The sequence below is a fragment of the Leptonotus elevatus genome, chromosome 4 (assembly GCF_054856555.1).
Source record: "Leptonotus elevatus isolate MCC_2025b chromosome 4, RoL_Lele_1.0, whole genome shotgun sequence".
NCBI lineage: Eukaryota > Metazoa > Chordata > Actinopteri > Syngnathiformes > Syngnathidae > Leptonotus > Leptonotus elevatus.
Window position 1 is genome coordinate 4,165,898 of NC_141242.1, and position 135,396 is coordinate 4,301,293.

Here is a 135,396-nt window from a genome sequence, read left to right on the forward strand (position 1 = left end):
TTGTAAGATGTTGGTGACAGCTCAATGCATTTTTCTTTTCATTTTAACATGAAGGAACTTGTGAAATTATACAAAAAATTTTTTATTGTAAAATATAACTTGACCCCAATCTCCACAAAAAAATGCATTACTACATGTATTACTGCTCAAATTTGCTGTGGACGTGTCTGCTGCGCTGCAACTGGAATTCCCCCAGTACAGCCTTTCTAAGTAAGGGACGGTCATTAATCGCACGTTAAAAAAAAAATGAGTGGCGTTAAAGAAACATTAAATTAACTCAAAATTAATACACAAATTTTGACACCCAGTTTGTTTCCCCCCCAAATGAATTTAAGGCTAAGGACTCTACTCAAAACTGCAAAGAGGAGGCTGCGGGATCAGGACAGAGGTGGCGGTGGAGGAGGTGACTTTGCTTCTCCGCTGAGCAGTCTCAAGATGGACCTGGGAAGACACAGCCGGGCTGACGGAGCTATTGATGCAAGACGAGAAAAGGTTTGCGTATATCTGATGCAGCGCCATCATTTTAAACGACATCGCAAATACTGTATGCGAATTGTTTTGCTACGTCTTCCCGTCCCAGGTGCGAGACCCACCGAGAGAGCCGGAGGAGAGCGGGCCGTTCCAAGGCAGCCTGTCGGAGAGGAGGCTGTTGGAAGAGGAGGTGCTCAACCTCAAACGCAGAGTGGAGGCCTCCGAGGTGGAGCAGAGGCAGCAGGAGCAGTACCGGAGAGAGGTGGAGGAGAAGGCCCGGCAGGAAATACATCATAAACTACAGGAAGTCAACATCTTCCTGCAGGTAGAGTGTAAAATAAGGAGTGGGGCTGCGTTATTGGGCGAAATCCAACACAAGATTTGACCATTTTTGTGGTCGTAAATCGCAGTGGGCTAAGAACTGTGAGCCTTTTTTTCCCTCTCCTGTGGCTGAAATTAAAGATCAAATTATTAGAAATGGGATCTCACGCGGCTTCGTCTGTCCTTCCTTCCTTTTCTCGGTCTCTCCTTTGGTCTCTTGAGGCCTCCCTGATTTTATGTTTTTTGGATTTGTTGGGGTCTGGATGTTTCTTGGGCTGGGGAGGAGTTCTGGTGGGGGGTGTCTGGTCGGTGCTGGATTTCACCTTCCTTGGTTTTCTTCGGTCCCCTCGGGTCTCCTGGTGTTCGATTTAGGTGAACGGTATGAGATTTTTTTCTAATAGGTTTTCTGGTGAGCTAACAAATACACGCACGCACGCACGCACGCACGCACGCACGCACATACACATACTCACCCACACACACAAAAAAAAAAAGTATATATATGTATATGTATGTATGTATATATATATATATATATATATATATATATATGTGTATATATATATATATATTAAAAAAAAAAAAAAAAAAAAAAAGCAATGATGATGGCATTTCCGAATGAACAATACTGAGCTCTTAAAGAAAAAAGAAGAAAAAAAAAAAGAAATGGGTGTCAATATGATGCAGTACAGTTCTACGCATCACCTTTAAACACCAAAATTCTGTATTCAATGTTAGCTCTTTCTCCCAGTCCCAAGCAGCAACCCAGGAGGCGCAGGAGCAGATAAAAGCGGCCAATGAGGCCAGCCTGCGCTTGAAGATCCAAGAACTGGAGAGCGAACTGAACCGAGCCCGAACCTTCCATCACGACTCCTTCAGCCAAAGGGAGTCCACGCGCACGGAGCTGGAGCGCTTCAAGGAGCTGTACAGGGAGGAGCAGAAGCTCCGCAAGTCCCTTTCTGCTGATCTAAAAAGGTCCGGGAAGCAAAAGAAACGGCTTGAAAACAAAACTGTCGAGACCCCAAATTACATTTGCCGTTTTCTGTGCACAGAACTAATCATCAACTTTCGGAAGCCAGTTCCAGGTTGGTCAACGAGCGGGGTAGGTCTCTCATCACCTCCCCTGGGCCAGCACCACCGCCATCTGCGGGCGTGGCCTCTCTGGGGGGCCCATACAGGGGCCTTACCTCTAGGCTCCTCAGCCCTGTGATTGAAGGACAAAGCAGTAGTGTGGAGGACTACCTGACCATGGTAAAGGCACAATAATGTACTTTGACTTTACAGCACGAGTGTCCAAAAGTTACGCAGCCAAAAATGATGTCATCGTTACTTATTACCAAGATGCTGTCATATCTCCTCTATAAATACATATCGCATGGCAAGAAGCTAAATGACTCATTAGCACTCACCGGTCACCGTCTCTTTTTTGCAAGGAAGCTATCACATGATTTTTGTAAAATGTATGCTTTAATTGATCAACTTGATTTAATTGCTGTTCCTTCAGATGCAGCGTCAATTGGACAGCAGCATATCGCGGGAACTCAACAAAGGTGCGAGAACAAAACACAGACACACAGAGGCTATTATGTCGTATTTTGCCATGTGATCAGCATCCGTTTTTTCCTCCCCTCAGCTTCGGCGGAACTTGACGTCTCATTGGCCCGCGTGTCTCCGGTGGGCTCCGCCTCCAGGGTGGACCTGGACCCCGTTAACAGAGCAAAGCAGCAGTACTTAGAGGTCCTGAAGAAGAACCATGAGGTCTAAGAAACACTCGAGAGATGTCCCAGCACTTGACAAGTTGAGGTAGAAGTGACTGAGAACTGAAGCTTTGATAACCGCGTCTGACTGGGATGTCAGCACTGACCTCAAAAGAGGGATTTTTTAAATAGAAAGGAAATATAAGGTACATCTCACGACAGTGTATATCTGTACATAATCATTTGAAATACTGGTACGAACGGCTTCAATCAAGAACAAGCAAACCAAATGCACGTTGCACTTAAGCACTCAGGAAATGAGCTGACTTGATTAGCCACACTATTAAAAACACGATCTAATGAGCTCCAACTCATGAGCCTTATTGGTTTCTAACATTTGAGTCCTCCTATTTTAATTATTAAGGAAGCCAACGTGTTCTGAACAACAGATGAGACTGCAGCTGTTCCGAATGTGTGGTTGTACAATATCCCGTACTGTATGTTGCATCGTTAAAGGGAATCGCAGGAGGAAATGTTCAATCGTAGGCCATTTTTAATCAGTAACATACAGTATTTGAATGATAATCTTTCTTTGGTTATTTGGAATTTGTTGCTTGGTACATTGTCGAGCGTGAGTACGTGGCATCAAATGGTGACGTTTCTCATTGTTTCAATGAAAAAAAAAAAAAATTCTCAATGAGCTCTTTTTTTTTTGCTACCTACAGAAGTACTCAAGGTTAGTATATATTCATGTCACTAATTAATTTCAGTTCTCTTTTTTTTTTTTCACAACTCTTTTTCTCTTTGCAACCCAGTACAGTATTGAAAGAATGGATTCGGATGTTTGTCTTTTAATCTGACCTGTCATGAAAACTGTCAAACAGAGACCTTGCTGTATATTTCAGGAGTTTAAGTCACATGAGAATGGCAATAAAATGAATTGTGTGTAGCTGTTTGAAATGTCACAGAGTTGGGTCTTCAAAACTGTAAAAAAATTAAATTAAATAAAAGAGCCTAGGGTGTCTGCAGATCCTTGAAAAGATAACATTTTCCGAAATGAAGTCCTTAATTTTCATTTAATCGCACTTAGATCGGATATTTATAAGTCTTAGACTGACTTTTTTTTTCAAACTCAGATTTATTGTCAAAATGCTACACTGAACCATCTGACTAGTGTGTGTGTGTGTGTGTTTTTTATATTTATGTTTACAGTATTTAAATAATTGTAGCTAAAGTACATTTAGCAAGATTTCATCAGTAAATGCTGCTATTTAGAAAGGTAAAATACATGCTTCATTTAGAACATTAAAAAAAATCACAATTTCCCATAAATATTTTCATATTAATATATTGTAGAGCCCATATTGCATTATCCATGTTACATTTAGGGAAGGGAGAGAGCTTTAATTTATTCAAGTGTAATAATAGCTTTTCCCATACAAAAATGTCCTAATTATCCCTAAAAATGCACTTGATCTATTCAAATCTCTTAAAAATGTCACATTTTCAGTCCTATTATGTTGAAGCAGTTTAGTAGTATAAATATTTGATTATTGACTAAATTGTAGACATGGTGTAGTTTGCTTATTTTGTATCGAAAATATGTCACAAAATGTACTTTAAAAAAACATATTAATAAGTTAAACATGGTCTCACCTTTAACCTGCTGATAACCTGAATACAGATATACAGTATTGTAATAAATCTGCATTGGTCGAAAAAACATAAATATTTGCAGCTGACCTACAATGGCTCAATTTCATATACAGTAGCAGTCATGCAGTTTGTTTGTAACGTACAGTAATTGCAGGTGTTCTCATGATATGAAAAAAAAAAAAAAGCATCAATATTTCATGCACGCATCCCTGTCTTATCCGTCCCTCATTAGTGTTATTTTGATATGTTGATACAGCCTCGCTGTAAAGGCATGAAAGTGGAACGTATACGTCGGTTAAGAAACTATTCCCCTCACTTATTCAAATGACACAATGTGCTTATGATTGGCCCCCTATCACCACGCACACACTTTTCCTTTTCCTTGCTTTGATCCGCCCCTCAAATGTGAAATATTCAGACGATCATATTCACATTTATTTTGGTTTCCTTTACAACAGATGGGCACATCTGACAGACTGACTATTAAGTGTTATTATTTCTTTCTTTTTGTTCCCCCAATTGATGCCACTTCACACGCTACATGTAAAGCTTGCTTTGATTGAGGAGGTTACACGCATCAGATTTACATGTGGCCAAGAATACAAATAGACACATGATGAATGAAAGTGGGGAGTTGAAAGGATTGTTTTTTGAAAAGTTGTGATGGTTAAAAACAAAGCTCTCCTTGTCGGGTCGTCTTTTTTGTCATTGATGCTCAATCAAAAAAAAGAAAAGAAGAAGAAACAAGCAAAGGCTTGTCATGTGAAAATACATAAATGTATCAAACTTTTTACTGCTGCCTTAATCCAGGGGTGGGGATTTTTTTTCTATCAGGAGGCGTATGATGAATGTGTAAAAAAGAGGGTGCAATCAAACAAGGTGAATTAAAAGTAGGGTTGAACGATTAAAAAATATATATTTAACAAAAATTAAATTTGAGTAGTTTTTTTTTTTTTTTTGCTGTGAATCTTCTTGTCAATTAAAATGTCTCACTTCGACACATTTTAAATTTAAAAGGTTACTAATGTTTATTGGAATGCTTTTGGAACAATAACTCATTTGCTCCCAAAAACTATGAAACGTTCTATTTTAAACATTGCCATGGTCCCCAAAAAGTATTTATAAGTTTTTTATGCGAGAGCATAAAAAAGGCTTTGATGCAACTCTGACCTGAAGAGGTCGCTGAAAGCGATGGTAGTTATTATAAAAAAACGGCCAGTAGGTGGCAGCAGAGTATTAGAGATCAACGAGGGCCATGTTACAAAAAGGTATGTGAATAATGATGAAACTTAGCTATATTCTAATGCTAATTGCTACAAAACGGAAGCAGATACAAATGTACTTTTTTTCCCCGATGAAAAAAGAGACCCTAATCTTTCTTTTGGTAGGTTCCATGTTTTTATAGCAATAGAACACAATATTCTGTGGGCCTTGCAAAATCAGTCAAAATCCAGTAAAACCGCCAGGAGCGAAGTGAAAATGGCTGGAAGTGAATGAGTTAAATTTACCAATTTTAAAATTTAAGAACTACAAATTAGTAGTTTTCCACAACTTTTCAACAAAAATTCAAATGCGTCATTTTGACAATTGCATTGAGAACTGTTCATCATGAGCTATAATTTGTTATCGGGACACTTTTGGAACATTAAACATAGCATGGGTCAAACTGACCCATTTCAAAGTTAAAGAACTACAAATAGTAGTTTTTCATGATGAAACTTGTTAAAAATGTTTCATTTCACATATTTGCAATGAAGCATTTGCAATGCCTTTTTATTATTAAACACTTGGGTCAAATTGACCCGGGAACATTATTGCTGTTCCTGAGAAACCAACCTAACGGGGGAGGTTCACATTTACCCGTCCCATCCTCCCGTGTTGTCTGGCCGGAAGTGTGATTGCCATGGTTGCCGGGAACTTGGTGCTAATGTAGCATTCTGCTGAGTGGAAGTTAAAATAGCAATAAGCTCCAGGGTACCATAGACATCAGTTGTGGCTTGAGAAGTTGAACAAATCGAGGTGGACAAGCAGAACAAAGACAGGTGTTTGTTTGTTAACGTTCGCTCGCCGCGGTCCAAGTGAGACATCACCACTTTTTCTTGTCAGCAGCAGCAGCAGCAGAATAAAAAGTGTCTTAAACGCCATTTAAACGCACCTCCTGGCTACTTCTCCAGACAGATTGATAATGTTGTCTTTTTTTTTTTTTTTTTTCCCCTGCTGTTTTATTTTGGGCTGTTTACTCTCTGCTGTCATCCCGCTTGACGTCCTTTTTAAAGAAGCTGCCTTCCATCTTGAAGATCTAGGCAGACTTAAAGCTTTCTTTTATGTTCTAAGACAAATACGTGATGGGATTCAAGGGGGAGATGACAGGCCCGATGTCGCCCCGCTCCCCGGCTCCTCGCGCAGAAGTCAACGCCTCGATATTATAACAAGACACTTTGCTCTCGGATAACAAACAAAGAGGGCCCTTCTCAAATGGGTCAAAGTCATTAAATGGCTCTTAATGTGTTTTTTCCTTAGTAAATACAGTTTTGTAATAAAAAAAAAAATCAAGTTGATGAGTCCCATGCTGGCTGTCCAACGAGACTTCATTGACAGATAAAATGGCCTTGGCACATTTATTTTAATACTTCAAATGTTACTTGCTGTTTTCTTTCCGTCCCCCTCCCCAAAATCTCATAGGAAATAAATAATCATTTTTGCCTATACTGTCATCATCATAGCAAATGAGATGATAAAACGGCAGCTTTACATGGCGATGACACGCTTATGTCGAGCACAATTTAAATTGGGACATGAGTGGTGGGATTATTAAGCAAATGCTAAGGGCACAAAATCCACAAAATCCCCTTCACTGTAATTTAATGAAAACCGCTAACTCAAACTAGACAAAGTGCAATTTTGGCAGAAAATAACTGAATGCTATTTGCTGAATGCTAAGATTTAAATGCATGTGCTTATGAAGTAAATTGAATGATAAGATCATTTACTTACTTAAAGCAGGGTTCGAACCCAGGTACTCCGCGGTGGAAGGTAATTGCTCTAATTCATGAGCTAACTTGACTGGTTTGAAATCATGGCTAATGGTGTATTTATATTGAAGTGTCATCTGATGCTGAAAGCTAACAGTGAAATTATAATCCATTTCCTGATATGATAGTCAGTTGGTAAACATGTATATCACTTAGCATAATGGTCATGGATATAGGTGGGATTCGAATCTGCGACCTCCTGGTTACTAGACAATGCACTTTACCAACTGCGCCACCGAGCAGCATCAGACAGATGTTAATGATGATAAGTTGTATGTATGGAAGTGGGCGTGGAAAGTGGGACTTAGAAAAATTTAAATGTCTGTCCCATTGAGAATGAATGAGGAAAATTTGATATTTAACATTCAAATGTGCGAATACTGTAAGTAATGTGAAATCAGATTATATATACCCCGGGAGGTGTGAATTTTTGAAGCAAGTGTAAAATTGTGTAAATCGGAAGTATGTGGGATCCTTGTAATGTTATGACTATTCTAAATAAAGATCTTACATTTTTGTCAGAAATATCAAACTTTGTAATTGTACAACTTTAATCTCCTAAAATTACTTCTCCGAGCTGACAATGTTTTTAGAGTGTAAAACTCAAGCTCCTCAACTGCACTCTTGGTATGTTACAATAAACTAAGATGTATTAACCAAAAAAGTCCCTCTTTTCCTGTGGCGACTTGACCTAACATTTCCATTCTTATTTTCCCCAGTTATTTCTCAATCCTTGTCGTCCACTAGTTGCGGCGGCAAATCTGGCAGCACTCCATACAAAACTCGAGACACTCTGTCGACTCGCCGCAGGACTGGAAGAGGACCGAGTGGCAGTGGGCGTGGCAGTTGAGCTCCTCCACGGGCGCCTGGCGCAATGCGCCGCAGCAGCGGGCGCAGGCGCCGCAGCAGCAGCTGCAGAGGTCGAGCAGGCCGGACGTGCAGGCCTCCAGGAGGGCCAGCAGGAGCGCGGAGCATTGGCAGGAGAGGCAGGCCAGCAACAGGTGAGCGCATGAATCTGACGGACAAAAAAAACACACTTTACACTCAATTGTATTCACAAATTTATTATTTTTTTCTGAGAGCTCGGTATTATTCATTCGGTCATCATGTCATCATCAATGCTCTTCTTTTTTCTTTTTTCTTTTTGTACGTGCATGCCAGTTTTTTGCTCTTTAATCCACCTGAAACCTGTTATAAATCCAAGACCCTTCACCTTAACCGGAATACTTCAGAGTCCCGCCAGAGTCGTGAAGTTGTCAGGAGGCCAGAGGAAGGATCAAAGGAAGGAAAGATGAAGCAAAGTGAAATCCAACACCAACCAGGCACCACCCTCCACCCACAGAGTTACAAATCCAGAATATTTCACCAACCCCGGATACGTCCAACAGGATTAGGGAGACAGCAAGAGACCAGAGGAAAGACTAAAGGAAGGATGGATGAAGCAGAGTGAGATCCACAAACGTCAACCTCCACTGATTCTGCGACCAGTGGGAGAAGCTAATTCTTTTTGAGTTTCAGTCGATGCTCACAATTGTAATTCTAATTTTTGCCCCATGAATTTGCATGAATTTATTCCCCATAGTCTATTATTCTCTTTTCATTTCATAGCATTTCCTTTTGCTGCATGGCTTCCTGCATGTGGATGTTAGATTTTTTTAGTCTAATCAGATTTTAGCATCTCATCAGCCCAGAATCAGTATTTTAAAAATTATTTTTGGAATTTTAATTGATTTTATTTATTAAATTATTATTCATTTATTAATAATAATGTACTTATTTATTTAATGTATTTAATTATTATTGTATTTATTTATTTTAATTGTATTGATTTAATTGACTTTTTCTTCCCCAATGCATTTGATTGGGTGTGAATTATTCACGGATTTTCAATATTCCCAGTCCCGACTGCAAAATGCCTCCTTTAATCCATTTATGACGTCTGAGCTGTAGCCCGACTCAACAGTGCAGCTCATCTGCTTCAATGAACAACCCAGAGGTCATAACGTGTTCTAAAAGCCTGCCAGTCAGCATCAAACCCGCCGCGTAATTTGTTCCATTAACCCTAAAATTAATCTCCCATGTTTGTTTGTGGTGGCGTCAAGGAGAACTTGAAAGCCGCACTGATCATGTGCGATTGCGTTGTCCTTAATCACAGAAGCATTGTTCAGCCCTCCAGGGAGCGTCATCAAGAAAAAGGCCACAAAAAGTCTCCCCGGTGATGAGTTTCCGCCACAAAGAAGCTGTCATCGCCATAATTGCTGCCCCGCCCCAATTAGGCGGGTGCGAAATTGCCTACGTTAACCCCAGCGGTACGTTCGCGTGGCGCTTACGCGATTCGACTCGTTGTTTTAGTGCTCGTCTTCATCCTCACAAGGACCAGACGCGGCGCGAGCTCATGCAAATGGAGTCGTTTTATCCTGTTTACTCCAGGAAGTAAATGAAAGGAAGATGGCTGAATTCCCTGTGGAGTCGAGTCTTGGCCTTTTCCTACTTAAGCCGAGCAAGTAGTACTACCACTCACATAAACACACACAAATTTGCATATATGGTATGCTAATACAGTAGCTGTGTGTAGATGGGAAAACTGGCGCCATGTATTTATTCAATGTGTAACTTCCTAACTGGCACATATTTAAACTGATAAAAAAACAAAACACCATGTGCTTTGTTTTGTTTCATTATCATTTCATTATCATGTGCTTTGTTTTGTTTCATTATCATTTAGAGCTTCTCTTTGCTTTGAACAAATTTCTCAAAATTGAGGCTTTGACAACAAACAAAATACAACATAGAAGGTCAAGTAAGTGAAAACATTTTTAAATATTTTAAATGAATGTAAACATTTAATAAAATAATGTCAATATATTCAAATATTTTGTATATTTAAAAATTGTTTGAATAATGTAAAAAAAAAATGCCTGTAGGTTTTACCAAAAGCACATAAAACATTCTAAGTACAATTAGATTACAATTTAAAAATATATATATTTTAATAATAAAAGAGGTCTCAAATGTATTTATTCAGTCAACTCAACATAAATAAATTTAAAAAAAAAAAAGCCAAAAATCTGCCGAAGTCATGATCAGGTAGTGACAGTTATGCCTTGAGATATAAGTTTACTTTGTTCTGAGAGCATGCACTTAACTCAAAACACATCCCCATTGAAATCAATGCAAAGGTTCATTAATTCGGTCAAGCCACTCGATTAATTAATTGCAACTCATTTTATCATGATTAACTTGGCCGCTAGATGGCAGTATACTAGTCATAAAGTCAAACGAAGCATTTTACTCACTGTTAAATGACTCAGACGCTGCAGTAAAATTTGTTTCGCAGAGGATAAAGAATATACGCCTGCATGTGTAGTTATATTTCTGTCTACATGTTGCACAGTTTGTGTTCAAATATCAGTTGCTTATCAATGCTATTTGTCAGCACACCAGTGGCGTTTTGCATGTTCTGTGTTAGCAATAGACTTCCGTACATTAAAATTGTGTTGTTATTTATTTATTTTTAATACACAGTATATATTGATTTGGTTTATGTTTAGTTTGACAGTAAACTTAAACTGGGAGTTGCAATAATTCACCATCTGCCAAACTGCTGTCGTGAAGTGACTTGAGTTCGGTACTCAAATCTGAAATTTTTGCTCACAAGTCAAAGCAAAACAACAACAAAACAGCTGAACAACTGCTTGTGTTTTGCAAAACTCAGGTTATTTGTATCTCAAGTCACACTATTCAAATTAGATGGTATTTGTGTTTCTTTCAAAAAAATTATTTTAACTCTATCACTGCCATTGACGGCTATAAACATCCAAAATTTATTTCTATTAGTTTAACATTTTTCCCACTTGTTGAAAATCTAGATTTTTTTTATTGTACATTTCGTTTTGTACATAAAATGTGTGATTAATCGCGAGTTAACCAGTGAAATCATGCAATTAATTACGATTAAAAACTTCATTTTTTTATTCATTCACTGCCGTTGACGGCTATAAACGTAAAAAAATCATTTGAACTATTTCTATTAGTTTAACATTTGTTTTCCACTTTTGTTAACAAGAGTATGAAAACCTAGATTTTTTTTTTATTGTTAGAACATATAGAATTTGCGATTAATCGTGAGTCATGTGATTAATTAACAAAAAAATTAAAACGCCTCTTGCCCCTAATTTTTAATAATCTTTTTTTTATTTTTATGAATTTATGGCAGTGAATGAGTTAATTCTACATCGTAAAAAAAAAAAAAAAAAATTCCTCCCATTGACCCTAAAACGCAATAAAAAGTGAATCACTATGTGTCAACTGAAACCTGATTGTTCTTACCTGAAGGTGTAGCAGCAAGTGCTTTCGAGTCGGCCTCACCGCCGCTCTTCACAGACAAGCTGGAGCCGCGCACTCCACTCAGGCCGCGGGATCCGGCGTGCTCGTTCGGGACCGCCGGGCCACATGGAGGGCAGGTGTGTGCGCAGGTGACACGCGGAGAGCTCTCTTGTCGTGAGGCCGCACCTCTCTGAGGCTGCGCTGGATGACGCGGACACATTAGGAATCTTTTTTTTTAAATTCATTCTCAGTTGTCTATTAGACATCGGATTATTCCGCCCCAAAAAAAATGTACAATTCACATCCATGTTGACAAATTTCCACCTACTGTTGATGAGGTCTGTTGGCATGGTAACAGCGGGGACTTCCGCTGTCAGTTCAAATGTCACACGCCCTGGAATACGTCAAAACAATCGTCAGTTTGGAGTTTACATGTGCAACTTTATTTATAGAGCCCTTTTAAAAAAAAAATGTGCGCATTGACAATGTTTTCAAATCATGAAATATTTGTCACACTACGTAAAAGTGACCACTTGCCTTCTCTATTGTCGTCCTTTGCTTGTGGGCCGGACTCGCCGAGCTTGCGCTCCACTCGTCTTGCGCTTGCAGCCGCCATGACTCTTCCTTCCCCCCTTCCCGACACAATGCCCCAAACGAGCACATCAAACATGGCGGAACGCCTTCACACAATGGAGACACATGCCCCGCGTGTGTGTCAGCTTTTCCGATCTTAACGTCACAGGCTGGTCATCCGGCCATTTTCTCACCTTGTTCTGGGTCACGGGTGAGCTGGAGCCTCTTCGAGCTGATGTTTGGGGTGCGTGTTCATCCTGGGCTGCTCAACAGTTCATTCACATCGACTTGACAATTTAGAAAGATAACATGCATGTTAATACCGTGTTACAAAAATGAAATTCAAGCTCAAACTTTTGAAGGTAGTTGTTTAGGTAGTCGCGCACGTTTAGCAATAATCATGAGAAACATTATTAATGGAAAGTTACTAATGTAAAGTATGTCTTCTTTTTTTTTTAAATGGCAAATTTACTGTCGGACAAACTATATATGTTTGTTTTTTTTGCCCTCCAAAAATGGTAGACTTTTTTTTGTTTTGTTTTTATGTTGTAAAAAACAAAACAAAACGCAAAACCGTTACCTCAAATAAATAAATTAATACATTTTACTGTCAATACTGGCCTGTATATTACAATCATTACATGACTTTCCCTGTGAATTTTCTGAGAAAATATACACAAACTATTTTATGGACAACTTCTGCAAAATTATGCTACCCAAATTCCATTAGCAAGTATTTGTAAAAAAAAATAAAAAATAATAATCATCATGTTATGCAAAATACACTCATGGGAATTGTTCGACAAGAATGTTTGATGTAGAGTTAAACTACCGGAAACAAATAGGGTCAAGTTGCCTCATTTTACTACATTTCCACTGAAGAGACTTGATATAAAATAAAATTAGGGTGACAACTTACAATTATTCTAATAATTGATTGATCTGAATCTGAATTATTTTTTCAATTGAATGGATTTTAAAACCTGTTTTACAGTAATTTCCATCCCTTCAAAAAAAAAAAAAAGGACATTATTTCAAATTGATAAAGAAGAAAACACTCAAACGTAAATTAATAATGATTCTGTTCCTGGTTTGGTTCGTAAATTGTTAGAAGATTGACAAAAATGTTGATCATTGTTTTCAAAGTCAAAGTTTGCAATTACACAAGATAATCACACGACAGAATTTGGAGAATATTTACTGTTGAGAAGCTTAAAATTCCATTGATTTGAAATAAGATCCCGAAACAATGAATGAATGAGCAAAATATAAATTTAATTGATAATCGATGAGTTGTCGATTAATTGTTGCACCTCTTAAATTTAATCCATAAATTCCTTTTGTATTCAAAAATTCAACTGTTTGCATTTTTCCCCACCAACTCTTTGCTGATGGATGTTGCCAAACCCCTATCTAAATAGGAAAGTAGCACAATAATTGGTGTCAAGAATGATGTGTCTGTTACTTCTCAAAGTATGTGAAGGAGTGCATAATGTAGCATTACAACGAGTACATATTAAGATAATTGATTGTAATTAACGCCCACCCCAAAAAATCTGCGCAAAAAATAAAGGATGACGTCAATGTCAAGGTTTTCCTAAAGGAACATTCGAGACATCAGATTAAAATGAACGCTAAAACGCTTACTTGGATGCAATAATATATGGAAAACGTTCTGGCAAATGTATTTTTCGTGGCTGAGGTTTGCTTAGAAATCAGAGCCACAAATATAGAATCCAAAGTGTCTCATTTACTGTACATTTATAGAGAATTATTGATCTTGATGATTGGCCGATGCCTTGATGATTGGACTCGTGCGCGACGGCTTCATCATCATCATCATCATCATCATCATCATCATCATCATTTCTATGACATCTCTATGAAAAGATGATACGTGATGATGATGCTGTCCAAAGTGCGTGTGTGCGTGTGTGTGTGGGTGTGTGTGTGTGTGTCAGATCAAAGCCATACACGTGAGCGCGTAAAGTTGTCTTCTCGGTAAACACGCGGGGGTCTCGCTCGTGACAGCCAATCAAATCAAAGGCGGCCCGGGGAGGCGGGAGTAACGCTAAAGCTAACTCGTTATCAGCCCAGACAATTACTGACATTAGTCACAACATGGCGCCTTTGTTCTCGCTCGGATTGGTGAAGGCTGCACTTTCCACCGCGCCATCGCTCGGTTGAGACGACAGCACGCTGACGCCTCCGGCGCACACTTTTGACGCTTTCAGCAGTGTTTTTAAGCAAGACGCCGTGATGCGCTCGGGGGGGAAAACAAACTTTAGTAAGGCGATATTTTTTCAAAAAATGTTGATCAAGAGGGGTTGAAAGGGAAACATTTAGGTACCAAAATTTAGAGGACAATTTGGGCACCAATAACCACTGCTTTTCAAACATGAGCCACATCAAGCGAATGCATGCCAAATTATGTAAAGCTGTTTTGTAAGGGGATTGCTTGCATTTAAAAAAAATATTTGTCAAATCTGCAATGATTCACTCATTTTTCAATGACTGAACATTCCGCTTGCGCGTGTAACCAATACAGTAGCCGATTTGTGTGGAGTAGGTCTTTAACTCATTGACTGCCATTGACGGCTATAGACGTCAAAAATTCATTTGAACTATTTCTATTCGTTTAACATCTTTTTCCACTTTTGTTAACAAGAGTATGCAAACCTAGATTTTTTTTATTGTTCATTTAAAACCAATATAAAATGTTTGACTATTCGTGAGTTAACTAGTGAAGTCATTTACAATTAAAACATGTAATTATCTGATGCCCTTAATTTTTAAATAATCTTTTTTTTTGTAATTAATCGCATGACTAATATTTAACTCACAATTAATATATTTTTTATATCTGTTCTAAATTGTACAATAAAAAAATCATAGTTTTCATACTCTTAACAAAAGTAGAAAAACTAATTTTACTAATAGAGATTGCAAAAATGAATTTTTTACGTCTATAGCCGTCAATGGCAGTGAATGAGTTAATGTACTCATTGACATTCATTTACAAACAACTAACACCAAGTCACACTTCAGTTCATGTGTTTGTATCATATCAATATAAAAAAAAATTCTGAATAGGGAAAGCCTTCTGTTCTTGTATCCCCATCTCCATGCATCTTAAAGGGGGAAAAAATGGGGGGGGGGGCAAATATATTTTCTTTGCAGCCCAACTAGTCTAGTACGGTATACGGTTATTATTGCGTTAGTGAAATATGAGCTAAGCAACAAAATCTAGCAGTTTTTCTTTAATCAATATCAGAAGGCGGACATTTTGCCCCTTGCTGTCAACTGAAAATGATATCACAGTTGCTCAGCTCTCGGGTAACAATCAGTCACAGCTCAGCTTCAGAAAACAGCTCAGCTGCGATTGGTCGTTGCCTGAACCCTGAGCAACTGTAAACTGTAAGTGGCAAAATGGCCGCCCCCTGAGGTGGCGAAAAATAGCTGGATTTTCACAAATGTAATATTAACTAGAATGTCATGTTTCGATCAGTGGGGTCACATATAACATATTTTTTTGTCAGGAAATAGTTAAGGTTGACTTTTCATTCAAGGAAGTGTTCCATTAGTTCTGCTAGTTAGCTCCCATCACTCAACTATATATGCAGAGCACTATAAAACAAACACTTCAATGTTTTCTTAAGTTGGACAGGGGCAAGGGGAAACAGATCCAATGAAAACAGCAGAGGCCCCAGAATTGAACCCTGTGGAACACCGTGCGTTCCATTTAGTGCTGTCAAAGTTAAAGCGTTAACTAATTAATGAATCACAATGATCACAATAATCATGTATTAACGCAGATTAATCACTATTCATTCTGACCACAGATTGTCCTTTATCTTGACAGTGGATTGCTACGTTGAAGGCAGCACAGGTTTTGTTTGTGATCAATAAACGTAACTACATGCATTCATGTAAAAAAAATAAAAATAATTAAATAAAAAAAAAAAAGTAAATGTTTGCGTATGACATTCAGAATATTTGTTTATGTCAAACTACTGAGGTAATTTTTTTAAACTATGCAATTAATTAATTCATTAGAAAAAAGAGGGAGAGTGTGCAGTGGATCAAAAAATTATGACGACGTCCTCATAGCATTAAATGACAAAATAATGAACACATTAACAGGCGCTCTACAAATTTGGCGGGCAAAAAATGTCGATAAAAAATTTAATTAAGCGATTAATCATGATTCATCAAAATTCTAAGATGCGATTAACCTGATTCAAAGAATTTAATCGTTTGACAACTCTTGTACACTAATAATCAACAATAATAAAGAACTCACATGAAGTACCATCATAAAAGTCACAAATCTGAACCTCTGAAATCGCTGATCTGGGAACAGTGCAGGTGTGATCAATTCAATGCCCTGGGAAATTGGGAAAGGAAATGATAATGGCCGACTGAATGCTCTCGTTATGTTCGTGCGTCTATTACTAATCATGACGCTTCAAAACACATCTTTTCCTACACTTGGACTAAAATACATTAAATTGACAAACTGTATGTGAATCAAATATAATTCCGCAGTCAGTAATCAGTTAATCAATAAGTTACGTTTATTAAGTAGACAACAAACAACATATGCAATAGACATCAACAATAACACTTAAAAAGGAAAATTAAAGCTGTCCACCCCAAAGGAATAATTCTACGTATGGTTCCACAATTTAGGGCAACGCGATGGCCTAGTGGTTGCCACGCCTGCTTCACAGTGCACAGTCCTTTCGTTCGAACCTCAATGGCTTTATTGCGTGGAGTTTCATGTTCTCCCAATGATTGTGTGGATTTTCTTCAAATGCTCCCAAAACGTGCACGTTAGGATCATTGAAGCAGTTACAATGTCCATAGGTGCGAATGCTGATGGATTTTGCGGTGTAATCCCGTAGCATTACATCGAACCAGTCCCCGGGGTGCGCGCGCCACAGTCTCAGGCCAAAGTCAGCAGGGATACACTCCAGCACACCTGTGGCTCGAGTAAGGAGAAGTAGTATAGAAAAGGGATGGATTTCCACAATACACACATAATCAATAATACTTTTTTTCAGACCAGTACAAGTATTGACTTTGAGTACTCGCTGATAACGAGTACTTTTGAAATATAAAATACAAATTGTGAACAAAGACCGTTCTGACGCAGGTAATGTGTCATACTGCCACAGTATAGCGCCAACTACTGCCAAGGAGGACTTACTCCATATCAGATTAGTTTTTTGTTTTTTTGCTCGATGTATCGCTGCAGCTTCCACAAGTTCCTGATACCTTAAAATAAGAGTAGAGTATATTTTACATCCAGTCAACCCCCCATTTTTTGAGGGACAATATGTTCTAATCAGCCCCCACTAGTCGTTCTGATTAATATTCCGTTGAATATGAGTTAAGCAGCAAAATCCAGCCGTTTTTATCCATCTCAAGGGGCGGCCATTTTGCCACTTGCTGTCGACTGAAGATGACATCAATGTTGCTCGGGTCTCAGGTAACAACCAATCACAGCACGGCTTCAGAAACAGGTGAGCTTTGATGTCATCTTTCGTCGACAGCAAGTGACAAAATGGCCGCCCCTTGAGATGGATAAAAACGGCTGGAATTTGTCATTTTTATCAGAATGTCATGTTTAGACGAGTGAGGTCACATATAACATATTATTATCCCCAAAATGTTTAAGGTTGACTTCTTAAGTAATAGATTGACTTGTAACGTGCGTGAGGAGTCACAACGAGTCTTCATCGTTAATTTGAGCCCGGTTGAGTTGCAGGCCGCCATTGTTTTCCATCACGGATTCTCGTCAATGAGCTATGTTCAAATGACAGCTGCAGGAAAAACAAAATGCAGTTTTTATCCAAGATTTTACACATGACTTTCAAGTTGTTCAAATACGCCAAAAGTCCCACCGTTTGCCGTTTCCACACCTGAATGCTGGCGACGCTGTGTCTCGAAATGGCGTCTAGGAGCCAAAACGGAGCGTAAATATGTTTTGTCGACCACTTTGTGTTGTAATTGAACACTTCTCACCTGTAAGCTGCCGTTCAGAACCGACCCAATAGGGACGCTCTTCATCAGTAGTGGACTCCTGCTAGATGACAATCGCTTCATGAAAAATCCACGTAATGTCGAGTGCCGGGGGGGGGGGCATTAAAATGGAAGTCAATCTTAAACATTGCTTGACAATATGTTATATGTGAGCTCACTAATCTCAACATGACATTCTGATTAATATTACATTTGTGGAATATGAGTTAAGCAGCAAAATCCAGCTATTTTTTTTATATTTCTCAGGAGGGCGGCCATTTTGGCCCTTGCAGTCGACTGAAGATAACATCACAGTTGCTCAGGTCTCAGGTAACGACCAATCACAACTCACCTGTTTTCTGAAGCTGCGCTGTGATTGCTTGTTACCTGAGAACCTGAGCAACTGTGATGTCATCTTCAGTCGACAGCAAGTGGCAAAATGGCCGCCCCTTGAGATGGATAAAAACGGCTGGATTTTGCTGCTTAACTCATATTCCACGAACGGAATATTAACCAGAATGACATATTTAGGTTAGTAGTGGGGCTGCATAGAACATATTGTCCCAAAATATTTTTTCGGTTGACTTCCGATTCTTGCTTAAATAAACTGTTGCCAAAAGACGGACAACTCATGACTGACCCCGTCATCTTCTGGGAGCGCCGGCGCTGATATTCCGCCTCGTCCACCGTCCACACGGCACCTTTGGGATGTTCCACGCGCACGAAGCATCTGTGCAGGCTCAGGTTGTGGCGCACAGCGTTCTGTCACAAACAGGACACGTACTCCGTTATCTTGAAAGATTGATTTTTTTTCTTCTTTGATTTAAAATCCCTAATTCTCTAGCTCCGCCCCTGTCGTCATGGTAATGATATCAATACTCGCCATGCGCGCTTACCTTCCAGGTTGCAGCGTTGCGCCGGAAAAAGGCGAACGTCCTCGTGAACCAGGTGTAGATCTCGTTCAGTGTTAGCTGCGTGTCCGCTGATTGGATGATGGCCTGCAGGTGGAAATGTTACTCACGGAATAGAAACAAGGGCCAGTTGTGTTGGTAGACGGCACCTGTCTTATTAAGGTTGCGTATGTAAAGGGTGGTCTGATGTCAGCGTTCTTGTAGAGTTCCTGTTCTTTTTCTGGGATAAGAGAGGAAAAAAAGATGAAAACACATATAAATAGTGGAAATAATTTGCAGTTTGTTCACGTTTTCTGGAGAATTAATATCAGTTTTAACGTGAAAGTGCGTCCGTTTTTGTGGAAGTGTGTGTTCAATTTCATGGGAATTTTTGTTGTTTATGCCAATTTTTGTGGATTTTTTTTTGTGTCCGTTATTTAAGTTATTATATTGTTATCTTCAGGGGAATGTTTTTTTTTGTTTATGCCGATTTTTGTAGGATGTTTTTTTTGGTCCATTATTTGGGATAATGTGTTGCCATCTTCTGAGAATATTTTGTCAATTTTTACACGAATGTTCGTCCGTTTTTGTGGGGAATGTTTGTCAATTTTGGTGGAAATTTTTGTTTCATTTCTTGGGATTTTTTTGGGGTAATATTTAGCCATCTTCAGAGGAATTTTTGTAAATTTTTTGACATGAATGTTTGTACGTTTTTGTGGGGGATATTTGTCCATTTTTTTGTTTTTGTTTTTTTGTACATGCCGATTTTTGTGGGATGTTTTTTTGGTCCGTTATTTGGGATAATGTGTTGCCATCTTCTGATAATTTTTTTGTCCATTTTTACATGAATGTTCGTCTGTTTTTGTGGGGGTTATTTGTCCATTTTTGATGTTGTTTTTTGTTCATGCCGATTTATTTTGTGGGATGTTTTTTTGGTCCGTTATTTGGGATAATATGTTGCCATCTTCTGAGGAGTTTTTGTTCATTTTTACATGAATGTTCATCTATTTTTGTGGGGGATGTTTGTCAATTTTTATTTAAATTTTTGTTTCATTTCATGGGATTTTTTGTTGTTTATGCAATTTTTGGTGGGATTTTTTGTCCATTAATTGGAGTAATATTTTTCCATGTTCAGAGGAATTTTTGTTTGTTTGTTTTTCATTGTAGGTAATTTATTTCCATCTTTTTGGTAATTATTGTCCAGTTTACATTCTTTAAGGTGGATTGTGTTATGTGAGAGAATATTTTTTTAAGCACAGTTTAACTTGTAAGTCCAATGCATTAGTATTTCATATTTACCGGTAATCCTCTAGAACAGTTTTAAAACATTTACTTGGGTACGATTTGTATTTCATTTGAATGTGCAATACCTTTTAATCTAGTTTGGAATACCCTGTATTTCAATACATAGCTGGTGTCTGGCAGAATCCACATATTTCCAAAACCATCACTTTTCAGAAGTGCCACGTTTGTTGACCTTTTAACATTACATTGTCACATAAAACAAGCCATTTTCAAGATTTCCAAGTGAGCCTGACCAGCTGTATCGATTTGCACAATAACATTAAATGGACCAAATTTGGACATTGACAATATCAAAAATGTGCATGTATGACCTGTCGTGTAGGCCAAGCGCTGATGGCGGCGTGTCACGGCGCCAGCACTCGACATTGGAGCGAGTCCCCCCGGCGGTGAGGCGCCAGCGGGGGCCAGAAGACGAGGCGGACCCGGCGAGGGCGGCTCGGAGGCGACCGAGCCGGACTGCGAGCAAGCAAAAGGACGTGTGAGGAGGGCGGCGTGACGGAGCGATTGGATTGGCCTCCTTTGAGGTCATTATCACTCTAATGTAGCGCACACGAGGAAGCCCATTAGTCGCAGGGGGAAATTGTTTGGAGTGGTTCATTATGGGAGATGAACAAATGATTTGGTGACAGAAAAACAACAACGCCATTACTGATTAATAGTGAGTTCGAGTTTCCTGTCAAACTAAACATTGGCCCTTGTGTCGTCGTTACTTTTGCTCATTGTGGACCAATGGTGGCAAAGTATCACTGTTACAACAGTTATAGAAACGTATGATTCCACAAAAATGACGTTGCGTAATGTTTGTCCAAACAGACACCAGCACACGCAAGCTACCTGCGAGCAAAGCCGGCCGGCCGACATGTCGCGTGGCGTCAGCAGCGCTCCCGTGGGGGCCAAGTTGGATTCCGCAGAGGGCGTCAGCTGAAGGTGAGCCGTCATCGCTCGCAGACGTTCTTGTTCTTTGTGCAGCTGGAAGGGCGAGAAAAAATCGGACATGGGAGGTTAGACTTTTGTTTGCAAGCTCTTTGGCGACAAGGGAACGCGTTCGGCCTCGGCGGGGTCTTTATTTTTAGTTGAGTCTTTTAAATATAAAATAAATATTTATTATCATTTAAAACACAGCTATTAACTCATTCACTGCCATTGACGGCTATAAAAATTCATTTGAACTATTTCTATGAGCTGAACTTTTTTTCCACTTTTGTTAACACGATTATGAAAACCAAATTTTTTAGAATCGACATAAAATGTGTCATTAATCGTGAGTTAACTAGTGAAGTCATGCGATTAATTACGATTAAAAATTGTAATCGCCTGACGCCCTGATTTTTTAATAATCTTTTTTTTTTTTTATTCATTCACTGCCATTGACAGTTTATAAACGTCAAAAATTAATTTGAACTATTTCTATTAGTTCAACATTTTTTTTCCCACTTTTGTTAACAAGAGTATGAAAACCTAGAATTGTTTTATTGTACATTTAGAACCGACATAAAATGTGTCATTAATCGTGAGTTAACTAGTGAAGTCTTTTTTTTAATGAATTTATGGCAAGTGAATGAGTTCAAACTGCTTAATCAAATACCGTAAATTCATTGCAACTTAACAGCTTTATTTTTTTTTAAAAATACAATAATAAAACATGTTAATTTGCATATTGTCATTTGAGATCTCATGAATAGACTGCGCAGGTGTTCCTAATGTTGTGGCCGGGCCCACCTGAATCTCCAGCTGATGAACCACTTGCATCTGGACTCGACACTGTGCTGCACTTTTGTCGTCCAATTTGTGCTCGCTGCGCAAGTGCCTGAAACACACGCACACACACATTAAAAGAGAGTTTGCGGCATAAATTGATCTCCATTTTCAACCCCCCCCCCCCCCCTAAAAAAAAAGCTGCGGCTATTTCAGACAGACAATCCATAAGGTCTTCAGTTTGAAGGCTTAACATTGACGCACACAGTTCTAGTCATTATTTGAAAAGACAATGGAAGTTTGAGGTTATATCACCACCCAAAAAAAAAGCCATTTTTAAAAACCAGAAATGTCAAAAATGTTAATGTGCTAAATGTACACGTTTTGTTTTATAGCAAAAAATAAAAAATAAAATTCCTTTTGTCACATTTAGTGCAAAACAAACAACTCTAAATGAACCATTTCTGTCATGTGTAATGCACCAGCATGTAAAAGCTCTTCAGCCATATTTGAATGGTAACATATCCTTATTTATTGTTGTCTATGTATTTTTTAATGTAAAAAAAAAAAAAGAACAGTAACGCAAGTATTTTGAGTAGGATGTCAAATTATAGCTACAGAACAATAAGATTTAATGGTTGAATGGGTCATTTCTAGCTCAATTTGATTATAAAAACTAAAGTTTGAAATTCCACCGTTCTTTTCAAAATTACAAGAGCTCACTAAAACTAAGTGTCCACATTAAAGTTAAACGGAAAGAAATGTGTTAAAGACATGCAAATTACATATCAATATATATTTGTGCGTTATTTCTTTTTTCATTATTGTTTTCACATTCCAAATAAATTAATTTCAAAAGTCAGCCAGGGTCGTTTCTTTCTCACCTGAGCTCTAAAAAATAAATGGATGGATGGACATTATTATTACACTTACTTTATAAACTGGCTGTAGTCTTGGCAGATGGACTCGCACCCGGGCCAGTTGCACACGCCGTGACCGTAGAGGATATTTGTCGCCGTTCGGTCATCTTGACTCGAGCTGGACGAAAAAAACCGCATCAAGCGATGCAAAACATCCCAAATACGACCGATGTCACCGTTTTAGCACGAGAAGTGTCGTCGTACCGCTTGTGAGGAGAATGTGACAGGTCGCGCGTTTGTCTCTCACAGGCTGCCTTCTCGTTATCGGCGTCTTCGTGATCGCACTTGCTGGAATTTTCTTCTTCTTCTGCCGCCGCTGCTGCGTCTTTTGCCATCGCCTTCCAAATGTGCTTCGACTCCACAGAGCTGAAATCAGCTAACGGACTTAGTAGTTAATTAATACAGAATATCGGAGCATGATTTCCTTCTTTTTATGCTTTACCCTCCCACATGCTTCTTTTTTTTTTTAAACACACTCTTTAAAGTATTCCTTTAGTGCCTGTTCAAGAAATATGAAATTCTTATATAACATCACTTTATGTAAACATGAAAAGGACTCTCACTCGGTTCTCCAAATCAAGCTTCTTTTTTTGTATTTGTCACTCCCAGTTTACTTGTAAAACTGGCGCATAAAAAAAGAGAGCGAAACACTGTTTATATAAACAGTTGTGTTGTTGAATTTTTTTATTTGCCAATGAACCGAATGCATTTTCATTCATAAACACCCAAATCTTCAAGCAAACCATAGAATTTTTCATCTCACGAATGTTTGCTAGCTCAATGTTAGCTTGTAAAAAATGTGCATATGCTACCGTAATTATAAACTTCCTGGCAACCTTCAGATAACTGCTACACTGCTGTCAAAGAAGGGCTGTTTGATTATGAAGAAGATATTAATCACGATTATTTTTGGTAATAATTGAAATCGCCATTAGGACGGTTGTTAATGTTTTGGTACGAAACAACAAAATGATTAAATGTAAAACATATTAAGACAAATACATGTATTTGAAACACTATAATTATGCAAGTTCCTCTTGGATGAAACAAAATGTATTAAAATAGTTATTTTAAAAATTTAAAAGGTGCAAATGGATACATTTAAACAACTCAAACAACACAAAATTAGTATTAATAATCTTTTTCTTTTCTTTTTTTTTTACAATTATGCTAATTTTGCAAATGTGGAGGGTGATAATTGAAATTGTAACTGAATTCCAATTAATTGCACAGCCCTATGTCAATGAACACACAGGCAAACATCCAAATTTAGTAGAGCTCAGTGCTGCCCCGCATGTTGTGGCTCAACTTAGTACTACACCAAAGGCACTGCCTGCTCCATATGTAAAGTGCTTTGAGACAATGAGATTTGGTACATTGAAAAAACAAAAACAAAATTACAATAAACACTTAATGAAAATAAAGAGATTGCTTTGAAACATTGCAATCAATTTCAAATGAAAATCCGCAACAGATGAAAACGGACGTGGCAGGCGTTCACTGCTTACCTGCAGAGGAGCGCGCCGACCGCTGTTGATGAAGATGCAGCTGGACGTGCAGGAGCTTCTGCAGCTCCAGCTGCTGCGCAAGGAGCTGACGGACAGACAAAAAACACAGCAGCAACTTGTCAAAACCCCCCCCCCCAAAAAAAGTGATATCCTGCATCTCAATGTTTACCTCTTTGCTTTTCTTTAGCGGCTGCTGCTGAAGCAACTGCACGTTGAGCTGCTGCTGTTTCCTGTAAAACTCTTTGAGGCGATGCTGGAACGGTAAAGGCAGACATAAGATAGCATACGGTGCCTTGCGAAAGTATTAGTCCCCCTTGAGCCACTTTAACATTCTGCACAGTTTGAGAGTTTAATTCAGTGATTCTTCATGTACCACTAGAGGGCGCCATATCACACTTCAAGACACTTTGTATCAAAAACTCTGTCTGGTGGTTTGCATTTCTGTACTTTAACACTACTTTAATAACTGTCTTACATTCACAGGGCTTAATACCAACTTTCCTCCAGTTCTGTCTCATCCGAATGCATAGTATGGCTTCCGTTACCATGACGACCAGTGGTAGGGTTTCGTATATTGCACCGAAGCAAAAGCTGCTCAGTTTTGCCAAATAGCCGACCACTTGAGCAACTATAGGAATAAGAAAATGTAGCGTTTGGATACCTGATGGAGGATGAGGGCCTGCTGCTTGTGCTGCATCAGAGCACGCAGCTGACCGCCGGGCAGAGGCCGCGATACCTGACGAGGAGTCATCATGGCGAGGAAGACCTGGATGAGGAAGACCGCCGGCAGAATAAACAAAAAGGTCAGCTGGCGACACACACACACACACACACGTGAAAAACAGCACAATCTTTCCCTGTGGCTGCCGATGGTGTCGTTGAGCCTCAATGAGGTGGTCGCTGGGCTGAGAAGTTAATCAAGCAGCACAATTACATGCTTGTTGGGAGCCCTAATAGAAGTGTACGCCTGTTAATGAAGGCGAGCACGTGCTGAATGACAACTGAACTCATTAACGTGTCAGGAAATGACCACTCCACAATATTTGTCTGGTACTGTATATGGATTTAATGCATAAAAATATGGAAATTGTTGGGGGGGAAATCATTGTAAAAAAAAAAAAAAAAAACTAATATAATTATTTTAATTTATTTATTTTTAATCATTTCATGTTTTTGTTTCATCTTCTGATGTACTAACATAACAGATGTTGAGATAATTCTTTGCAACTTTTTATATAGCTGTCAAAGGTCAACGGAGTTTGCTAGCATTTGTTTTCTGCTGACTGGCACGTCCGCCCAGTTGCTTGTTGCTAGGCAGAATTCTTCAGAATGCTTTGTTGTCCCTACTCAATTGACCAGTCAGTCAGTCAGTTGATGACAAATGGAAAAAGTAGGCAAAACACTTTTTTTTTTTTTTTTTGCAATTGAGGTACCGCTATGTATTACCTATAAAATACCAAATACACTGTTCCCTCATATCCCAAATGCAAAATCAATTCTGGTCAAGGGTTTGAGCCTCAAGGATACAAAGTTGCACTTTTTCCCCCCCTCAAAGATGGTCATTTATTATTATATAAAACAATTTTGTATAATTTCTGAAGACAAGCGTGACGATGATGGAGGTGTGTCACCTGTTTAAAATGAAAACTGTCCAGAGCGCCTCCTGCCCCTCCCCCTCCTCCTGCTTCTGCCGTGTCTCCCCCGGGATCGAGGCGACCGCCTTCTTGGTTTGGGCGAGCGACACAGGAACACTCGGGCATCGCACTGCAGGTCAGCTGCAAAAAGTAAAAAATAAGAAAAATGACATTTACTACGAAGGGTTACACAGCAATCTATAAAAGTCTTTATTTTTATGATGATATAATTAAATACATTTGTATGAATATAATATGTGAGTGGTCTAATAATAGTAATATAAATGACTGCAGGCTCACAATTTGGCAAGTTTGAGCCGCACATTCTATGATTGTTCGATCAAGCTCCCACGACCCAACAACATATCAAATATAGTTATTTTCATTTACTCATGAGTTCTTGCAATTTATTAGTTTTTTAGGATTGTGTGGTATCGCTTTTTAACAAGCAGATATGCTCATTGCTATGCTGTACTTATCTAAAGAGTCTTAACTGTTTAATAAAGCTTGATAAAGTGAAAGTTTAAAAAAATTAAGTAAAAATTATTATAAAATAATAATAAATACATAATAAGTAATATATTAAGTATAAAAATATAATAATAAGTGATAAAGTAAAAATAACTATAATCTTATGGTAACGCAGTACAATTTTATTTTCCTTACATTTATATTTCACCCACAAAAATACATTTTTTTTCCTTGATACATTTCTGAAGTAATATTTTATGACATCACAAATTACCAGTGCTTTTACAAATATAATAACTTAATCATATCATGGGCCCAATAGTGTAATTGCCCAAGTCACCTTTTTTTTTTTTATTACTGTCATAACATTAGGAGAAAATAATAATAATAACAATAATAATACTAATTTGCTTGCTAAAAATGTTGTTGTTCTTTGTGTCAACCAGGTAATCTGCAAAAGTTTAATGTACACAATTGGACTCTTCTTGTTTGTTGATTTAAAAAAAAAAAAAGAATTTTGTTTTCCCCAAAAACGATTAAAAATGACGTAGGCATTTATGCTACAGTATTAGACTAATGATATGTTTATTATTGCCGTTGAAATTTGCAGTCGTGTATCTGTTGTCATACCGAGAGATGTTTTGAATATTGTGACCCTCTCATACGGCTAAATAATAACCAAAATATATATTTTTTTAATTTAAAAAAAACTTGCCCTTGCAGATGACTGAAAACTACAAAACAACAATCAGCGTAAAATGAATTTTAAAAAGCGTATTTTTCTGCATACGTTTAAATTTTAAGTAACGCGCACGAGCCATCAAGCCTGTAAATATTTCAGCAGTGAAATGCATCAAATGTACATACCGTCCTGTTGCGGAGTTGCAGTAAAAGTGAAGCCTGCACTCAGTTGTGGTCGGCTCCTCCAACCAAGTGAGGATGAAGATGCCATGAAGAAGCTACCTGAGTGGGAGGTGCCACAAATTAGACAAGGAGGGGGGGGGTGGGGAAAACGAGCAAATGAGCAGGCGCTTCAGATCTATTTATGACTTGATTTGTTACATTTCTCCAAAATCAATATCTCACAGAGTCACATGAGACACATCCAAGTATAAATACACAACAAACAAACAAGCAAGTGTCGTTTATATTTGTCTTTGGGACAGGACAAGTATAGTCTGCGAGAGCGCGTGTCCTCATTTAGAACATCTGTCACATTCTTTATCAAAGGGTGATTTAGTTGTTTGAATAGCAAACGGGAAGTAATGTTGTAATCGGAGGTTCAGGTGTAAGGAAGTTAAGCTGTGACATATTTTTTTGTTTTATTTGCTTGTACTGTTTTAAAGTGTTTACCTTTTAATAAGGACAACATGAACCTTGTGCTGGTTGAAAAAAGGCAAAGCCAGCTCGTGTTGTGTTCATGTGCGCACACGCTACATAGAGTGCACGATAGCCTATGTTAGCATTTGATCAATTCTTGTTTGAAATAGCACCTACGACATTATGGGATCTGCCTTAGGCCCTTTTCGGTTCAGTCTGCCAGCTTGCTATGTGTTAGCATATTAATTGTTAGCATGGCAACATTTGATCAATTCTTGTTTGAAATAGTACCTACGACATTATGGGATCTGCCTTAGGTCCTTTTCGGTTCAGTCTGCCAGCTTATAGCTATATGTTAGCATGGTAGCATTTGATTCATTTTTGTTTAAACTAAAAGAGACTCGACTAAAACGCACGACATAATTCCGTTGTATCTCTATCCTGCCGTCTTTTTCAGTCTAGTTTTTTTTTTTTTTTTTTTTTTGCTACATATTAGCATGTCAACTCTTAGCATGTTAGCATTCGATAAATTCTCATTTAAAATAGTACCAGAATAATGTGACATAAGGGCCCCTCCAAAAGTAATGGAAAGGCAAGGTCAATTTTTTTCGCCATTTTAAATAAGGACATAATATGTGGGCTAATATTTTTTTAAACCAATATACATAAGAGTATCTTATATTTTAATTATTAACTGCATACATCACTGAGCCACTCATCAAGTAACAAAAGCTTTGGATCAAACAAAAAATACTGTGTCAAAATTCTCCTTCAAAGATGGCACTAAACTGCTGAACAGTTTTGAATATTAACTACAAGAACTCATTTTTGTTCAAAGTATTTTATTTACACCTGATAATTTTAGTACAAAATGTGAAAAAAATATTTTCATTTTTTTTAGGCATCATTATGTCAATCAGTACTTCAAGCATTGATAAAATGATGCTAATCTGAGAACCCTGGGGCCATTAACCCTGTGTCACATGACCCTCTCGTACCTGCCAATAACAAGTCTGCCCACTGCCAACAAGTCCTGAGGTCAGAGAGCGACTGTCGCAGGCGCCACAGATATGAAAACTAGATAAGCTAGTGCGCTGTAGCAGCACGGCTAACCAACGTGCCCGCATGGCGGCCATATTGGGAGGGGCAAAGTTTCCATCAAAGGCAATGCATTGACTTGTTCATTTCTCTACTGATTTCCAATTCCTTTGTCATAATTGACGTTCTAGACAGACTTATTAGTTTCTCCATTTAATAACCAAAGTTTTAAAAAAGGGATTGGAATGTTCTGTATTTCATGTCATATTGTAGTTAATTAATTCGTTTTTGGCAATACTACATGAAGAAGTCGAGCTAGCAATGTAGCAATGGGGGCGTTTCTTTTGGCAGAGATGTGAGGGAGGGGTGAAAGTGAGGCTTCATTAAAAACTTGCGGGCAGCTTGAAGACTCCATACGTACTTTCGCTTTCATGACCAGGCACATTTGCGGAGGGTTGTAGACTAGAGGGAGATTACCGTTTTGTGCTCGGGGTAAGTCACTTCGTTAAGCCACAGCAGCCATTTTGAGACAAAGGCGCACACGTCCCCTTTTGCTTTAATAAAGTTCCCTTTCTGCCTCTGTGGTCATGATCTTTGTGCCATCAGTGCTATCCGTAGCATCACCAAAAGACAAGAAAATGCAAAACACTTGTCTTCTTCTTTTATTATTATTTTAGATTTATGGATAACTTGCCATATTGCACTGAGCAGCTCGGACAAAGACGTGCAGGCCTTCTGTTTTCTTACATTATACACGGATGCCTCGAGATACGAGTAACCCGACTTGTAACCATAAAACAGAGTTACTGTTATTGTTCCCTCACTTTTCGCTGGCAGGGCTGGACTGGCCATCTGGCATACTGGGCCGGCATCTTTTGGGGCCGATACAAGGGCTAAAAAGTTAATATTTTCCTCCATTTTACCCCAAGAGCCTGACCCACAATTTAGAGGGACTAGTCCATTAATCCATTTTAAACATAGACAGCAAACTGATCACAATATGAGTGGCAGAACAATGTATTAAGACAGGTGTGATCAGGAGTCAGGCCGGTGGGCATAAGTCACAATGCCAGTGCCCATTTTTTTTGTGCCAGTCCAGCCCTGTTCGCTGGTGATACATTCAAAACCCCAAAGTTTTTTTTTTTTTGTACCTCCAGTGGCGAAGTCATGCACGCATCTTTCCATCATTTTTACATTACATACATTTTTGTTCGTTTTTTTTGGTGAAGATTGGAACAGATTATAAGCATTTCCATACATTTCAATGATGAAAGATAATTTCAGCGTGGCCATGAACATTAAACAGGCTGTTAAAATTTTTAAGAGGAGGCTCAAAACACACTTTTTAGTAGTTTGTGATCTCTTAATAGATTTTATGGTTATCCTTCAGTGCAGTAAGAAAAGAGACATTATGTCATGTTTGCGCGTACCCTCTTTGAGACAACAATAAAGCTACATATTCCTCTTTTTTTTTTTTTTGCTCTATGAAGTCGTAAAGGCTTTCCAATCTACATAGGTTAAATCATTTCTTTATTAGCTCAAGAGCTAACCTTTGTGGCAGCGGTACGATACGGACGGGCTGCAAGGAACAACAAAACGCACGATAGAAATATCTGAACACCGATAAGAAAGTAATCGTGCTACGTGCGCTCATCAGCGTGACGGAATTGTCACAAGGCCGTGAGAGCCTCAGCCGAAAACTCTTGACTCACAGAGGCGGCTGGGTGATATTTTCTGCGCCCGAGCTTTGACTACAGTACATACTTCAACTCCCTTCCCGCCTATTTTTAGTGTTGGCCCTCGCAACAATGTCACGCGTAACTCGACGCCATCTGTTAAGTCGCAGCTTGTTGAATGTCACTCGACAAGAGGCAGAGGCGTCGCGATCGCCTTCCTGTCCACTCGCCTCAGCCCAGCGCCCCCATGGAGCTTGAGGGACAAGCCAGACCGTCCCGGAGTTGTCGCCTCCTCTTGCCGGGCCCGGACCCGGATGAGGACGAGGGCGAGGGCGAGGTGGTGATCCGCATCAGGCCCAAATCTTCTCCCCTGCCGCGGAGGAGGAGCTCGCTCTCCGACGAGGACTCTGAGCCCGAGCTGACGCCTTGCGCGTCCAGGAGGGTGTCCTTTGCGGACGCCAAAGGCCTCAGTTTGTTGCAAGTCAAGGAGTTTGATTTGTGGGATGTGCCCAATCCGCCGGGAATGGACTCCCTGGATGGCGAGGGAGTACCTGCAGAGGAGTACTCCCTGTCTCCTCTGACTTTCCAGTCCCCGTTGCCTCCAGAGGATCTGCTGGTTAGGGTCCAGGAGCAGAAAATAGAGCTGGAGTCCCTGGAGTTGATCCCGGGTACGACCACTCTGAGGGGGCTGATCTGCGTCGTCAACATGTCCTTCCATAAAGCCGTCTACGTGCGGACCACTTTGGACTGCTGGGCCAGCCACTTTGATCTCCTGACCGAGTACATGCCCGCGTCCGGCGACGCTCATACGGACCGCTTCTCCTTCAAGCTCACCTTAGTGCCGCCCTTCCGAGAGCAGGGATCCCGAGTTGAGTTTTGTCTGCGGTACGAGACGCCCGTGGGAACCTTCTGGGCCAACAATAACAACAAGAACTACGTGCTGTTGTGCCACCAAAGAACCAGGCAGCTGAGGGAGAAACCCCACAAGCAAAATGGGCTAAAGAAAAGCTGCCTAAAGACTGTGAGGTACGACGGGGCACTCTAAAAGCGCAAAATGTCTCAAATAATGGAAACATTAGCATTTAGTGGAGGAAAATTGAATTGTCGCACAGTATAGATTGTACTTCTGATTGCTTAAAGGTCAATCATCTAAAGGTCAATCATCCGGGTACCTGCTAGTGCGTGCGTCGTCTGAAATATCATACCAAGGCACATATTTTACAGCATTAACAAAATCTTACAAAAAGTATAAACGCATTGAAATAATGACAATTTACTCACAAATGTACTTGAGTGTGGTGTTTACATAAACACAAAGCTACTCGGTCGTTTGAATGGCAACAGGTGGATACACAATTTAAATGAACCTAAATTGTATTCAATTCTGCCTGTCACTATAGGAACAACACGTAAATACAATTTTTTTTTGACTACCACCAAAAATGCTTCTTAGATAGACTTTTATTGCAACGATACCAGCATTCCATACTGCATACAATTTTTTTGTTTCAGTTGCAGACCTGACAGCCACAACTTTATGGACGACACTTGGGAAATACCATCATCCCAAAGAATCCTGTCAGAAGGTACAAACGTATTTTCTTATATCCATAGATCAATGTATTTATTTATAGGGGGGAAACGAACACACGCAAAGCCTTTTTATTCTCTACAGGTGGGGCAACAAATGGAGAAAAAGTTGACAATGAGCAAGTCGTCCAACTTCCTTATCAGTCAGAAGAGGACAAGAACAGTTTGCAGGTACACTGATGACGACAACGTGCCTTTTACTGCATAGCTCATACGCTTTAACTATTCATGCACTACATTTATCTGAATTTTGTCTGTATTAAAATTTAGGCTACCACAAAGTGTCAGGCGCTATTAACTCATTTGCTCCCAAAAACGTATACAAACGTTCAATTTTAAATATTGATGTGGTCCCAAAAACGTATTTATATGTTTTATTAGTTTTTTTATGCTACAACATACAGAAGGCTTGAATGCAGCCTCTAAACTGAAGAGAACACCTAAAGCAATGGTAGTTATTACAAAAACGGCCAGCAGGTGGCAGCGGAGTATAAGAGATCAACCAGGGCCATGTTGCAAAAAGGCTCTTTTCCCAAGTGTTAAACAGATTTGTAAGTAATGATGAAACTTAGCTATGTTCTAATGCTAATTGCAGCAAAACTGAAACAGATAAAAATATACTTTTTTTTTCCTAATGAAAGAAGAGACTCTAATCTTTCTTTTGGTAGGTTCCATGTTTTTATAGCAATAGAACACAATATTCTGTGGGCTTTGCAAAATCTGTCAAAATCCAGTAAAACAGCCGGGAGCAAAGGGGGTTGCTTCAGTGAAAATGGCTGGGAGTGAATGAGTTAAGCCTCACCGTCACTTGTTTCTACTTCTTAAGATAATTAATAGTACTTGAATTGTATAGAGTTGTTTTAGTGGACTCAACTCAACATGTCTATTATAGACTTGCCGGACGGGTGTTTGTGGAAAACAAACGTTTGTAATTTGGGTGAGAAATATTTGTTGTGACGCCAATCGTGGGATTTTTTTCCCGACTCACATTAGACTGTGATGCGCTGTGTGCTCCCACTAGGTTAGTCTTATAAAATGAATCAGATTAATCTACCCATTTTCATCCATCAATGGGTGCAGCCATTTTGGTATGCTACTGCCACCTGCTGCCGACTAAAATCTACATCAAAGAGCCCTCAACTCGCATTGCGGGAAAAAAAGATGCTATGTCATAAGTTATTTTTAATTATTATTACTTCATAATAGTTAATATCCTTTTTTATCAGATTTGCAACAAAATTTGAAATGCGGATAGTTTTTTTTTTCAATCTATTATCATTGCTTCTCAAGTTGTAAATAAGCTGTGCTCCAATTGTCTTTAATTTAATATGTAAAATGGCTGTGATGTCATGCAGCGTCACAATGGAGGTGTGTACCAGCATTAATAAAAAAAAATTGTATTGCACACATTAACGGTATTAAGATGGCGTCAATATTCAGGTCACGGTCAAATTTCGGTTTTTGTGAAACATTTGGAACAACCTGTTTACACGAGCAGACAAATACGTTGCATTTATTTCAGCATCATGCGAAGTATAAATAAATTGTGATTCATATCTCTCCCTCTTGTTGACGGACAGGCTGAGTCCGAGAACAGGCAGAACTGCAGCCAAAGAAATCGGCGAAAGGCGGCCCAAATGGCTCGGTTGAGGGACTACTTTGAAACCGACACCGTACCGGATGACGAAAGTGATGCATCACATCCAGAAGACAAAGAAATCCAAGTGGAGGATCAGCCAGATGTGCAGTCTTCGTCTGAAGAGAAAGCAAAACTTTCTGAAGGCTCTTACGGTGTTATGGAAAAAACTTCCAGCGAAACGCCAACTCCGCAAGACAAGACACGGGCACATAACGAACCACAAACACCCGAGGACATGAATTTGGCTTCATTAATTCGAGGCGAGGCGAGCACAGACGCGTCAAATGATGAGACTCCTCCCACTGAACATTGCGACACTTTGGTCTCCGAGGCTGGAGAGACGAACGGGACCTGCCAAAATCCAAGCAACGGCTTCACGTTTGAACCCGTGGTACCTCCCCTGCGCCGTCAGATGCTAGGCAGGAATGAAGATGATCGGACGTGCCCGGAACAGACCGAGCGAGGAGTTCAAGAACATTTGATCAGGAGCAAAAATCACGACCCGCTTGCCGATCCAAAAGCCAGTTTGAAGCATTCGAACTGGTCTGATTCGGAAGATTTGGTGATGAACTCAACAGGCAATACACAAGACCATGTGATCAAGAACGCCACCGGTGCCAAACTGAATGTTCCTCTCCCGGGAAACGGCACGTTGAATGATGATTTGGATTTACCATCAGGATTCTCAAACCCAATTCAGGTATCGGGTATCTCGTCTTGCCAATGCATGAACTGTCAGGAAAAGCTAAAAAAAAAAAAAAAAATGACTTTTGTTCCCTTTTCAGAAACTGGTTAGCGACGACGAAGACTGGTCCAACACAGAAGGTTCTGTGGCACAAGCGACAGAAAATACACAGAGCCAGGAACACATTTTGGAAGATATGCTCAAGAACTCAACGGAACACCGCTTGGATGACAATTTGAACGTTCCCGTTCCTGAAGACGACGCTTCGAATGGTACCCAAGCAAGAAAGAGCTTAATAAAGAATAACACGGATATGGCTTTACCATCATCGGACTTTCAAACCGCTCCGGTACCAGCGATGCCATTGTTAGAACCTTCAAGCGAAACTAAAACTGATGACCCACTTCTGCCACCTCTTCAAAGTCAATTAGAGTCTGTTAGCGACCGCGTTCATCGGCAGGCCAGTTTCGAGCCAGCCGATTGGTCAGAGGCAGAAGATGCCGTGACAAAACCAACGGAAAATACACAGAATGATGACCAACTTGAGGAAAATGTGATCAAGGACTCAACCAAAGAATGTTTTGACAAGGATTTGAATGTTCCACTTCCCGAAGATGCCCGGAATAGGGACGGTTATGCTAATGAGAGTCAAAAATGGGACCATGGGCACACAGATAGTCAATCAGAGCCGGATCATGCTGACGGGTCCGATGTTGAATATTCTGCGGTAGAGTCAACAAGCGGTTCCCCTTCAGAAGCTGTAAACCATACCAAAGTCTTCAGAAACGCGGTCATTGACAGACCACAGACGCGAGAGCCCGCGAGAACACCTGCGGATTTAATTGGACGTCAAGAGGAAATACGTTGCGTCGCAGATGAAAGGTGGCACAATTTCCAAGAAGGCGGCGATGACATGACGTACAACCATCGCTCACAATGCGCCTCATTTTTTTTCAAAGATGAAGCAAACATTTCGCAAATAGCCCGCCGCTCCGCAGAGACACGCGACGCTCAAAACTCGGAGACCGAGGTGGGGGGGGAGGACGTGGATGGCGCCGAGGAGGTTCAAAAATGTCCGGGAATTGACAAACCGCATGACCTGGAGGAAGAAACCGAGACGGCATCCCCTGAGGCAGAAGAGCCCGAAGATGGTGACGAAGAACAACACGCGGAGGTGATTTTTGACGTTGCAGATGTTGGAGAAGCTGAAGAACGCTTTGCGGAGACGAAGGAAGGCAAAATAAAGGTTGAAACGTGGGACGGGGAGGTCAACCGTGAAGACGCAAAGTTGGTAGATCCAGAGAATAAAGAGCGGGAAATCTCAGGTGGCGACGCGGAAGACAAAGACGACGTGAGGTCGGAGTTCGATCAAAACAAGCTTAAGGACGCTCGCTTGAGTTCTCGGCGCAAGGCTGACGGAGCCGTAGAAGATCCCACTGGGCAGAATCCGGAAGACGCGGATGTCCGAGACGGGGTAGACAAGACTGCTGAGATGGCGGACGGGTTGCGTGTCTTCGCCGAGCAAACGGAGAGCGGCGACGACGCCTCGGCGGAGTCCGACTCTGACGACGAGGTGGAGCTCTACATGCACTGCCTCCGCGCGGTCCAGACCAAAGACCAGAACGCCGAGGCGGCTTTCAGCCTGAGCAAGAGGCCCCCTCTGAACAAAACCAGATCTCTCTCCTCGCCCATGCCGTCCATCAGCGAATCCGTGGACGAGGAACGCGCCGGCTGCCTCGAGGACGGCCGTGAAGATGCGCAGGCGGCGGACAACGCAGCTCAGCCGCGGCCGAGTGAACCGGAACGCGCCGGCAGAAACGCGGCGGGACGAGAGAGCTCGTCCTGCGGTTGCGTCTCCAAAACGTTGTTGTACGTCACCTTGCTAGCAGTGTTTGTAGTCATGGCTTACTATTACGACTTTCTCGCTTGTTTTGGCCTTTACTTGATTTCTGTGGTGTGGCTTTTGAGTCAAGGAGAGAAACAGCCCATTAAAGACAACTCAGTTGGTTAAATTGCGTTTGGAAAAAAATGTATTGCAGTTCTGATTGAAATTGCAATGTAACATTCACATATATAACAAAAACACTACTTTCCTTGCTTTATTGGATTTTTTTTTGAAATCATGTTCCCATTGTACGTTGTCAAATTTCAAAAAGTCTTTTACTCAACATTCAAGCAAGAATCATACCACTGACCACTATATGAGGAAATATGATCGTTTTAAGACTGTTTTAAGATGACAACGTGTCGACCAGAATGTTTGGAAAGTCACTGTGCAAGGCTCAAAAAGAGTTTTCTTTGCGGAGCAGTGCTGAGAATCAAATGACTTGTTTTGAGGAGCAACTAATCACCCCCCCCCCCCCCCATTCTAGGGACTTAAGCAATATTAAAAAAAAATATGGCTATATAACAAATAAATTGGAAACGTTGTTTTTTTTCTTCATTTATTCACATTGTGTATCGCAGCAAACTTGTCAAAGCTTGTCCGGAAAAATCTTCGGTGAGGCAATTTCAAACTCAAATTGCAGTTCGGTGTCAAGATCTCACATCTGTCATTTGAGCCAAAGTGGAGACGACCAAGGAAGATACCAGTTGACATGCCACGAAACTTCTGGGAGAATGTCTCATATGGACAGATGAGACAAAACAAACGTTTTGGGACAGCACATCAGCCCAATGTTCACAGAAGACACCGTTAGCTACTGTGAAACATGAAGTTACAACAAAAGTACTTTGCAGTAACTGCCTGAAAGGTTTTGGAACCAAATATAAAGTTAAGAGTCTCATTTTTGTAGACCTGTTTCGTGTTTTTTGTTTTGTTTTCCTCCTGTTGGACCACAATTTTCATTCGTCAACAGTCTAGCTCGGGTAGGGTTGCGAGATTTACGAGGTGCCCTGAATGTAACATGAGGCGCAATCGGTTTTTGGCTTGTGATTGGACATCACGCTGTCACTTCTGAGCACATGTGAGCCACGGCCAGCCAATCAACATGCTTGTTCTTGGAACGTGCGCCGCCGGCTCGCCGGTGGAAAAGCAGCTGTGTTGCGGAGGAGGGGGGAAACAAGAGGAAGCCAGTCACCAGCAGCCGAGCTCACCGGACCGGTGCGATGGACTCCAGCGACGACGTCGAGACCGGGGAGACGGAGAGACACCCGGCACTATTCTACGTGCCCATTCCCGACGCGTCCCCGGCTAAGAATGAACAGGAAAAGCTGTCGGGGGTGGTGAAAAACGTCCACCGAAAGCTCCGCAGGAAATACAGGGAAGGTGAGGCCCTCTCGTTTGCCTTTGGCTAGCAGAATGCTAGCTTCGCAAAAACGACACCTAACTTTCTCTTCCTCTAACGTGGGGGGAAAAAAAATCTTAACATGATAACTTGTGTGATAGTTGAAGCACCCACACGCTGGCTGTCGTCGACGGTCGGCTGTGTTTCACCGAGAGAGGCCACAGATAAATAACCCTGACGATCAAATGAAATCCCCCCCCCCCCCCAAAAAAAAGGCTAACGTTAACTTGAGGCTGAAATAATAACCAGCTTAGACCACAACAGGTCACTCACACATAGTACAGTAAATAGGCCTCGATTAAAGCACATCACCAGTCCCCAACTGTTGGGGGGGTGGGGGGGGGTAATGCTTGCATAACTGTGACTAATAACTGATTATTATGTTTTTATGTACCGACAGGGCATAGTTGTTGTTAAACGTGAACCAGCACCTGTCTAAATATTAGCTCATAAGTTAGCCTGGACAAACCCTTAAAGAGCCTTGAAATATAAACTGGCTACAATTAAAACTGCAGGAACCTAATGTTGCACCTTATTTTAAGGACTGGAATTTCCCCACATCATAAAATGGCCAACTGTGTCAGAGTGGGTCAAAAGTAGGAATACACTCGAAAAATGTTTTCATTTTGTTACATTTACATTTTTTCCAGGCATATTTTCCTTCCTGATCTCCATCGCTCCTTCAGAGTTACTTTGTATTCTTGCAAGCTTACTTCTGACTGACCTTCAATCGGTGAATCATACTTGCTGCCATCCAACTTTTTTTCCTCCTATATTTTCCACCCTTGTTTTCCTCCCTTCTTCCCTTTTTCATGCGTCCTTCTTTCTTCACTTAAAACTACTAGGACCTCCTTCGTATTCTCGTTTGTGCCTAGGACATCATTTCCTTTCCTGTCCGAGCGAGATGACCCGGAAGTACTTGGAGGATAGGAGCGTTCAAATTCTACAAATGCTTAGGAAAGATGCCAAGAGAGAGAGAGGCCACCTTTTAAGCTACCTTTTAGTAAAGGTTACTGCTGACCAACATTTACGAATGGATATTACCCATAATTCTTTACAGCGGCAATATTTAAAGCAATAAAACACAGACAAAGTTTATGCAAGGACGCTTGAGTTTCACCCTCAAGACTTAAAGAATTATCTTAAAACAAAACACTCTTCATTTAATAAAAATAGAATTGCATCTTCCCCTCGATAACTTAAAAGTACTTAATTTCTTCCTTACTTCCATCACACCCGTTTTTCTTCATATATCCTTACACTCCTACTTTTTGTAACTAAAACTGTTTGTAATTGGGATGGTAATTTGTGCTGCATCATACTGAGAGTGCAAGCCCGGAAAAGAGCGTGCACCAAAAGGGGAAGTCTGCGGAGAGGGTGAAGCAAACATGTACAGTGTATCACGCATCAGCTGTTTCTGTACGAGCTCGCCTCTGAAACATTTTGTGTAGGAAGTTAATGGAATAGCTATCATTTACCTAAAAAAAAAATAAAAAATAAAAAAAGTCGAGTCATGCAAGGGTGTATTAGTCACACCAGGTCGTTGTATCATTCCTTGTCAGTTATGCGCGATAAGCAAATTGCACAATGTAGATAAACACGACCACTATCAGTCGTCCGTGGAGTAAACATGAAGGGTTTGTAATCATAGGTCTGTGTGGGAAATCACCTGGGTCCAGATTTGCGCTTATTGAGGAGCCCTGCCCGACAAATGTCAAGTTGGCTGTTTAGGAGGCACTAGTGTGTGTGTGCGCGTGCGTGTGTGCGTGCGTGCGTGTGTGTTAGCTAACCACATGATTGACTAACAAGCAAAGTGTGATCTGCTTGAATCACAGTTGCTCATGACCTCAGCTTGAGTGAGTTTGGCTGCTGCTGCCGTTTACAACCTCTTGTAATGCTTCTCTGAAAATGTGCTGTTTTGTGTGGTGCTTGGACACTTTCTTCCCAAGTCCTGAGCATTATGTTGCAGTGGCTTACAATAATACTGAATATGCTTTTTAGGACCTTAATTATTATTTATTTTTAAATTATTGTTACTCTCCCTGAATTTCTGTTTATTCCCGGCGACAGTTTCCGTTTTTTTTTAAAAATTCCCCGAATTTCAAATGAGCATCTGATGTTGCTTTCTTTTTCTTTTTTTAATCCCGCCCCTGTTCCTGGACAGTGGGCGACTTTGACAAGATCTGGCGCGAGCACTGCGAGGACGAGCAAACGCTGAGCGAGTACGCTGTGGCCATGAAGAACCTCGCCGATAATCATTGGGCCGCCAACTGCGAAAAGGAGGGCCGCATCGATTGGTGTCACAGGTAAGACTTTCTGTTGAAACTGATCGGACACCCCCCAGGCACTTTTTGGCCCACAAAAAGCTTGTAAACGTTGTGACAAATTTGTAATGGACTTCATTTGATGAATGCTTACCATAATTTCCTGTGCTTAATAATGCAATTGTTTCTTGCAAAACAAAGATATGTAAAAGAGTTGATTTAATAAAAAATTATAATAATAATAAGTCGCCCCTCCCCCACTATATTACTGAAATTGGCTGAAGAGTGGAGCAGAAGTTTGTCAGTAGCAGCAACAACAACAAAAAGAATAGTACCGGTAATTATATTTAAAAAAAATCTGCAAATTTACTGGTTGCGCTGGTGTGAGTCCATGAAAACACACATTTTGGTGGCGGTCTGGAGTCCCGGGCAGCTTTTTATGCAGCACATTTCATACACAAGGTAACTCGAGGAGCTTCACATGAATAAAAGTACAACATTTGCAAGACATTTAAAAGGAAAGAAGTAGCTTGCTAAAATGACTAAAGTAGCGTACAGTGCAAAAAAACAAGATTTGGGAAAACGAGATGAGGGTTGTTTATTATTCACAGGAAATTACAGTACCTGAACATGTCGTCTATTGTTGGAGGCTTGATTCAGACAGCTCGTGTGTTGTTTGCGTGTCGGCAGCGTGTGCCAGGAGTATTTCCGGGATGGCGGCATGAAAAGAATGTTGGAGAAAGACGCAAAAAGCGCCTCTTTCTCCGCCAGTCCGACTGAAGCGTCTGCGAGTGGAAGGCCATCTTGTTCTGTGCAATGGTAAGATGAGTTCTAACTTCCTCAACATGCAGTACTGTGTTTATTTTTGTACTACAAGTGCACCTCATCTATTAGCGGTTCACTTTTCATCCATTCATTTTTTTCTTTTTTTCCTTGAGGAAGGTATTTTCTGAAAACCTCAACTATTTGTGTGTTTCTGTGCTTTTTCTGGTATGCCTTAAGATGCCACAAAATGGTGCCCCAAGCCCGGGTTACTAAAAGTAACAATTGGCAAGAAATTGCTACATTTCGGCTGGTCGGAAATGAAAATATTTGTAAGTCAGGTAAGCGCTAAAGTGGACAATACAAACGTTTGAACAAGAACTTCTGCTGTGTTGCAGTCCAGGTGCTCGCATGGGGAAAATCCGCCTCCTGGATGTGGGAAGTTGCTTTAACCCTTTCAAGAAGTTTGACGAGTTCCTAACAGTCGGTATCGACATCGTGCCTGCGGTCGAGGTAAGGGCGTGCGTTGACTTCCATGTGTCAAGAGTGACTCCGGTGAAGTTGCCAGTGTTTTTTTATGTTGCTATGGAAAAGTTTGCGCGTGTCAAAGAAAGCATCTAAATATGTAACGGAGCACTTGTGATGATTTGTCACCAAGGTTCACTGGAGTTCTCAAGGCTGGCTTTGTAACACCTTTTGGACTAATTGGCAAGGCGGCTTTATTTATATTTAAAAATAATGAAATTGTTTTTTTTACTAAAAGGCTGTACTGCAGACTTGATTTGAAAATGTTTGAAAGACCTTAATGAAGGGTAAGAGGCAAAAAAAAATATTTGGGTTCCACTAATTGATACGAGTCTGCAGACCTCGGACCCTGACTAGGTTTACATTCTATCGGCGACTTGTATGATTTGTGTGCGACGTAACAGCTAAGAGCTACTTCACCATGTTTGCTTTGAAGTTTAGGTTCCACTAATTGACCCGAGTCTGCAGACCTCAAGAGCCCCCCGACTAGGTTTACATTCCATTGGCAACCATTCCATTAGCGTGCAGCATAACAGCTAATGATACGAGTCTGCAGACCTCGGACCCTGACTAGGTTTACATTCTATCGGCAACTTGTATGATTTGTGTGCGACGTAACAGCTAAGTGCTGCTCCACCATGTTTTCTTTGAACGTTAGGTTCCACTAGTTGATCCGAGTCTAGGTTTGCTAGGTTTATATTCTATCGGCAACTTGTATGACTTGTGTGCGCGGCATAACAGCTAAGTGCTACTTCACCATGTTTGCTTTGTACTTCCGTTTCCACCAACTGGCCGAGTCTGCAGACCTCAGAATTGACTAATGCTGACGACGTGCGTTTTTCTTGTCCCTTCAGAGCGTGTACAAGTGCGACTTCCTCAACCTCCAGCTCCAGCGGCCCCTCCAGCTGACGGGGGACGCAGTGGAGGCCTTCCTCCGCCACCTGCACAACCCCATCGACGCCCTGCCGGGGCAGCTCTTCCACGTGGTGGTGTTCTCCCTGCTCCTGTCCTACTTCCCGTCGCCCTACCAGCGCTGGATCTGCTGCAAGAAGGCCCACGAGCTGCTGGACCTGCACGGCCTGCTGCTCATCATCACGCCCGACTCCTCGCACCAGAACCGCCACGCCCTGATGATGCGGAGCTGGCGCGTGGCGGTGGAGTCGCTGGGCTTCAAGCGCTACAAGTACGTCAAGTACTCCCACATGCACCTCATCGCCTTCCGCAAGGTGTCGCTGGCCACCACCAGCGACCTGGTGTCGCGCAACTACCCCGAGATGCTCTACATCCCTCAGGACTTCCACCCCAGCGAGGAGGACGAGGGCGGCGAGGCGCAGGCTCGCTCCGACTTCGAGGACGACCAGCTGGCTTGGGCCTTCTCCGAGCTGCCCGACGCCTGCGACTCGGATTCCGGGGAGAGCCAGAGCGGCTCGGTGCCCGGCTTCCAGGAGCTGGAGGACCCCATCCTGCTCCAGACCTAGACCGCACCAGCGCCCCCCCGACACGCCCCGCCCCCTTCTCTCTCTCTCTCACTTCAACTGCTGCGCTGCCAAATGTAAACCTGCTGCATTCTCCTCGCCCTCCCACTCCTCGAAACGACTTGCACAGTGCAAAAAGAGAGACGTTTACACAATATTTTCTCATAACACTCTCGCTCTACATATATTTTGATAAATAGATCGACTTTTTCTAAGAGTTGGAAAGTGAGCGCCCCTCAATATATCAACGCTTCCTGCTTCTTGACGTCCGGCATCATCTCCCGGCACGTCAGGTCAATAAAACAAAATGACAGCCTGAGCGGCGTGTCGGTTGCTGGTTGCGTTGAAGAGACTGAACAAGTGGACTCCGGTGGGCTCGCTTGAAAAAGTTGGTGGTGTCCGCTGTTGCGTTGTTTAAAAAAAAAAAAAAAAAAACTCCTTAACAACAATGTGGTATTTGTAGCATTTTAGGATCATCTAACTGGAGTATTCTACTAATGTGACTTAAGTGTGTTGCTCATTGTGTCACAAGGTACTAATGTTTCAAAGTCGTATTTTTCTTTTCTTTTTGATCTCCTATATCAGTTCCCCTTTTCGTAAGAGCAGTTATTTGTTTTCAAGCAGAGAAACGATACAAGCGTGTTGCTGCCAAAACTACGGAAGAGGATTAGGGCCAGTGAAGAGAGAAAAAAAGAGTTTGGCAGGATTCTCGCCTTAAAGTCAAAATTCTGAGAATAGTCATAATCCTGCCAAACTATTTTCCTTCTTTCTTCATTGGCCCTAATCCTCTTCCGTACAAAACAGACCTGGTGGGTAGTACCGACTTCCCCTATGCCGCATCCTTGTATGTAAAGCAGGGTGTGCAACCAACGGCCCGTGGGCCACATGCCGCCCATGAGAGCGTTTGATCCGGCCGGCCGTGTGATAGCAAAAACTGAATCGAACCACATCGAAGGCACAAATGCTCATGATGGAACAAATGTATACGCAAAAAAAGGTTGCGCACCCTCATCGTGAAACATTGGATGCATCCTGCTCCTTCAGACTGAAAATTCACCACAACTGAAAAGTTTGCACTAGTTGAACCTCGGAAAGAAGCGTGAGGCCATTTAAAAAAAAAAAAAAAAATCTTATTAAAGCAATAGCTGCTGCCGAGGTTTTTAAGCTACTACTGGACGACAGCGTTTGTTGGGTTTGTGCGTGTGAATGACGGCGTACTGGCACTTTATCTGACTGATCCCAAAGGGCGTCGCAAATTGACCTATTTTTCTTACCATGACCAGCAAGACGAGAAAGCGGCACGTCCGGTGGTGCCTTCACAGAGACCATTACCACACACCCCTTAACGATGTCACATTTCGACAGCACACACACACACACACACACACAAGTTATTCTTAACAGTTAACAGGAAGCCTTTCCTGTGCCTATAAACTGTAATTCATGTTCATATCGCTTCTGTTTCAATAGAGCATCACTCACAGTTAGTGGTTGTGTTATGGAGTGGTGCAGTAGTCTTCCAGTGTTTACCTGCGACTCATTTGCATGGTTTGTCATCATCAAACATTCTCAACAGTTCAGAACAATGTGTGTTCCTTGTATGGTTGTGTCTTTTATAAATGAATGTAAGTGGAAGGTGTCCGTGTTTTTCTTTTTATGGTGCAAATGAGTTTAGCTGGTATCCAAGCGAAACTTATTTACACAGATCCACGTTGATGTCCAATTTACAAATTCCAGAATTACTTTAAATCAACTTTCGACCATCCTATGGAGTGTGGAAGCCCTTTCCCTTTTTATTTTTTAACCGTCAGAAGCCTAAGAAAATAAAAACGATTTAATAAAGGAAAAATAATAAGGTCCCCCCTCCCCAAGGACAAAAACAGGCTTTTGACGGTAAAACAATAATAATAATACACGGGGGGGAGACAAACTGGGTTCTACGAATAAATACAGTTTTGTTTTTTATTCATTTTTACTAAGGGCTTACTTTACTTCCATATTATCCACACTTGTATTGCATAATGATGTAATTAATTTTTCCAATACAGTACTTCAAGTAAGTTACGCCATTTTTTTTGTGATAAATAAAAACTGGCGCTTCCTGTTCGAAAATATGAGACCTTTTCGGTGCTTCGCGGCTGCCGTAGTCGACGGCGCGCTCAGTCATCAATCATGGCGCTTTGAAAACTTTAGACGCGTCGAAAGTTCCGGAACTGAAATGTCCGTCGACAACTGGGAGCAGGTCCGACTCTTTTCAAATCTCTTTACAGACAACAACTCGTCGGATATCCAATTCGGGGCGGAAAATGCCGCTCTCGTAACTTAACGACAAACGACGCTAGCGTCGGCCGGCGAAAGATGCTAACTTCAGTTAGGCTAGCCACTTTCTCCAACTTAGCAACGTAGCTAACCTTTGGGTCAGTGTCCCTAAATGTAGCGAAACGCCATCGTAAAACACGGGCGCGTGTGTTTCGAGTGTGGTTATAGTCCGTTGTTGGCTGAAAAATGCGACATTTTCTGCGGTACTGCGTCAGCCACTGCCTCCAAGCAATCATGACCCGACTTGAGGGTGTCAACGGGGAGGGGAGCGTGTGGTCGTCGGTCCGCTGCCTGGGCTACATGTCCGGCCTCAACCTGCTGGTGGCGCTATGCTTGGGCCTCTTCGTCCGCTGGGAGGAGAGTTCCGATTCCACTCTGCTGGTCATCTTCATCCTGGCTTTGCTCGTCCTGGCGCTGGCCGGGGTGTTGTACTGCTACTGGGGCACGGAGCGGCTCAGCCTCAGCCTCCTGCATCTTTGGTTCGGCTTCCTTCTGGGTCTTGTGTGTTTCGTCAACAGCCCCGACCCGGGCGGTGACGTCAAGGAGCAGGTGGCCAACGGTCTGCTGCTGTCCAGCGTGACCCTGAGGACTCTGTGGGCGCTTCTGGAGAGGATGCTGGGTTACGCCAGGCACCGGCCCGCCTTCCTCACCTCGGCCGAGCGACTCCAACTGACGGGCTTCGCCGCCGCCAGCACGGTGCTGCTCATCCAGAAAGCCCTGAGCGTCGCGGTGCTGGCCGGCGCCCTCTGCGCCGTGGTGGTGGCTCTCAGGATGAAAGCGCTTTTGGCGCTGACCAACCTGGCGTGCTTCGCCGCCATCTGCGGGGACTTCTTCGTCAAAAGCCTCGGCGTCCCGACCAACCCGTTCGCCCTGGGCTGCTTCTTCGGCCTGCTGCTGTGCGACCCGCTGCTCGACGTCTACTTCAGCGGCCTCTCCGTGACCGAGCGCTGGCAGCCCTTCCTGCGGCGGCGGGGCCTGTGGCGCCGCCTCTCCCTGCTGCCCCTGCTGCTTCTGGAGGTTACCTTCCTGGTCCTGGCGGCGCAGGTGCTGGGCCACCTGGACCGCTGGTACCTGACCGCCCCGCCGTTCGCGGCCTGCGCGCTTTTCTGGGCCATCTGCCACTTGGTGTTCTTCATCAGCCTGTGGGGCTTTCACAGCAAGCTCAGCGACTGCCAGAGGGTTTGCCTGCGGCAGAGTTGCGGGACGAACGGGCTGGACAAGATCATGGCCTCCAAAGGCATGAGACACTTTTGCCTCATCTCCGAGCGCCTGTTGCGCTTCACGCTGGGGTCCACCGTCGCGCTCGCCGCGCTTTGCTGGCAGGTGAGTGACGCGGATGATGCCGTTGTCCCGTGGAGGGTTTCGTGAGACCGAGCCGTGCGTGTGTGTGTGTGTGTGTGTGTGTGTGTGTGTGTGTGTGTGTGTGTGTGTGTGTGTGTGTGTGTGTGTGTGTGTGTGTGTGTGTGTGTGTGTGTGTGTGTGTGTGTGTGTGTGTGTGTGTGTGTGTGTGTGTGTGTGTGCGTGTTGCGCGCAGGCGTCCAACAGCATCTTCTTGAGCACCTTCTTGCTGGTTCTTTCCGTGGAGTGCGTCTTCCACGGCCTCTTCCACGAGCTGGGCAGCAGCCTGGGAGGAACCTGCGTGGGCTACGCCGTGGTCGTCCCCACTAACTACTGCAGGTACCTTTTACATAACAGATTATATTAAGTATTGAATTGTTCAACTTGATCACAGAAACTAGGAATATAAAATGTGCCCCATTTTTTTAATATATAGGTCTTTTTTTTTTTTTAATTATTGGGGAGGGATTTTATGTATCAAAAGTACCCGTGCTATCAGTACTTGGTATCGGTGACTACTGACTACTCAAGAGTTGAGTACTCGTACTGACTGGTATTAGTCTCTGGGGGGGATAGGAATGTTGAACATTCCTAATTATGACCAATACCTAAGTATTCCAAAAACAAGGCAGAGGTTTTGTACCTCAAAGGTATCATTGATATTATAGTAAGAAGACTTGACACAGATCTGCTTGGGCGGATCCAATTGGCCCATATTTAGCATTTTATGCACATTTTTTTGATCGGCCATAATGTCACAATTCACTGATGGTTGATCAACAAACTTAAGACGTACAAATAATTACAATTAATCAGTTGATTTTGATTCATTGGTGAATCAGCAAAAAAAAAAAAAAAAAGATTACATTTCCATCCCCTTAAAAAAAAAAAAAACAGGACATCATGATTATTAACATAAATTACATCTGCTACATGAGGAAAATGGGCAGAAATGTTGATCATTGCTTTCCAAAGTACATTTGAATAATAATAATACATTTTACTTGTACAATTTTTAAATATAGTTGAAAACAAAGATAATCAGTCCACTTTTAATGAGGACTACAGAAATAATTTAAATTATTTAGTGTTGAAATAACTTGAGAAGCTGAAATTCTGAGAATTTGGAATATATATAAACAATTCATTTAATTATCAAAAATAATTAGAGATTAACTTGATAATCGATTAATCGATGCAAAAAAAAAAATACAAAAAAAGCTGCAAAAACTATTTTCCCACATCCACATTTACATGCCGTGTATGTATCTCGCCAAACCCCGTGACTTTGCCGTACAAAAGTCCGCTAGCTTAATGCTAACACATCGTGGGAAACTCCCTAAATAAGCTCATGAAACGAGCCATACAACATACGTGAGCACAAATTGTAGCAATCCGTCTTTGATGGCGCAACGAGCGACGCTCACGCGCCGTCCGTTCTTTCTCCCCGGCGCCGCAGTCCGGACGGCCAGCCGGTCCTGCTGCCCCCCGAGCAGGTGCAGCAGCTCAACCTGCGCTCCACCGCCATGCTGAACGACATCCAGCGCTTCCTGGCCCAGCACCTGATCGACACGTTCGGCTGCGACTACTCCACCGGCGGCGTGACGCTGGAGGCGCTGCAGGCCAAGCTCAAGGCCTTCATGGAGCTGCGCACCGCCGACGGGCCGCGCCACGACACCTACGTGCTCTTCTACAGCGGCCACACGCACCGCACCGGCGACTGGGCGCTGGCAGGTTGGTCGCCGCCGGCACGACGACGTCCGCAAGCGTTCGCGTAGTAAGCGATGATGGAATGGCCGGCCGCCATTTTCTTTTGATCGTAATGGAGGCTGAGTTGCTCAGATTTTGAGAATTTTGTTTTGTTTCGCTCATGCGCGGGACCCGTCGCCACTTGTCGGTCCTGATTTTCCTGTCGGAGGGTTTGTTTGCATCCAGTCAGTCGCTTAGATACGGTCACGTCCAAAGGTATTGCGACAGCCGGGTCGATTCCTTTTTCGTTGACTTTCGTGTACTGAAAACGTTTGGCCTTCAGATCAAAAGATGAATATCAGACAAAAGTTGACACGTCCAGCTTTTATTTTGCGGCAATTACATCTAAATGCGTTCCAAAAAAAAAAAAGGAGAAGAAAAGAAGAAAAAATAAATTTAAAAAAAAGAAGAAAAAATAAATAATAAAATAAAATAAATGCGTTCCAGCAACTTTTTGTTTGAAGGCATCCACTTTTTTCAAGTGAGCAGAAGTATTGGAACAGACCATATGAAATCAATGACACTGAATAACATTTCATATTTGGTTACTTGCAATAAGTGAATCACGCGTCCGAGCCGATGACTTCTTCACCAGACTGAATTCTGGAACGCTGAAAAAAAATTGCCAGCCGCATTTGCTTCACAGTCGTCAAAACGTTTGCAATTCACCAAGTCATGTGAACGTTGCAGATTCAAAACCCCCAAAATTGGAATTGGAAATGTTAAAAATAAATAAATAGTAATGAGCTGAAAAGTTTTAATGTTGTACTGTTAAAATATGTCTAAAAATATAGAAATTAGAAGTGAATAGACACTTTTTATTTGGAATTTGGGGAGGGGGGGTTAAAGTAGGAAAGAATGAGCTGAAAAGTGTCAAGTTGGAACAATTAGAATGCATCAAAAAAAGAAGTGGAAATTAGAGGAAAAATCCCTTTAAAAAAATTAGGGTGCTTTTATTTTGAAATAATGAAAGAAAGAAATAAGCTTAACTGTTTAAAAATGGAATGGTTTACATTTGTCCCCGCCCCCAAAAAAGGAAATTTGAAGAAAAAATCCAAAATTGTAATTTGGGGCTATTTAAAATAAATAAATACGATGAACAGTTTAAAGTTGTAAAGGTTAGAATTATTTATAATAAAATTAAAAATAAAACAAAGGAAAATTAGAGGATAAAACTCAAAATGTTAACTTTGGAATTTTATTTGGACATTTTTAACAAATAAATGAATAAATAGGAATAAGCTAAGCAGTTTAAAGTTGGGACGAAAAACTTATTTTGTTGTTGTTGAAATTTTCGGGGAGAATAAAGTAGGAAAGAAAAGTTGGAACGATTAGAATTCATTTGAAAAAAATTGGAAATTAGACGGGGAGGGGGGGGGGGGATCACATTTTAATTGTGGCCTTTTATTTTGAAATGAGGGGGGGAAATAACTAAGAATGAGCTGAACAATTTCAAGTTAGAATGTGTAGAATTTGTCCAAAAATGCGGAAATTATTGGGGGAAATATTTTTTTTACATTTGGGTGAGGCGGTGGAGGTTAAATAGAAATGAGTTGAAAATTGTAAAGTTGAATGGTTAGAATTTGTCAAAAACATTGAAAATTACAGGGAAAAATTAAAATGTTTGATTTTGTCAATTTTAAGCTTTTAATTCAACATTTAGAAAAATAATTATTGTAATAGGAATAAGCTCAATTGTTTCAAGTTGTAGCGGCGTGTAAATAAATGTTGAAAACAAGCCGTTCCTAAACGTGTTGCAGTTAAACTGAATTTGCCGCGCGTCCTTTGAAGGCGGAGACACGCTCGGTCTGGACCAGCTGCTGGACTGGTGGCGTGAGAAGAACGGCGCCTTCCGCTCCCGCCTCATCCTGGTGCTGGACTGCGACCACTCGCTGGCCACGGCGAAGGCGGCGCGCCACGTGGACGGCGCCCACGTGGCCGTGCAGGGCGCCGCCGCCTCCTCGCCGAGCGGCGACTTCCTCTCGCACTGGGTGGCGTACAACTGCGACGGGGACGGCGGCGTGCCCTGGTCGCGGCGGGGCGGGGCGCCGGCCGCCGTCTACGGCGTGTCCCGCCACTGGGCCGACTACGCGCTGCACCTGCCCACCGGCGCCGACCTCAACGACCACTGGAGGGCGTACTTCCCCCGCGTGAGCCACCCGGTGGTCCGCTTGGCGCTGTGGTGCGGCGGCCTCAGCCTGCTGTGGCCCTGCGCCGCCTGCCTCAGATGCCTCAAGAGGGTCAAACTTAACTGGTTTCCTCCGGCCGTACTGGACACCGGACAAGGCTTCAAACTGGTCCGGTCTTAGGCGGGCGGGCTGGCGGCCATTTTGTTACATCGGCAGCTCTTCTTCTTCGCAGCCGGCAGCCATTTTGTTACTGAGCACAAAATAAAAATGTTTGCGACGCCGTCACTTTTCTGTGCCGCTTATCCTCATTAGCATCGCATATGAGTTGAAAGCAAGCGCGGGTGCGAGAAGCAGAGTTACATGGTGGAACGAAAATGACATGCACGCTATTTAATACAATGATAAAAAATATATATATTAGTCGATGTCAGTGAGCTAAGTCTGGGCCACAAACATATCTTAGCACCTTATTTGAATGCTCAGGAAGTGAGGTACTTAAAAAGCTGACCTACCTTGTTCTTAAAATAATGACAAGCACCCAAAAAAAAATTATTTTTTTTAAGTGCCACGTACATTTTAGTGACGATTGATCAGTTTTCTCATGTGGTCGTTTCCACTTACATTCGTAACGTACATATGAAATTATAAATATTGTTTTGAATCCCATCAGATTAGCTTTATGTACTTCATCACATATAGTGTCGGCCATTAGACGTTCTTGCCCAAAAGTCAGCTGAGACGGGCTTCAACTTTGTGACCCTAATGAGGTTAAGCGATGTACAAAACGGATGGATGTGATTGCACAAGTCGGAGCAGTGATACGAGTTTGCACTTGTTTGTTTTTTGTTTACAGTGTTTAACAAATGTATTAGACCAGAAGACAGCATTTCGCATCATGCGCAATTTCAGTAAGCTCTCAAAAGTTCAACTATTTTGAACAGAAATGAGGGATTTCATACTGAAACTATTTTGACATTAAAACTCATTTGGGTTCAAGAGCAAACTGGATTGTCATTGTGGTCCAATAAATATGTTAAGCACAGTATTTTGTTGTTGGCATTGCAATTTTCCGATGTGCCTTTTTTTCCACTGATGATACCAAAGGTTTGGTCTTCTTCTTTTTTTTTTAAGCAATCTTACACCAAAGTGCTTTATTGACGCTGCAAATGCCTCAACCAGCCTTTTTGAATAAATATTATTTTTTCTGAAAATGTTTGATATTTTTTGTTCCCCTCTTGTCTATGCATACGCTTGATTTTCATGCAAAGAATGTTTTCGAATAGTGAAAGAGGAATTTTAAACTATGCACAGACAGACGCTTCACTTGGAAACGTGTTCATTATTTCTATTCACATGTCCGAATGCTTTTATAACTCCATTAATAAAACTTTGAAACTGGCCTGTCTTTTTAAATTATTTTTAAATTAGTAGTAATGCACCTTCAAACTTGGCGATCAAGTGTAGAGTAAAGCGATTTGAGCGAAAACTACAGGCAATGTTCAAGACGAGAGAGCATTTACGTTATCAACAGTTAGAATTTTTGGCAGAAATTTGGACAGTCCTCTCCTATCACTGGGTTACAAAAATGTATTTGATCATTTATCTCATTCAAATGGAAAGTGTATATTTAGTGGTAAACTAATAAAAATTGAACGACCTAATTTGGAAGCCCGTTTAATAAGCAGCACGCGCACTCTCGCCAAGTGTGTCTCCTTTCGGTATCCGTAGTCAGAAAGATGGCGGCAAAACATGTCAACCTCCTGTAAAGTGAAGTATGTAAGAACTAATCAGTGATTCCTGACCGAAATGTACGTTGATGTGATCGAATTTTTTTTGCATATTATTGAAGTAGTGGACTCTAAAATTAATTAACTTAAATGCAGTCATTTTCCATACATTTAACACTTTGACTTGAAATCTGACACAAAATACTCGTAAAATAAAACTATTTTACATTTAAGAGTTTTCCACAAGATGGCGCAGGCACTCCGCCAACAAGTGAGTTAGGGTAACCCTAACCCCAAATGCTTTTATTGACACAAAATCAAGAAGTACGAGGTGTTGTGTAATATATTTTTTTAATTTATTGAAAACATAACAGCAGCATCTCTCAGGTTATTTACGTTCTTTGACCAGGGTACAAATGGAGACAACGTAAACCAGAAAATGGCTTTTGATATTTCTCTCTCAAACTAGCATTCAGGCTGTTAACTTAAATCCAAAATGACAACCGTACAGAAACCAATTATTTCAAAACAAAACAAAAGCAGAGGTACGTTATTGCAAGTTCTATGATGACTGAAAAAAAGAAATACAATAGAGTAAGACTCACAGTTGGAATGTAAATACAAAACGAGTTAAATAAGGTGCAAATATTTGGTGCTTGAAAAAGTCTAAATGTCTTTTATGGCTTCAGTAATGAAAGATCTCCAAGGTTTTGGTCTTTGAACTAAGCAGACGTGAATTGTTGATTCAAGTAACAGGACACCTTTGTGATCAAGTTGAGCACTTAACGAAGCACATTCCACATTCCTGCCCAACATGCGAATCCTAATACAAATACAACTGTTAGAAAAGCCCCCGACTGCTCAGAATGTCTAATAATGAGCATTTCCACTTCTTCATTAGCTTAATGCAGCCTTTCAAAAACTGAAACAACACCTGATAGGAAAAAGCTTACCAACCCCACCTTCCTTAAAAAAGAAAGAAAAAAACAAGTCATTTTGTTTTATGTTTAAAGCAACCTTCCACAACTGCTGAGCAGAGCGTGATTGTCATGGTGGTGTTTTGATACTTAACACTGCACAATCTAGTATTCAAGATCTATATCGACGCTAACAGATGCAACAATATAAACTAGCCTGACATGTTTCAGCAGTTACCGTTTTTTTTTGTTTTTTTTTAAACTAACTTTAGATTTTTGGAGTCCAGCCTGACAAGAGCTTTGGATGAAGACCTGAAATGCGACTGAAGGACTTTTGAGTTTTAGCTGGAGCAGCGATTCCCAACATTAAAGTACTGCTGCAAAAAAAAAAGATCCAATTTCATTTAATCTGTTTGGAAATGATTTATTCTACTCATTCACTACCATTGACGGCTAGAGACGTCAAAAATCTATTTTGACTGGGCAAAGTCGTTCTCACAACTTAGCCAACTTCACTTCCAAGTGGTTCAAAAGCACTTCTCACAAAAAGCACATTTGGATTTCGGGTGAAATTTCATGCTGAGCCAAAACCGACTTTAACCTTCCGAGGTGAACTTAATTTGACCTTTTGAAAGCACATGTCCATTCAGTGTTTTACTACTTTTTTTTTTTGCACAACTTGCTGCTCTCCAACAAGAAGCTGAACGGAAAAATTGACAACAGGCTCGAGAGAAACACCGTTTGACATCCGGATACAGACGTAAAGCTTGACACGCATGTTCCAAACATGTTAAGAGTGCGGTAACGGCGTGGTGGTGCGCACCAATGGTAGCACTGTGGTTCGGAGTGATGCATTGTGGGAACTGCCAACTGTCTAGCGTTTGGTCTCTTCTTCATCCATCGTCAAGTCAACGTCCTAAAATGTTGCGTATAAATAAGAAAGTTCCACGTATGACTCCCGAATGGGGGTAAAATATAACAATCAAAATGGCCGCCGCACTTCTCCAGCGGGCGAGCGGTGGTCACTTCCGTCTTTGCGCGTTTCGTTCCGTCCTCCGTGGCTTGCTCACGACTTCCTGTGGCGCAGGACGTCAGAGCTGCCGTTGAGTTTGCTGCGGCCCGACGGGGCGCCGTTGCCCAGGGGCCGCTCTCGGTCGGCGGGGTCCTCCTGCTTGCGCCGCCGCGTCTCCTTGTAGCGGAGGGTGATGTCGCTGCACAGCAGAAGCAAAGCAGAAGGGACAGGCAAGCTTGAAATCATGAGCAAAAAACAACAACATTTCATTCATTACATTTGAATTAGTAACGGGGAAAATGAAGCTTCACGAAGCACTTGCAATATTATTTTTTTTTTACTCCTCTAGATGGTGCTCTCGGCTTAAAGATAAAAGGTTAATGCAATGATAATGGATTCATTTTCTACGGCATCTTCATGAACACCTTCGAGAGGAGTAAAAAAAAAAAAAAAACCCGAAGTGGTTCATGAAGCTTCATTTTCACATCACTAATTTTAAGAATTTTATTTTCATTTTTTTTACATTGTATTCAATGTTCTTGTTACTGTATGTTTGTATGAAGTGCAATTGTATTTTTTTGTAATTATTTTATTATTATTATTTTAAAATTGAGTCTTGGGTTATTTGTGGGGCTGGAAATGACCAATCGCATTTCCATTCCTTTCAATGGGTGAAGATCTTATATACGTGTCAAGTCAAGTCTGTGCACCACTGAATGTAGTTTTTGAAATTTTGCACTCCAAAAATGTGTTAATAATATACACATACAATTAAAAAACATTTTATTCAATGAAACTATTTTGGTGCATTATTTTAGCCTTTGTCTTAAAATTAACTATATAGCAAATTGATTCATTTTGTTATTGTTACCTCATTCAATAATTGATTTTGAACAATTATATTAAATAAGTTGTTACACTAATATAAATAGTAAAAAGTATTTTTCCACCTAAAATTAGTTAGTTCAGATTTATTGATAGTTATCTTTTTTAAATTCTTTTTTGCCCAATTATACGTATGCATTTACTACTTATTATTGGTTAGTAAACTGTATTAAAAAAAATTAAATTCATTCGCCATTTAATAAATTAACTTGCTGAGCATGTTACTTGTATTTTATTTACTTAAACAAATTTTCCCTACAAATGGTTCATTAAAATTTATTTTTGTATTGACTTCACTTTTAATAATTTGTTAACTGATTCAGAACAATTTCACATCTTTATTATTTAATTAAACTATTTGTTGCACCATTTTAGTGTTTTTTTTTTATTTGGTTAATTTTTCATTTAATAATGCTGATTATTGATTTTTAACCAAATGTATATACTGTATGTTTGTGATTTTATTACTGTTAAGATGAATACAATTAAATATCTTATTTTAATCAAAGTAAACTTTTTGATGCCTCGGTTAATTAAAATGTATTGATATTTTTTTTATTTTACATTCAATAATTGAATTGATTATTTTAAAGTTTGACATTTGTTATTTATTTAATTCAATCATTTAGAGCACGATTTTGTTTGGGGATTAAATTCAACTTTTGCAGCATCAGTTTGTTCCCCATAAAATTGGTCATTGAAGCATGCATGTATTTATCGAATTAAATAATGCGTTATTGAAGTAAAACCATTTGTCCAGCCATTTCCTTATGATCAAATTCCTAACCCGAGGAGATTCCAACCTCAAGCTGTTTTTTTTTCAGCGCATTCCTAACTTGTTACCGTATGAAGAAGCGCCACAGCGTCCAGATGAGGATGAGGAGGAGGCCCAGTAACCAGCACTGCGTGATGAAGAAGGGGATGGGCAGCATGATGGTGTTGGGGTCGTACTTGAGCACGATGAGGAACTCGGTGACGGTGATGGCCGCCACCAGCCACGCCTGCTGGCCCAGTTTCTTGTGGAACTTCCTAAACGGGAGAAGGGGGGGTCAAGAGGTGAGCCGTCTGGCGGGACCGTCGCCGCGACCGTTTACGACCGCCACTCACGGGTCGTCCATGAAGTCGTAGATCTCCCTCATGGCCACGCCCCCCACATTCACAAAAAAGACCAGTCGCAGCAGCACCAGGTAATGTTCCGGAGGCATCCACAGCACAAACTTCAGGTAGAAGGTGTTCAACTCTGCCAGCAGGAACTTCCGACAACAAGATTACGAGAGTATTCGTTGACATAAAAAAAAAAATAAAAAAAAGCATTCCATTGAACTTATACCATTCTAAGAAAACGCAAAACCATTTTTTCATTTTTGTTCGGCTCGGCCGTATCTTACCATGAATATGATGCCCAACACGGCGAGCCAGCGGCGAAGGTTGGACGCGGGCTTCCACTCAAACTTCACCCAGCTGTACGGCGTGAACTGAAAGGCGATTCGCTTGATCTTGTCCCTGAAAAACCGACAACAGCGTGCTCAAGTTGTCTTATTCAAACCAACCAAAAAAACGGATGGCTACAAAAAAAGGCAGCAGCGTTGCAAAGTCTTACTTGTAGGTGGGAATATTCCACAAGCCCTGCCACTGATAAGGCTTCATGGACAACCAGGCCAGCGTCTTCATGCCACAGTAGATGCCCAGACTGTTACACAGCAACACATCCATGATCCACTGGCAACACATTGAAAAAGACACAAATATTTCATTACAATATTACAACATTGGCTTTACATTTGATAAAAAAAAATTAATAGCACAACACCAAATAAACGGTGTATTTCACATAGATTAGGGTTTTGCAACTTCTCCTGTGCGTCTCTAAAAAAAATTGGGTAGAAATTAATATTTTTGTACATATTTATTTGTATTTTCAGATTAAATTTTTTTTTTTAAATGAATTAATGATTTAGATTAAAAAAAAATGAATATTCAAAAAAAATTGTCCAAAATGTTAAATTGTCAGAAAAAGAGAGATGAAAGGTAGATGGAAAAGTTTTAAAATGGACTAAAAAATGTAAAAAATAAAAAGTGACCAGGAAGAGAAAAAGCAAAAATTTACCATAAAATTGCCAAAAAATGTCAGAGAATTAAATTAAAAATAAAATAAAAATAATAAGACAGAAAGGAAACCATTCAAAAAGTAACCATCAAAAGAAGAAAGGCAGAAAATTACCATACAATGTGTTTGGAATTACCCAAAAAGTCTGAAAATGTATTTTAAAAAAGGCAGAGAAGAAAACATTCAAAATGTAAAAGTAGAAAGGCATCCTCAAAATTACCATCAAATGTACACAAAATTGCTTATAAAAACATCCAAAAATCAAAAGAAATCCCGAAAATTACCATAGAATTTTGAAAATTGAAGAAGAAAAAAAGATAGCAAAAAAGCAGGAAAAATGCAGAAAATTACCATGTTTGTAAAATTGCCAAAAATGTCATAAATTTGACAGAAAGGTAGAAAAGTCTAAAAATGTATGACAAATTACAAGAACAAAAAAAAATCCAAAAATGGAAGATGAAAGGTAAATGAATCACAAAACATTGGATGCTGCATATTTCTGTTATGGTGCAGCCCTTAGTACATAAGAATAACACGCCATTTCGTTCATCACAATGTTCAAACATTTTTGGGGTTATTTGGCCTAAAACGGCTCTTTTGACAGTAAAAGTTGCCGAGCCCTGACATACGTGCATTTGATACATTCTCATCAAAGACGCTTTGATCCCAAAAAAAAAAAAAAAAAAAAACAAGTGCACGTACGTGATCCCACCAGCATTCGGAGAAGTTGGGCAGCTGGTGTTCCAGGCTGTACTCCAGGAACTCAAACATGACGCTAATGATCATGCACATCCACCAGTCTCGAATCATCAGCGTCTGAGAGCGGCCAGCGGGAAAGACGTCAACGGAATTGCACCCGCGGCACAGTCCATATTGCAGGTGGGAACACGTCAGCCTCAACTTGCCGAGGTCATCCCGAGGGTTACGTTAGGTCAGGCGAGGTCGGGCGCTTACCTTGATATACCACCCCAGGAAGTGGGCCGGAACAAAGCCATCCATCTTGTCCTGCCGGGGGGGGGGGGGGGGGGGGCAAAAAGATAAACAGTGTTTAAAAATGAATTATGCTTAATTACTTACCGAGTGATCCAAATCAAATGATATAAATAAATAAAATGAAATTTAGAAATGGGGATTTTTGTGTCACACCTGTACAACAAATAATATGAGGCGAGTAGAATATGGGATTAACAATGCAACAAATTGAGCAAAGAGTTGTACCCAGACGTTGTGGAACGGGTCAGTGGTGTTGCCGGGATCGTAGAGGAGGCAGTTTCCTCCATAGTCTCGTTCAGGAAGGGGCACGCCCAGTTTGGGGTCGATGTACTTCATGAACTGTCGGCCGTCGTGCACCGTCTGGATGGAAATGAGATTAAGAATTTGACTGGTAGGTAAAGGATGGACGACGTGACAGTCGCACAAAATTATACAACAAAAACAGAAATGCAATACTTGTTTTTGTGCCCATTTTTCACGAGCGGAATAAAAAAAAAATTCAAAACATTTTCAATGTATTCAAAAGGCCAATTTCTAATTCTCTATTAGTGCAATAAAGGTATTTCACTACTTAACTCATTCACTCCCAGCCATTTTCACTGTTTTACTGGATTTCGACTGATTTAGTAAGGCCCACATAATATTGTGTTCTAAAAATAAATAAAAATAATCTGTTTCCGTTTTGCAGCAATTAGAATATAGCAAAGTTTCATCAATATTTACATTCCTGTTGAAAACAGTCAAAAAGTGCTTTTTGCAACATGGCCCTGGTTGATCTCTTATACTCTGCTGCCACCTGCTAGTCGTTTTTTGTTGTTGTAATAACTACCATTGCTTTAAGCCACCTCTTCATGTCAGAAGCTGCAACAAAGCCATCTGTATGCTCATGTATTAAAATTATTATATATTTTTTTAAACATGTAAATATGTTTTTGGGAGTGAAGGACAAAGTATTAAAAAACTTGTTTGGGTTTGAATGAGTTCTGGTAAAAAGTGGTCACATACCGATACTGACTGGTTTTCTGACAGCCCATTTAGAAAAAGTGCACATTTCTGAGAACTGTGCCATAATAGTGATATGCCACACCTGAGAGATGGCTGGATTATTTCGGCAAAGGAGACGTGCTCACTAACACAGATTTGTGAAGAATGGAAAAATGGTCCTTTTGCGTACAGATCTTTGAGGTCTCAAGAAAAATGGGAGCAACAACTATATAGCGCTGCATTTATATTTTGTTCGGTGCGTAAGTTATTAAAACGTATAATAAGATTAATTTCAAGTGCTGTTGTAAAACACTAAACGTGAATATCTTGCGGTGAAACCCTCGACGAAGGCCCGAGAAGTGAGAGTAGACTTCTTTCAATCACTTCAAGCTGCGGTCACTCACCTGAAAGAGGATGAAGATGAGGAAGAGCTCATAGACGACGGTCACGCACAGCCAGAAGCGCCAATAAGCTGCGGGGGGGGGGGGGAGACACAAAACGGAACGCTCAGCGCTCGGCCCCGGGCTCGCCAGAGGGCTTTCTCATATTTGGATGACCTTATTTAGGACCGACAACGATACGGTAACCAGGGGGCCAAAACACGTCACGCCTCAATAGGAGCTGCGACAAATGCAAACACGTGTGCTAATCACACCGATCCAGCGGGACATTCAGGTTCGCTCCTCCTGAAATCCCTCCGGGGCATTTTTCCTGGTTACCAACGTTTCAACATGGCCGTCACCATGCAAACAACAACTGAAAACTGGCTGGCCCCGTCGAACAATGTCTTTTGATCCATAAAAAGAAGCAGGCAGGAAATGTAAAGCCAAGAAGATTACGAAGATGTTTGTGAGTTGTGCGCGCACCCGCGCTTATCTTCCTTCCTTCCTTCCTTCCTTCTTTTTCTTTCTGCCTTAATTTCCTGCTGGAGCGTCACGAGGTGATACGAAAGAAAGTTGCCTTTCGAAAGGAAACGCGTTTGGCTACATTCGAGTATCCCGTGCAGGCTGACACCTGTCGAAACTGACATACACGTTGTGAGAGGCGCGTTAAAGAAATTGTGTCAACTATACTGAGCAGAATTACAGAATTAAAGATTGTATATTTAACTCATTTACTGCCATTGACATCAAAAATTCAATATTAATACTATTTCTATTTGTTTCACATTTTCCCACCCACTTTTGTTAACAAGAGTATGAAAACCTAGAATTTTTTTTATTGTTCATTTAGAACAGACGTAAAATTTGTGATTAATCGTGAGTTAACTCTATTGAAGTCATGCGATTAATTATAATTCAAAATTGTTATCGTCTGACGCCCTTAACTCATTCACTGGCCATTGACGGCTATAGACGTCAAAAAATCATTTGAACTATTTCTAGTAGTTTAACATTTTTTCCACTTTTGTTAACAAGAGTATGAAAACCTAGAGAGAAAAAAAATTATTGTACATTTTAAACAGATTACAGAAACAAAATGTGTGATTAATCGTGAGGTAACTATTGAAGTCATGCGATTAATTGCAATAAAAAATGTTAACGATTAAAAAAAAAAAAAATTTATTTAAATTTGTAGTCGTAATTATTTGCATGACTTCACTAGTTAACCCACGATTAATCACAAATGTCATATCTGTTCTAAATGTACAATTAAAAAAATTCTAGGTTCTCATACTCTTGTTAACAAAAGTGGGAAAAAATGTTAAACTAATAGAAATAGATCAAATGAATTTTTAACGTCTATAGCCGTCAATGGCAGTGAATGAGTTAATTTTAAATCATCTTTTGTTTTTTGAATTAGGGGCATCAAGCGATTAGAATTTTTAATTGCAATTACAATGACTTCGCTAGTTAACTGACGATTAATCACGAATTTTATATCTGTTCAAAACATTTTTTTTTTCATACTGTTGTTAACAAAAGTGGAAAAAGAAAGTGAAACTAATAGAATACACGATAGAGATTTTAGTTTTTTTGGGAGGGACTATGACCTTTAGTGACATCCAGTGTGCCGAGCCTCGCCGGTGTGATTCCATGCTAGCTAACCAGTTGAACCAGCATTTCTCAATAAGACAGGCTTAACGGCTCAGGGAAGACGAGCGGCCCAATCCGCATCCTTTATCAAACACAACTGTAAGATTGCAATTGCTGGCGCCGGGCCAAAAATTGGTACGGTTGAGTGCCGGAATCGATTCCCAGGTACCGAGTATTGAAACAGTACCGGTTCAAATGTGAAAGGTAGCCATCTCTATTCGTACCTGGGTGTGGTCGAGTGAAGGGTCCATCTTTCGCTTGTGTGACCCCAAAACAGAGGAAGACCAGGATGCTGGCCACAATCCCTCTAGAGAGGACGACAAAGACAGAACAACATTATAATTATGAGGCAAATTAGTGTGAAACTGACAGACGACTTGTATTTTTAATGATATCGGAAAATCTCAGTTAATGTTCTGAACGTCTGTTTTCTATGCCTGTGTTTTTTTATTCAATTGAATTTTATTGCCTGTCAAAACAAAAGTCTGTGTGGATTTAGCGCAACTTTCTATAACGGATGTTATTCTATTCTTTCAGCAATTCATCGAAATTCAATTACAATTGAAATTATTACACTCCACAATTACAAAATCAGCATAATCGTAAAAAAACCCCCAGATTATTAATACTAATTTTGAGTTGTTTAAATTTAAACATTTGCAATATTTTTATTTTATTTTAAAATAACAAATTGAAGACATTTTGTTTCATCCAAGAGGAACTAATTATAATTATAGTGTTTCAAAATGTTTTATTTGTCTTAAAAAAATTTCGTTTAAACATTTTTAAACAAACGATCGTCCTAATCGTGATTTCAATTATTACCAATATAATTGCGATGAATATTTTCTTCATCGAGCAGCCTCGCTTCTGCTTGCAGTCATTTTGCTAATTTCTTCAAGATACAATTTATGATCAATTAATCGATGATATTGCCCATCTCTCATGAGACAAATCCAATGCAATGACGCATACCCAATTGAGGAGAAAAAAAATAAATAATCGGAATCATGTGACCATGCAGTATAAATCTTATTGCTTTTGCTTTGTATTATAATTGCAGCACTGTATTCTCCTACAAGGTGTCTCGATTAAGTGTGAGAAGTAAACAAGGTCGCCGCTTTGACCTTCCAGGCGGAGGGCTTAAGACGCCGGGCATGATCCACGAGATTAGCGCCCACTCGTTTAAAGTGCATGCTGACAGGATAGGAATCGACGGGCTGTGTGGGTTGAGTGGGAGCTAGATTATGTATCATAGCTTAGAAGGTGTGTGTGTGTGTGTGTGTGTGTGTGTGTGTGTGTGTGTGTGTGTGTGTGTGTGTGTGTGTGTGTGTGTGTGTGTGTGTGTGTGTGTGTGTTTGCCCACTGCCAGGAAGAAGATGTACCACCTTTCGGCGCCGACTGCGGCAAATCTTGTTAAGCGCAGCCTCCCAATATTATGATCACTTTTCATTGGTTTCCGAGTTCCAGAAAGATGGGGAACGTACAGAAGCGGCACCCAACTGACCTCTTGGTATTGTAGGCCGTGTCCTGTGGCGTCTCCTCCAGGAGTGTGATGTATACAAGAGCGCACGTCAGGATGAAGAGAACGGTGACGGTGTGGGCCCGCCTGCCAAAAACAGAAGGACCGCGTTAGAGCGCGGATAGGAATCCAAAAATAACGCGCGTGGCGGTGGAACACGTTGACTCGTGACATCAGTTCCACTCCCGAAAGCATTTTTAATTGCACCGGAGAGACATGATTTGAAAACTGCTTTCTGCTAAACCAACTCGAGGTCTTACTATTCCACATTAACCTGAGACGACCACAACACACGCAACCAGAAATATTCAGATTTTTTTATTTATTGATTGGAATTTTTATTTTTATTTTTTTTTAGTTGAAAATGATAAATAAATGTAAAACAATCAACAATTGTTCCAAATAATACTCAGCTGCCTTCCATTCCTTATTCTAAAACAGGATGACTTCATTGTCAGTCAGTCCTTGTGGAGAATTGATTGACATGTTCATAAAAAATAAAAATAAAAAACCACCCACGCCCCTTCAAGACAGCCGCGCGGGTTCAGAGTCCGACTCACTGTGTAAATCCCTGCACTTTTACGTAAGGCCAAAAGCAGATATGGTTATTTATTAATAAGCACAATTCCCTTGTGTTTTGCAAGCGGCAAAATACTAGAGCTGTCAATTTGGAGAGAAAAAAACATCCGATTCATCACATCTTAGAATTTTGATTACGATTAATCGCTTAATTAAAATGGCTTTTTTAACCAACATTTTTTGCCTCTTTTTCTAATCAGTTAATTACTTGCATAATTTAAAATGAAAAAAAATCCCAATATTTTGACATGAACAAATACTCTGAATGTCTTATGCAAACATTTATGAATGATTTTTTATTTTTTTTTACATTAATGCATATAGTTATGTTTATTGATCAAACACAACCTGTGCTACCTTTAACGTAACCATCCGCTGTCAGCAAAAGGATCATCTGGCGTCAAAATTAATAGTGTGATTAAGCTGTGTTCATTCATGATTAATGCAATATTCTTTTGTGATTAATTAATTCGTTAACGCTACAACTTTCACACGACAAAAATGACGTTTCCAGGTACCAAGTGGTTGATATTATGATTTCAACATGACACAAATATGCTGCCTCACTGCTACGCTTACAGCATGTGGCGCAAATGTATGCATCCACCACGTGTTTGCTATTGTTGTCACAGAAGAAGTCAAGTTTTGATAAACCGCTGGCGAGCATTATTAAGCACGTTTACTTTCCCTCCCTGAAAAGACACATTGTTATTTCATAACGCAAGGCAGGCAGAATGTCAATTTTCCGGACTGGCCGCCTCGCCTCCGCTTATTCAAGTACGTGTCTCCTTTTCATTAGATTTTCTTGGAGGGATGGCCACTATTTGAGGAAATCTGATGAAATACCGGAAAAGCACACCAATTCGCCATTCACAAACTCACCTCGCCATTTTTTATTCATCTGGTCATGGAACAAATTAAACTTATGTGTCAAGGTACACGTGTTGCAATATAGACAAAAATTTGGCCGACATCTTACACTATGTAATAACATTATTTAGTAGATTGAGATCCTCGTTATTATTATGCATGCTGTGAAATGTAGCAAAAATACGTTCCTTGGCTCAATAAAAGGTTTGTGAATCGGGCGTCAACGCTTGACACGAGCGGAGCGCACTCACCAGAAAAACGTGTTGGTCCCGTCGTCGTACACTTCGCACTCGGTGTTTTTCTGCTGGAGGCTTTCCCGGGAGCTCTGCTTCATGACTTTGGCTTTAAGCGTTGCGCTCGGACCCGAGCAGCCGGGCTCGCCCGTGCCATTGTCGACCATCTCCGAGGCGTACCTGCCGGGCGTGTGCGCCGGGGCCGCGCAGCTCCTGCTCGCCTCCAGCTTCATGGCTTCGTCGTGCCTCTTGAAAAGGATCCACGGAGCGGGCTCGACTGCTTTAAAAAAAAAAAAAAATTCTCTGATCAGGCGTCACCCGTGTCAGCCGCACCCAGGCGGCTGTGATGCATCCTGATGTGAAAGAAATTAGCGTTACTTAGCAGAGAAACGAGGGAGGAGATAAGGAGCCGCCTCCTACCATTGCCGGAGACTCCGCAACAAAACAGGCAATTATTGCTTTGGGGGTGCCGAGAGATGGCTGACATTGGCACAAATATCATCATTAAACAATAGCACTTTAGACACTGCCAGGAGACCGTCTAGGGATTCTCCACATTTGGGGCCCCCTACAAGCAGTCTTGTTAAACAGGCTTTGGTTGTGTCAATGAGTTGTTAGTAGTTAGTTCTGGAAACCACCAACAACAACACCTGACCTGACATGTCTGTAGCTTGGCAAGTCATTCAGGAGGACGGTAATCCGCAAAAAGGTTGACTCGAGCCAACGGGACTTTTCTTGTTTGTGGAAAATGTTGCCCTTTTAATCCATATATCGTCAGGTCTAATTTTCTTTTTTTTAAGATGTCACGTCTGAACGAGGTGTGAACAACATCTTTGTCAAACTAGAAATGAAGGATAATGCGCAGGTGTCAATTTTGACTTTGTCAAACAGATCTGGTCTTTTGTGTCATTTGATGAGGCCCGCCAAGGTTTTTCAAAACTGGTCATAAAAAATGATGACCAAATGCAGGTGCGATTGTGTAATATGATGAGATTCTTTTAAAGGTCCCCATGCAGAATATTATTAGTATTAGGTCAACTATATGTTTAACGAACAACATTACTAACAACTTTCTTCTTCTGGCTCTTCGCATGGAGACAGAGCAAAAAACAAATGTCTTCTTTTTTTCTTTTTCTTTTTTTAATAAGCCAGGCTGTTCTGGCAAGTTTTACTTGCTAAACGAACACAAACAATGTTGCACTTTCATTTACGTGGGTTCGTCATTATGACCACCCCACGAGGGCGGTTGGTTAAGAGCGATGTGATGAAAACAAGTTTGACCTCTTCCCTTTCGAGGAAGAGAAACAACAACAACAACGTGACTCTCAGGGGTAAAACACCCACCAGATGTATAAACAGCGAGACTCTGCACCTAAAAAAAATAATGTATTTTGAAGCAACCTTAAAAAGGTGAAACGTCTCCTACAAATTGGAGGGAAAAAAAAAAAGTCCAGTTGCCTGATTCAACCTTTGCTGTTGTAGCCCAGACTTGTCAAGACAACGCTAATATGTCATTTAATATGAGCGGGGCCGGGCTGTCAATATTGTGATAATATCACGAGCTAATGTTTTTGTATGTGTTTAAAACAGCTGAAATAAATCACGACTGCTTCTTCTTTTTTTTCTTTTTTCTTTTTTTTTTAGGCAACAGTGAATCCTCGTCTCGTTTCTTAGCTAGCCTCATTTGCTAATGGTAGCATGCGGTGTTTGACCTTGTCTGCCAGGATTGTAAACTTCTCAGTGGCCTCGAATGCTCAATGAACACATTTTCAAGGCCGTGTTGTAGCTGCTGGTCAAACAATAAAATTCATGTTCCATTAGTCATGCCACAGTAATAGTGATAAAAATAAGTAACTTACCGACTAAATGTGCAGTGTCGGTGCTTCCAGGCGGTTAGCGCGCCACTCGAACTCCATCGGTACAAGCGTTGCAAACGCGAAAGCCATAAATAAACGTCGATTTAGCTCGACAAACCAAACCCGTGCTACGAAGAACCAATCCAAACAGTCTCAATAAACCGAGTCCAGACTACGTCACATGGGGCATTAGAGTCTTTCATATCGATTCACAAAAATAAACCCGCCCCGCTTCTACATTTCAAAATAAATGTCTCGGGTACCGTAAGTCATGGTGTAGGTTTTATTTTGAAATCAACATCAACTCACACCAGCACAGCGCTGTAACTTTCACCAACTTGGGTTATTACGGTTTTCATTGATAACAATTTTGCACTTGTTGCTAGATTTTGCCACTTTCCACTTTTCGAACTACAACTATCTTGCGACATTTTCTTTTTTTGCTAAATGCGACTCAACAGCTATGACCAGTAAAAATCCTCCAGTTTTTAGGTGGTTGCACTCATTTATTTACAAGCTTCTGCTAATTTACAGGATTTACAAGATTTCTCTCTATTTACATAACTTCAAAATATGTACATCAAATTAACCACAAATACAAATGACAGACAGGCAAAGATGAATGGAAAAATAAATGCAGCAATATCATAGTTAGTCCCTTGTCCCCTAAAAAAAATATATATATAACACTAAAACCAAGACAAACATCTCCCCTTGTGATGGCACATATCAAATAAATAATGATACATACATCAAATTCAAAAACAGCAATAACAGATAAAAATCCCAAACCAGGATTATATATAAAAACTACTATATGTTGTTTATAAAAATAGCTCTTTTACGATGCAACATACAGTATGTAGTAGACGCACACCAATTAGCAACCTTAGTTACAACATTTGCAATCTAATGAGCTGATAAACTTGGCCTTTTCATATTTGTTTAAATTGACACTGCCAATGGAGGTAATAATTAATTGTGGTTGTACCTGGCAGTGTAGTAGGATTGCAGCCAAGTTAAAAGAATTTTTTGCAACAGTTCATGTCTTGCATCACATCAGAATGTGTGTCTAAGAGTGTGGCTAATAGCGTGAGAGCTTAAGTGCAATGTGCATTGTGTGTGTGCTTACTTTTCTCCATTAAGGGGAAATCGTAATCTTGGTGGAACGTGACAAGATTGGTGAGTCCGTATTTCAAATGTAGCACCAAAATCACAAAAGTAATTATGGGCTAAGGCCGTGCTCCTTTATATGCATTTATTCATATAAAGAGAGCCAAAACAGCCAGCAAGCACTGCGAGATCAAGTTGAGGTGTCTTCTTCGAGTTGTCAGTCACGTCGTCTACCTCAGCTTGTTGGTACTGCCGGGACGTTCCTCGCGGTTGTTCCTCAGGACCCCCTGAAGAACTGCTGCTTCGCTCCGGTAACAGGGTCCAGCTCCACCCTTGAGGCATGCGGGCCAAACACACATCAAGTGTCGCTTAACGTCGATGCTGATGCGGTGCTGGGGAAGGGGAATGGGAACGTTGGTCACATGACATGGTACGGCGGCGACTCATCATTGTTCATTCAAAGTCCTCACCCTTCCTCTTCTTCATTGATTTCCTCCAATTTGTTACTTCCATTTGCTGCGCTCAGCGCTGAAATCAAAGCAAACGAACTCAATTTCCAAATGTTCAGTTTCCACTTGTTAATTAAGATGACGCTTAGGTACATACAGGTGATCGGTGTGAAGGGCACTGGAGTTTTTACTTCGCTTTGATTTCTTAAGTAGCATACAAAACACACACAAAAAAAAACTATCATTTGTTGTTGACCAGAAAACCAACATTAAAAATTCATGTGTTTGGATATCCATATTTGACAACTGAAAAAGTAACCACCCTCGTAGTTTTGATATATGATTGAATATGCATGCATGTTGACTTTTATTTGGCAAAGCAATTTATTTTAAAGGCAAGCTAATGACAGAAACGTTTTCGGGTATGATAATATATTTTTTATCAATGAAAATAAATATTTTCATTGATAAAATATTTATCACTATTAGTATACAATATTTAAACTACTTTAATGTTGTAGTTTGTGCATCATAATTCATTGTGACTGTGAGCTTCCGTCTGGTGTGCGTGCCTTGGCCACCAGGGGGCAGTATAATACAGACATACAGATATACATGGAGACGGACAAAATGAAAATGTTCAATATCTGCTGCTTGTGACGAGAGTTGAGATGACTTATACAACGCTCGCATCTTAAATTTTTTTACTCCTATCTTGAAAAACTCATAACTTAAGTCGGGTCAATCATATCTCAAGGCACCTCTGTTTTTTTTTGCATTTGCATAACACAGCCGAGTGGTTTCAACATGTGGCTATAAAATGTACGATAATTCTTCATTTGCGTATTTTGACAAACTAATGTCAAACACCTCAGTAATGTTTGTGTAAACTGAAAAAATGGTACCGTGTTACAAAAGCATGGTTGGACATGTCTGTGCATGTGGACAAAATGCCAGTGACTGTATTGGTGTAATAGGCAGAAGAACAGGAAGAATACATACAGATGTGAAGAAGACTTAACCTTTTCCATAACTTGATGTAGCTGATATTTTCAAAAGAAACACCAAGAGTCATGAAATAACAAAGATGTGTTAAAAAAAGAAGAAGAAAAAAAAAAAAAAGAGTCTTACATACATGGCAATGAGCGGCTTAACAAACCTTGGACAAGTAATCCTCCACGTTGCTGCTCTGTCCTTCGACCACAGGGTTGAGGATTCTGGAGTTCCGCATCCTGTAAGGTGCCGCAGCCATCGTGCCGGAGGTGGAGGCCACGGGGCCCGCGGGACCCGGGGTTGTCGAGGCGATGAGAGATTTGCACCGCTCGCTGAGCAATTTGGAATTGGCTTCTGAGAGCCGACTGTTACTCCTGCAGACAGGAAACAAACATTTTGCCTCTTTGCCAGATAAATTAACTGATATTTGGTTTCGTACACAACGCGAGTGGCAAAACTCGGATTCCCCCCTTGTTGGGTTAAAAAAACGGAGTTGATTATTTCATACTGTTTTTTGCTCAAACGTAAGCGTCCCGCATTTCTGACCTTTTGAGGTCGTTCGTGAGGGACTTGCGCAGCCACTGCTCTTCTCTGTGCATCTGTCGATATCGCTTCAGCTCTTTGTGCAAGGCGTCCCTTTGGGCGATGGTGTCATGCTGAATGCTCCGAGCTCGTTTCAGTTCGCCCTCCAGCTCTTGGATCTTGGAGCGCAGGCCGATTTCGGTTGTGGTTTTAATCTGGTCCTGTGCCTCCTGCGTCGCTGCCTGTGACTGCGAGAGAGCAGAGTGAACAAAAATGCTGACTACGCTGTCGCGGCGTCTTGTTTCGATCGCCATCTCTGCGTTAGCGTACCTGCAAGAATAGGTTGACCTCGTGTATTTTTTTCTGGATCTCCTGTCTGGCCTTCTCCTCGATTTCACGGCGGTACTGTTCCACGTGCTTTTTCTCCACTGTGTTGGTCTCCAGTCTGCGTCTCAGGGTCTGCACCTCGTCCTCCAACTGCTGCTTATTCTTCTCCAGAAGGCCGCGGAAGGACATTTGCCTCCTCAGCTCGGCCTGCAGCTCAATCACCTGCTCACGTTCAGCGTGAAACAAACAGCAAAATATGAGGCACACGTACAGACTCACTGTTGAGGTTTAAAGCGCAGCATTAATTGAAAGACAAACCTTTTCTTTCTCTATTTCATTTGCTTGGTGATCTCGCAATCTCCTCTTAGCGCCCTTAAGTAGCGCTCGTTGCCTTCGTTCATTCAAACAAACAAGTAAGAAAATGTTGACATACAGTATGCGTTTCAAAAATAACCTCATAATCACCTCATCAACATCTGTTTGGTAAAAAAGTTTGGATGTTTTCAAAACATGGGCTCGGGCCAAAATTTTAGAGTACAAACAAAAATGTGTGCATCATAAACAGAGGCCTAAATATTCTCAGGATTTAAAAATTACACTGACATGAAAATTTTCAGTACTGTAAAATCCCATGAATAACACATTTGTGTGCAAAAAATCCCAAAGGAGGGGGGCCATAATAAGAAATTAACATTTTTCACATTGTTCAGAAGTTTACCAGTAATTAGTTGTTTAAAAACAAAAAACAAAAAAAATTGAATGACTGGTTTATATAGCACATCTCATACAAAATGTAACTCAATATGCTTCACATATTGTAATTACAAGTACACCATTTAACTCATTCACTCCCAGCCATTTTCACTGAAGCAACCCCCTTCGCTCCCGGCTGTTTTACTGGATTTTGACAGATTTTGCAAGGCTCATAAAATATTGTGTTTTATTGCTATAAAAACATGGAACCGACCAAAAGAAAGATTAGAGTCTCTTCTTTCATTAGGAAAAAAAAGCATATTTCTATCCGTTTCTGTTTTTGCAGCAATCAGCATTAGAATTTAGCTACGTTTCATCATGTTTAAAACAGCGTTTTTGTAATAACTACCATTGCTTCAAGCATTCTCTTCAGTTCAGAGGCTGCATCAGAGCCTTCTGTATGCTCTAGCATTAAAAAAAAAAACGGAAAAAAACGAAAAAAACGAATAAATACGTCTTTGGGAGCATGGTAATATTTAAGATCGAACGTATTTATATGTTTTTGGGAGCAAATGAGTTACAGGTATATTATGCCCGGGTGTGTGTTATTCACAGGATTTTTAAGTTAATGTGAGGTTAGATAATAAAGCAACAAAAATGTGATTACATTTTTCATGTACGTTTGCTGATCTGACATTCTAAAAAAAAAAAGAAAAAGAAAGAAAAAACATCCTCTACATTGACAAATGTTACGTGGTGTGTCCAGTACCTGTGCACAACCTCTTCTAGCTGCTTGATGGAGAGTTTGGCGGCGGCCGCATCTTCCTCCATCTACATGACATAGCACAAGCTTCATCAGCAATATTCAAAAATAAAATATAGTGTCAAATATTGTGCAAATATCATTTTCAGCAACCCATCCAGTTCCAGGAAAACAAGAATTTCAATACCTTTCTTTTAACCTTGTCTACTTCTTTTTGGAGCCGAGCTTTCTCTTCCTCGCATTCGTTGCGATATCGCATGTGGACTTCTAGAGCAGCTTCACATTTTGACAGCTTCTTCAGCAAGTCAGCTAACTCGGCCTGCAACCGCTTCTGACTAGCCTGGACCAGCACAAAACACACCCAGAGACAATATTTAGACGGCGCTGGCCGAAGCACGAAACCACCTGACTGCACGTGGACATGGTGTCACCTCTCTTTGATGTTTCTCCTCCTGTAATTGATGGATATGCTCCCGCAGCTCGTCGGCCTTTGCGGCGAGATCCTGATTCCTGTCCTGCACGAGTTGTACTCTGTCCTCGCAGTCGGAGCGAAGCTTGGACAAAATATCAGTGAAGCATTTTTGGGCATCTGCCACGGCGATCTCCTTTGCAACGCACTGTTTTTGGGACTCGTCCAGCTTTTTCCGCAGCATTATGCCTTCGCTCTCGGCTTTGCTCAGGATCTCCTGCGTGGCCTCTTGGCGCGCGCCGGCCCAACTGACCAGGTCCTTCTCGGTCTGTAGGAGCGCTTCCAGCTCCTTAACGTGCGCATTTATCTGGTCTATCTCACGCTGCAGGGTGGCGATCTGTGCGTTCTTCTCAGTCAGCTGCGCTTCCACTCTTTCGACCTCGTTCTCCATTGAGCTGCCGTATGCCTTCGCCTTGGACAGCTTCTGCGAAAGTTTGCAGAATGCCTCTCGTTGATTGGCCATCTCACCTGGAAAGATCGTTTTAATTAGGGCTGGCCCTGTCAGTCAATACTTTTACAATTTAATTATTGGTGAGCTATCGGAAAAGGCATCACATTATTTGCAATGGCTTTTTCCTGTTTGTCTTGAGGTTACAAAATATGTAAAAAAAACTAGCACGGATCATTGTTAACTCATTCACTGCCATTGACGACTATAGACGTCAAAAATTCATGTGAACTATTTCTATTAGTTAAAAAATAATAATTTCATTTAATTTCCTTTTTTATGAAAACCTAATTTTTTTATTGTACATTTCTAACAGATATAAAATTATCATACAATTAATTATGATTAAACAGCCCTTATTTTTTTTTTATATTTCTTAAATTAGGCCCATCAGGGGATTAAATTATTTAATTGTAATTAATCACGACTTCACTAGTTAACTAAGGATTAATCACAAATTTGATATCTGTTCTAAATTTACAATACATTTTTTTGATAGGTTTTCATACTCTTGTTAGCAAAAGTGGAAACAAATGTTAAACTAATAGAAATAGTTTAAATTATTTTTTGTCTATATCCGTCAATGGCAGTGAATGAGTTAATCTCAGCTGATTTTGACCAGAAATGGTCAAATCCTACGGCAAAAAGAAAAGTCCAACCCCACCGCTACTAACTTGCAAGTTTGTCTTTAAGTTGCTGCTGTTCCTCCTTCTCTTGGAGCAGAGATTTCTCCGTTTCCATCCGAAGTTGCTCGGCCTCTGCCAGGCGGGAGCGGACGACCTTCGTCTCGGATTGCAATACGCTATTAGCTTGACACTGAGCATCCAGTCGCGCATTCACTAGCGTCACTTCACACTTTAATCCCGTAACCACATTGTTCCATTCCAAAACACTTTGGGCTTGGTTGTCACTTGTAAGTCTGTAATCTTGGCGAAGATCTTCAAGCTGCTCCTTGAGGACTTCGTTCTCTTCAAGAAGGTCTCTTTGTTTGGTGGTGCTGCTCGCCTGGGTCACCTCAAGCTCTGTTCGCAGATGCTCCTGAAAGATGAAGGGTGGCAAATTTAGGATGGCAAATCACTGGAAATTTGTTGTGATACTTTCCCTGTGAAATGAAAATAAGATTTGTGCGCGCGCAGTAAATTCTGTGGAGTAAATTTGACTCTAGAGTGGGACCAAATAAGACTCAGCTTTAGAGTAATATTTACACGTGGAAGAGAGTAAAATGAAGAATTTGGAAAAAAGTCAATAAAAGTCACCCAAGGGTTGAGGAACAAACTCACGACCTTCAATCTGGGACACAGCCAATCCACTCCGTGAGCCACGTAGCTCCTGCTGTGTGTCATTATATCGCTCGTGTCAGCTGGAATCTTCCTAACTTCAAGAGACCAAAAAATATGTCTTTGGTCTCTTGAAGATAAGCAAACAGTAGGAGGGGCATCAAGTGGGGCTCAGGTGGTAGTGTGGCAGTCTCCCAAGCTGAAGGTCATCAATTTGTTCCTCAACACTTGAGTGACTTTTGTTTATTTTTTTCAATTCTTTATTTTACTCTACCTAGTGTAAATCTTAGCCTACTCTAAAACTGAGTATTTGGTCCCTATCTAAATAGAGTCAAATTTACCCTACAGAATTTATTGTGTATCTGATCTGCAAAAATTCAAACAGCAACATAAATGGTTGAGAAATACCGCATTATGCTTGGTTCTTTTGTAGTCCTCTTCCATGGTCTGTTGCTTGCAGTCCTGACTCTTGAGTTTTTGCTGCAGTTGTGCATTGGCGCAGCGTTCCTGAGACAACTGCACGTGGGCCTGTCGGAGCTCCTCTTCAAGCTGGGGCGGATGAAACACAGGCCACAAGGACAAAAGTCACATGATTTCCAAACCCGCAACAGCGTTAGAACAATTAGCCAGCGGACAGATGCTGTTCCCGCTCACCTTGGAATTATTGAGGTGGGCCATCCTGATCGTATTGAGGCAATCTTCTTGCTGTTGTTTTGACGATGATCTGTTGACGTTGACAGAAAAAACAACAACAACACAAGATCAGCAGAGCTCAAAGACCATCACAGAGAAGATTGCTAAAAAAAAAGAAGAAGGTCATACCTGAGGTTTGACAGTTCACTTTCCATTTGCATGCGTTTGTGCTGCATGACACACTGATCATCTTTAACCTCCTCCATTTTGTTCTTTAACTGTGCCTTCTCTTCTTTTAGTTTGGTCACCTTTTCAGCGCAGCCTTGATGGTCTTTTGGCTTCACGATGGGGTGCTTATTTTGTTGGCTCACAATGTCGTCCAGCTTCATCTTAAATGAGTTATCTGCTGAAAATTAGACAAGTACAGCATGAACCCGGCGACACTTTGCTCTCAAGTTTCAAAACAATGACATCATTTACACAAAACCGCAGGTGAGAAGATCATTGATCCGATATGTGGGACAGGAAAGCTCACCTTCATCCATAACCCCATCTGATGAGGATGTGATTTCATCCAGCTCTTCAGAGATCTCCATATCGTCAATGCGCTGAATGCATACATAACATGTTATCTGAAGTCACACTTATGACTGCAAACTTTATTAAATTTCACTTTTAACTCCTTCACTCCCAGCCATTTTCACTGAAGCTCCCGGCTGTTTTACTGGATTTTGCAAGGCCCACAGAATATTGTGTTTGTATTGCTATAAAAAAAAAAAAACATGGAACCTACCAAACGAAAAAAGTATATTTCCGTTTTGCAGCAATTATCATTAGAATATAGCTAAGTCTCATCATTATACACAAATCTGCTTAAAACACTGGGGAAAATAGTTTTTTTTGCAACATGGCCCTGGTTGATCTCTTATACTCTGCAGCCACCTGCTGGTCGTTTTTTGTAATAAGTACCATTACTTTAAGCCACCTCTTCAGGTCAGAGGCTGCATCAAAGCCTTCTGTATGCTCCAGTATAAAAAAATTAAAAAAACGTATAAATGCGTTTTTGGGACCATGGCAATGTTTAAACGAGAACGTTTGTATACATTTTTTGAGAGCAAATGAGTTAAAACAGATGACAGACGAAAAACCCTTTCCACTATATTGGTTACCTGTTTTGGGAGCTTTTGTTTGGGCTGCAACCTGTTGCCAACAAACAGAAAGTTATTGTAGACAGACATTTTTGTTTATCCCACGGTCAAGTTGACCCCAACATCAGGAAAGACACGAGGTTGTTTTTCGTAGAAATAAAGCATCATCATACATATTAGGTTACAAGAACACCGCAAAAGTCAACAATTTGTGACTTCAAATTGGTCAAAGATGTCAATAAAAATATACCTCAAAAGTCAAAGAAAATTTGAGGACCAAAACTTTGATTTTGTGTGATGTCATCAGACCTCATTAACAAAAAAATTATATTAGTTTTAGTACACAGACGTTAATGTTACACACGGATGACAATTACGAATGTTAAAAAATGATTGTAAAATAACGCTTGTACAGCTGACAAATGTTTACGATGCCATCTGTTATAGCTTGGAAATAAACGCCTTTCTTTTATTTCCTATGGAATAAAAAAAAAAAACGTTTACATAAAGAAGTGCGGAGAACAGATTGCGTTCAACTTTGGAGGTTCCACAGTATTCTTACTATTTAAAATGGACATACTTTTAGCATGCAATCTCTACAAATTGCATTATACGGACGAACACAATTCTAAATGATAAAAACAAACGAGATGCCGCATATATATATATATATATATATAACATACCTTCCATCATCGTCCGACCCGTCACTTAAAGTGTCATCGTTGGCTGGGAGATCTCGGTTGCTCGCAACGGCTCTGGCAGAGTAAAACTTGCTAACTACTTCCAGCTGTGAGATCTTCTCTGCAGCCTGCTCTTCAGGTTTGTCTGCAATGGAGAACCGCTGTGACACTGGCGATACCCTCAGTGATCTGCTACTGAAACACAAGGCAAACCCCATGATAAAAGTCGAGCTGTGAGATCCATTCTACGCCTCGCTGAGAACTAGACCACAGGGGTTGCTCCGAGCGCAGAAGAGGAGAGGCTCCTCCTCCTCCTCCTCCTCCTCTCTCCGACAGAAAAAAAAAAAAAAAAAGTTTGAACATCGCTAGTCAATCTGGTGACTGGGGTTCGTGTTGGCGGCTAAATGCTATCTTTTGCTTGACAGTTCAACAGCTGTAAAGAAGACAATCCACTCACCAGATACGCCAGGGACGCCAGGTAGCCCCCAAAGTGTGTCACATTTGTGTTATTTAGGGTTGCAACGGTTAAAGGTGCTTCCATTCATTTCAATGGGTAATGAGATTTAAATTAATTAAGGACTTGTCATGTAATTAATTAAAATCACGAGTCAAGGTACCACTGGATTGCACTCTAAAAAGAGAATTGTTGAACCATCTTAAGTTTTTAAAAATTGTTGACCAACGTAATAAAATTGCTTCAATTGGTAACAATTGATTGAATTAAGTTAATCCAAAGTGAATTTATTAAGTTTAATGTTTATCAAACCAGATGGCCAATTCAATTAAATTTGTAATCTTTCCTTTTGACGAGTTCAAAAGGAAATATGAAATCCACATATTTGAAAAGTAACATTGGTTGATGTTATTGATATTATTGTATTATCATCAGTATTGTTGCTATTGATAAGGAAAAAAAATATATGTATATGTAAAAGTATGACAATATATGCTTCACTATTTCACTAGCTCACTATTAATAAATAACCTTTGTTATTAATAATCAAGATATATTATCTGTATACTAGCATTATTATTTTTGTTTACTATACAAACCTACTATTTATTGTGTAACGATGTAAAAAGGGGTACAGGACCTGATAAGTTTATACTTCTTCCGACTCCTTTTCGAACAAGTGTAAATTGGTTCAACAATTCTCTTTTTAGTGTACATTATGGCAGTAGTAGTAGTTGCGCGATTTATTTTTATTTTTTTACTACATATCAGAAAGTTACAAAATGGTAGACCCGTACATGCGGGTGATCAAAACCGAAAAAAATAAAAAATAAAGTGGCTGTTCAAAATGGAGTTGTGCATACCTTGTTGTCTGCTTCTTTGAAGAGAAGTCAGATTGACTTAGCATTTCTTTGCTTTTTAACGAACTGCATTTGTGGCTCAGTGAACTCTCAGTTTTCTCACTTGGATGTTTTTCGGATCCTTTTCCACCATCACTAGCAGTCTTCAGACTTTTCATGGAAACAGTCTGAGCAGGCTCTTTTGCAGCCTGAAAAGACCACTGCAAAAGAAATGGGTCAGGGTCAGTGATTGGGTTCATTTAGTCTTTTACAATCTCAATTCAATTTCAATTTACACTAGCTTAACTTAACCATAATAAAAATATATCATTATTACTACCCGCATTTCGGGTGTTTTCTTAAAAATGACCAATTATACCAATATATCAAGCTACTCGCGTTTACATACACAAGCCCGGAAACAAACTTGGCCATTACCAAAATAAGAACATGGTCTTCTTGTGGTCCTCCCTCAAAATACAACGCCAAATATTTTGTTGCTTTTACAGAATTATACTATATTGATTATGATAGGGAGCTCAAAATATTTGCATGAGCGATTTTAATAGACATTATATACACTGTATATAAAAAGAGCAGACTTTTCAATACATTACAAAATAACTTGATCATCACACTGGTTGAACACAGATGTACTGGCTGACACAGATGGGAGTTCCACACATAATGATTCCCATTTGTATGATTTATCACAGTCAGCTTAACATTTACATGTGTTTTTTTTTTTTTATGATCGCAAATGCCATCAACGTTCCCACACTTCTACTCAGAGGATCTGATTTGCTTTAAGTGATAGGGGACACTAATAACTTTAAAGATCTGATATAAAGGAGTGACATCATCTTAATGATGTCGCTGCCCCGCCACAACGCCGCCAACCCTCACGTCAGTGGAACACATGCAGGAAGGTGCTGTTTTTTAATTGTAAATATATTGTATATTTTTTTTTTATTAGTGATTGGAATTACCTCAGTACTTCTCCCCTTAGGTTTTCTGCTTGCTGGGATGTCAGAGTGCAAATAACTTCTGAAGTCCTTTGCCATTATTGAGGTACAAGGGGAGCCTGAGAAACAGAAAGTGTTTACAGAGAGAAGAAGACTCGGGTGTGCGAGTAGACCTGCTTGCAAATGCTCCCTGAGTCTTTTCTTTACCTAGCCCAAGGACTCCTTTACAATGGTGATCTTCTGTTTTGACCTCAAAGCATGACGTAAACATAACGTCTGGGTCATAATCAGATTCTGAAGAGTAGCAATGCCAAATTAGAAAAAAATCATCTGGACAAAATGTGTACGAATGCAGTGGTGTCCTTGAGATACGAGTTTGATTAGTTCGCACTCGTAACTCAAAATACTCAAATCCTCTTTTCCCTATTGAAATTAATTGAAATGCCAACAATCCATTTCCCCCAAAGAAAAGCCCTCAACATTTTGTAGTTACAAAATCACACTGTATATAATACTTTGCTTCATGAAAACAAACTAATACCATAATTAAATTGATAGAATCAAACTGTGTGTGCATCATATTTTGAATGCTTCAATTAAATTTGTTGCATGTCCTCCTGGTGTGTATGCATTGGCCACCAGGGGGCAGGACAATACAGCCGTACAAATAAAAATAATTTTAGTCGTTTTTGCAGAGGATAAAGAATATGCCTGAAAGTATTGATTGAGTAGCAGAGATGGGTTCGTTACTGTATTTAAGTAGTTTTTTCAGTACTTTGTACTTTCCTGAGTATTTCTTTTTTAGACTACAGTACCTTTATCCGTTATATTTTAACATGAGTATCTGTACTTTTTACTTGATACATTTTCAAAACAAAATTACTTTTGTTTTAAAATGCTACAAAAAAATTAAAATACTTGGCCTGGAAGGAAAAGCAGCCATCAATGTCTCCTGGAACCGCCAATCATGTAAAGCTTTACACACAGTTCTCTACATCCCAGCTTGTGATTGGCTCGACACTATCACATGACGTGCAATTGGCTAGATAAGAGCAACCCGTAAATATGAGGGCAATTCACGCCGCCACAACAGAGAGATCACTTGAACTTTGCTCCACTAATATCTTTCAAACTGGCGTAGGAGCAAACATCGGGTAAAAATACTTTTTACTTCTCATCAAGTATATTTCAGATCCAGTACTTTTTTTTTTTTTACTTTAACTTAAGTAATTATTTGAGTGAGTACTTTCACTTTTACCAAAGTTGTTCTCTACACAAGTAATTGTACTTTTACTCAAGTAGAGAATATCAGTACTTTTTCTGATCCAGTACTTTTTTTTTACTTTAACTTAAGTAATTATTTGAGTGAGTACTTTCACTTTTACCAAAGTTGTTTTCTACACAAGTAATTGTACTTTTACTCAAGTAGAGAATGTCAGTACTTTTTCTGATCCAGTACTTTTTTTTTTTACTTTAACTTAAGTAATTATTTGAGTGAGTACTTTCACTTTTACCAAAGTTGTTCTCTACACAAGTAATTGTACTTTTACTCAAGTAGAGAATATCAGTACTTTTCCCCATCTCTGTTAAGTAGTGAAAAGGAGCGTTCATTCTTTTCGGTTTTATTTTCGGCCCTGGACTTTTTTTTTTTGCCTTGATATACTACACTGGGTTCCGAATGGCTCAAGCGTCAAACCGTTGGGGAGGCTACACTGTACTTTATCAAATCTCACACAGGTAATGATTGAGTTTGGGCTTGTATGTGCATAATAAAAAGCTCGGTGTCAAAATGTGAAAGAAAGACAAAAGGCCTATCTGAAAAACTTACTTTCACTCCCTGGAAGCAGCTTCTTTGAATGGGGTTTGTTTCGTGGGCTCAAGTGTATCATGTCTGAGATGGTCCTCCTCGGAGTTTTTAGGTGCACCTCAATCTCCCTCACCTCCACAGAGGAAGTGGAACATTCTGGGAAGTCCTCGGACATCTGAGAGGCCACTGAGCCTTCAGGCATTGTTCTTTTGCTGGCATTGCTGGTTTTATCCCATTCTGATGCAATAGCAACAAGGGTAAGGTGTAATATAATTAACACCTCAAGACAATTAGATGTATGACTCTGATAGCTTGTTGTTAAACTTACTATTCAAAATGTATAGCTTTATTTTATATTGAACAAAACACTTTCAGGTACTTTACACGAGACTAGTAAAGCTCACCTGAACCAGCTTCTTCAATGTCTGTGAGAAGCAAAGAGATGTTAAAGACAATCATGCATGCCTTTACTATTATTTGCCAAGTAGAATACTGTTGATTAAGGTTACTCAACTTACCAAACTTTCCGGTTTTTTCTTTTTCCATTTGGGTCAAAAACTTGATCAGTTGGCTCATGTCACTCTGGTGATCCCAAAAAAAAGAAAGAAAGAAAAACAAAAAAATAGAACCACTAAATTAATACCGCATTTCCTTCTTCTGTTAGGCTTACCTCCTTCCGTTTCGGATCCTCCTTGTTTCCACCTGTGGAACTCACACGGTCAACATTTTCAACGGCTGTGAACACAAAACACAACATGCTTTCTTTAAAATTATGTGTGAAGGATATATATATATATATATATATATATATATATATATATACATAAATGAAAACTAAATAAATGAATACAAGTGAAAATAAAAACGGATATAAAAAATAGAATAAATGAATATAAATGGAAATAAAAGCAACCAATCAATAAATAAAAACGCTCTGCTCTCACATTTATTTATTTCATGCTGCAGACGCAGGTCAAAATGTTATTTATATATATATATATATATATATAACATTTTGATATATATATATATATAAAAATTTTATATATATATATATAAAATTTATATATATATATATATATATATATATATATATATATATAACATTTTATAAATATATATATATATATATATATATAACATTTTGATATATATATATATATATATAAAACATTTTGATATATATATATATATATATATATAACATTTTGATATATATATATATATATATATATATATATATATATATATATAACATTTTGACCTGCGTCTGCAGCATGAAATAAATAAATGTGAGAGCAGAGCGTTTTTATTTATTGATTGGTTGCTTTTATTTCCATTTATATTCATTTTTTGTATTAAAATTTCGAATTCTATTTTTTATATCCGTTTTTATTTTCACTTGTATTCATTTATTTAGTTTTCATTTATTTATGTTTGAATTTTGGCAGTTTTGGTCCATAGCAAGTGATAATGCTACATATTGTTGTAGTGGGGCTTTACTAAACTTTAAAATAAACGCAAAAATTAAAGCGTTTACCATCTTTGCTAAAGGAACGGTCAACGGACTTTGACCTCGCTTTACGTGGACTTGGCTGGACCTGGATGGCGTCATGTTTCCTCCTGTGCTCGGTAAGAAGGGCGCTACAGCTAGAGGGCAGACAAGAGAACGAGAAAGTCACCATGCTTCTGTGATGAGAGATGAGGGGAAAAGTGGGAGGAACGAAAAGAAGCTCAACCTACGAATCATGATATTCCATCTCGACATAGTCCTCGGCCGATTGTCCTTTGCTATCCCTCAGTTCGGTATTGGCTTTAAACTTTAAGAGCAGTCTCATCATGTCAAAGTGTCCGTTGCCTGCAGCGATCATCAATGGTGACCTGTGGGTTTGTTTGGAGACGACGCACAAGCAAAGCCACTCAATACGATTAATCATCTAAAAACGTATAAAAAAATGTGTTACGTGTTGTTTTCCAACCTCCGATGCCTGTCCAAAATATTAACATTGGCACCTTTCTTCAACAGAAACTCTGCCACTTCGATGTGGTCCTCTTGGACTGCCAAAGTCAGGGGTGAAATGCCCTTCTAAAAAGGCCATCACAATTGAAAAGTTACATGTAACAAATGACGAATGCGAATGAAGGGGGATCAACACACAAGATATTAAAAAAAATGGCATGTTTGTTGCACTAGTAACATAGAATTATCAAGGAAACAAGTGATTTTCTAAACTTTTAGATGAAGTGCTTTGTTCGACAGGTCATAGACAATCACCAGATTTTTGGCATTGAGGTCAGCGGCGTGCTTTACGAGCAAGATGACAGTGGAGATGGACGGGATACTTGAGGCCAGATGTAAAGCTGTGTTTCCGTCTGAGTCCAACAGGTTGGGGTCGGCTTTGTTTTCCAGCAGAATGTTGGCACAGAGATCATGCTGTTCTTGCACTGCCTGATCCATTGAAAAAACGACAGACCGGGAGAAGAAAAAAGCCATGAACGACAAGCAAATGTTTTATTAAGTCTTTCAACGTCCAAGCTTACCTTCATTAAAGCAGACATGTTTTGCTTGTCACCTAAGTTGACCTCGGCTTTTTTCTCGATAAGGAATTTCACCACCGCAACATTTCCACGGGTACAAGCAAGGTGAAGTGCTGTTCTATAACAGGAAAGACAGATTAATACAACATGTATGTTATCTTGTGTAAAATTATACAAGCATTCAATTTTTGGGGTGAAGAATCTCACGGTTTTGACAAACACTTTACTTCAATTTTGTCAACAAGAGTATGAAAACCTAGAAAAAATATTTTGATTGTACATTTAGAATAGATATATAAAATTTCTGATTAATCATGAGTTAACTAGGGAAGTCATGCGATTAATTACAATTAAAATTTGTAATCGCCTGACGGCCTAATTTTAAATTAAATTAATTTTAATTTCTGATTAATCGTGAGTTAACTAGTGAAGTCATGCAATTAATTATAATTAAACATTTTGATCGCCTGACGCCCCTAATTTTTGATAATCTTTTCTTTTTTTTATATTTTCTTTTAAAAATTAACTAGTGAAGTCATGCGATAAATTACAATAAATAATTGTAATTGCCTGAAGCCCCTAATTTTTAATAATCTTTTCTTTTTCAAATATTTTCTTTAAAAAACAAATTAACTAGTGAAGTCATGCGATTAATTACAATAAAAAAAAAAATAATCGCCTGACGCCCCTAATTTTTTAATTATCATTTCTTTTTTTTTCTTTTTTTAAAGAAAGATTTTTAAAAAAGAAAGGAAAAGATTATTAAAAATTAGGGGCGTCAGGCGATTAAAATTTGTAATTGTAATTAATTGCATGACTTCACGAGTTAACTCACGATTAATCAAAAAATTTACATCTGTTCTAAATGTACAATAACAAATTTTTAGGTTTTCATACTCTTGTTAACAAAAATGGAAAAAAATGTTAAACTAATAGAAATAGTTCAAATGAATTTTTGACGTCATGAGTTAAGAAACCTTCAGATATTTTCAGTGACATTCCAATGAGCATTTGATCTTTCTTTAATGGAAGCTTAAGCAGTTGTAGTTGCATGTACACTTACAGTCCGCTTCAAAAGCATTGGAATGGGAAGTTTTTTTTTTTTTGTTAACTGAAGATGTTTGGGTTTCAGATCAAAAGTTCAGAATTCTAGCTTTTTCTACCACATTTCAAAAACTTAATGTTAACTTAATTGACGACTTGAATTTGCCCATAGGTGTGAATGTGAGGTTTTTTGTGTCTCTCACCTCTCCCCCAAAGTCACCTGGAATATGTTTTAGCTCATCCGAGACCTGATTATAAAAGCCAGTCGCTTGTACAATGGTGAGATTTTAAATAGGGAAAAATGTACTCAAAATTCTGCAGCTGATTCTGCTCAATAGGGTCTGGATTTACAGATAAGATCTTTTAAAACCAACCTGTTGCAAGAAGTTTGTCAGTTTATCATGACCTCATTTGTCAACATTGTAGATAAGATGGCCAAACCTTAAATTTTCTACACCAGCTGTTTTTTTTTTTGTATCCCTAGTCATTTATATTTTTGTAGTTAGTTTTATAGTTAATTCAACAATTACGCATGGGAAGATATGAAAAACGGCACACCACTACCCACACTGACCTCTTCTGCTTGTCAACAAGGTTGATATCAACATTTTTGACAAACTGCTCCAGCTTGGCCATATCACCCCGCCAGGCAGCCTTGTGAAACCTGTCCATCTCATTTTCTCTTAAATCACTGGCAGTGGTGACTATGGAAGTGCTGTCAGATGCATCGACTGATGATGTCTTCCTCTTCGCAAACAAGCGTAGTTTCTTCATCCTGGCACAGCAGCAAAGCGATGCTTTCGCACCGCTACGCTCTGCTACTTAACGGCTGTTAGGGGATCACGGGTGGCAGCTCTCATCCCTTAACAAAATAAGACAGATTCCGTAATGACCAAATGTTACTTTTCCTAGGCGAAAACCCCACATGATGATGTCATTTGTATGTGGGCTTCAAATAAGCGTAAGTACCAGGGTTGGGTGGCATGGCAAAACAAATTGATCAAAAACAAACATAAATATTGCCTGATCTCAATTATCATCACTTTAAAGGCTCTCTACTTCAAATTGAGGAAGCTAGAAAGTAGGCTGCACATTGCGCAATATATCAAAAACATATCGATATTGGCCCATGCAATATGCATATCGCAAAGACATGCAATAAGTTTCATATTGAATTCCATGCTTGTATCTGAATTGACCAGTCAGACGCATACTTAAATGTGCATGGCAATCCAATTGTTGAACATCATCTTAGGTAAATACAAGAATACATTGAGCTTGCTTATTTTGCCGCATGAACATTTCTTTTAATTCTTTCATTAGATAATAAAAATTGTATTTCTTTAGGTGCATGTTAAATATCACAATAGTATCGATATTGTAATAGTCAACAACAACTATATCGCATCACGTTTTTCTAGCAAAAAATACTTTTTCTTTTTTTATTGCAGGAATATGTGAACTAACACAGTAGTTTACACTTTACAGAGACCCAAAATAAACAAATGCCCCCCTCAGGAAAATTGAACAAGTCTTAAATGTGGACACTATAATTTATAAGTTATGAAGTACGCTATTGTGTTTTAATATTGGGTCTCGATGGTGGTACTTCGTGTAAAATGTTTGAAAACTGTGCTAATACATCATCATATGTTACGTCCCAGCAATGAAGTTTTGAAATACTTTATTCACGAACAAATACAGGAACAGTTTGCACTTTGCAAGCCACCGCGGAACGATCGCTAGCTAAAACGCTAATGTTTTTTTTTCTCTCCATAAACCAAAATATGAATAATAACAGAGTGTGTACATACCCACACTTTCTTAAAGTGAGCTGGATCGTCGCGATATTGTAACTCTAAACTAGAGCTACCTGTTGAGACCATTTTCATGATTAGCCACAAACACTTTCTGTTACTTTCTATAAGGCGGGGTTTTTTTCCCATCAATTCTACAACAAATTTTAAGTAAACAGTCAAGGACGAAAATCTCAGACGCGTCATGACATCATTGGTTTCGATAGCTTTATTGCCACACGCGTCTATGCATATAAATTATAATTTGTCTCTACCGAATGATGTCATTTAAAACGTCAAGGTTTCTTTCAAGGGGGGAAGGCAGATAGAAATGGGCTATCCATTCACTTCTTACACACACTTGGGTCATTTAATGCCAAGTTAATTTTATGATGAGCAAACTTGAAGTGTGTTGGCCTTGCATCAATTGCGTACGACAACATGCTTAATCAGTTTACTCACCTGCTGTCACACGGGTCGAAAGGCGCAGAAACAAACAGCCTGGCCAGTTGCCACCATATGGCTAATTGCGTCATTGCTTCTTCTTGGCGGGGTTTCCCCAGCACCTCCACTTCCGGGATGTGATGCTGGATGTCGGGGCATCGGCGAGGGTACAAACATTTGTGCCTTTTTTTTTTTTTTTTTAAATAGATTTTACACAAGAGTTTGGACCAGAATTTGTTTTAGTCATTTTTAATCTTACAGGTTGGTATTTAGGGATCCCCTAGCGATTGACAATTCCGAACATCCGGGCATTTCTACCATTTCCGCAATGCAAACCAGGCTGATTGTATTAGTTAAACGATATTTCAAAACATTTTGAAATCAAAATAATGCTCACAAATCAAATGACAAGGATCCAAAGGCCAATGAGAGCTTTGCTTCACCGTGTTATGTTTCTTATTAAAATATTAAATTATTATATTTAATTCAATCTGTAATTATGGAGTATATACCACGGAGGAGGTGGGAATTCCAATTTCCTGGTTTTCACACATCAGCTTTGTTTCCGTTTCCTGTTTGCGACATGTGGGACGCGTCGCAGTTCTTGCGCTTCCGTCTTTGCGCGTTCCCGTCGACGGGTGCGAGTGTGTAATGTGTCTGTCTCAGTTGTCCGAAGCATTTCAAAGAGTTCAGACGCCCTGGTCAGGAGCGCGCCGTTGGGAGGGCGCAGGGGTGGCGGTGTGAGTGTTGGAACGCGGTCATCAGTGGCCGGAAACGACGCTGATGTGTGGAACCCGGAAGATGGATGTCCGTGGCATCTACACCATACAGCACTGTAGTGTACTGTTGTATAAACCGTACTGTAAAGTTCTGATGGGAACGTTCACCGGTTCTTATCATCAATGCTTGCTATACTAATAATAATAACCAGAAGACTGTATATTGTCAGATGAATTCTTTACTGGATGCCAGAAAGATTGAGTACACAGCTGTGGTGCCTTTTCTGCTGTATGCAGAAGAAGGTCTAATCTGTCCAAAAATGGTTTCAACTCTTGTACTGCATACTTCCTAAGTTTAAGATTGTAAAAAAAAAAAAAAAAAAAAAGAGATTTTTGTCATCGGTGTGCCAATTACTATTCATGCCTGGTCGTTTCTTTTACTATCCATCCGATGTAATTCTGTGTGCTGCAGCCTCCAACTGCTTTCCCGGTACATTCTTGGATGTATTACGGGTAGAATCAAGGCTTCTTGACTATAGCTGCGTTCAACAGCACGCCAGGGTTGCTAGATACTGTCAAATATTCCCCACAATGTAAACTGTTTACTTTGCTGTAAAATCAGCAATTAGTGAGAAAAATAAGTGATCGGGAGCCACGTGGGAGATACGGTTGAAATTTGGGAGTCTCCCGCCTAAATCGGGAAAATGTGGCAAGTATGAAATAAACATTAGTTTAAACTTAGCCATAGTTGAAACTTTTAACCTCAATTGGAGATACATTTCCCCTATGAGATTTTATATCAGAAAGAAAACTTGCGTAATAATAAATGTTGACACTTGTGAGATTTTTTTTCTATTACTGTATGTTCTGTTTAAAACCTGAAATTACTTACAAAATGTTCAGTTGGGAGGCGTAGATGTGGTATTCTAATACATGTAATCTACTATTACTACCATGACCTAACATCAGTAAAGAGCACTTTGACCAAGTTAGGTTTCGGGTGGCATTTTAACCAAACCGCCTCCTCCTGGGATCGTCCATTGTGGTGCCTTGCTCCAAAGTCGTTATACCTCACGGTTCTTCTTCAGTACATTCACATACTGCTGCCTTGCCCGAGTCACCGGCGACATACATGCCGAACATGTGTCCAGGTTCACAAAGGCTGAGGAAGGAGGACACACCCTTGTTACACACAATTCGAGATCATTTTTGTATTTCTCCCTATAAGGCAGTTTTGAATATGTTAACTCATTCACTCCCAGTCATTTTCACTGAAGCAACCCTCTTCGCTCCCGGCTGTTTTACTGGATTTTGACTGATTTTGTAAGGGCCACAGATATATACATATTGTTTTCTATTGCTATAAAAACATGGAACATACCAAAAGAAAGATTAGAGTCTCTTCTTTCATCAGGAAAAAAAAGTATATTTCTATCTGTCTCCGTTTTGCAGCAATTAGCATTAGAATATAGCTAAGTTTCATCATTCACAAATCGTTTTAAAACAGTTGGAAAAGCGCTTGTTGCAACATGGCCCTGGTTGATCTCTTATACTTAGCTGCCATCTGCTGGTCGTATTGCAATAACTACCATTGCTTCAACCATTCTCTTCAGTTCAGAGGCTGCATTAAAGTCTTCTGTATGCTCTAGCATAAAAAATAAATTAATAAATAAAAATGAAAAAAAGTATAAATACGTCTTTGGGAGCATGGTAATATTTAAAATAAAAAAATTATAAATTTTTGGGAGCAAATGAGTTAAGAAAGGTATGCTAATATCATCGGCATCAGCGGTGCTGTGCTTCATCGGTGTACTCACGATTGTCCAATTCTCTTGACATGGCTTCGTCCAGGTCTTGCCGCATCTGGAGAAATACAACACAATTGATTAAATTATAGCCACATAATGAATCGTAAAAATAGAATGCAATAATTTTTGTTGTGTTTGTAATTTTATAGCAATGACATTAAAGAATTCTGAGAATTGTCAGAACTCAGAACTGCAAAACTCCAGTTTTAATATTGTTTCCCCACAAAAAAAAAGAATGTCCACAAGGAAAATGACTAACCCCAAAATACTACAATTAAGTGTAATTGCACATCCACTCCAAAAGGTGGCAGTGGTGTTCTCTGTCAGAGAAAATGCAGTAAGTATTAGTTCCTCTGCAGAGATGTAATTACAACAGTTTTATAGAAAAATACTATTAATAGTCCTGGCAGAGAGTTTTTTTGGGGGGGGGGGGGTAAATAATTGAGCAGCGCTGACACACTTTCTCCACCAACCTTGGCCAGGTAGTCCTCCACACTCGGTCCCTCGCTTACAGGGCTGAGGGCTTTTGAACAGTGGCATCTGCATTGGACCCCCATCGCGTTGGCTGTTGAAGGCAGAGAGCCTCCGTCCAAAGGGGGCCCTTGGCTCCGTTTCAAAGTGAGCACCTCCTCTTCCAGCTGCCTCCTCGTCCTCTCTAACTGGCTGCGTAAGGACACCTCCCTCTCCAGCTCCGCCTGAAGTCCGTTAACCTGGTGACTTAACTGAACAGGTGAAAAAGATGAAGCAGATCGCCCACATACCGATGAAACAACCCCGCCTTTCCATCTTGTTTTTAATTGCGAGTTCTGCAATAGAGGCACAAACCTTTTCTCTGTCTGCTCCACTCGTTTGCTGATCATGCAGTTTCTTTTTAGCGAGTTTAAGTAGAGATTGCAGCCTAAATGCAAGGAGTAAAATACACATAACTCCAATAAGTGAACACACTCTTCTTAAAGTATTCCTATACCCTAAGAACCACAAAACCCAAACTATTATTTCAGTCATTTACAAACATAATACATGCTACCAATCCTACATTAGGACAAATGTTTAAAAGTATATCTTTGAATAAATTAAACAAAAATTAGATTGATGGACATACACATGGAACAATTTTCTTTATCAATGTGGAAACAAAATGTCACGTTAATGTGAGCATGTCTTCACTGCGATTTTTTTAAAATGTATTTTTATTGCAGTTGTTAATGTATTGCTCAACAGTAGGGGTGTGAATTGCCTAATACCTGGCGATTCGATTCCTATCACGATCCATAGGTCACGATTAGATTCGATACCGATTAATCTCGATACAAATCCATAAATTAATAATTGCGATTTTTTAAATTAAAATTAAAAAAATACAAATTAGTAAACTTGTACATGTACACTGTAAGATTTGTATGAAAATGTATTTATCTGAATATTCAGGCTTATAACTGAGCCACTACATTTAACAAACAGGTTGCAGTCTGTTTCATGTTTGAACAGCATTGAAATAAAAGATTAAGGCTTAATGTTCCATTAATATAACATTCTTCCATGGTTAGCTCATTCACTGCCATAAATTCATTTAAAAAAAGATTATTAAAAATTCGGGGCGTCAGGCGAATATTTAAAAAAAAATCTTATTTAATTGCATGACTTCACTAGTTAACTCACAATTAATCACACATTTTATATCAGTTCTAAATGTACAGTAAAAAAAAATCTAGGTTTTCATACTCTTGTTAACAAAAGTGGAAAAAAATGTTAAACTAATAGAAATAGTAAACATTATTTTTTAACGTTTATAGCCGTCAATGGCAGTGAATGAGTTAATGTATGAATCCTAACTCTAAATCCTAAATCCTAAAAAATTCATGTTTAAGCCAAGGACTATAAATAAATATAGACATGTATGGTACCTATCGTTTATCAACCTCCATCGGATTTTGTGGCAGAATTGTAGTACTGGAGTGTCTAGAGGTGTGACAAATATGCCACAAAACTTTGCGATCACCTGTATGTTTCCTTTTGCAGCTCCGAATTTCTCTTCATCTCCTGTTCCAGACGAGCGTCGGAAGCCCTTTTTTGCTCTGCTAATTCCTCTGCTTTCCTTTTCTCCATTTCCATCTGAAACACAACTTGTTACCACATTGCCACCTATCCGGCAATCAATACATCCAGATATGAATGCAAGTCCACCTGGGTGTTCATTTCCTTTTTTTCCTTTTCCATCTCTGCCAGACGTAGTCCTAACTTGGAGCGGCCCTTCAGCTCCTCCTCCCACATGAGCTGCGTGTCCTGGACGTTGTTAGACATCACGCCATGCTTTTGCACCTGAAAAGATGAGCGGGAACCACAAAAAACATTGATGCAATATAAGTTATTGTGTATTTGCACCTTTTCGTGTTCAATAAGGGTGACAAAAACATGCCGCTCACCTCTTTGTTCAGTTGGTCCTCTAATGTAAGCTTCTGACTTTGAAGATTGGTCACCAAGTCCTCCAATTTAACTCTCATCTATAGATGAAAAAAAAGAAAGAAAAAAAAGTCAGGTGAGAGGTATAAAATCGTCAGAGAGCGATAACAACTTTCAACACTGTGGGATAGTGTTAATTTGATCAGCCATTTTAAAATGTTGTCTCAGTTTTGGTCCCGTTTCAATCACGCTTGTTAGTTCTTATCATAGTTAAGTCAACCTCATCCCGTTTTTATTTAGTCCATTGTTAGTCAACTCTAAATCTAGCATTTTAGATCATGTTCAACATTTTGGATCTAAAACTATTTCACAAAATGTTCTCATCTTTTTGATGAAAAACAAACAACAACACAAAATTAATTAACTATGGCTCCATGCTATGAGTTAGTAAGTTAGCCAGCATTAGTTAGCAGTCGGATAAACATTATTGTTGGAACATTATAGCAGTTGGATGAATGTTACGTTATAACTATAATTGACTCTTTTTTTTTTAACCTTTCACCATGAATCCTCCTCCCATGTGTTAAACTCACTAGCTGTATATTTGGGGGGGGGGGGGGGGGGCTCACTATGTGTCACATGACAGTGTCACAGTGACTGATTATCAGAGACAAAATTTTACAAAATCTAATAAATATTGTCTTGTTCTTGTTCATGAACTAAAATGTCCATAGATTTTAGTCCAGTTTTTATTAAGTGAAGTACATTTTCGTCTTCATTAGGCGACAAAAATGCATTCTGATTTAGTCCCAGTTTTTGTTTATTAAAGAGGGTTTTTAGTCTAGTCCAGTCTAGTTTTAGTCCTGTGAAAAATGTGTGTTGATTTCATTCGCTGACGAAACGTGGGAGAAGAAAGTGTTGCATGTTAAAACTTCATGTCAGTCCTGGCATTGCAGACTACTCTCCAAAAACACACACGGAAACATCCCTCCTCTGCTCTGACTCTGGAAAATTGCTGCCGGCGCCAGTTGATACATAATAGTAACATGGGGGAAAAAAAAAATCGAATATGTCATTTGTTTACTTCAATTCCGCAGCGCTTACCCTTGCGTCCTCCTGAGCCGCCTTCTGAAGTGCATCAAATTTGTTTGACTGTTGCTTTGCAGAAGCCTCCAGCCTGATGTTGTTAAGCTCCAGTCTAATGTGACACACATTGGCATGACATTGTTGGGTCAAAAAAACCATACAAATTATGTTAATTGTATTTATCTATCATCATTTCATCATATCATCATCTATTGTGTTGTGTGTGTGTGTGTGTGCGCTTACCTTTGCACAGCCTCCTCAAGCTGTTTGGCATTATCATTGGAGGCGGCCGCATCAGCCTGAGCTTCCTTCTGTTTCCGCGCCACAATGCTCAGTTCTTTTTTTCTTTCATCCAAGAGACTTTCTCGCTCCTTCATTTCTTTCTCAGCGAGGATGCATTGGGCTTCTCTTTCCTGCAGCTAAATGATAAAGGCGTCTTCAGCAAAATACTTCATGGTGTATTTTTTTAAAATTTATTTTATATCCGTGCATTGATCTTCTGACATTTATAAAGCTGAACTTGAATTAATATTTTTTTTTACTTGTATACAACTGTTTGAACCTTCAAGAACTATAATTGCTCTTAAGGAATACAACAATTTTGGCCAAATTGAAGAAAGAGACAAGACCATGAAAGAAGTAGAAGGAAGCAAGTTGTGATTTTTGCATCTTAACTCTTAACACATTTGCTCAGAAAAAGGTTGAAAAAAACGTTCTATTTTAAATATCGCTATGGTCCCAAAGACGCATTTATACGTTTTTTATGCTAGAGCATACAGACAAGAGAATGGTTGAAGCAATGGTAGTTATTACAAAAAAGTATAGATATTCTAAAGAGTATAAGAGATCAACCAGGGTCATGTTGCAAAAAAGCTTTTTTCCCCTGTGTTTTAAACAGGTTTGTGAATAATGATGAACCTTAGCTATATTCTAATGCTAATTGCTGCAAAACAGAAACTGATGAAAATTAAAAAAAAAAATTCTGATGAAAGAAGAAACTCTATTCTTTCTTTTGGTAGGTTCCATGTTTTTATAGCAATAGAGCACAATAGCCTGTGGGATTTGCCAAATCCGGTAAAACAGCCGGGAGCGAAGTGGGTTCCTTCAGTGAAAATGGCTGGGAGTGAATGAGTTCGATGATTTACACGACCCATGAGCTAACGTGATTTTTGGCAAGTGATGACATCCGGCAAGCACGCAACCGCCGCTGCGCCCTTCTTTTACCTTTCCCCGAAGCTTGTCGTTGTCGTGCAGTAGTCGAGTCTTCTCTTCCTCCAAATCGCTGCGATACCGTGTGCTGAATTCCAACGAAGCTTCACACTTTGATAGCTTCTTTAACAACTCATCGAACTCCTGCTGCAGCTGCTTCTGACAACTCTGTGGCCCCAAAACACATCCAAACAAAGGCCAAATACAATATTAGGTAAGGCTTGAGGTGCTCCTCTTATCCAGCGCTGATCTTACCTGTCTCTCTGTTTTCTCCTGCTCCAACGTCCGGACGAGAGTTTTGAGTTCAGCTGCCTTACAGGTGAGCTCCTTGCGTCCCACCTGCGCTTGTTGTACCCTTTCCTCACAATCGGCGCGGAGCTTGAGCAACGTGTCATTGAAACCCTTTTTGGCGTCCGTCAATGCATTCTCATCGGCAACGGCTTTGTTTTGGGCCTCCTCCAGCTGCCGCCGCAGCAACGCCACTTTGTTCTGAGCTTGGTTCAGGTTGTCCTGCGCGCTTTCTTGGCACGACGTTGCCCGAGCGGCCAGCTCCTTCTCCGACTGAAGAAGCTCGCTCTCGCGCTGAATGGCGTTCAGCCGCGCGGTCTTCTCGGCCATCTGGACCTCATATCGACGTGCGTCGCTCTCCATGGTGTTTGCGTGCGCTTTCATCTTGGACAGCTTCTGGGACAGTTTGCTGACGGTTTCACGATGGCAGGACACTTCGCCTGGAAAGAAGTAGACTTTAAAGGGAAGTCAACCCCCCCCCCAAAAAAACTTTTTGGACAATAATATGTTCTATGCAGTCTAAATATGGTATTCTGGTTGGTATTGTGTTAGTGGACACAATATCACAATAGTTAAGTAGCAAAATCCAGCCAGTTTTATCCATCTCAGGGGGCGGCCATTTTGCCACTTGCTGTTGACTGAAGATGACATCACTGTTGCCCAGGTCTCAGGTAACAACCAATCACAGCTCAGCTTCAGAAAACAGGTGAGCTGTGTTTGGTCGTTGCCAAAATGCCCCCCCCCCCTCTCCCGAGATGGCTCAAAAATGACTAGATTTTGCTTCATAACTCATATTCCACAAATGTAACATTAATCAGAATTATCATGTTTAGACTCGTGAGGTCACACATAACTGCCACAAAGAGGAGCAAATACTGACTTGCAAGTCGCTGGTTTTCATCCTTCTCTTGAAACAGAGCTTTCTCCACGTCCGACCGAGCTTGCTGAGCCTCAGCCAGGCAGGTGTGGGTCAACTGAACTTCGGCGACTAAGTTGGTGTGGGCCTGTTGCTCAGCCTCCAGGCGGTCATTTGCTACTTTTAACTCGTACTTCAACGAGGTCATCGCGTTGTTCCAATCCAAGGTATTTTGGTTCTCGTTGTCATAGGTGAGTCTGAGTTCTTGGCGAAGATCTTCTACCTGGTCCTTGAGGTCCTCATTCTCCTCCGCGAGGCCTCTCTGTTTGGTGCTGCTGTCAGCCTGCAAGCCCTCAAGTTCTGCTCTCAGTTGCTCCTGAAAGAGTCGAGGGCTGCATTTAGAGAAGACTATGAGTTAACGCTTTTAACTTTGACAGCACTAATAATTACCTCAATACTTTTGCTTCTTTTGCACTCCTCTTCCATCTCCTTCTGCTTGTAGAGCTGACTGTTGGCCCTCTGGTGCAAAGCATTCAGTGTGTTGTGATTATGCACCAGAAGCATTTCGGCCTGTATGCGATCCTCCTCAAGCTGGGCAGATGACACACAAATGTCATAACAACCAAATGCCCGTCGACTGCTGCTCTTTCCTTACCTTCTTAGTGGTACTTTCATTCGACACAATGGTATTAATGGCCATTTTCAGCTGAGCTCTGTTGGGCAAACAAGTCAATGCCGGCTATTCATTTCACAAAATGTCACCACTATTATAAAATCAAACTACTGTATTCTAATGCACGGAAGACAACATATTTAATTTTAATGAAGAGAAAATTAACTCGTTCACTGCCATTGACGGCTATCGACGTCAAAAATTAATTTGAACTATTTCTATTAGTTTAACATTTTTTTTCCACTTTTGTTAACAAGAGTAAGAAAAAAAATATTGTACATTTAGACCAGATATAAAATTTGTGATTAATCATGAGCGAACTATTGAAGTAATGTGATTAATTACAATTAAAAAAAAATGAATCACCTGACGCCCTAATTTTAATAATCTTTTCTTTTTTTGAAAAAAGATTATTTAAAAAAAGAAAAGATTATTATAAATTAGGTCGTCAGGCGTTTACATTTTTTTAATTGTAATTAATCACATTACTTCAATAGTTAACTCACAATTAATCACAAATTTTATATCAGTTCTAAATGTACAATAACAACTTTTTTTCTAGGTTTTCATACTGGTGGAAAAAAATGTTAAACTAACAGAAATAGTTCAAATGAATTGTTGACGTCTAAAGCCGTCAATGGCAGTGAATGAGTTAAGCAGTTGTTACGTGAGGTTTGCGACATCAAATTTCGACTCTATGTTGCTTTGCTCCAAGATATGATTTGCAATTTCCAGTTGCCTAAGCCTCTCTCTGAGAGGGCCAAGGTGACCATTTGCTTTCAGCAAGCAGCGCTCATCAATGTCCCACAGATTCTTCTTACTTCTGGAGTCTGAGAAATATAAACCAGGCACATGCAAAGTCATAAATGAATAAAACATTTTGCTTTCCAGCCAGCAGTACCTGAAGTGACTGCGTCCAGTTTCCGAATGTGGAGGGCAACATCAGAGTCCTCTGAAATGACACCATCCTCAGTGTCTCTGGATAACTCAGTGTCTTCAGTGTTCTGATTTTTTTTTTTTTTTTTTTTTAAAGAGCATGCCATTCACACATTTGGTACTTTGGAGTAAAATACACGAATGAGAAAGTGACAAATAAACTTACTAGGATACTGCTTGGTGTTCTTTTCAGACATTCTGCCGATTGCCATCTGGTGCTGACAAACAGAAAAAAATAGTGGCTACAGTGGAAATTAAAAACATACTTCTGAAACATGGCTTCCATGTAGATAAAAAAAAAAAAAAAAGGACAAATATACTTTTAAAGACATAGTCGTGTTTGAGTGGGAATACACATCCAGTGCGTGTGCACTTATACCTTCCATCATCATCCAGCAGATCACTTAAAGTGCTGTCAAACCCAAAGAGATCCTTGCTGATTCCACCGTTGTTGTGAATGACTCTGAGGCCACATACTTTGCTAACCACAGTAAGCTGTGAGCAGTCCTCTGTCTGTCCATCAGGTCTCAGGTGATGTGCGAGTTGTGATTCCACCCTGCTGCTCCAATGTAGAGAAAATCACAGCATTGACAAGTCAACAAAAGTTGTTTAAACTACTTTTTAAAAACTTTTTTCCCCCTGGGAGTGGCAATTTAAGAAACATTTTAAATATTAAGGAAACTCAAGTGTAATGTAAAAGAGAAAAAAAGCACAAAACTTTGTGCATGCCTCTAAGGTGACAGCTTTCAGTTCTTGATGAGAGGGTTCGTTTTAATTCACTAACCTGGTCTCAGGTTGCTCATTTGTAGGATTATTTGTTGTCCTTCCACCTGTGTCACAGTAACCACTCAGATTCTTCATCATCATAGCAATCACCTGAAAATACAGTAAGATATAATAGTAAAGAAAAATACAGGTGTGCTCATAAGTTTACAACAGTGAAATCATTTTAATTCATTTCAAATAGTAAACTTTTTTTTTTTTTTTTTTTAAAGACGCTTCAAACTTTTAGGCCACTCCCACTTAATGCTAATCTGGCAATAGCCAGATTGATATTGTGATTCACTCAAGGGAGTTCTCCACAATATCAATCTGCTTCGAGCTGATTGGACAACGTGGCATTGTGCGCGTTTTGTTTTGACCAATCACGGCCACGGATAAAAATGTCATCTTCGCTCTCGTCAAGGGGGGGTTTTCGTCACAGCTGCATATCCCGCCCCCAAACACAATGTCACTCTGTGATCGGTGGAAATGAACGGGCTCGGTACAAGATGCACTCTCCGAAGTTTGTGAACTCACAAATACCGCGAGAGTTCATCTTGCAGAGCAAGGTTAAGTTAATGCCACACTAAACATAAAAAATAAGAACGCCGGCTAGCATAATGCTAACACATAATGGAAAATACCATTTACGGTTAGCATTGGGTGGCACGACACAGCGGTGAGCAAGATACTGAACCTCCATTTTGCTCATGATGCTATGTCATCAGTAGGTGAATGAAGATTCAGTGTTGAAGCATTTTGAGTGCCTTTAAGTGGAAAAGCGCTTTAGAAGTACAAGTCCATTTACCCATTGATAGCAACGGCTATTCAAACACAAATGGTGGAAAAAAAATTGAAAAATCTTTTTGTTTTTGGGATTGAGATGGAACGGATTAAAGTCATTTTCACACATGTCAATGTAGAAAGATGATTTGATATAAAAGTGTTTTGGGCTATGAGCACCGCTGTAAAGCTAACATTAACCTTACCTCTGATTCTTTCAATTCTAACTTGTGACAAGGTCCAGCTTTGATCTCATCGGATGCGACGTGACCGGCAGTGCAAACTGTGGTGGCAAAGTCTGCGCCGTTCTCCTCCTTTTTTGTGAGAGACTTTGGTGCCTGTGGAGATTCTTCTGCTTCCCGAAGCACAATGTTCGTACTCGCGGGCAACTGACAGTCTGCTATGTCCTCATCTTTCAGGGACCCGTCAGGGGACTCCATCACAGAATCCTCAGATCCAGACTCCCACTGGCGGGGTTCATGAACTGAACTGAGAGACTCCACGTCGCCGTCATCGCTTGACTCTTCGTAGGACAAGGAGGAGCCACTCTGCTTTTCTCCGTTAACGCTTCCTGATTTAAGCATAAAACTTTGCACAACATTACATAATATGGATTTCTCCTCCTCTTCGTTGCTATGTTTCTCATTCCAGGTCTCAGGTACAGCTGCGGCGTCCTTGTGAGGTGCGGTTGGGAAAAGAAAACAGACCAAAAAAACGAACTTTTACCTTGATACATAAATTGTCTGCAAATTTGATTTCCAATATGAATACAACTCAACAATACGTTTACAATACAGATCATATCGTCACTGCTATGTGAAAAACACGTACTGTATGTCCATTTTTGTCATTTTTGGGATGAAACTGAATGCGGACATCCCCAAAAAGGTAAACATTTTAAAATTGAAGAAGAAAATGTACATAAGTGTTTTTCACATAGCAGCGACGTTATAGAACTGGTGCTTTTGATGGACAGATTCAAGAAGGTGAAAAATACAGAGGAATCAAAAGTCACCTTTTGTTGCTGCTCGACGGAATGACGACTACTTCTACCGTCCCTTGCCATCATTGGCACATCAGGGGATCCTTAAAGAGAGGCCAGATCTTTACATAGAGAAAACATGCACTCACTATTCAGACTGCTAAGAAATGGCACATTTTTACTGTACCTCCTCTTACTGCTTCCTGAAGCTGCTGTTTGTCACTTTCGGTCTCCATGCAAAATGAAATCAAACTGTCTTCTTCCCAATCTGTTTCTGAAGAAGGTGCAATTGAATGAAAAGGTCATTACAAAGACAGTAGGTTTTACTTATGTGTGCTTTAAATAGTAAAAGTGCAAAACAGGAAATGAAAGGCCCGTCTTACCGTCGCTCTCTTGAATAATCACTTTTGGGGATTGCGGATGTGCAGGTGAACTTGGAGATGCGACAACCTTTTTGTCATCTGGGCTGACTGCTATTGGCAGAGCAATGGGCACTTTTGGAGACGCGTAAACCACCTCTTCTTTAAGAGATGGACAGGAGTATTCTTGGAATTCCTCGACGCACCCAGACAGACTTCCACTACTGGCGCTGCTCGATTTGTCCATGTCTCACGTATCAAGAGCGAGAAACACAGGCCGTTAGTTGGCGTATTTCAGTTTGGGCTGCCGTTTGACATTTAGTTACCTTCATTACAGTCAAATTCTCCAAATCCAAGCTCTTCCATCAATTCTGTCAAACCAACCAAGTAAAGGGTTTTAAAAGACAATCGTGCGTGCTATGAAATGAAAAGCAAGCAAGACTTACCAAGCTTTTCGGGGCTCTCTTCTTCACATTTGCTCAAAAGTAGCCCCCATCTACTCATGTCTATCTAGTGATAAAGGGGGGGAATGCTAGAGAATCCTTTTTTTTTTTTTTTTTTTTTAAGTATTTGGCTATAGTTAGTTGGTATGTATTGTTGTGTTAGGCCTACCTCTTTTGTTGGAATTTCCTCAGTTCCATCATGTCCAGCTCTGGTATCAAAACATTCACTAATAGGCGAATACGTGCCTGTGAAACAAATCAAAAGCGTTAAGGTTTACATTTCCTCGAGATGTCATTTTTACCCTCATGGGACCAGTAAAATGAAAGCAAACCACAAAAAAAGTTTACCGTATACATCAGAGAAAATACAATCGTGTTTCCAGTGCAGAACCCTTCAAAAGTTTGTTTTTGTTGCATACTTAAAGGGGAAGTCAACCCCCCATTTTTTGGGGGGGACAATAAAATGTTCTATGCAGTCCCAATGGTTAATATTGCATTAGTGGAATATGAATTAAGCAGCAAAATCCAGCTGTTTTTGTCTATCTCTATCTATCTTCAGTTGACAGCAAGTGGCAAAATGGCCGCCCCCTGAGATGGATAAAAAAATGGCTGGGTTTTGCTTCATAACTCATATTCATCCAATTTAATATGAATCATAATGTCATGTTTAGACTAGTGAGGTCACATATTAAATTTTACTGTCAAGAAATGTTTAAGGTTGACTTGAACTTTAAAAGACAGGGTTTCAGGTCAAAAGATGTATCATTAGCAGATGCTTTCTCCGTACTTTCCATCCACTCATCAGTCTATTCAATTTTGTTCCAAAACTTTTTGTGGCTCATCGCTGTACTTCTTTTGCGAAATCCAAATCTGTTCCAAAACACACAAGCTCATCGGTGTGCCACCAAATATTAAACGTTGTTCCACAAGTTGGTGGCTTCAAACAAAAAGGCGCTCCGTCCTGAGTTGCTTAACACATCTGGATGTAAAATACCCCCAAAAAATAAAAGCTGGAATTCTGAACTTTTGTCCTATATTAATCTTTGGATTTATAACCTAAATGTCTTCAGTATACAGCAAAGGAACTGACCTTGCTGATATTTTCCCAAGGGACCGCAGACGTGTTTTAAGTTAATCAACCACCTCCAGAGCTTATTAGTTCTTAAACAGCTTTTACTGGTTTGTAAACACACCACATCTGTGTGATCGGCACTCTAGGTCTAATGAAGTGACGAAAACACAAGGAAGATATTACGTAATCAAGATCATGTCAAACCGTCGCCATCTTTGCTGGTGGATGGTCCTCCCCTAATTTCGATGGCTCCGGTAGGGTTGCCTTGCTCGACGACTCTGATGGTCTGCTCACATTCAGCTGGAGGGGCAAGGGAGGCCGCCAGGTTCCTTTTGTTGTTGGCGTGTCCAGTAATAAGGAGGGCGCAGCTACAACAAGAGTCAAGACACTGACGTTGTCACCATGTTTTTGGCCTTAAGTGTTGCACAGGAGCAGAGGTTCTAAGGCAAACACTGTGGAACACAATCCAGGCTGGTCACGTTTCAATATATTCCAATATAGACGAAAATTTCATGTCAAAATATAATAAATTATAAATGTATTAACAATACATGCAATGTTTTTTTCACCTGTGCATAATAAAAAAAAAACGAAAATACAGCCGTGCCTTGAGATACTAGTGACCCACGTTGCAAGTTTTTCGAGTTACGAGCAGTTGTTTGATTGATTTTTTTTTTTTGCTTTGACTTTCATGCAAAACCCTGAGACACAAGCACTGCACGGTGGCAGTAAACTCAATTCAACTCACTTATACAAGCAGCAGTTTGGCAGATAGTAAAGAATTCTTCAAAAGAGAGGCTTCATGCTATTGCTGCTCCCAGTTCAAGTTTACTGTCAAATTAAACATAAAAAGAGAGAATTACATGTTCATTTAAAACAACGTAACTTTCCTTTAAAATGTGCTAAGCTAATGCTAACACATAATGGAAAATTGGAAGATTGGAACAGATTAATGGCACTTCCTATCTTTCCAATGGGGAAAGATAATTTGCGATATGAGCGTTTTGAGTTACAAGCGTGACCACGGAACACATTAAACTCGTATCGCAAGGCACCACTGTAAAATCATAATCAAACTGCACTATTTTTTTATATTCCAGAAATGTATCGAGGGAGGGTTGTTGGAGGAGGGTTGACTTAATATATCAAAGACACATCAGTAGAACCTTGATTTAATGGATTTCAAATTTCGGTTCCAGGATTTGCTGCTGTTGTGGCTCTGTGGCTAATCTACATACCGACATGTCAGCAAGGGCAAGGACAAGATGAGCTGAGGAAAAGAACATAAACTTACGATTGATGGCCATTCATCTCAGCGTAGTGCTCAGCCGATAGTCCTTTATTATCCTTCAGTGTAAAATCGGCTTTAAACGTTAAGAGCATTTGCACCATGTGCATTTGTCCACTGCCAGCAGCTATAATTAAAGGTGACCTGTAAATTTGTTTAAGAGACCGTGTACAAAAAAAACCCGCCATTGTAAACAGGTTAAGAGTTACTTAATCATGTGCGATATTAGCGTGTCATCGTTTTGCTCCAACCTTTGGTTTTTGTCTAATATATCGACATCGGCGCCTTCCCTCAACAGAAACTCGGCCACTGCAATGTGACCTCCTTGGACTGCCATAGTCAAGGGTGAAAGGCCTTTCTTAAGAATGAGATCACATTTGTCAAGACATAATAGCACGATGTATGCTGTTGCATTTTAACGTCACGTCACATGCGTTAGGGTGGACAGTGAGAGAGAATCACCAGATTCTTCGCATTGAGGTCAGCGTCCTTCTTCACGAGCAAGATGGCACAGGAGAGCGACGGCATTTTAGCAGCCAAATGTAACGCCGCGTTTCCGTCTGCGTCCGTCAGGTCGAGATTTGCGTCGTTCTCCAGCAGAATGTTCACACAAAGGTCATTCTGGCATTGCACTGCCTTATGAAAAATCAACAGCTACTGTTGACAAAGTTGATCCGTATCCGGCATGGAAATGTCTTTAACGTCTTGGCTCACCTTCATCAAGGCGGTCCTTTTTTGGTTGTCGCATAGATTGATCTTGGCTTGTTTCCCGAGGAGGAACTCCACCACCCCAGCATGTCCATTGGCGCAGGCCAGGTGAAGTGCAGTTCTGTTAACAGGAGAGAATGTTTCCAATAAAGTTAGCATGCATTTTTTCTGGCCACATATGACATAATTGTATCTATGAAATCTTACCTGTTGTGCTTGTCAACCCTATTAACATCAACATTGCACATGGCAAGCCACCGCAGCTTTGTTATATCACCCAGCCAGGCAGCCTTGTGCAACTTTTCCATCTTCCTTCTGTTCACACTGTAGCCAGCGGTGGGTGGACCACCACTGTCTGCTTCACTACTTGGTGTGCGCATCTTGTTGGAGAAGTTGGTAAGTAATTTCTTCATGTTAACACAGCCGTAGCAGAGCAACGTGACTTAATTGACGTTAAATGATGGACGGCAAAACACACTCCTGTAACAAAGTCACACAAGGTTAGTTAATTTTGGTAACTGGATATAGTTTGACATGGGTATATGAAATACACTGAACTTTCCCTCATGAGTCTATCTAGCTCAGTGTTACTCAAAAGTGGGGCAGAACTCTGTAAACAATCTCCCTCTAGTGGTAAGCGAAAGAATCACTGAATTAAAGTTCAGCCTGCAAATGTTACTTTTCAACTTTTTCAACTTTTCGAAATCCAGTACAGCACTATTTTTTAAATGCAATTCAGTTGTGATCAACTAACATTATAACGTGATAACTTATGTTAAAATGTGAAGCTTATCACGTTCAATCGTTATATTGAACTTTTCTTTTTCCTGTTGTGGCAGAAATACGCTTACCTCATCTGCTGAAATGTAAATAACGACCGGCGTTCTGTCTCGCGTTGAAGCAATGTACTTCATGTAATATCTTCTTTCGACTGACACGTTCTCACATTCAAACAACAGCAGTAGAGGAGAAGGCTCATTCTAGCCGCTGACCAACATTTGTCACTCGCTCTACCTTGGTCAAATGACATGCAAGTGTTTGTTTACTACTGTGCCATTGAGAAAGGTCAGTTTTGCCACCCGGAAGTAGGAGGGACGTCATGTAAACATGGCAGCCATTAAATCAATACAAAAATAAGTACTGTACTACCACTCAGTACACGATATTTGAATTAATTAACCAACAGAACATACTTTACAACAAACATTTACATCTGAAAAATCTACCACACGGTAGCCACCTAACTAACACCGTGACACGCTTTGCCAACAGTTATGGAAATGAACATTTACTCATACATAAAATTAACTTAATTACATACCCACGTTTTCTTAAAGTGAGGGTGGCTAAAAGCGATTTGCCTTAATTGTTCGTTATAGGATAACTTCCGGCTATATACATTTTTTTAAGTGTTACGTCATAGCCATATCATAATGTAACTATATAATTATGATATTTTCCTCCACACATAGCGATGGACAAAACTGCCGAACGTATAAATTAAATGCTTTTCCGCTGCTTTACAGCACGCCTCAAAGCAGAGAAAATTATCCAAGGTCTCCATCTAATGACGTTTTTAAACGCCACATTTCAAAAAACAAACAGACGGCTGAGAGTGTAAAATAAATAAATAAATAAATGCAGTCACCTCTCACATATTCTTACAAATTGACATCACTCCTTTTTTTTTTAAATACGGTAATTGAAAACAAAACAAAAAAGAAGTTACGGTACTTCCGCGTTTTCACACTAACTAAAGCGCTCTCCCTATTGATGGAAATGGTCATGACACGCATAGGTTGACCACATTTTTACTCAACACTTTTACAATAGTTGAATACAACTCAAAGTGAATTCCCATACTTAGTTTACCATTCATTGAATATATTACTGTGTTAGCTATGGTTTTGAAGGCTTAGACTCAATTTTAATAAATTTGCAACCTCGTTAAAGGCTTGTTTATACACTGCTCTCAAAACAACGGTTGGATTTGCTGGTGAAATTTCAAGATGAAGCTAAAATGCACTATAACTTTTACAAGTGAACTTACTGAAACAGATATATTTTTTTTAAATCCAGGACTTGTTTCGAGCAATACACGTCAAGAATGTCCACTATAAAGCCTGTCTGTGACTCCTCCAGTCGCTCTGTATCTCACACTGCGAGACCAGAATTCATGGATCAAACAACTGTTGTACATTTTGCCATTCAGCTCTGTGTTCGACAACCGCTTGTGCAAAAAAGTACAGAAACCATAAACAGTTAAAGGTCGTGTATGTGTTTGCTGCTGAGCACGTTCCAATGAGTTGATTTGAAGTTTTATAGTTCACCACTAGATGGTGACATTTGTCTGGAAAATTACTGAGCTGGTTGAAAATGCATGTGAATCCTGCTGTCAAAAGAATAGACATTGAAGTGAGGACTGTACCTGCCAAAAATGTTTGCTTTTATTATATTGAATCATACGATGCTGGTTTGAACATCAAAGACTATCTTATAAATTTCCAGAGGCAATGCATTGTAAGTGTTTGAGACAATGCCATAATAATATTATGGCATTAATGATAATAAAAATATTTTCTACACTGCTTGTTTTATATAGCTACTCGACAATAGTGATGCTTCAGACTTTCTTGTGTCCTCTTATCATTTCAAAGATTAGCTTTTGTCTTCGACTGAAGGCACTTCAGTTCACACCGGAAGTTCAATGTAGTACTTAGATTTATATTTAGATTGAAAAAAGCCAAAACAACTCCAGTTATTGCATCTGCCGTTGATGTTTTGGCATACTTTACTACTGATGTAGTACTCTGTACATCCTGTTTTTTGGTAGTTTTTTTTTTTGGTACGTCCTGTTAATGCTGTGAGTGCACATGGCAAACACTCACGAGCCTGAAAACTGCCACTCAAGACTGCTTTTTCTTTCTCAAGGAACCAACCGCTACCTCATTGTACATGATTGATAGCTAACAAATGGCCCCAAGACAGGATGTGTCAAAGATACCAGTGTGGATGGTGCATACATGCTGCTTACAGCAACATCTGGAGCGTTTCTGAAATCCACAAAGGCCTACGATAAGGCGATATACAGTGCAAAGTCTTAGAGCAAATGCCAGTTGAGCTTTGAGTTGTTTGGATTTTGAAAATAATTTTCACCAACAGGGGTCTGAGAGCCCATTTATCCCCGCTTTGAGCTTTATTTTGTATTGGCATTCCAAAATATTGTATTTTCCCCCCCAATCTCATTAAATATTCATACATCGAGATAATTGTTTCCATATTCATTTAGTTGACTTCTCATTTAGCATACACAGGGCAATGCTATTATTTCATTCTTTGTTGTTCATTTTGTCACTCTTTATGTCTTCAGATGACTAGCAAAACACACGCACATAATACAGCCTCGAGGCTATAACTGTTGCCTCATCCATTAGTCCATGTTTGATGGACAGTATGAAGTTAATTTGCTCAATGTCTATTGGGGGGAAAGCTGTGATATATCATTTACTACAAACTGAGTTGCCAACATATATCAGCAGCGCGAAATTAGACTATAAGTCGTTTACTCCTAAATAATGCAAAAGTCCTCTTTACAGGCATATACTATGCTGATTTATTTATTTTTACTTCAGTCAGTGGGCATAACTATACGTGTACAATATATTCTTCATTAAACCGGACGTTGAAACAGTCCTCTTCATCATGCAGTTCACATTTTCATGTCGCCAATGGCTAGAGGTCCCTAAAACACCCTGTCGGTTTAAAAATGAGTCAAAACAATTCCTGGTTCGATTCTACTGTAAAGACAACATGGGGCTCTTCCATTAGCCATCACATTCCGTTGTTGTGGCAACTGGCCGGGCCGTCGTCTCGTCGCCTTTCAACCCGTGTGACGCAGCAGGTGAGCAAAAATGGATTAAGTCCGTCCTAATAATGCGAGTGTTGCAAGGCCATAACACTTCGCGTTTGCTCACCATAATATGAACTAAGCAATAAATGACCTAAAGCGTATGGGTAAGAATTGAATGGACACATTCGACCTACCTTATCCCCCCCTTGAAAGAAAAACAATGACGTTTTAAAATGACGTCATTCCGTAAGGAAGACTAATAGTTTATATGCATAGACTCGTGTGACAACAAAGCCATCGAAACCAATGATCTCATGACGCGTCTGATATTTTCGTCCTTACCTGTTTACATTTGTTGCAAAACTTGAGGGGTGAAAAATCCAGCTCACTTTAAGAAAGTGTGGGTATGTACTTACGCCACTCTATTGTTCTTAGTTTGGTTTATGAAAACAATATATATATATTAGCATATTAGTTAGCCTTCGTTCCACGATGGCTTGCAAACTGGCTAGCGAATAAAGTACTGCATTAACTTGGGGCGTATCACGTGATCAAACTTTATCAAACTTTTTATACAACATAGTGCCACCTAAAATAATAATAATAATAATATCTCCAAGTACCACCGTTGACACCAACATTAAAATACCTAGCCAAGCCTAAGTGTTAGTAAAGACATGTTTTGTTCTTAAAAAGTAAAAGAAAAAAGTGTATTTGAATATAATGCACACTTGCAAGTAGCAGTAATGTTACTATGTAGTTTCACAATTTGAATTATAGTGTTCACATTAAGGCATGCTCATTGTCACTCAGGGGGGCCATTTGTTTGTTTTGGGTGTTGCATATTGAAAAAACAAAAACAAATGTTCATGTATGTAAACTACATATAAGCTAACATATGCAAGTTTTTTTTAAATGTTCTCCCCCCCAAAAATGTGCTTGCATATATTGAACTACTTTCTTCAACTTTTAGTAGAGATCCTTTAAAATATATTAAAATAATTGTGATAATTAATCATGATAAAAAATGTTTGCCATGATCACCCTGCCCTGCTAATTAGACAGTGAATGATCAGGTACCACTTGAGTAAATGCAAATGACATCAACTTGTGTTTTCTTCTTGGAAAAGTAACATTTGGTCTTCTTAACTGAATATAACTGTCTCTTTTTTTCTTTTTTTTTTAAGGTACGAGAGCTGCCACCAGGGATCCTCTTAACAGGCAGTGAAGTAGCAGAGCGTGGCGGTGCGAAAACATCTCTTTGCTGCTTTGTAAGGATGAAAAAACTTTTCAAGATCCCGAGGAGGAAGACGTCATTTGATGCATTTGACAGCGCTTCTATAGTCACCACTGCCAGCGATGTAATTGAAATTGAGATAGAATTGTTTCACAAGGCTGTCTGGCAGTGTGATATGGCCATGCTGGAGCAGCTTGTCAAAAACATTGATGTCAATCAGGTTGACAAGCAGAACAGGTCAGTATGGGTGCAGGTGTGTCATATCTTCCCATGTTGTTGAATTAATTGTGAAACTAACTACACAATTATAAATGATAAAAAGAGACCTATGTAGAAAAGTTTGGTCATCATATATGCAATTTTGACAATTAAGGTCACGATTACTATAAAATTCCATGAATAACTCATTTTACAACAACAACAAAAGAAAGAAAAATGTTCATATTTTTTATATGTTAACCAGTAGCTTGGAGGTACCTAGCAAGGCGTTGTTAAATAATACATTTAAAAGTAGTTACAGTTAGAGATTTAAAAGCAAGTAAAGCTTACTGAAATAAATGTTAAAAAAATGGTTATAGAAGCAAGAACGCATTTTCGAAAGAGTGATTGTAAAATACTTTGAAAGGCCTTAATCATATGGAAAAGAGCACCGTTTACACTTTCTTGGGATGTTTTGAATGTTGTTGTAGAACAGCCCTTCATCTTGCTTGTGCCTGTGGAAATGTCGAGGTGGTGATATTCCTTATCGATAATCACGCCCAGGTCAATTTATGTGACAGTCAAAATAAGTCTGCTCTAATTCAGGTAAGCTTGGACATCGACAGACTCGGAACACATTAGATCGTCATTGATGGCTTTTTTTCTCTCCTCCTGATCTGTCGTTTGCTCATTTTATCAGGCAGTGCAAGAGAAGCATGATACATGCGCCAACATTCTGCTGGAAAACAAAGCCGACCCCAACCTGGTGGACACAGACGGAAACACAGCTTTACATCTGGCTTCAAGCATCCCGTCAATCACCACCGTCATCTTGCTCGTAAATCATGGCGCTGACATCAACGTCAAAAATCTGGTGATTGTCTTTGACCCTCTTAAACAAGGCAGCTGACCCACCCCACATCAACGACACGACCTGACCCACGGAATTCTGCGCAGTATGCTGGGTTTGCGCAACTAGTTGTGATGATTAGTCCACCATTTAAAATTTGAATTGACGGTGATTGATATTGCATATAACAGCCGCTATTTTTTTTTTTTTTTACACAAGTTAATATTATTGGTATTTCCGCGTAGGTCTGATATTTTCTTACGAATTATTGACCAACCTAAAGGGTTTAAAATGACTTGAAAAGTGATGGTTTTGAAGATATGAGGATTTTCCCTAATGGCAGCCATATCTACGTGTGGCTAGAAAGCAAAGTGTGTAATCTGATACCGAAATGCACGAGTGCAGTCAGTTAACAGCCATGGATTGGCAACAGCTTCTCAAAATAGCCACACTCCTTTATTGTCCATTTTCTGTGGCAGTCCACTTTTTTGACAATTGCACCATGTTTTTGCGGTTCAAAAAGTTGCAGTTTGCAATTTTTGCAAAAAAAAAAGAAAGAAAGAAGAGATTTAGGCAATTATTTTAAGAGGGTGACTGAAAACTCATATTAGCTCAGGGGCCACATGGAGGACAATATTTTACCAAGTGGGCCGGACTGGTAAAATCATGGTATATAACTTAAAAACAATTGGCGTCAGTTATACACAGATGTGCAGGCCAGCGCTAAATAGTGGGGCTCAACTGTAAATATATTGTTCCAAAAAATAACACAAATGCAAATGGTATGCGGCAACACTTGGCCCACATGAGTTGTGGGCGTGTTATATCTACCTGTTTTGCATATGTATCGTTCCCACAATGCATTGTGTGGAGCAGTTAGTGAAGTAATAGGATGTTAATCCATGTCAAATGTGTTTGGGTTAGCAGTAGCTGAATGTATGTCGTATTCAGCACGTTTATGTTTGATTTATGTTGGTCTATGTTTTTATTTTGTATTTTTTTCAAGAAACCGTAATTTTAGATTTTTTCTTTACTTGACAAGATAATCTCGTGGGCCGGATTAAACCCCTAGGCCCGCTGGCTGTAAATTTGATATCCCTGCTCTAAAGGGTCGCAGTTTTTGCTTTGCGACATGTGCTGAAAAGTTAGCAACATTTTTTATTTTTTTTAAAGGAACCTTGACTAATGACAGGTTTGCTCCATATGATTTATTAGTTTTTTACTAACATATCAATGAGATTCGTTTTTCCAAAAATCATTTCCAGCCTAATACCTTTTTGTAGAAACTTTATTTGTACGTACACCGCCTTTGTTTACGTCGGCGAAGCATTCAGTGCGTTGTGATGTCGAATGGCGGCTGGCTCTCTGCCGAGCAATGCGAAACGGATATAAAGAAAGCGAGCTAAGCCTCGTTCATGCGTTGTGACGTACGTCCAAATAAAGTTTCTACAAAATGTATTAAACAAAACATGTTTTTTTTGTTTTTTTATGAATCTCATAGTTATGTTAGTAACAACCAAATAAACAATATAGAGCAAACTTTCATTACAGTCAAGAGTTCCTTTTAATGTTGGTCCCCTTCATTCTCATGTTACTATTCCAATTCTGTTGGCATTTTTTAGGAGGGCATGTCACCCCTGTCCGTGGCGGTCCAAGGGGACCACATGGAAGTGGCAGAGTTTCTGTTGAAGAATGGCGCCAATGTTAATGTTTTGGACAGATATCGGAGGTTTGAAAAACAACAAGTGACACATTTCTAAATGCATGTCGATGATTACTCGTATATTCAACGGCTTTTCTTGCGCACCAACAGGTCACCATTAATGATCGCCTCAGGCAAGGGCCACTTCACCATGGCGCAACTGCTTTTACAGTTCAAAGTCAATGTTGAGCTGACGGATAGCAGAGGATTATTAGCTGAGGACTACGCTGAGTTGGAATACCATGATCCGTAGGTTGAGCTTTTCTTTCCTCACGGTATTTTTTTTTCTTCTTCTCATTTTTGTCATTACAGAAGCAATTTTCATTCTCTTGACTGTCCTCTAGCTGTAGCGTCCTTATTACTGAACACAGGATCCAAGAGGACGACTCCATCCAGGTCCAACCAAGTCAAAAAGGCCTTGAATATGCATCAAGCGAAGATGGTAAACAGTTTAATTTATGCATCTATATTGTAAAGGCCTCACTTATCAAAGCGTCCATCTTGAGTTGGTGTATTGTGACTGTATGGTGGCAGCCTTGCTACACACTTCAGTACGGTTGACTCTTAATTCAAAAGGACATCACGAGAGACATATTAGCCATCTTGTTCTGGCTAAAACACATTATATATATATTTGTGTGTGTGTGTGTGTGTTCACTCCTGCAGCTGAAAATGTTGACTGTGCGAGTCCCACAGATGGACACAAAAATGATCTGGAACAGACGGAGGTAAGCCCAACACAAGAAATGAAATGCGGTAATAATTTGGTGATTCCATTTTTCTTGCCGCCAGTGTCACATGAGCCGACTGATAGAGGTTTTGCCCCAATTGAAAAAAAACAAAAAGTTTGGTAAGTTAAGTAACCCAAATCTACAATTTTCTCAAGGAAATGCATGATTGTCTTTAACTTCATTTTTTTTGCTTCTCACAGACATTGAAGAAGCTGGTTCAGGTGAGCTTTCTTAGTCTTGTGTAAAGTACCTGTCCTGAAAGCGTTTTCAAAACTGACATTCACAAAAGTTCCATGTAAAGTTATGAATTTTGAATAATACGTTTAGTAAAAAGCTGAGTCATACTTCTGTCATGTCTGGGAAGATCTGGTTTTGGTTGAGGGTCCCGGATTGGTCAACCCGGAAGGGCTGGAACCCACTCAGGACCAATCGGGACCCTCAACCAAAACCAGTTCTTCCCAGACATGGCAACTTCTCGTTGACTCGAGGTTTTCATTATATTACACCTTGCTCTTGTTGCCTTTGCATCAGATAGGGATAAAACCAACAACGCCACTGAAGCCTCAGATGCCTCTCAGATATCCGAGGAATTCCCAGAATGTTCCGACACCTCTGTGGAGGTAGAAGGGGCTCCAAAAGCACCTGAGAGAAATATCTCAGATGAGATAGACCAGAGCTCGCGGCCCAAACCTCGTTCAAAGAAGCTGGTTCCAGAGAGTGACAGTAAGTTTCAGACAGGATTTTTTGTCTTACTTACTTGTCTAACTTAAAGTCCAAACTCATTCATTCCCTGTGTGGGATTTGATCAAGTACAGTGCAGCCTTTTAACTCCCAACGGTGTGAATCTGTCTAATATTGCAAGGAAAAAAAGTTCAGGGCCGAAATTAAAACTGAAAAGAATGAGAATGACACTCAAAAATCAGCTTATCTCCTTCACCTCCTTTTCTGCATTTTAACGTGTTTTTGCTTTTTTTTGTTTTTGTCTCTATAACGACGACGAAAATTCTAATCACAACAGAACCTAAACATGGCACTTAGCATTCAAAGTGTTACCGTACCTATCACATACTGTGCGCGTGACAAAATGTAGTGTTGAGGATCCACCGTGTATATTTCGTGGTGTCTTGAGATATGAGTGACCTGACTTATGAGCTTTTTAAGATGGGGCCATCGTTTGGCTGATTTTGTGAACAGTTCTTCAAAAAAAAAAGTGGCATTCATGTTGTTTAATGCCGCTCCCTAGTTGAAGTTAGTTTACTGCCCCTGCCAGTATAATGCTAGCACATAATGAAAAATGCCAGATGAGCTAATGATTAGCATCAATAGTTGTGGTGTTATAATAACCCTTTTATTGTTTTCCATTTGTTTCAATGGGAAAAGATGATTTCAGCAGATGTGGCAAATCCAGGTCCAGAAAGTAAAAACCTTGCCGGTTTGGCCATTGATGCTAGTTAACTAGCTCCCTAGCAGGTAAACCAGCACCATGAGAGCTAGCTAGGGAGCTAGCACCTGGGGCTAAAGCCAAACCGTGGCAGGGTTTTTACTTTCTGGACCTGAATTTACCACCTCTGGATTTCAAATATTTTAGTTTTTTGAGTTACAAACGTTTTCTTCAGATGATTTTTTATTTGTATTATTATTTTTTTTAAATCTATTCAGAAACTGATTATGACCCAGACGTTCTATTTGAACCATGCCTTGAGGCCAAAACGGAAGATCACCATTGTGAAGAAGTCCTTGGGCCAGGAGGTAAAAAAGACTCACGGAACATTTGTAAACACATCTCCACGTATACTCGAGTCCTGTTCTCATTGTTAGCACTTTCTCTACTTAGGCTCCTCTTGTGCCTCAATCATGGAAAAAGACATTTGCAATAAAACAAGCCAACCAGAAGAAAACACAAGTGGAGAAATACTGAGGTAATGCTAATCACTAGTATAAAACAACAGCTTGTGTTTCCCTAATTGTGGGCGGTGGCGTCGTGTGGGGGGGGGGGGGGGGGGGGGCAGCGACATCAGTAAGATGATGTCACTGCTTTATATCAACATCTTTAAAGATTTTAGTGTCCTTTATCACTTAAAGTACATCAGATCCCCTTAGTAGAAGTGTTAAAGGTTATAGCATTTGCAATTGGAAAAAAACAGGCTGTTATAAATTTTATAAATGGGATTTATTATGTGTGGAACCCGTTTTTGTTCAAAGCTGTAATGTATTGGAAAAATCTGCTATACTTATTTATGCACAGTGCATATAATATCTATTTGTCTAAAGCAAATATTTCCAGCTCTCTGTGATAACCAGTGTAATATAATTCTGTAAAAGCAAGCGGTATTGCTTCACTCTTCTATTTTATATAATTATAATATTTAGCATTATCTTCTGAGGAAGGACCACAAGAAGACCATGTTCTCATTTTGGTAAAGGCCAACTTTCTTTCCAGGCGTGCGTATGTAAACACAAAGGTTGAGTTGCTTGATATGTTGGTAGAAATTGGTCCAAAATGTTCATTTTTCAGAAAGCACCCTAATGCGGTTCGTCGTGATGCTATATTTTCATTCTGCTTAAGTAAAGCTTGTGTAAATAGGTGACGATCATTGAAAAAATACTATGAACCCAATCACTGACCCTGACCTACTTCTGTGCAGTGGTAGTACTAGTGACGCTGATGAAAGAGGATCAGAGGGGCACGCAAGGGAGAAAGTGAGCCGCAAAGACAGTTCATTGAGAACCAAAGACACGTCGAGTCAATCGAGCCCCTTTTTGTATTCAGAGAAGCAGCCAGCAAGGTTTGCGCCACAGTTCTTCCATTTGTATGAGATTGGCAGTTTAAAAATCTTACATCGGGTAACTTACTACCAAATTGCTTCCATAATGTAATATAGTGGGACCTTTAATCCTTTGCAGTATTTTTTTTTCATAACAAATAATGTAATGCATTATTGAAAAACAATAACAAATGAGAATGCAAAGAAAAGGAAAACTAGTTTTAAAGTATTTTTTTTTTATCTATGCCTTTCAGGGGTGTGGCCTATTGAGTGGTTGTCTTGAGCTGAAGTTGAAATTGGTCCTTATTCCCTAAAAAAAATTCTGGGTTGAACCCACTCACAGACTATAATTTGTATTGGTTTAGATGACACGTGTCACAGTTCAGTCCTTCGAGAACCGGACGGAGTCTTGCATGTTTTCAAGGTTTCTCTACTCCAATACACAGATTCAATGATCAGGATCATTTTCAGGCTCCTTCAGAGCTTGCTGATGAGCTTGAATATGAATCAGCTGTGTTGGACGTGGGAAACCGCTAAAACGTGCAGGACTCCGGCCTTGGGAGCACCAGACTTTGACACCACTTGTTTAGATGCCCTTTGAATGAGGGGGCTTCCAGTCTTGGGTGAATTACCCCAAAAAAATAATAATAAGAAGAAGAGTCAGTGTAATAAAATACTTGCAGGAAGATATATTTGCAGGTCTTGTGACGTGCAGAATCAAAGTTTTGGTCTACAAGTTTTTTTGTTTTTTGTTTTACTTTTGAGGCATATTTTTAAGGACAGTTTTGATTTTTGTCCCAAAAATGTTGATTTTTCTCCCACAAATGTTGATTTTTGTCCCACAAATGTTGATTTTTTGCGGTTTTCAACTTTGGAGCTTGCAGTGTCGGGTCACCTGTGTGGTTGATGCCTCGAAAACCTTGTAGCCTACAATGGAGTACAAATGATTAATGATCCTCTATTTCTACCCCCCAAAAAACCCAGCAACCTCTTGTTCTGCCTAATGCTGAGGTAAACTGACTGTTGGATAAACAAAAATATCTCTCAAAAATAACTTTCTGTTTGTTGGCAGCAGGTCGCAGCCCAATCAACAGCTTCAAAAACAGGTAATCAATACAGCGAAATGGGTTTTCACTGAATCTGTTATCTGTTCTAAAAGTGAGATTTAATCAAGTTGGAAGTGAATTCAGATAACATGTTATGCATTCACACATGCAGCACAGCGAAGATATGGCGACCTCTAAAGAGGTTGATGAGATCAAGTCCTCATCAGATGAGGCTCAAAATGAAGGTGAGCTCCTCGGCCCCCACACAACAGATCATGTCCTTTATCCCTCTGAACTCATCACCTCCAGTTAATGTTGGTTTTGATGCCAAACACTGTAAATGATGTCATTGTTGCGAAACTCGAGAACAATACATAAGCTGGTTTATATAGCCTGTAGACTTCCTCATATGCTGTCGTTGGCTTATTTTCACCAGATAGTCCATTTAAGGTCAGGCTGGAGGGCATTGTGAGCCAACAAAACAAGCATCATTGCTGCTCTGAAAAGATGGCCAAACTAAAAGAGGAGAAGGCGCAGTTAAAGAGCAAAATGGAGGAGGTTGATGATGATGATGATGATGATGATGAGCACAAACACATGCAAATGGAAAATGAACGCAGGTATATACTTTTTCTTGAGGCAATCCTCTCTGCAATCCGATTTTCCGTGGGTCATTAAAAAAGATTCAGTAATTAAATGGATTTGGCTAAAAGTAAGGCCTTAAATGGCATTAAAGACAATGAGGTGTATTTTATTCAGTGACGAAAAAATAAAGTAAAAGTAAAGTCTGTTTTATTTCAATGCTCATTCGTATAAAACTTAACAAAAATAGAGAAATACAAATGCTATGCAAAGAGGTCACTATAACACAATTTAGCATTCATAAAAACAATACTGTTTATGTTTTTTTGGGGACTGATTAGTTGTGATTTACAATGACTAAAATGGTCTGTACTCCACGAGTTGCTTCATTTTCAAATTAATTTACTCTTAATTTGAAAAGAAGAATGTACCGTTCTTGTCACCAATGTCCAACGTGAACCGCTATTGCCACCTAGTGACAGAAATATTACCTCAACACAAATCTATGACTTAATGTTTTATACTCCTTGACAATGACTAAAATGGGCTGGAGTCCACGAGTTGCTTCATGTTAAAATTGAAATTATATATAAAAAAAATAATAATAATTTTGAAAAGAAAAATGTACCGTTTTTGTCACCAACTGTCCAACATGAAACGCTATTGTCACCTAGTGACGGAAAAATTAACCAACGCAAATCTCGATGTTTCATACTCCGTTTAACTGTGTTGTGAATGTTTTTAATTTCAACTAACGTATTACTGTAAAATTACTCTATCGATTAACTAAAAGTTACACCCACATTTGTATTAGGTAAATGCATTTGTATGAAAAACTTGAAAAAAAATATGTTATTGTTAATTTAGAACAGATGTGCAATTTGTGATTAATCGCAGGTTAACTATGGAAATCATGCGATTAATTATTATTAAAATGTGTGTCAGCAGTAGGACATGGGCATTGTTCCGCTAAAAATGGCATTTAAAAAATGCAGAAACCCTGGTAATGTGTTTTTTTTCTTCTTTTTTTCTGTCAACATCAGCAGATCATCATCGAAACAGCAGGAGGACGATTGTCATAACCCCTTGACGCCAATTGTGAAGATGGCCCAACACAATATTTACAAGGTGAGGAGGAAGAACAGTATCAGGTTACTGGGTGTGAGTTTGTAATTGTACAAATCCGACGGCTAATTGTTCAAACACTGTTGCCGGATTTGTAGCTGATGTAACTTTTTGCTCGGCTTGTGTTTCATCTCCCCCAGCTTGAAGAGGAACTCCGACAGGCCCGTGCGCAGTTGTCTCAGGAACGCTGCGCAAATGCACAGCTGCAGCAAAAACTAATAACTCGGGACGAAAAGCAACAAACCTTGGAAGAGGACTACAGAAGTATCCAAAAAAGTACTAAAGAGGTATTTTGCAACCATTTTCTGAACGTTGGCATGATGTTGCTGCTCTGGAGCAGTTTGAATATTACAGATCAGATACACATATCAAATTTATTTTTTCATTTATTTAAATCCAAGGTCAAATTTGTTGGGCATAAAATGATCGATCTCATTAGCAGGGGTGGCAAATCCAGGTCCAGAAAATAAATCCTTGCCACAATTTGGCTTTAGCTCCAGATGCTAGCTCCCTAGCTCGCTCCCATGGTGCTCGTTTACCTGCTAGGGAGCTAAAGACAAACTGTGGCATGGTTTTTACTTTCTGGACCAGGATTTGTCACCTCTGCTCATTAGCGATGAAAAAAAAAAAATCATGTCACCTTTCTTACGCAGTTCAAGGTTTTGAGACGAACCCTGTCATTATATATATATATATATATATATATATATATATATATATATATATACACACCTCAATAAAATTTTGTCCCATTCATTAACTCATTCACTCCCAGCCATTTTCACTAAAACAATCCCCTTCACTCCCGCCTGTTTTACTGGATTTTGACTGATTTTGCAAAGTCCACAGAATACTGTGTTCTATTGCTATACAAACATGAAACCTACCAAAAGAAAGATTAGTCTAATCTTTCATCAGGAAAAAAGTATATTTCTATCTGTTTTTTGTTTTTTTGCAGAAATTAGCATTAGAATATAGCTAAGTTTCATCATTATTCACAAATCTATTTAGAATTCTGAGTAATTTAGTTTTTTTTTTCTCCAACATAGTCCTAGTTCATTTCCTATGCTCTGCTGCCACCTGCTGGCCTATTGTGTAATAACTACCATTTCTTCAACCGTTCTTTGCAGTTGAGAGGCTGAATCAAAGCCTCTAGCATAAAAAACGTATAAATACGTGTTTGGGACACTTGAATGTTTAAAATAGAATGTATGTATAAGTTTTTGGGAGCAAATGAGTTAAACTGGTTATGGCTTGCTACTATCCGGAGGGTCAGAAACCTCTGGAATCATACAAGTCTTTTCGGCTAATTGTTCAAACGCTGTTGTGGATTTTTGAAATGATGTGACTTTTGCCCTTGCGTCTCGTTTCATCCATTCCAGCTTGAAGAGGAACCTCGACAGGCCCATGTGCAGTTGCCTGAGGAACGCCGTTCCAACGCACCTTCGTCTCATGAATGCTGCAAAAACGCAGCGATGCAGCAAAAAAAAAAGAGTCAAGACAGCAAGCAACAGAACGTAAAAGAGGACTACAAAAAAAGCAAACATATTCAGGTACTTCTTCACCATTATGTTGCTGCTCCGGAGCAGTTTGAATATTTCAGATCAGACACACAAAACTCAATTTTTGATTTCCCATGCAAACTATCCCAACACATTTGCAGTAATTTTCCACCTTTGATCTTCCAGGAGCATGTGAGAACAGAGCTCGAGGCGACCCCGGCACGCAGCAGCACCAAACAAATTGAAGAGGATGAAGAGCTTGACGAGCAGTTTGAAGATAGTCGCCAAGATCTCAGAAGCGGCAAGCAGGCACAAAGTGTCTCGGAATGGAGCGGCATGATTACGGGATTAAAGTGCGAAGTGTCCCGAGCAAATGCCCGCCTGGCAGAGGCCAAGGAACTTCGTTTAGAAATGGAGAAAACTCTGCTCCAAGAGAAGGAGGAGCAGCAGCGACTTAGAGACAAACTCGCAAGTTAGTAGTGGTGGGGGTTGTTGGACTGTGATTTGATCATTTCTGTTTCTATGATGGTTGCACAGCAAAGAAGTTGTGAGCATGTCTTGCCTCACAGTTAAGAGGTTCCGGGTTAGAATTTCAGCTCAGGCTCCCCTTGGTGTAGAGTTTGCATGTTCTCCATGCGATTGTGTGGGTTTTCTCCAGGCTCAATTAGAGGTCGCCTATAATTCAAATGTGAAAGTATCGGCGGTGTCAGGCGATTAATGCCTTCAATAGTTAACTCATGATTAATCGCAAATTTTATATCTGTTCAATAAATGTTTAAGTTTTCATACTCTTGTTAAAAAAAATTTAACTAAGAAATATGGCGGCATCTTTTAGTAATTGATACAGTAATTTCATAAAATTGAGTTAAAATTCAGTGTGATATTGATTTGAGTTGGTCATTTTTTCTGCCACTAGATGGCATAATTGCATTTGCAAGACGGTGACAGCTCAGTGCATTTTTCTTTTTATATTAAGAGCTATCTAATCTTTAAAATGAAGTAACTTTTTTAAATTGTAAAATACAACTTGACCCCAGTCTCCAAATATATATATATATATATTATTATTATTATTATTATTATTAGGCTTTCCAAGTAAGGGGCAGTCATTAATCGCACGTAAAAAAAAAAACGAGTGGCGTTAAAGGAACTTTAAATTAACTCAAAAAAAATAAATAAAAAATGGACACCCCGAGAAAGTATTGACTGACCTGACCAGTCGTAATGAAATGATCTCTCCAGGTGAGAAAGCCAGTCAGCAAGAGGCGTTGACCAATCTGACCCACAAGCTGTCCAAGGCGAAGGCATATGGCAACTCGATGGAGAACGAGGTACATAGAGTGGAGTGCCAAGTCTGATGATAGTAGAATGACAGCTCCTCGGGCATGAGCTGGCCCAAAAAGGCAATCATAATTCTTAGTAGACAGGTACAAATGATAGTTCAAACTGTTATTTACAAATCAAACTATTACTACAAGTTCAAACCGTTTTACAAAAGTCACAAGATTAATAATACAAGAATAGAAGAAAAAAAAGGTACCCCAAAGTATTTTGCTGAAGATGTCCCTCCTTTATAAAATGTAGCTGCAGGCAAAAGAAGCCAAGTACCTCCAAGCTATGAAAGAAATGAAGGAGCAAGCAATTCTCCTGGATGAACGAGAAAAAGAACTGAGCATTGCAGCGCAGAAACAGAAGGAAGCTCAGGCTGCTGTGGCCGCCTCCAATGATATTGCCAAACAGCTTGAGGAGGCGGTGCAAAGGTAAACGACACACAGCGCGGTTTTCACTTGCCCAGCGACAAATTAACATGTTTTTTTTTTTGACCCAATATGTCAAATCAATGTGGGCTGCATTAGATTGGAACCTAACAACGACATGCGGGAGGGTTCTGCAAAACGACACTCGCACAAATGTGGCGCACGTCAAAAGGTGTCTCAGGAAGACGCAAGGTTGAGTGCCCAAGGGGTATGTAGACTTATGAGCACAGCTGTACATGCACAGCAGCTAAACGGTGCTGAACTCATTTGCTCCCAAAAACGTATAAATACGTTCTATTTTAATTAGTGCCATGGTCCCAAAAACGTATTTATATGTTTTTTTATGGCCGTTATTCTATGCTAGAGCATACAGAAGGCTTTGATGCAGCCTGTGAAGGTCGCTTAAAGCAATGGTAGTTATTACAAAAACGGTCAGCAGGTGGCAGCAAAGTATATAGAGATCAACCAGGGCCGTTTTTGCAAAAAACTCTTTCCCCCACTGTTTTAAACATATTTGTGAATAATGATGAAACTTAGCTGTATTCTAATGCTAATTGCTGTCAAACAAAAACAGATTGAAATATACTTTTCGTTCCTGATGAAAGATGAGACTCTAATCTTTCTTTTGGTAAGTTCCAAGTTTTTATAGCAATAGAACACAATACTCTGTGGGCTATGCAAAATCAGTCAAAATCCAGTAAAATAGCCGGGAGCGAAGGGGGTTGCTTCAGTGAAAATGGCTGGGAGTGAATGAGTTAATGACACAAAAATGCTATGAACCATGACCCAAATTCATGTTGACTGAAGATGACATCAATGTTGCTCAGGCCAACCAATCACAGCTCACCTGTTTTCTGAAGCTGTGCTGTGATTGGTTGTTGACAGGAAGTGGCAAAATGGCCGCCCCCTGAGGTGGATAAAAACGGCTGGACTTTGTTGCTTAACTCCTATTCCACTAACGCAATATTAACCAGAATACCATATTTAAACTTGTGGGGCTGCATAGAACATATTATTGTTGAATTCCTCTTTAAAGCTGCACTTATATTAAATATTTTTATAATCGCCTTTTTATTTGACCCTTAATGAAACATTTTTAATTAGTAAATTAACACCTTAGCTGTTCATAATGGGAACTCCTGCAATCCTCTGGCCAATAGTTTTCAGACTGGATTCGGGTTCGAATTTCCCGCCGTGACGTTGTGCTCATTGTGCACGTGAAGGAGGAAAAATGCAGTTTCACTGGTCGGCCACAGGTGGCAGTAGCGTGTCAAAATGCAATTTTCTGCATTCAGTCGCTTAAAAAAAGGTGAGGTGACCGAGACTGTGGGTTAAATCAAGATTTATTTGTCCAATGACTTTTTTTGCTGGCAGCAGATGGCTAGCCAAACAAATGGTGAAAAATATATAGTGAAATCGATTTTTTTACTGAATCTATCATCTGTTCACACATTCAGCGCTTTGACAACATGGAGATCCGTAAAGAGATGTCAGGTGAAGACATCCCCCGTCCCACACATCGGGGCTCGTCCTCAAACCGTTCAAACAGAAGCTCATCGCGACCGGGTAATAAATGATGTCATTGTTTTGGAACTCGTGTGACTTTATAGAGTGGCAGTTGGCAGACGTCTCCGCCGATGTCATCGTGCGTTGTGTGTGTGATTTTCCTCAGAGCCGGAGGTGGATGATAATGACGCGGGGAGTGACGGAAGCGGCGAGGTGACGGCAGACGGCAGCGCGGCACCCGACCGGGAGCCAAGCGAACGAGGAGCGGCTCGGCAACGGGACAACGCTCTGTTCCTGGATCTCCAGCGATGTGTGTTCCAGATGCTCGAGCGGGAACTCACCACTCTGAATACTCACCTCCAGAGCCTTCAAAGCGGCGCCCTCCAGCTGCTCGCTTCCATGGACGGCACCCTCCAGCGGATTGCTGACACGGCGACAGCGACAGCGCCAAGCCCGGTCCGGTCCAGGTGGACTCTGCGAAAAAAATAGATCAGGTGGTGAGAGGGGGGAGAAGAATTAATAAAAATAAACGCTTTTGTGCTCAAGTGTTGACTCACCATACGTTGGTCAGATGCACTGCGAGGTGCCTATCCCATATTAACATGATCAGTGTCTTCACATTGAATAAAATGAATAATTTTTTAATAACATAAATGCAATTTGAGCGAATAAGTCATTTAATTGTGTATTATTTATTTATTTTTGACAATAAATGCAAATGTCTGCTTTTGCAGTATAACTCGTCAACTACTAAAAAATTTGAGATATCGACGTTTTCATACTCTTGTTAACATAAAAGTGGAATTTTTTTTTAACTAATATATGGCTGCATCTTTTAGTCATTGATACAGTAATTTCATAATAATTAAATTAAAAAGATGTACTGTACTGTAAAAAAAATGGAGCGTGATATTGATTTGTGTTGTGCCTTCAATAGTTAACTCATGATTAATCGCAAATTTTATATCTGTTCAATAAATGTTTTAAGTTTTCATACTCTTGTTAAAAAAATTTAAACTAAGAAATATGGCGGCATCTTTTAGTAATTGATATAGTAATTTCATAAAATTTAGTTAAAATTAAGTGTGATATTGATTTGAGTTGGTCATTTTTCTGCCCCTAGATGGCATAATTGCATTTGTAAGACGTTGGTGACGGCTCAGTGAGTTCTTCTTTTCATATTAAGAGCTATCTAATCTTCAACATGAAGTAACTTGTGAAATTCTGCACATCTTTAAACGTCTCCACAAATATATATGCATTATTATTAAATTTATTACTGCTAAATTTGGACAAGTAAATGTCTGCTGCGTTGCGACTGGAACACCCCCAGTACAGGCTTTTCAAGTAAGGGGCGGTCATTAATCGCGCATTAAAAAAAATGGTTGCACTGAAGGAAAGAAAAAATTTATATCTATTTTGGCACCCCTAATATATATATATATTATATATATAACACAAGCAACAGGCCTGCATTTCCTGTATGGCATCATTTGCAGGACAGATGCTGACTTCTTATGTAAATTGACATTCACCATTAACACTCCCATCTTTCACATTTCCCGTCGAGGGTCCGTTTGTTTGCTGTCAATCATTTTTAATGAGGTGCCGATTGGCTTCTTGAGAGAGAGAGAGCGAGAGAGAGAGAGCACGCCGAGACTTGTGAGGCAGCTCTCAGGCTCATGAGTGCGCCTCTGTTGACGGGAAAACCCTGAGCGCGCAATTGCATTAAGAGGATGTAAGCACACTAAGTCAATAAGAGTCTGTTTCGCAGTTGGCGTCTGCTATCAGTAAGAGTTTGTTTGTTTGTTTGTTTTGGATCACCTGCGAGTTTACATTACTATGCTCACCCTGTGGCGTCCACACTGAAGAATTTGGATATAATATGACACTTTCATTTTGGTCATTCATTTGGTCATAGGATGTTTTCAGCCATCTAAGTTTTTTTTTTTTTTTTAGCAGTGGTGGAACGGTATATGTTAAAAAACAAAAACAAATGAACCCAGTCAGTATGGTTAAAGCTTTATCACTCTCCAAAACAACCCCTGAATCAAGCATGTGTTGATACCAAATTCCACTGCATTTCCCTGGCTTGGCATGAACGCCTGCTCTAGGAGTTGAGCATTTTCATCATGGGTGATATAAGTTGCAGGCCTTCCACTGCATGATTTGAAAAATTTGCCATGGCTAGAGGAAATCAGGTTTCCCCCCCGTCCTGGTCCTGGAGGGCCGAAGTCCTGCAGGTTTGAGAGGTTTCCGCCCACTGACACGCCTAATTCATATGATTGGAGAAGTGTGATGACCATAAAGCTTCTCAAACTGGTGCAGAACTGCAGTTGGGGACAGAAAAACTTCTTACCAAGCGGACATTTTGCAATGCCGCTCCAATGTCAACTGGCAAAGCCACGCTCAAGGGAATGATGCGTGTACAAAAACTAGAAAACCAAAGCTGTCAAATACTAACGACCTCATGTCTGTCTGAATGGCACCTGAAATGAAATGGCAAAAACGCAATTGTGTTGTCACAACCTGTATTACTGTTCCAGATCGGAAGTGACAATGAAACTACAATTGCGCTTTGCCTGCTAATTAAGCACATTTTTTTAGGCCTGGTTTGTTTAAAAAAATAAATAAAAATAAAAGGAGTAATACTGCAACTGCCTTTAAAAACGAGTCCACCAACCGTCGCAATCTGTTGACTACTGTCCGGGTGGAGAAGAAACATGGTGAGCAGCTAGCTGCTAGCCACTAGTCGCTAATACTAGCCGGTGCCATATTTACAGTATTTTATCAATGAAGCACGAACAGTTAGCTGGCTCGATAAGCGGATCCGGCCGAGGTGTAGGTTGTTGTTGCTGGCACGAGTCCACCAACCGTCGCAATCTGTTGACTACTGTCCGGGTGGAGAAGAAACATGGTGAGCAGCTAGCTGCTAGCCACTAGTCGCTAATACTAGCCGGTGCCATATTTACAGTATTTTATCAATGAAGCACGAACAGTTAGCTGGCTCGATAAGCGGATCCGGCCGAGGTGGAGGTTGTTGTTGCTGGCTGAATATTTGCCAACTCTTGTCTGGATTTATTAGTAAATCACGCGGCCAGGAATGGCGAATACGTGTGACATTCTCACCAATTCACCTGCTAGCGAGGGTGAAGTTGTGAAAATCGGGACGGCACACTGTCACTTTGACTGGTTGTGTTGTTTAATGCTGCCAGGTAATGTTTTGTCTTACCTCATTGTGAACCAGGAAGTAGCCTTTTCACCATTTCTGTTTATCTACAGTGGACGCACCCCTCACCCTGGTGTAAAATAAATAAATAAATAAAAATTAAAAAAAGAGTCAGTCAGTTTATGCTGATTTTTCAGCACATATTTTATACACAAACAGTCATAGTATATCCTTTTTTTTCTCTAGGTCAGGGAGAGGGAAAGCAGAAACAATTTGAGGAAGGGGATATTTCTAAAAGCGCTTCCTTACTCACTTGATCCTGAGCTAAAAATGAACAGGACACAACTCGAGGACCGATCGAGTTGTTGCAATTAAAGCACGAACGCCATCAGCCGCCGCGAGAGCAGCAGCAGCAGCAGCAGCAGCAGCAGATGGTCCAGATAAGGGACACTGCGGACTTCCTGTGGAGAAGCCATTTTCCTCAAAGCAGAGGAACCCCTCCATGGGAATGTTTTGCCCCTCATTTGCTTCCCAGCTTACAGTTGAATGCGTCGTCTTTGGAGCGGCGTATTTGTTTACACACACACACGGGCCTGGAACTCATCCCAACAATGTCGAGAGGGTACTAAAATGGTTAACAGTTGGATGATAATTAAGATTCTGCGTTTCATGCGTCAGAGGAGGGAACAAACTTGCGAGACGTGCAAAACGAGCTTGAACGGTCTGCATGCATTATTATTAGTTTACTTTAATAAACGTTAAGAACGATTAAATGTTACTTTCGTTAAAACAGAGACTTTACAGTTAACAAAATGCTATTTAAAAGGTTCATAAATAGGTTTTCCACATATAAGACTGCTACAACAATGACAAATTCACCAAACGCACATTTCCTTACTTTACTGATGGTAAGGTGAACACGCCAAACCTCCTTTTGTCATGTTTGGGTTCTGTTTTTGGTTGTGTGTCTCCATTGGTCTTGTTGAGCGTAATCCCGCCCTTCCTCGTGTCAGCCAATCAGTGCCCTCAGCCACTTGTGTCTTGCCCCAGGTGTGTCTTGTTGTGTCGTTAGCGTATGTATTTAGTCTCCTGTCTCAACCGCTGTCTGGGTTGGATCAATGTCGCTGTCACCGCGCTTGTGTTTTGTTGTTACTTGGATTTGTTGGTCTTTTCATAACTTTGTTGGTTTTGTTTATTTAAAGTTTTACCCAGTTTCCCCCTGTTAGTGTTTTTGTTAAATAAATTGTGTTCAGTATAACATGCATCCCTGCTGTGGTTCGCCTGCATTTGGGTCCCCCCCCCCCCATCGTGACACCTTTGACTTTTAACATTTTAAAGCCAAAAAGGTGAGCAGACAATTAGCAGGCTGACAATAAAAAAAAAAAATTGAAACAAGGGCCATGCTGACTGATGGTGCTAAGCTACGTTGTCTTTGTCCCTGAGCTTTACGAGGAGCTCTAAATCAATTGGCGCTACGCTCGATTGGTGCGAGGACCAGAAGACACAAGTTCAAAACTCATCTCTGCAAACGTTTCCACCTGCAATCTGTATTCTCTCCACCACAAGCCAGGAAAAGCCAGGAGAATTTGTTGCACAATCAATCATTCAACTACTATAACATAGATGGGCACAGCAAGAGTTTCCAGCCAAGGGTGCCAGGCTATTAAATGGATTCTTGACTCATTGAGACATTTTCAACAGTAAGAAGATAATGTTTTGTCGATAGTTAATGTGATAACTTCATTATTTTTCATAAAAATGTAATATCTTTAAAACCTAATTTTGCCACTTGCTTGATCACCTGTTCTGAGGAAATAGGTAACACCCAGTTTGCCAAACCCAGAAAACAGGTGGGCCGTGATTACCTATTTCCTTAGCACAGGTGATGTCATCTTCAGTCGACAGCAAGTGTAAATATGTGTTTTTAAACATTATAATTGTACATGAAAAAAACAACTTTTGAGTGCTGAAAATGGCTTGAGTCAAGTATTTATAAAAAAAAAAAGAAAACTTCAAGGGTTCTATATAACTTCAAGCTACCCATGATATAAACGCCCCATAATTTGTATGTTGAGGTTGTTTAATCGGGTGCAACTTCTACACCAAAAATAAATCATCAAACTGTTTTGGAAAATGGACGGATGCGTTTGGTATTGAAAGCCATTTTAACATTATTTTGCGGTTTGAACATTAACACTGCACTTAATAATTTTTTTTATGAAAGGTTTGGTGGCCCCTGGAAATCTGTCACTGCACATAAACAAATATCTATTCACACTCGTTGGACAATTTGTCGTTCATTAAAAATAATAATAATCATGCCAGTCGTAAAAACTGATATTGAAGCAAGAAATTACTAAATCAATGATGACACTATGAAAATAAAAGCATACAATACATAAAAAATGTCTATTTAAAATTTACAAACAGCATGCCAACACCTACACACACACATACACATACTGTCCACTAGGGGTATGGCAAAAAAAATATTTTTATAAGAATCTCAATTCTCATTTAGAATGATTCAGAATCGATTTTAAATGTCCCAAAATCGATTTTATTTGAATTATTTTGCCCTGGTCTTGCCCTTGTTTGTGTGTGCCTTTATTGGGAGCACTGTTCATGTTGTTCACGCTTTGGCCACTTAGGGGCAGTGTGGTTCCGCTCGTTCTGATACACTATTAAGTTGTAGCCACATAGAAGCAAAAAGTCATGTTCAAGTTATTCCAATAAGAGTTTTTTTTTTTTTTTGCAGTGTAGGATGTTAAGATGCTTCTCTGTATACATTCCTGAAGCGTTTTGTATGAGTAGTCGTTCTTTTGAGTGATAAAAGTGCCACGAGTAGCTAATTAGCATTAGCGAGTCAGACTGGAGTAGATCATGACAATTCTTTGCATATCTATAAATTGAAGCAGAAATCATTGTCAATCAAATAATTTTAAATCTAAAATGTTTCAGAATCGATAATCGATTCTGAATAGAATCGCAGACCCAAAAATCTGAACCGAATCGAATCGTGAGACTAATGTCCACTCTCACAACACACAAACCATTTTTTTGGTCCAATTGTATGACTGCCGCAGGCAAAGTAGAGCTAGTTTGGGTCCTCCATGTATATTTTGGAATGTGTGAGGGAGCTAGTGTGACAGGAGAAATCGAACCCAAACCACTCAGCTGTGAGGCAGACGTGCTAACCACCTCCCCACCATACTTGAACCTGTTTTCAAAAGGTCAACTTTGTGTTAAATAGATCCCCCGCTGTGACTTGGCTGCTGACATTTAACCGCATGAAAGCAGCAATGAGAAAATATTCGGTCGCCTCGTGTGACAGCAGGAAACTGTAATGTGAGTGAAGACAGTCTGAGAACACGAGAGTGAACTTATTTATTTTTATTTGATATTAGGCAGGAAAAGTCATTTCAATGTGATGATCTTTTTTCCCCTCCTCTTCAAGAGGAAAACAATGTCTGTCTGCTGGTAGCATAAATTCCAAAGGTCTGCATTGACGGTGTTCTGTTTTCGTCTCGTCAGGAGGCCTCCGTGGAGTCACAAAACGCGGCCGTATATTTTCACCACCGAGACTAGAAAGGACTCACGTCAACTTTAGCGTCCCCTTTTTTTCCTCTTCGTTTTGGACCCCTCGCACGCTCGACAAATGGGGGCAGTCGGTGGGAACATCTGGAAAAGATTTGGTTGTTTTCTCATCGAACTTCGCCGCCAGGAACGCACGGGCATGCTCCAAGTCACCAGCGCCGATTCAAAGAGGCTGGGAGGCAATGTGAGGACATCCAAGCACGGTTACGCAGTGGAAATGTTCATGGGAGCAACAACCACAAGAAAAACATGGTTTCAATGTTTGGATCGTCACGCAGCGGCACAAATGGAAATGGTTGTTTGGTATGTCCTCCGGAGATTTTGCATTATTGGCAAGTGGGGAACTGCCCTGTCCCCAGCCACTTCGTCCAGCTTTTCCGAGAGGATGCCCTAATCAAATGCCCGAGCCACCTCACCTGGGGGTCCTCTCAATGCAGAGAGAACCCCTCCTGGATGACCGAGTTTAAAACGGAGAACACAAAAAAATGTTGGGCTGTTGCGATCTTATTCTTTGGGTAACAACTCACAGCTTGTGACTAGAGTTGAGAGTAGGAACGTAGATTTATCGGTAAATTGAGCACATCTGCCACGTTTAGGGCAGGGCCATCCAAACTACGGCCCGGGGGCCATTTGCGGCCCACCATCCATTTTTTTAGTGACCTGCGGCGTATACTAAAAATAACTTGACATGGCACGCAATTCTATTCTATTCACAGCCACAAAATAATAAATAAAAAAAAGATTATTAAAAATTAAGGGCGACAGGCGATTTTTCTTCACAATTAATCACACATTTTATATCTGTTCTAAATTGTACAATAAAAAATTCTAGGTTTTCATACTCTTGTCAACAAAAGTGGAAAAAAAATATTAAACTAATAGAAATAGTTCAAATTAATTTTTGACGTTCATAGCCATCAATGGCATTAAATGAAAAAAAAAAAAAAGAGAAAACATTATTAAAAATTTGGGGCGTCAGGCGAATAAAATGTTTAATCATAATTAATCGCATGACTTCACTAGTTAACTCGCAATTAATCACAAATTTGATATCTAGTTTAAATTCTAGGTTTTCATATTCTTTTTAACAAAAGTGGAACAATTTTTAAACTTATAGAAATAATTAAAATATTTTTTTTTATGTTTATAGCCATCAATGGCAGTGACGTGAACTAAAGACAGGTCTGGAATATTTCGCCTATTTAAGCAATCGCTCTAAAATAAAAAAGACTAATAGCTAAACCGTTGTTGCCAGTTCATAACTCAGTTACTGGAATGGCAGTGTACTGGCGCAGTGGTTGTTTCGTAACGTGTTGTACACAGATGTGGCTTATGAGACGGGAGGGGGCCGTTGCTTTTTTGTGATGTCATTAATCAACATGATTATTTGACATTTGGACCTCAAGAAAACACATGCTGTGGAGTATTCCATTAACGCGGTGGGAAAAATTGTGCTCCCGGCAGAATTTGGATAAAACACTTTAGAGGCCGCCAAAGTCGAATGTCACCAAAGTGGGACAGTTTGAAAAGCAACCAAAAATATAAAATACCCTAAAAGTTCAACAAAAAATTTATTCAAATCATCATCATGGATGAACACAGTCATCTTATTGAGTTGGGGTTTTTTTGTAACTGAAAGCTACGTTTTGGGTAATTACTTCGATTGGCTACCAGTTTAATAATACACACTACTGAAATACATTTCCGTAAATTATCTTCAATAATGTTATGTTATCAAAATTATTATTAACTCATTCACTGCCATTGATGTCAAAAATTCATGTGAACTATTTCGATTAGTTAAAAAAAAAATCTATTTCATTAAATTTTTTATGAAAAATTAGATATTTTTTATTGTACATTTATAACAGATATAAAATAATCATGCGATTAATTACGATTAAACGGCCCTTATTTTGAATATATATATTTTTTTCTCTTTCTTACATTTTTTTTAAGCCATAAAGAGTACTTAATTTAAGAGCACTGATTAATGAGTGAAGGAAGCCAATTGCTGTCATCGTTTGTAACGACGGCAATTTCCTGTTAATTGATGGTTATTTTTCCTTTCAGTCATCACCCGTAAAACCACAACGACTTGAGCAGACCTTAGTCTCACTCAGGTTTATGTTGCGATGTCAGTCAAGTTAAGCATATGTCAGCACCCAATGGAAAAATCATCAGACCAACTGCACATTGCAAAACATCCTCCAACAGTTGAATGTTGATCCTTTCGCATACAAAGTACTGTTAGGCCAATGAAGAGTGCAGACAGTGTTTTTCAGTGGAAGAACTGTAGCTCGAAAGTGGCTCTGGATCTTCGCCCAACTTGGCTGCCAAGTATTGCGTAAATTAGCCCTGCTGTTACGTAACGACACATTATCAGTAATGTCTTCTCATCTCTATATAAATATTGTAAGAAGCCTAATCGGAGGCTAACAGCTTCAAATGTAGCCTGAAAGTGTTGTTTTTAGCACAAAGCAGCTTTTCCAAAACAAGCTAGCACATTCATTTTCAAATTTCCTTCAACCCTACTACATGAAGGCCCACACGCTTTTCCTTCATGGGAAACGGGATGTGTGCCGTCATTTTACATCCTGACACACATCTTCATCTTCAAGCACCAGTGACACATATCACATTTCCCAGTGGCCGCCGCCCTCCCACGCCTCTTGTGAGGCTCCCACACGGTTTATTATCAGCGCTGCATCGGGGGATTCTGACAGATCTTAACATTCGTAAACGAGAAGGGCACTCAGTAGGGCGCAGACGTCATTCGTGGGGGGGGGGGGGGGAGATGGTGGCCTGCATTTCGAGTCAACGGGGATGTGCAGTCAAGGGAGGCAGGGAAGGCAGAGCCTCACCTGCATTGTGAAGAGTCAAGACAACAAAAAGAATACCGGTAATTAAATAAAAGTCTCAATTTTAATTCAGCGGTCTGCGCTGTGTAGTGATTTTATTTTTGAATCCAAAATAATGTATGTGATTACTTAATTTGAGTACGTTGGTGCCTATATGATCTCAAATCATCTTATCCCAATGAAATGAATCGAAATGTGATTAATCCGTTCCAGCCCCCTCCTAAAAACAGCCACCATTTTTGTTAGGTGTTTTTCAATAAGGAATATAACACTATATTATTGTACTTAATTACAAAATGGTATTTAATATAATTACTAGATAGACTATAAGTCGGTGCATTGTAATTCACCCGGCAGTGCAGATTGTTTGGTGTGTGAACCTCGGCCACTTGGGGGCAGTAAAATACAGACATACGGGTATCAGGCATGTACAAATAAACAGTAATCATGGAAACAATCACGACTGACACAGTAATCCCAAGTAATATTAGTCGTTTGTTTAATTGAGTATGAAGAAAATATGCCTGAGAGAACTGTTGTCATTGTATATCATTTTCCAGTATTGTATTGTCTGACCAGACATTAAAAAGATGACAACGAGGTGGTCGACCATCAATTTTTTTGATGCACGCTGGATGCACCCGCTAACGGCTGTAACCATAACAAAACCAGAACAAACAACATGGCAATCTGCTCAACTTTCTGTTCTCCTCCAGATGCACTTGGGCTCTCCCCCCACACAAACAGCATCCCTGAGGACCACCCACTTTTGCTTTCTTAACCAATCACACACAAGTCAGAACTCGACACACATTCACGGGTTTCACAGACAGTAAGAAATGATAAAACGTTTAACATTGTGTTACTGTCTGTCATGTTTGGGTTCTGTTTTCCTTTTGTGTTCTCCCCTTGGTCTTGTTAAGTGTGTAATCCCGCCCTTCCTCGTGTGAACCAATCAGTGCCCTCAGCCACTTGGTTCTTGCCCCAGGTGTGTCTTGTTGTGTCATTAGCGTCTGTGTATTTAGTCTCCTGTCTCCCCTCTGTCTGTGTTGGTTCATTGTCTTTTCCTCATGTCATGCTGCCCGTTTTTTGCCTTGTTGTCAAACCCCCCCCCCCCCCCCTCCATGTTTTGTTTTTCCATGCAATTTGGATCTCGCTTTTTGTTTTGTAGAAATTAAAATCCCATTTTTCACCTCACCTTCGCCCCATTGCCCTGCTTCCCTGCGACTGTGTCCTCCGTCAAACAAAGCCCCCTTGACACTGTCAAACTAAGCATGAAAAAGAAATTACATGTCGTGTAATTAAGCCGACCTTTGCCCTAAAGTCTGCTAGCTGGAAAATAATAAAAATAGTAATGTAAAGTGCATTACAAATACAATTTATTATACTTATTAGTAGTAGTACAAATATATATATATATATATAATATTTTTTTAAATTAAAAAATAAATAAAATAGTAGGGATGGTGCCAGCTGGTATCAGTTTCAGACTGATTCCAGAACTTATATCAAGGTATTGATACTTGCGACAGCGACCGATACCATTATCAGCCACCCTCTTAGGAATACAAATGAGAAGAAGAGAAAAAGACCATTAACTTCATGCAATTTTAAGGAAAAATGCTGTATTGCAATTTATTGGTCTTAATTGATAAATATCTGACATTGATTTTTTTGGGGGGATTATTATGTTGGTATTTAATTCAATTAAGTTCAATTCTTTATTTATCGCAGACACAAATAGGGTCCATAGAAGAAAAAAAAAAGGGACACAAATTTTAATTTTTTTTCCATCCAATGCTAGCTCAAATCAGAAGTGTACCTAAAACTATCAGCATCGCTGACTACTTAAGAGTTGATTACTCGGTATAGCATTGGCGTTGCGATGTCATAACGCTTGAAGCTAAATTCATCAATGAATTGTTCCTGTCTGGATTTTTTATTATTATTATTATTATTATTATTATTTATTATTTATGTTTTATTTTTTACGTTATGTCATTACCATTCATTTCAATGAAGAAGAAAAAAAAGATTTGCAATGAGTGTTTTGAATTGTGAGTGCGGAACAAATGAAGCTCATATCTCAAAGAATCAATGTACATTAACATTTAATTTCCCAAAACTGTTTCTTCATGTCATGCTTTTATATTTTTTTTAATTGTACGTACTGTACTGTGCTGCGTGGGCTCACAGTAGACAGCCATACACGTTATCCTATATTTTGACGAATTAAAATGCCACATGGTCTCAAAATATGCCGAGACCTGCCACCTACATGCGAATGAGCGTGTGCTTGCGTACTCTATTTTGCAAGCAGGCCGCCGAGCGAGCGCTTCTGTAACATCCCAAGAGCAATAGTAAGGCAGACCGCAGAGTGAAAGGTCTTGGCCCACCTTCAGCCTCGCGGTTCATCCAAAACGTGTTGGAGAAAGATGAACATGTTCTTCTTGCATGTGAAATAGCGCAAATGTTTTCTTAATGGAGCTCACTTTAGGCTCGGGACGTCCGCCGTTGCTCGTATGAAAGTAATTCGTAGAAAGCTGACATTCCCAGCAACCACTGACGCAAGGGCTTTTTGGGGTTTGAAGGAGCTGCGAAAGGAGCCATCCGTCCCTGTCAAACACGAGAGGCCCTTCTAAACAGAAGAGGTTTGCACCACCGCCTGTCGTCTGCTTGCTACAATGTCTTGACATCTCGAAGATTGTTGCGTCCCACGTGAAAAATAGTCACAAACGATCTGTTTTACCACAAGGTTAGGTGAAGGACCTTGTTGGTATGCAGAACGGTCATTCGCCATGAACCGGACAGCAACGTTGGATTTAAAGTTGAAATGTCTTCAACAAATAAGAAAAGTTTGATTGCTTGGATTCAAAAAGAGATTACAGTTTTAAAATGTGCATATCAAACAGCTTATTTCAGCAATATCATATATATATAACAAGCGGTTCAGATAATGTATAGATGGGTGGATGGATGATCAAATAGTATTGAATATACAATAGGCTTATGTCAAATGTATTATTTTATTTTATTAGAGCAGCGCCTTGAGATACAAGTTTTTAATAACAAAATCAACTTCTTAAAGGCAAAGCAAGGTAACTAAATGTGCTCCACACAATAAAAAACATTTAAAAGCATTTACAAACAAAAACACTAAAGACATTAAAAGAAAAGTAAACAAATACAAAGTAGCTTTCTAAAACTATAAAAAAAACAACAACATATAAAACAAAAATAAGATTTTGAAAAACATGATTTAGAGGTTAAAACATCTCAAGACTGATGTGATTCATTAGCACATCTATGGCTTTTTGCATTGAGTGTTAGCATTAAGCTAAACTACCCTGTTAGCCAACGCTGAAACTATATGCTTGTGTTCAAATACACAACGTCTACTCGCCTTTGTGTCAATGTGTTTAGTTTCTCTGTCAACTTCCAATAAACAGCCTGAAGCTTCTTTTTTGATGAATTGTTGACAATCTGCCAAACTGCCGTTTGTTGTGAAATCAGCAAATTTTTGCTTGCACGTCAAGGCACCACTGTAATTCAAATACGCCAGATAAAAATTTGGTACTGAAACCAATGAATAGGAATAAACATTAATTTAGACATTTTCATTTATAGAATTTAGACGGAAAGGACCTTTTGCACCTATTAACTTTTTCCTACTAAATTATGTTGAGAACAAGCTGACAGCTGTAAATGTGTCTGTTTTTGTTGTTGTTGTTTTTAACCAATCACCCATGTCCTTGTTGACATTTAAAAAAAAGAACAGCAAATTTCCCATAATTGCATAGTTAAATGCCAGAAACGATTCCCCAGCTGCTTGCTTTTATAAATGGCTGACTACTTTTTAATATGTCACTAATAGGCTGGTTTTTATTGGCCTTTTCAGAGTCTTTTTTTTTTTTACTACATGTGTTAATTATATAGAACCACTCAGGGCTTTTAAATCCTTTCCCTTCGAATCTGTTTTTTTTTTTTTGGACCGAAAACTAGGCAACAAGATGAGGCCTGTCGCATATCATCAGAGAAAGAAAACGCTCAGAGAGAAAAGATTTGCAAGTTGTTTCTTAGCGATATTTCTATTTCTTTGATTCATTTGTATAGGGACTTCCAACTGTGCGCTACTAGGAACAGACGCTCTCATGTGTTTTGGGGAGGGAAAAGTTTTCTTGGCAAACTCGCTGACTTGCAGAATAAAAACTAAGCCATGAAGCCAAGTCTGGAAGTATTGCGATGAAAAAAAAAAAAGCACTCCTCGGCGCAATCTCCCATGCAACAAACTGTCATCAGTGACTGATCTGCTGTATCGTTTCCCCACTTGCACAAGTCTCAAGAGGGGTGGGTCACTTGTCAGATAAAAAAAACTAATTACAGTTGGTTAAAAAAACAAAAACGAACCAACAAAACTTTTAAAGTTATTCGTTTAGCCCTAAAGGTGGGTCAAGTGAATAACCCAAAAAACAACAACCCAGTGGGTCCCTTATTACCCATATTGGATTATTTTTTAGTCAAATAATAAAATAAAAAATTTGACCCAACTTTTTTTTAAATAATTTTTTTAGAGCGAAGCAATCCTTTCATGTCTATGCTGGAGTTCATGTAGATCACATTTGTTGTTTTCTTTTTGCCGCTGCTGTCACATTAATGTCAGAGATAGCGATGTAAAGATTCACGCCAACCTGCCACAAGACCAGCCTGACGCCGCAGGCGAAAACTAGGTCATCGAGTTGCCGCAGTCGGATGAAGAACATTTTGTGGTTGAATCTTGTGTCTTGCCTACAATATACAATTTTATTCTTCAATATCAAAGCCACTGCAACGTTATGCACAATTTACAATGCGCTTCAGTATAGGAAAATAATACAGTTTTACTGTAGTACTGCATTGCCCATTAAAGTTAAATAGAAATAATATCTAAATAAATATTTATGAACAAACACTTGTTAAAGATGAAATGCAAATTGTACTTAAAAAGGCAAATAAAGAAAATGAGAGAGCTACTTGGGTGGTGATTATTTTCTACTTTGTATTTTGATAATGGCGAGTCTTTTTGTTAAAGTTAACCTAAACATTTCATGACAATAACACT

At 39.8% G+C, this 135,396-nt stretch overlaps 10 protein-coding genes across 34 annotated transcripts in view; 5 read left to right on the forward strand and 5 right to left on the reverse strand.

The window, feature by feature from the left end:
- LOC147175048 (alanine and arginine rich domain containing protein) overlaps window positions 1–3,519 on the forward strand; it is a 23,064-nt gene extending 19,545 nt beyond the window's left edge. For all 4 annotated transcript variants that reach the window (XM_086073855.1, XM_086073856.1, XM_086073853.1 and 1 more), the window contains 6 exons: window positions 336–492; window positions 581–796; window positions 1,544–1,767; window positions 1,845–2,043; window positions 2,297–2,342; window positions 2,426–3,519. In XM_086073855.1, the coding sequence (XP_085929981.1) occupies window positions 336–492; window positions 581–796; window positions 1,544–1,767; window positions 1,845–2,043; window positions 2,297–2,342; window positions 2,426–2,556 (973 nt within the window). In that variant the 3' untranslated portion in view covers window positions 2,557–3,519. The remainder of the gene's footprint in view (window positions 1–335; window positions 493–580; window positions 797–1,543; window positions 1,768–1,844; window positions 2,044–2,296; window positions 2,343–2,425) is intronic.
- A 4,401-nt stretch (window positions 3,520–7,920) lies between these two features.
- On the reverse strand, window positions 7,921–12,119 carry LOC147175049 (uncharacterized). Its single transcript, XM_086072701.1, has 4 exons — window positions 12,041–12,119; window positions 11,832–11,909; window positions 11,507–11,704; window positions 7,921–8,192 (listed from the first exon to the last, which is right to left on the reverse strand). The coding sequence occupies exons 1-4, from the start codon at window positions 12,117–12,119 to the stop codon at window positions 7,921–7,923; spliced, it is 627 nt and encodes a 208-aa protein (XP_085928827.1).
- A 5,488-nt stretch (window positions 12,120–17,607) lies between these two features.
- Window positions 17,608–28,278, reverse strand: LOC147175050 (forkhead box protein P2-like). Of its 4 annotated transcripts, none has more exons than XM_086074656.1 (17): window positions 28,138–28,278; window positions 27,394–27,485; window positions 26,053–26,196; window positions 25,083–25,187; window positions 24,591–24,674; window positions 24,422–24,506; window positions 23,118–23,289; window positions 22,927–23,031; window positions 22,018–22,105; window positions 21,133–21,267; window positions 20,610–20,754; window positions 19,164–19,234; window positions 19,000–19,101; window positions 18,744–18,865; window positions 18,107–18,164; window positions 18,004–18,038; window positions 17,608–17,904 (listed from the first exon to the last, which is right to left on the reverse strand). In XM_086074656.1, exons 3-17 carry the CDS (start codon window positions 26,179–26,181, stop codon window positions 17,880–17,882), a joined length of 1,461 nt encoding a protein of 486 aa, XP_085930782.1. In that variant the 5' UTR covers window positions 26,182–26,196; window positions 27,394–27,485; window positions 28,138–28,278; the 3' UTR covers window positions 17,608–17,879. The 4 variants fall into 4 exon arrangements, 3 of the variants coding, with proteins under 3 accessions (XP_085930782.1, XP_085930781.1, XP_085930780.1); XM_086074655.1 differs by having other exon boundaries at window positions 18,107–18,167; XM_086074654.1 differs by having other exon boundaries at window positions 17,986–18,038; window positions 18,107–18,167.
- Window positions 28,279–30,247: 1,969 nt separating this feature from the next.
- On the forward strand, window positions 30,248–36,832 carry ppp1r3ab (protein phosphatase 1, regulatory subunit 3Ab). Of its 2 annotated transcripts, none has more exons than XM_086074652.1 (5): window positions 30,248–31,586; window positions 32,073–32,146; window positions 32,218–32,321; window positions 33,731–34,489; window positions 34,575–36,832. In XM_086074652.1, exons 1-5 carry the CDS (start codon window positions 30,739–30,741, stop codon window positions 36,483–36,485), a joined length of 3,696 nt encoding a protein of 1,231 aa, XP_085930778.1. In that variant the 5' UTR covers window positions 30,248–30,738; the 3' UTR covers window positions 36,486–36,832. The 2 variants fall into 2 exon arrangements, with proteins under 2 accessions (XP_085930778.1, XP_085930779.1); XM_086074653.1 differs by having other exon boundaries at window positions 30,249–31,586; window positions 32,236–32,321.
- Window positions 36,833–37,481: 649 nt separating this feature from the next.
- Window positions 37,482–44,422, forward strand: samtor (S-adenosylmethionine sensor upstream of mTORC1). 2 transcript variants are annotated; one of them, XM_086074723.1, is made up of 6 exons: window positions 37,482–37,742; window positions 39,926–40,067; window positions 40,716–40,844; window positions 41,186–41,300; window positions 42,167–42,495; window positions 42,605–44,422. In XM_086074723.1, the coding sequence occupies exons 1-6, from the start codon at window positions 37,583–37,585 to the stop codon at window positions 42,978–42,980; spliced, it is 1,251 nt and encodes a 416-aa protein (XP_085930849.1). In that variant the 5' UTR covers window positions 37,482–37,582; the 3' UTR covers window positions 42,981–44,422. The 2 variants fall into 2 exon arrangements, with proteins under 2 accessions (XP_085930849.1, XP_085930850.1); XM_086074724.1 differs by having other exon boundaries at window positions 37,483–37,742; window positions 42,167–42,944.
- A 524-nt stretch (window positions 44,423–44,946) lies between these two features.
- On the forward strand, window positions 44,947–51,720 carry tmem168b (transmembrane protein 168b). Its single transcript, XM_086074853.1, has 4 exons — window positions 44,947–46,429; window positions 46,641–46,783; window positions 47,904–48,178; window positions 49,985–51,720. The coding sequence occupies exons 1-4, from the start codon at window positions 45,293–45,295 to the stop codon at window positions 50,500–50,502; spliced, it is 2,073 nt and encodes a 690-aa protein (XP_085930979.1). The 5' UTR covers window positions 44,947–45,292; the 3' UTR covers window positions 50,503–51,720.
- A 661-nt stretch (window positions 51,721–52,381) lies between these two features.
- Window positions 52,382–66,262, reverse strand: ptdss2 (phosphatidylserine synthase 2). 3 transcript variants are annotated; one of them, XM_086074492.1, is made up of 13 exons: window positions 66,047–66,262; window positions 64,206–64,464; window positions 62,491–62,592; window positions 61,208–61,290; window positions 59,352–59,419; window positions 58,189–58,323; window positions 57,925–57,975; window positions 57,673–57,786; window positions 56,464–56,582; window positions 56,252–56,366; window positions 55,971–56,116; window positions 55,707–55,892; window positions 52,382–54,177 (listed from the first exon to the last, which is right to left on the reverse strand). In XM_086074492.1, exons 2-13 carry the CDS (start codon window positions 64,418–64,420, stop codon window positions 54,033–54,035), a joined length of 1,479 nt encoding a protein of 492 aa, XP_085930618.1. In that variant the 5' UTR covers window positions 64,421–64,464; window positions 66,047–66,262; the 3' UTR covers window positions 52,382–54,032. The 3 variants fall into 3 exon arrangements, with proteins under 3 accessions (XP_085930618.1, XP_085930617.1, XP_085930616.1); XM_086074491.1 differs by having other exon boundaries at window positions 64,206–64,540; XM_086074490.1 differs by having other exon boundaries at window positions 64,206–64,467; window positions 66,047–66,261.
- A 285-nt stretch (window positions 66,263–66,547) lies between these two features.
- Window positions 66,548–85,554, reverse strand: LOC147175055 (ankyrin repeat domain-containing protein 26-like). 6 transcript variants are annotated; one of them, XM_086073645.1, is made up of 30 exons: window positions 85,467–85,554; window positions 83,783–84,070; window positions 82,168–82,282; window positions 81,902–82,075; window positions 81,606–81,712; window positions 81,370–81,507; window positions 81,167–81,276; window positions 80,297–80,361; window positions 80,145–80,208; window positions 80,031–80,051; window positions 79,648–79,863; window positions 77,844–77,938; window positions 76,879–77,075; window positions 75,565–75,753; window positions 74,900–74,930; window positions 74,266–74,338; window positions 73,920–74,136; window positions 73,752–73,821; window positions 73,506–73,646; window positions 72,495–72,858; window positions 71,335–71,840; window positions 71,091–71,243; window positions 70,910–70,971; window positions 69,766–69,838; window positions 69,451–69,669; window positions 69,145–69,368; window positions 68,765–68,972; window positions 67,763–67,809; window positions 67,627–67,684; window positions 66,548–67,548 (listed from the first exon to the last, which is right to left on the reverse strand). In XM_086073645.1, exons 2-29 carry the CDS (start codon window positions 83,980–83,982, stop codon window positions 67,660–67,662), a joined length of 4,104 nt encoding a protein of 1,367 aa, XP_085929771.1. In that variant the 5' UTR covers window positions 83,983–84,070; window positions 85,467–85,554; the 3' UTR covers window positions 66,548–67,548; window positions 67,627–67,659. The 6 variants fall into 6 exon arrangements, 5 of the variants coding, with proteins under 5 accessions (XP_085929771.1, XP_085929770.1, XP_085929768.1 ...); XM_086073644.1 differs by having other exon boundaries at window positions 73,920–74,133; window positions 75,565–75,756; XM_086073642.1 differs by having other exon boundaries at window positions 75,565–75,756.
- An 856-nt stretch (window positions 85,555–86,410) lies between these two features.
- On the reverse strand, window positions 86,411–106,156 carry LOC147175056 (uncharacterized). 5 transcript variants are annotated; one of them, XM_086073637.1, is made up of 33 exons: window positions 106,013–106,156; window positions 102,028–102,300; window positions 101,827–101,941; window positions 101,575–101,748; window positions 101,364–101,470; window positions 101,119–101,256; window positions 100,029–100,192; window positions 98,922–98,998; window positions 98,756–98,819; window positions 98,636–98,680; window positions 98,334–98,558; window positions 98,138–98,224; window positions 97,984–98,054; window positions 97,175–97,642; window positions 96,208–96,299; window positions 95,803–95,985; window positions 95,590–95,641; window positions 95,389–95,491; window positions 95,155–95,317; window positions 94,470–94,527; window positions 94,265–94,405; window positions 93,839–94,190; window positions 92,926–93,398; window positions 92,686–92,838; window positions 91,705–91,880; window positions 91,480–91,573; window positions 90,399–90,476; window positions 90,160–90,294; window positions 89,975–90,087; window positions 88,801–88,873; window positions 88,449–88,697; window positions 87,985–88,030; window positions 86,411–87,329 (listed from the first exon to the last, which is right to left on the reverse strand). In XM_086073637.1, the coding sequence occupies exons 2-33, from the start codon at window positions 102,231–102,233 to the stop codon at window positions 87,232–87,234; spliced, it is 4,773 nt and encodes a 1,590-aa protein (XP_085929763.1). In that variant the 5' UTR covers window positions 102,234–102,300; window positions 106,013–106,156; the 3' UTR covers window positions 86,411–87,231. The 5 variants fall into 5 exon arrangements, with proteins under 5 accessions (XP_085929763.1, XP_085929764.1, XP_085929765.1 ...); XM_086073638.1 differs by lacking the exon at window positions 106,013–106,156 and adding an exon at window positions 103,142–103,260; XM_086073639.1 differs by lacking the exon at window positions 106,013–106,156 and adding an exon at window positions 102,672–102,835 and having other exon boundaries at window positions 95,803–95,982.
- LOC147175057 (uncharacterized) lies at window positions 105,521–121,331 on the forward strand. 6 transcript variants are annotated; one of them, XM_086073647.1, is made up of 26 exons: window positions 105,521–105,721; window positions 106,858–107,144; window positions 107,597–107,711; window positions 107,806–107,979; window positions 109,578–109,684; window positions 109,769–109,906; window positions 110,002–110,099; window positions 110,324–110,385; window positions 110,450–110,507; window positions 110,589–110,609; window positions 110,920–111,111; window positions 112,048–112,137; window positions 112,223–112,307; window positions 113,034–113,174; window positions 114,226–114,259; window positions 114,372–114,444; window positions 114,636–114,819; window positions 115,825–115,909; window positions 116,047–116,193; window positions 117,289–117,459; window positions 117,595–117,880; window positions 118,651–118,739; window positions 118,993–119,168; window positions 119,265–119,373; window positions 120,623–120,731; window positions 120,838–121,331. In XM_086073647.1, the coding sequence occupies exons 1-26, from the start codon at window positions 105,587–105,589 to the stop codon at window positions 121,158–121,160; spliced, it is 3,489 nt and encodes a 1,162-aa protein (XP_085929773.1). In that variant the 5' UTR covers window positions 105,521–105,586; the 3' UTR covers window positions 121,161–121,331. The 6 variants fall into 6 exon arrangements, with proteins under 6 accessions (XP_085929773.1, XP_085929776.1, XP_085929774.1 ...); XM_086073650.1 differs by having other exon boundaries at window positions 115,828–115,909; XM_086073648.1 differs by having other exon boundaries at window positions 114,229–114,259.
- Window positions 121,332–135,396: the final 14,065 nt, after the last annotated feature.

Coding starts and splice junctions, on each gene's coding strand:
- LOC147175049 (XM_086072701.1), bottom strand. CDS start 12,119: ATGGCGGCTGCAAGCGCAAGACGAGTGGAGCGCAAGCTCGGCGAGTCC. Junction 11,910..12,040: donor AAAGGACGACAATAGAGAAG/GCAAGTGGTCAC, acceptor GACGATTGTTTT/GACGTATTCCAGGGCGTGTG. Junction 11,705..11,831: donor GCCAACAGACCTCATCAACA/GTAGGTGGAAAT, acceptor CGCGTCATCCAG/CGCAGCCTCAGAGAGGTGCG.
- LOC147175050 (XM_086074654.1), bottom strand. CDS start 26,181: ATGCCCGAGTGTTCCTGTGTCGCTCGCCCAAACCAAGAAGGCGGTCGC. Junction 24,507..24,590: donor CGCTAAAGAAAAGCAAAGAG/GTAAACATTGAG, acceptor TCTGTCCGTCAG/CTCCTTGCGCAGCAGCTGGA. Junction 21,268..22,017: donor TTCATCAGCTGGAGATTCAG/GTGGGCCCGGCC, acceptor TCGCCCTTCCAG/CTGCACAAAGAACAAGAACG.
- ppp1r3ab (XM_086074652.1), top strand. CDS start 30,739: ATGTCACTCGACAAGAGGCAGAGGCGTCGCGATCGCCTTCCTGTCCAC. Junction 31,587..32,072: donor AGCTGCCTAAAGACTGTGAG/GTACGACGGGGC, acceptor TTTTTGTTTCAG/TTGCAGACCTGACAGCCACA. Junction 32,147..32,217: donor CCAAAGAATCCTGTCAGAAG/GTACAAACGTAT, acceptor ACACACGCAAAG/CCTTTTTATTCTCTACAGGT.
- samtor (XM_086074723.1), top strand. CDS start 37,583: ATGGACTCCAGCGACGACGTCGAGACCGGGGAGACGGAGAGACACCCG. Junction 41,301..42,166: donor ACATCGTGCCTGCGGTCGAG/GTAAGGGCGTGC, acceptor TTGTCCCTTCAG/AGCGTGTACAAGTGCGACTT. Junction 42,496..42,604: donor CTGGGCTTCAAGCGCTACAA/GTACGTCAAGTA, acceptor TACATCCCTCAG/GACTTCCACCCCAGCGAGGA.
- tmem168b (XM_086074853.1), top strand. CDS start 45,293: ATGCGACATTTTCTGCGGTACTGCGTCAGCCACTGCCTCCAAGCAATC. Junction 46,784..47,903: donor GTCCCCACTAACTACTGCAG/GTACCTTTTACA, acceptor CCGGCGCCGCAG/TCCGGACGGCCAGCCGGTCC. Junction 48,179..49,984: donor CGGCGACTGGGCGCTGGCAG/GTTGGTCGCCGC, acceptor CGTCCTTTGAAG/GCGGAGACACGCTCGGTCTG.
- ptdss2 (XM_086074492.1), bottom strand. CDS start 64,420: ATGAAGCTGGAGGCGAGCAGGAGCTGCGCGGCCCCGGCGCACACGCCC. Junction 57,976..58,188: donor ACCCGTTCCACAACGTCTGG/GTACAACTCTTT, acceptor CCCCCCCGGCAG/GACAAGATGGATGGCTTTGT. Junction 56,367..56,463: donor TGGAATATTCCCACCTACAA/GTAAGACTTTGC, acceptor TCGGTTTTTCAG/GGACAAGATCAAGCGAATCG.
- LOC147175055 (XM_086073642.1), bottom strand. CDS start 83,982: ATGAAGAAACTACGCTTGTTTGCGAAGAGGAAGACATCATCAGTCGAT. Junction 77,076..77,843: donor CTAAGGGGAGAAGTACTGAG/GTAATTCCAATC, acceptor TTTCTTTTGCAG/TGGTCTTTTCAGGCTGCAAA. Junction 68,973..69,144: donor CTCACGAACGACCTCAAAAG/GTCAGAAATGCG, acceptor TCCTGTCTGCAG/GAGTAACAGTCGGCTCTCAG.
- LOC147175056 (XM_086073637.1), bottom strand. CDS start 102,233: ATGAAGAAATTACTTACCAACTTCTCCAACAAGATGCGCACACCAAGT. Junction 90,295..90,398: donor AGGACCAACTGAACAAAGAG/GTGAGCGGCATG, acceptor TCATCTTTTCAG/GTGCAAAAGCATGGCGTGAT. Junction 88,031..88,448: donor TGGAGGACTACCTGGCCAAG/GTTGGTGGAGAA, acceptor GTATTTCTCCAG/ATGCGGCAAGACCTGGACGA.
- LOC147175057 (XM_086073647.1), top strand. CDS start 105,587: ATGAGTCAAAACAATTCCTGGTTCGATTCTACTGTAAAGACAACATGG. Junction 107,980..109,577: donor ACATCAACGTCAAAAATCTG/GTGATTGTCTTT, acceptor GGCATTTTTTAG/GAGGGCATGTCACCCCTGTC. Junction 110,100..110,323: donor ATATGCATCAAGCGAAGATG/GTAAACAGTTTA, acceptor TCACTCCTGCAG/CTGAAAATGTTGACTGTGCG.